The sequence below is a fragment of the Trichoderma reesei genome (genome assembly GCF_000167675.1).
Source record: "Trichoderma reesei QM6a unplaced genomic scaffold TRIREscaffold_12, whole genome shotgun sequence".
In the NCBI taxonomy this organism is placed as follows: Eukaryota; Fungi; Ascomycota; class Sordariomycetes; order Hypocreales; family Hypocreaceae; genus Trichoderma; species Trichoderma reesei.
The window spans coordinates 667,587-798,811 of NW_006711159.1; the positions used below are offsets into that span (position 1 = coordinate 667,587).

At 53.8% G+C, this 131,225-nt stretch overlaps 42 protein-coding genes across 42 annotated transcripts in view; 23 read left to right on the forward strand and 19 right to left on the reverse strand.

Moving 5' to 3' along the window:
• Nucleotides 1–824: 824 nt before the first annotated feature.
• Nucleotides 825–2,603, forward strand: TRIREDRAFT_4430 (uncharacterized protein; the record flags this gene model as incomplete). The annotated part of the gene is made up of 1 exon (XM_006966138.1): nucleotides 825–2,603. The coding sequence occupies one exon, from the start codon at nucleotides 825–827 to the stop codon at nucleotides 2,601–2,603; it is 1,779 nt and encodes a 592-aa protein (XP_006966200.1).
• A 1,262-nt stretch (nucleotides 2,604–3,865) lies between these two features.
• TRIREDRAFT_79085 (uncharacterized protein) lies at nucleotides 3,866–7,030 on the reverse strand. Its single transcript, XM_006966360.1, has 2 exons — nucleotides 4,280–7,030; nucleotides 3,866–4,207 (listed from the first exon to the last, which is right to left on the reverse strand). Exons 1-2 carry the CDS (start codon nucleotides 6,496–6,498, stop codon nucleotides 4,174–4,176), a joined length of 2,253 nt encoding a protein of 750 aa, XP_006966422.1. The 5' UTR covers nucleotides 6,499–7,030; the 3' UTR covers nucleotides 3,866–4,173.
• Nucleotides 7,031–9,384: 2,354 nt separating this feature from the next.
• On the reverse strand, nucleotides 9,385–14,115 carry TRIREDRAFT_63464 (uncharacterized protein; the record flags this gene model as incomplete). Its single annotated transcript, XM_006966361.1, has 2 exons — nucleotides 9,385–11,616; nucleotides 14,026–14,115. Coding segments are annotated over 2 exons (2,322 nt in total), but the record flags the coding sequence as incomplete, so codon positions are not given.
• A 23-nt stretch (nucleotides 14,116–14,138) lies between these two features.
• TRIREDRAFT_63558 (uncharacterized protein) lies at nucleotides 14,139–15,374 on the reverse strand (the record flags this gene model as incomplete). Its single annotated transcript, XM_006966362.1, has 1 exon — nucleotides 14,139–15,374. A coding segment is annotated over one exon (1,236 nt), but the record flags the coding sequence as incomplete, so codon positions are not given.
• Nucleotides 15,375–18,832: 3,458 nt separating this feature from the next.
• On the forward strand, nucleotides 18,833–19,882 carry TRIREDRAFT_79089 (uncharacterized protein; the record flags this gene model as incomplete). Its single annotated transcript, XM_006966260.1, has 2 exons — nucleotides 18,833–19,193; nucleotides 19,303–19,882. Exons 1-2 carry the CDS (start codon nucleotides 18,910–18,912, stop codon nucleotides 19,880–19,882), a joined length of 864 nt encoding a protein of 287 aa, XP_006966322.1. The 5' UTR covers nucleotides 18,833–18,909.
• Nucleotides 19,883–20,445: 563 nt separating this feature from the next.
• TRIREDRAFT_49304 (uncharacterized protein) lies at nucleotides 20,446–22,360 on the reverse strand. Its single transcript, XM_006966363.1, has 3 exons — nucleotides 21,995–22,360; nucleotides 21,738–21,938; nucleotides 20,446–21,674 (listed from the first exon to the last, which is right to left on the reverse strand). Exons 1-3 carry the CDS (start codon nucleotides 22,160–22,162, stop codon nucleotides 20,583–20,585), a joined length of 1,461 nt encoding a protein of 486 aa, XP_006966425.1. The 5' UTR covers nucleotides 22,163–22,360; the 3' UTR covers nucleotides 20,446–20,582.
• Nucleotides 22,361–22,897: 537 nt separating this feature from the next.
• TRIREDRAFT_63381 (uncharacterized protein) lies at nucleotides 22,898–23,458 on the reverse strand (the record flags this gene model as incomplete). Its single annotated transcript, XM_006966364.1, has 1 exon — nucleotides 22,898–23,458. One exon carries the CDS (start codon nucleotides 23,456–23,458, stop codon nucleotides 22,898–22,900), a length of 561 nt encoding a protein of 186 aa, XP_006966426.1.
• Nucleotides 23,459–24,117: 659 nt separating this feature from the next.
• On the reverse strand, nucleotides 24,118–25,556 carry TRIREDRAFT_108566 (uncharacterized protein; the record flags this gene model as incomplete). Its single annotated transcript, XM_006966365.1, has 3 exons — nucleotides 24,118–24,263; nucleotides 24,324–24,687; nucleotides 24,924–25,556. 3 exons carry the CDS (start codon nucleotides 25,554–25,556, stop codon nucleotides 24,118–24,120), a joined length of 1,143 nt encoding a protein of 380 aa, XP_006966427.1.
• Nucleotides 25,557–27,158: 1,602 nt separating this feature from the next.
• TRIREDRAFT_63484 (uncharacterized protein) lies at nucleotides 27,159–30,509 on the reverse strand (the record flags this gene model as incomplete). Its single annotated transcript, XM_006966366.1, has 2 exons — nucleotides 27,159–28,790; nucleotides 28,860–30,509. 2 exons carry the CDS (start codon nucleotides 30,507–30,509, stop codon nucleotides 27,159–27,161), a joined length of 3,282 nt encoding a protein of 1,093 aa, XP_006966428.1.
• A 2,767-nt stretch (nucleotides 30,510–33,276) lies between these two features.
• Nucleotides 33,277–34,428, forward strand: TRIREDRAFT_63503 (Hypothetical protein; the record flags this gene model as incomplete). Its single annotated transcript, XM_006966261.1, has 1 exon — nucleotides 33,277–34,428. The coding sequence occupies one exon, from the start codon at nucleotides 33,277–33,279 to the stop codon at nucleotides 34,426–34,428; it is 1,152 nt and encodes a 383-aa protein (XP_006966323.1).
• A 555-nt stretch (nucleotides 34,429–34,983) lies between these two features.
• Nucleotides 34,984–36,626, forward strand: TRIREDRAFT_122455 (uncharacterized protein; the record flags this gene model as incomplete). The annotated part of the gene is made up of 3 exons (XM_006966262.1): nucleotides 34,984–35,530; nucleotides 35,602–35,685; nucleotides 35,793–36,626. 3 exons carry the CDS (start codon nucleotides 34,984–34,986, stop codon nucleotides 36,371–36,373), a joined length of 1,212 nt encoding a protein of 403 aa, XP_006966324.1. The 3' UTR covers nucleotides 36,374–36,626.
• Nucleotides 36,627–37,045: 419 nt separating this feature from the next.
• Nucleotides 37,046–37,744, forward strand: TRIREDRAFT_108570 (uncharacterized protein; the record flags this gene model as incomplete). Its single annotated transcript, XM_006966263.1, has 1 exon — nucleotides 37,046–37,744. One exon carries the CDS (start codon nucleotides 37,046–37,048, stop codon nucleotides 37,742–37,744), a length of 699 nt encoding a protein of 232 aa, XP_006966325.1.
• A 518-nt stretch (nucleotides 37,745–38,262) lies between these two features.
• Nucleotides 38,263–38,972, reverse strand: TRIREDRAFT_49308 (uncharacterized protein). Its single transcript, XM_006966367.1, has 3 exons — nucleotides 38,804–38,972; nucleotides 38,489–38,697; nucleotides 38,263–38,420 (listed from the first exon to the last, which is right to left on the reverse strand). Exons 1-3 carry the CDS (start codon nucleotides 38,922–38,924, stop codon nucleotides 38,340–38,342), a joined length of 411 nt encoding a protein of 136 aa, XP_006966429.1. The 5' UTR covers nucleotides 38,925–38,972; the 3' UTR covers nucleotides 38,263–38,339.
• Nucleotides 38,973–42,093: 3,121 nt separating this feature from the next.
• TRIREDRAFT_122457 (multiprotein bridging factor-like protein) lies at nucleotides 42,094–42,969 on the forward strand. The gene is made up of 2 exons (XM_006966264.1): nucleotides 42,094–42,364; nucleotides 42,440–42,969. Exons 1-2 carry the CDS (start codon nucleotides 42,200–42,202, stop codon nucleotides 42,740–42,742), a joined length of 468 nt encoding a protein of 155 aa, XP_006966326.1. The 5' UTR covers nucleotides 42,094–42,199; the 3' UTR covers nucleotides 42,743–42,969.
• A 261-nt stretch (nucleotides 42,970–43,230) lies between these two features.
• On the forward strand, nucleotides 43,231–44,106 carry TRIREDRAFT_108573 (uncharacterized protein; the record flags this gene model as incomplete). The annotated part of the gene is made up of 2 exons (XM_006966265.1): nucleotides 43,231–43,728; nucleotides 44,047–44,106. The coding sequence occupies 2 exons, from the start codon at nucleotides 43,231–43,233 to the stop codon at nucleotides 44,104–44,106; spliced, it is 558 nt and encodes a 185-aa protein (XP_006966327.1).
• A 407-nt stretch (nucleotides 44,107–44,513) lies between these two features.
• On the reverse strand, nucleotides 44,514–45,554 carry TRIREDRAFT_79104 (coatomer complex, epsilon subunit; the record flags this gene model as incomplete). The annotated part of the gene is made up of 4 exons (XM_006966368.1): nucleotides 44,514–44,616; nucleotides 44,668–44,909; nucleotides 44,965–45,107; nucleotides 45,161–45,554. The coding sequence occupies 4 exons, from the start codon at nucleotides 45,552–45,554 to the stop codon at nucleotides 44,514–44,516; spliced, it is 882 nt and encodes a 293-aa protein (XP_006966430.1).
• A 383-nt stretch (nucleotides 45,555–45,937) lies between these two features.
• Nucleotides 45,938–47,030, forward strand: rpl44 (40s ribosomal protein L44e). The gene is made up of 3 exons (XM_006966266.1): nucleotides 45,938–45,970; nucleotides 46,378–46,655; nucleotides 46,712–47,030. The coding sequence occupies exons 1-3, from the start codon at nucleotides 45,968–45,970 to the stop codon at nucleotides 46,749–46,751; spliced, it is 321 nt and encodes a 106-aa protein (XP_006966328.1). The 5' UTR covers nucleotides 45,938–45,967; the 3' UTR covers nucleotides 46,752–47,030.
• A 131-nt stretch (nucleotides 47,031–47,161) lies between these two features.
• Nucleotides 47,162–49,393, reverse strand: TRIREDRAFT_71676 (ureidoglycolate hydrolase; the record flags this gene model as incomplete). The annotated part of the gene is made up of 5 exons (XM_006966369.1): nucleotides 47,162–47,775; nucleotides 47,840–48,083; nucleotides 48,175–48,308; nucleotides 48,431–48,453; nucleotides 48,636–49,393. 5 exons carry the CDS (start codon nucleotides 49,391–49,393, stop codon nucleotides 47,162–47,164), a joined length of 1,773 nt encoding a protein of 590 aa, XP_006966431.1.
• A 754-nt stretch (nucleotides 49,394–50,147) lies between these two features.
• TRIREDRAFT_108577 (uncharacterized protein) lies at nucleotides 50,148–51,764 on the reverse strand (the record flags this gene model as incomplete). The annotated part of the gene is made up of 1 exon (XM_006966370.1): nucleotides 50,148–51,764. The coding sequence occupies one exon, from the start codon at nucleotides 51,762–51,764 to the stop codon at nucleotides 50,148–50,150; it is 1,617 nt and encodes a 538-aa protein (XP_006966432.1).
• Nucleotides 51,765–53,550: 1,786 nt separating this feature from the next.
• TRIREDRAFT_26642 (uncharacterized protein) lies at nucleotides 53,551–55,341 on the forward strand (the record flags this gene model as incomplete). The annotated part of the gene is made up of 3 exons (XM_006966162.1): nucleotides 53,551–53,643; nucleotides 53,764–54,059; nucleotides 54,180–55,341. Coding segments are annotated over 3 exons (1,551 nt in total), but the record flags the coding sequence as incomplete, so codon positions are not given.
• A 1,547-nt stretch (nucleotides 55,342–56,888) lies between these two features.
• TRIREDRAFT_79109 (uncharacterized protein) lies at nucleotides 56,889–58,680 on the reverse strand (the record flags this gene model as incomplete). Its single annotated transcript, XM_006966371.1, has 4 exons — nucleotides 58,481–58,680; nucleotides 57,587–58,401; nucleotides 57,334–57,521; nucleotides 56,889–57,276 (listed from the first exon to the last, which is right to left on the reverse strand). Exons 1-4 carry the CDS (start codon nucleotides 58,521–58,523, stop codon nucleotides 56,889–56,891), a joined length of 1,434 nt encoding a protein of 477 aa, XP_006966433.1. The 5' UTR covers nucleotides 58,524–58,680.
• Nucleotides 58,681–59,902: 1,222 nt separating this feature from the next.
• On the reverse strand, nucleotides 59,903–61,159 carry TRIREDRAFT_108580 (uncharacterized protein; the record flags this gene model as incomplete). The annotated part of the gene is made up of 2 exons (XM_006966372.1): nucleotides 59,903–60,826; nucleotides 60,875–61,159. 2 exons carry the CDS (start codon nucleotides 61,157–61,159, stop codon nucleotides 59,903–59,905), a joined length of 1,209 nt encoding a protein of 402 aa, XP_006966434.1.
• Nucleotides 61,160–61,877: 718 nt separating this feature from the next.
• On the forward strand, nucleotides 61,878–63,000 carry TRIREDRAFT_63435 (uncharacterized protein; the record flags this gene model as incomplete). Its single annotated transcript, XM_006966267.1, has 3 exons — nucleotides 61,878–62,378; nucleotides 62,455–62,683; nucleotides 62,750–63,000. The coding sequence occupies 3 exons, from the start codon at nucleotides 61,878–61,880 to the stop codon at nucleotides 62,998–63,000; spliced, it is 981 nt and encodes a 326-aa protein (XP_006966329.1).
• An 843-nt stretch (nucleotides 63,001–63,843) lies between these two features.
• Nucleotides 63,844–65,154, reverse strand: TRIREDRAFT_63687 (uncharacterized protein; the record flags this gene model as incomplete). The annotated part of the gene is made up of 3 exons (XM_006966373.1): nucleotides 63,844–64,182; nucleotides 64,309–64,605; nucleotides 65,008–65,154. Coding segments are annotated over 3 exons (783 nt in total), but the record flags the coding sequence as incomplete, so codon positions are not given.
• Nucleotides 65,155–70,597: 5,443 nt separating this feature from the next.
• On the forward strand, nucleotides 70,598–71,524 carry TRIREDRAFT_108583 (uncharacterized protein; the record flags this gene model as incomplete). The annotated part of the gene is made up of 1 exon (XM_006966268.1): nucleotides 70,598–71,524. The coding sequence occupies one exon, from the start codon at nucleotides 70,598–70,600 to the stop codon at nucleotides 71,522–71,524; it is 927 nt and encodes a 308-aa protein (XP_006966330.1).
• A 985-nt stretch (nucleotides 71,525–72,509) lies between these two features.
• Nucleotides 72,510–75,881, forward strand: TRIREDRAFT_79111 (uncharacterized protein). The gene is made up of 5 exons (XM_006966269.1): nucleotides 72,510–72,765; nucleotides 73,776–73,877; nucleotides 73,971–74,488; nucleotides 74,746–75,087; nucleotides 75,162–75,881. Exons 1-5 carry the CDS (start codon nucleotides 72,735–72,737, stop codon nucleotides 75,819–75,821), a joined length of 1,653 nt encoding a protein of 550 aa, XP_006966331.1. The 5' UTR covers nucleotides 72,510–72,734; the 3' UTR covers nucleotides 75,822–75,881.
• An 821-nt stretch (nucleotides 75,882–76,702) lies between these two features.
• On the forward strand, nucleotides 76,703–77,596 carry TRIREDRAFT_108585 (uncharacterized protein; the record flags this gene model as incomplete). Its single annotated transcript, XM_006966270.1, has 2 exons — nucleotides 76,703–77,407; nucleotides 77,552–77,596. The coding sequence occupies 2 exons, from the start codon at nucleotides 76,703–76,705 to the stop codon at nucleotides 77,594–77,596; spliced, it is 750 nt and encodes a 249-aa protein (XP_006966332.1).
• A 1,276-nt stretch (nucleotides 77,597–78,872) lies between these two features.
• On the forward strand, nucleotides 78,873–79,983 carry TRIREDRAFT_108586 (uncharacterized protein; the record flags this gene model as incomplete). The annotated part of the gene is made up of 5 exons (XM_006966271.1): nucleotides 78,873–78,909; nucleotides 79,016–79,123; nucleotides 79,205–79,435; nucleotides 79,513–79,642; nucleotides 79,701–79,983. The coding sequence occupies 5 exons, from the start codon at nucleotides 78,873–78,875 to the stop codon at nucleotides 79,981–79,983; spliced, it is 789 nt and encodes a 262-aa protein (XP_006966333.1).
• Nucleotides 79,984–82,345: 2,362 nt separating this feature from the next.
• On the forward strand, nucleotides 82,346–83,553 carry TRIREDRAFT_22625 (uncharacterized protein; the record flags this gene model as incomplete). Its single annotated transcript, XM_006966155.1, has 2 exons — nucleotides 82,346–82,390; nucleotides 82,516–83,553. 2 exons carry the CDS (start codon nucleotides 82,346–82,348, stop codon nucleotides 83,551–83,553), a joined length of 1,083 nt encoding a protein of 360 aa, XP_006966217.1.
• Nucleotides 83,554–83,823: 270 nt separating this feature from the next.
• Nucleotides 83,824–85,813, reverse strand: TRIREDRAFT_79116 (uncharacterized protein; the record flags this gene model as incomplete). Its single annotated transcript, XM_006966374.1, has 4 exons — nucleotides 83,824–85,188; nucleotides 85,249–85,261; nucleotides 85,325–85,424; nucleotides 85,495–85,813. The coding sequence occupies 4 exons, from the start codon at nucleotides 85,811–85,813 to the stop codon at nucleotides 83,824–83,826; spliced, it is 1,797 nt and encodes a 598-aa protein (XP_006966436.1).
• Nucleotides 85,814–86,999: 1,186 nt separating this feature from the next.
• On the reverse strand, nucleotides 87,000–87,617 carry TRIREDRAFT_63379 (uncharacterized protein; the record flags this gene model as incomplete). Its single annotated transcript, XM_006966375.1, has 3 exons — nucleotides 87,000–87,206; nucleotides 87,303–87,407; nucleotides 87,474–87,617. 3 exons carry the CDS (start codon nucleotides 87,615–87,617, stop codon nucleotides 87,000–87,002), a joined length of 456 nt encoding a protein of 151 aa, XP_006966437.1.
• Nucleotides 87,618–88,791: 1,174 nt separating this feature from the next.
• Nucleotides 88,792–91,851, forward strand: TRIREDRAFT_79119 (uncharacterized protein; the record flags this gene model as incomplete). Its single annotated transcript, XM_006966272.1, has 1 exon — nucleotides 88,792–91,851. The coding sequence occupies exon 1, from the start codon at nucleotides 89,086–89,088 to the stop codon at nucleotides 91,849–91,851; it is 2,766 nt and encodes a 921-aa protein (XP_006966334.1). The 5' UTR covers nucleotides 88,792–89,085.
• A 7,780-nt stretch (nucleotides 91,852–99,631) lies between these two features.
• TRIREDRAFT_108591 (uncharacterized protein) lies at nucleotides 99,632–101,897 on the reverse strand (the record flags this gene model as incomplete). Its single annotated transcript, XM_006966376.1, has 3 exons — nucleotides 99,632–101,394; nucleotides 101,473–101,782; nucleotides 101,859–101,897. The coding sequence occupies 3 exons, from the start codon at nucleotides 101,895–101,897 to the stop codon at nucleotides 99,632–99,634; spliced, it is 2,112 nt and encodes a 703-aa protein (XP_006966438.1).
• Nucleotides 101,898–109,293: 7,396 nt separating this feature from the next.
• Nucleotides 109,294–111,384, forward strand: TRIREDRAFT_108592 (uncharacterized protein; the record flags this gene model as incomplete). Its single annotated transcript, XM_006966273.1, has 5 exons — nucleotides 109,294–110,095; nucleotides 110,157–110,292; nucleotides 110,355–110,461; nucleotides 110,517–110,911; nucleotides 111,007–111,384. The coding sequence occupies 5 exons, from the start codon at nucleotides 109,294–109,296 to the stop codon at nucleotides 111,382–111,384; spliced, it is 1,818 nt and encodes a 605-aa protein (XP_006966335.1).
• Nucleotides 111,385–111,574: 190 nt separating this feature from the next.
• TRIREDRAFT_63648 (uncharacterized protein) lies at nucleotides 111,575–112,046 on the reverse strand (the record flags this gene model as incomplete). Its single annotated transcript, XM_006966377.1, has 2 exons — nucleotides 111,575–111,793; nucleotides 111,909–112,046. The coding sequence occupies 2 exons, from the start codon at nucleotides 112,044–112,046 to the stop codon at nucleotides 111,575–111,577; spliced, it is 357 nt and encodes a 118-aa protein (XP_006966439.1).
• Nucleotides 112,047–112,350: 304 nt separating this feature from the next.
• TRIREDRAFT_63881 (uncharacterized protein) lies at nucleotides 112,351–112,794 on the forward strand (the record flags this gene model as incomplete). The annotated part of the gene is made up of 2 exons (XM_006966274.1): nucleotides 112,351–112,439; nucleotides 112,518–112,794. The coding sequence occupies 2 exons, from the start codon at nucleotides 112,351–112,353 to the stop codon at nucleotides 112,792–112,794; spliced, it is 366 nt and encodes a 121-aa protein (XP_006966336.1).
• A 1,106-nt stretch (nucleotides 112,795–113,900) lies between these two features.
• On the forward strand, nucleotides 113,901–119,278 carry TRIREDRAFT_79124 (kinesin; the record flags this gene model as incomplete). Its single annotated transcript, XM_006966275.1, has 2 exons — nucleotides 113,901–113,964; nucleotides 114,066–119,278. 2 exons carry the CDS (start codon nucleotides 113,901–113,903, stop codon nucleotides 119,276–119,278), a joined length of 5,277 nt encoding a protein of 1,758 aa, XP_006966337.1.
• Nucleotides 119,279–123,836: 4,558 nt separating this feature from the next.
• Nucleotides 123,837–125,166, forward strand: TRIREDRAFT_4442 (uncharacterized protein; the record flags this gene model as incomplete). The annotated part of the gene is made up of 5 exons (XM_006966139.1): nucleotides 123,837–123,914; nucleotides 123,994–124,010; nucleotides 124,084–124,169; nucleotides 124,248–124,975; nucleotides 125,059–125,166. The coding sequence occupies 5 exons, from the start codon at nucleotides 123,837–123,839 to the stop codon at nucleotides 125,164–125,166; spliced, it is 1,017 nt and encodes a 338-aa protein (XP_006966201.1).
• Nucleotides 125,167–125,557: 391 nt separating this feature from the next.
• TRIREDRAFT_79129 (uncharacterized protein) lies at nucleotides 125,558–126,283 on the reverse strand (the record flags this gene model as incomplete). Its single annotated transcript, XM_006966378.1, has 1 exon — nucleotides 125,558–126,283. The coding sequence occupies exon 1, from the start codon at nucleotides 126,212–126,214 to the stop codon at nucleotides 125,558–125,560; it is 657 nt and encodes a 218-aa protein (XP_006966440.1). The 5' UTR covers nucleotides 126,215–126,283.
• A 740-nt stretch (nucleotides 126,284–127,023) lies between these two features.
• Nucleotides 127,024–128,260, forward strand: TRIREDRAFT_63398 (uncharacterized protein; the record flags this gene model as incomplete). Its single annotated transcript, XM_006966276.1, has 3 exons — nucleotides 127,024–127,465; nucleotides 127,594–128,036; nucleotides 128,114–128,260. The coding sequence occupies 3 exons, from the start codon at nucleotides 127,024–127,026 to the stop codon at nucleotides 128,258–128,260; spliced, it is 1,032 nt and encodes a 343-aa protein (XP_006966338.1).
• Nucleotides 128,261–128,797: 537 nt separating this feature from the next.
• On the forward strand, nucleotides 128,798–129,128 carry TRIREDRAFT_63813 (uncharacterized protein; the record flags this gene model as incomplete). Its single annotated transcript, XM_006966277.1, has 2 exons — nucleotides 128,798–128,897; nucleotides 128,971–129,128. 2 exons carry the CDS (start codon nucleotides 128,798–128,800, stop codon nucleotides 129,126–129,128), a joined length of 258 nt encoding a protein of 85 aa, XP_006966339.1.
• A 957-nt stretch (nucleotides 129,129–130,085) lies between these two features.
• Nucleotides 130,086–131,225, forward strand: part of TRIREDRAFT_122468 (glutamate decarboxylase) — a gene marked incomplete at its 3' end in the record, with an annotated part of 1,800 nt that continues 660 nt past the window's right edge. Inside the window, exons 1-2 of the mRNA XM_006966278.1 lie at nucleotides 130,086–131,069; nucleotides 131,143–131,225. The exon at nucleotides 131,143–131,225 is cut by the window's right edge and continues 39 nt beyond it. Coding sequence (XP_006966340.1) covers nucleotides 130,232–131,069; nucleotides 131,143–131,225 — 921 coding nt within the window. The 5' untranslated portion in view covers nucleotides 130,086–130,231. The remainder of the gene's footprint in view (nucleotides 131,070–131,142) is intronic.

The window sequence follows — 131,225 nt, forward strand, 5'->3', positions numbered from 1 at the left end:
TGCAGGTTGCCGGCGCCAGATGGTAGCGTCATGGCTCTTTGTCTAATTACCTTCTTGATCCATAGCCTTCTCCCTCTCTCGCATCTCTTTGGCTGGAGGGCCATCAGCTATGATGAACTAGCGGGAGAGCCCATGATGAGGCTGCGGTGTGCTGCTTGTGGCAACAGCTCTGGGCAAGGCATTGGAATGCGTCGCCACGGCCTCGTGCATTCCTCTTCCGTATGGGGAAAACTCGGCGAGGAACGAAGAGCTGCGGTTGCTGTGGTGTCTTTTTCGGAGGCATCACTCGGTTTGCGATTCGGCACTTACGATGGACGAGTTGGTTAGTTAATTGAGCCTGCTATGCGCTCCGTGCTTGGGGACGGCCTGCTCGACACATCTTCATCTCTCCTCTCTCGCTCTTTCTCTGTTGACCTCTTTTCTCCCTTTCTTTCATTTCTTTCCTACCATAGCCCTCGCCTCTCTCTCTCTCTCTCTGTCTCTTACACTCAGATCTTTTCTCTGCTGAGTTTCCAACTCCCCAAACTCGGGCCACAACTCCACTCCTTTTCCGTTCTCACTCCCTTTCTTGCAGCTCACCTTTCTCTCCTACATGGTTGTATAGTCGGATCCGGTCAACACCAGCGGCGTCGTACAGCATCTGGTGTTTATCACTTATCACAAGCCACCTCGCTCTGATGAGAAGCTGTATGCTAGCCGCATCCGTCAACGACTGTTCAGTCCGCCACTCCCGAATTCGACCCTCCCCCCACCACATTGATCATTCAATGGCCTTCTGGACCGCCCCTTTCCGGGTTGACCCTACCGCCGACAGAGAGGCCAGCATGTACGCACAGGGGCCTGACGGCCTGCCATCCGATGCATCGAGCGATCTGTTCGGGCAGTTTATGGACTTTGACGGAGATGGCGGCGCCAAGGACCCCCTCGACGACAGCCGCGGGGGCGACTCGACGACAATGGGCGGCGCACCGGATTCGTTCTTCGCGGCCCAGGCAGCCCCAGGTACTGCCTCGTCGGCCGTCTCGTCGATAGACGAATTCGACTTCTTTTCCAACAGCTCTCACATGGGACCGGCCGCGTCCGCGGCGAGCCACGGCCTGGACTCCCAGGAGCTTGCTTTCGGAGTAGCTGCCGATCCGGCTACTAGCGGAGCTCACCAGCTCAACCAACTCAGTCTCAGTCTCAGTCGCAAGTCCATGTCGGAGACCGAGCTGCAGCGTCTTGAAGACATCTCCCTGCACTCCCCGCGGAAGAAGAAGTCGTCTGTCTCGCACCCGCCGTCTCCCACGCCGCCCAACACCTCTACCAGGAAGCCCAAGAAGCTGGTCGAGGCGCTGTCCTCCACCCTCCGCAAGGCAACGACTCTGGGGAGACGGAGTAAAAAGCATCAGTATCAGCAGCAGCAGCAGCAGCAGCAGCCACCTCATCCCCTGCCGGACCGGGCGGCATCTCCTACACTTGATCATCCTCCCATGGCCATCAAGTCGCGAGCCGCACGGATGCCGAGCACGGGCCAGGCCACCGTGGGCAGCGTCTCCTACACGACGCCCTCGCCCACGTCCTACGACAACAGCACGCCGGCGTTTCACCCAGTCTTCTGCGATGACCCCTTTGCTGAGCCGCCGAGGCTCTATCATTCTCCGAGCATGCAATTCTATCATGGCGCAATAGATCCAACGACGGGACATTCCTCCACTCGCCGCATCAAGAGCGAGCAGCATCTGTACCAGGCAGCGTCAAGCATGATGCCCTCGCCCGTAGCCGTCGATCCCGCCTCTCAAGCTCCTCAGCCAGGGCCCTGGCCGCAGCAAATGATGATGGCGGAGCAATGGGGCGGCGCGAGCGCCGACTTTGCGGCAAACCAGGATCCAACATGGTGGGATCTCGACCTCAATGCCAGCATGAACCAAGCAATGCACTCGCAGCACGGCGAATTGCCCTACGAATACGCGCCCTTGCCGGATGCCAATGCAGCCGGGCTCATGATTCACATGCCCCAACCTCGGCCGGTCGTTACGGACATTGGGCTCAACGCGCAGACCTACCTACCGCCTCCGCCGCCGCCCGTTCCGCCTACAGACCGTTGCAATCGGCCTCCGCGAGCTCCGTCCTCGGGAGCGCGGCATCGCAACTTGTCGTCGTCGCCCATGCGAAAGACTCGTGGCCCTTCGGCGTCGCCCACGCCGATGCCCACGCAGCTCCAGATGCGCAACCAGTCGCGGCACAGCTCCACGGGGTCCGTCTCGTCCGTCCGCAGCGCCTCCGGTCGCGGTCCTGGAGCAGCGGGATCCGCGCCCAACACACCGGGCGGCGTGCGCAAGCGCAGGTCGCGTGATGCCGGGGCGGGCGGAGGAGGGGGAGGTGGAGGTGGAGGAGGCAGCATCGGCTTCGCGGGCGACGGCATTGGCTTCGTCAACTTTACACCCAGCGACGGCAGCATCCTGATGACGGGCGTGGCGCCGAGCGGGAGCTCCAAGACGAAGGCGCGGAGGGAGAAGGAGGCGCAGGAGAAGAGGCGGCGGTTGAGCGAGGCGGCCATGAAGGCCGTTGCCGCGGCCGGGGGGGACGTGGATAAGTTGATACAAGAGGGATTTGTGTTTTGATGTTGCATAATACCATTGAGCTTGCCCGGGTACCGTCTCTACCGAAGCTCCTTCGTTGCCTGGACTTCTTTGCTTTCTATACAGAATTATCTTGTAGGTCACTGTTATAATGCTTTGTCGTTTTTGCTTTTCCGAAAGGCCTGCCTTGATTTGCGTTGGACTTGGGACTTGGCATGTTGCCCTGCGATTTCAGTATGATGAGTTTTACCCCGATCCTCATCTCCTTCGTCCTCTGGAAGAAAAAAAAGGGGGGTCAGACGTCTGGTGGATGGGCAAGGTTGGCAGAAGTATCACAGCAATTTCCGCACCTGACATACAACACACGGTATCGGGCACTTGGCTATTCACTCTCTTCTTCTCTTGAGCCTTGGTTTTCTATTTCGATTCTTTATCTTTACCTCTTTTATCTTTTAATCTATCTACTAAAACTCACTCAAAGATTCTACTTATTTCTACTTCACTAGACGACTACAATTTTTCTGTTTTTCTTGCTATAGGATTATTCTAATTCAATGCGTCGAAAGTATTAGCCAGCCAGCGCTGTTATGGGTTGTTTTGTTTCCAGTTTGACATGTACGGGCTCGGATACTAAAACTGAAGCCTATATGTACCTACCTACCTACACCTAGGTACTCGTCCTGACTGTCAGGTTCTAGTTTCCGCCTCTGCTATTGTTGTTGTTGTTGTTGTCACTGTCGTTGACGTCGTTTCAATGCTGTTGGGTTTTGCACAGTTCTCATGACTTGTGTTCTTTGTCTTTTTTGGGTAGGTCGGTTTATGCGATTGAGTCAGATAAGAAAGAAAGGCCGGAAACAGAGCGATGGGCATTTCTTTGTTGAAGCTTGGTATTTTTTTCCCACCCTCCCCTCTCTTTTGCGGAAGGAAGGGGGGGAGGGGGTGGAGAGTTTGGCAGTTGGTTTGGCTTGTTCGCCACGGCGGCGACATGGATTGATTTTTTTTTGGGGGGGCAAATCAGCTGGTGGACTTGGACAGTTGAAAGGGAGAAGAGTATGTGGTGGGTTGATCATGGGAGCAGTGATAGGAGGATTGCGATGACATTGTGTTGATGCGTTTTGGTCTAGGAAGCTACTCCGTTGAAGGGTAATCGATTGCTGTCATAGGCCGATGATCAAGGTTTGCATTGACATTGACATGATGTCGTATACATTCTCAGTAGCCAACGTGGAATAATTGGCATATAACATGATGCTGTGTTACAAGTCGGGGAAATATCTCCCTCAGGTTTATTGGATCTGTAGCCTAATTGTAGTATAGTCCCACATTGATGAAGTCATAATGAATGCCCTCCGCATGCCCTGCTCCTTATAGATGATAAAGACGTATTTACAAAGGAGTAGGGCCCAGGGCAGCAAGGTAGACCAAAAGAGTATAACGAACCAGACCATTGTGTCGGTCATCAATACATGTACCATAACGCCCAAACACATCCTTACAAACGCCGCCATGCCCCCTAGCCCTTGGTGATATCGGCACCCCCTCCAGTCGTTAGATGATCATTCGTGGAATCCAAGGACTGCTACAGGTGTTGTTCCGCAGCGTAGAAGCCTTTCTAATGGTCATAACCTGCGCCGCGCTGCCATGGGCTAGGAAGAAGAAGTAAAAAGTTAGCGAGATGATTGGATGACGTTTGTGAAGACGGAGATGAGATGCTTTACCTGGCATTGTGCTGTGACCGAGTACCGCTTGCTGGAGTGGCCGTGTCCGTCCGCTGCGGCCCCAAAGAGACGCCGGAAGCCACGGGGCTTATCTCCTCTCGCAGAGGGCTGGAGGTGGATGGGCCTCGCTGCGCGGGATACAGAGGGATGGCGGCGTGGCTGTGCCCCTGGCCGTTGGCATAGAGCGAGTTTTGCGAGTTTGTGCCAGAGACGCTGTAAGCGCCAGAGGCCTCGTTGTGCTTGCGGACGTCGCCAGACGACATGGACTCGTTGTCGTCCACGTCAAAGCCGCCCTTGTAGCCAAGCTTGTCGCCTCGAGCCGTGGCGGCCAGGGCGTCGAGCTCGGTGGTGGCGTTGAGCTGCGACTGCGACTTCATGAAGGAGGCGCGGTCGTCGGACATGAATTGATAGCGCGCATCCGGGTTCTTGCGCATCAGGGACAAGGTGGTGGACACAATGACCATGATGAGCAAGATGAGGGAAAAGGCCGCGTTAAGGATGAAGAGGACAACGCCGACGACGCCGACAACCAGCAGCGGGGCATCAAACACATTAGTGAAGATGAAGAGGAAGATTGCGTTGAGGAAGTTGACGACGCCAATGGCAATGTTGAAGGAGTTGGTGCTCTTATCCATCCAGGGACGGAGGACCGAGGCTCCGATGAGGAAACCTGCTTCGATGATGATGAGAGCAATGGCCTGGGTGACGCCGCTGCGCTGGGCCAGCGCAATGAACATGGACTTGATGAGGGTATAAAAGAGAAGCGGGATGATGAAGTAGTAGGCCGACGCGCGGAACTGGACGTAGAGAAACCCCCACTTGTTGAGGGCCTGCGGATCGGAAAACAGAATGTAGGCGGGATTGCGGTGCATGGCGATGGAGCGGCGGGCGATGCGGATGACCTTGCTGGCGCCCCAGGCCAGGGTGAAGAGGGGGCCGAAGAAGAAGAAGACGGCGAGGACGACCTCGGCGGCCGAGTCGCGCTGAGTGAACTCCCACAGGCAGAGGATAGCCATCTGCGGGAAGCCAATGAGGCAGACACGGAAGAGGATGCCCTTGAGGACGGTGATCCAGCCGTTGCGGAAGTCGAGGAACTTGTCGCGCTTCATGAGGCCGCGCTTGGCAAGAATCTCGAGGAAGCCCTTGAAGGCGGCAACAGCGCCGGCAACAATGAGGGCGAAGATCCAAAAGAAGACGAGGCCAGTCATGAACAGGTTGGTTGTCTCAATGCCAGCCTTGAAGGCGACGCGCTGGATGCCAAAGACGATGTAGCTTCCGGAACCGGTCATGACGTTGCCGCGCTTGAGAAGGTTGACGGCGGGCTTGGGCATCATGGCCACGCTGCGCTTGAAGAGGCTCAGGCCGGCCTGCGCGACCTGGAGGCCGCGCTTCTCGATCTGGACGGAGACGGTGGTGAGAGAGTCGAAGATGGTGGACGGCGTCCCGCCGGTAGCGCGCTGGTACCAGGTGAAGATGGTCTGCATGAAGCCCACGCGGATGATGCCCATGGACCATTGGAAGTCCTGGGTCCAAGCCTGCACGATGGGCGGGAGCCGGATCCCGGTGAGACCGACAATTGCCTGGGCCTGGAAGTAGCCAAAAAGCGAGAGAGAATTGGCGGCAACGTGGGCGGCGGTGTTGGAATGTCCCAGCCCGTTGATGATGGCGGACGAGACGAGGGCCAGGCCGGCGATGATGGCGGTAGCCCACTTGACGCCGACGAGGTTGACGGTCTTTCCATTGGAGATGTCGGCCTCAACACAGGCAACGCTGTCGCCAGTGCCAGTCAAGTTGACTCGGACCTTGACCGTGGCATCCAAGTCGGGGATCTGGTAGGCAATGCCGGGAATCTGGGAGGAAGCCGAGGGGCTGACGGGCAGGTTGAAGCCGAAGGCGATCTTGCCCGACACCATGGGGCAGAGGCCCTGGAGGCCAATGTCGCAGGGGTCGACGGTCTGCCTGAGAAAGGTGTAGCCGTAGGCGGATGCCTCGATGTCGAACTGGACCTTGCCCTGGACGGACGACGTGGCCACCATGTTGATGCTGGCCGAGTTGTTGTTGGGCGTGTAGACGACGTTGAAGAGACTGGCCTGCAGGCTGGAGTCTTGCTGGCAGAGGTTGAGCGAGTTGGACAGCAGCATCCTCTCGGCGGCGGCTTGCGACAGCAGCGAGGCCGTCATGGCCAGCAGGGCCAGCGGCGCCCTGAGGAACGACCGCATAGTGACGGGGATCGGATGGATGCGATTTCCTTGGTGTTGAATATAGACGTTAGAAACAGAGGCGACGGGCTTTTGGCGAGTCGCTGTCGAGCAAAAGAGCTGGGGGATCGTCGAGGTCGGCGCCGCGATGGCGTCAAATGACGGCGACGAGGCTAAGGCGAGCGGAATACGAGGTCAGACGAGGCGAAAGCCAAAGTCGGTGCGCGCGCAGGGCTGCTTTGGTCGCTCTCGTCGGCACAGAATGGCTTGATCACCCTCGAGAAGCAGCGTTTTGCCTTTTCGTCGTGTCGGTTCGACGCTGTCTTTTTTGTACGGTCGTGGGTAAATGACGTGTTGCTTGGTGATGCAAGGGTTGATGACGAAATGGGCAGATCTGCGGAGCGAGCGAGATTTGCGAGTCGGCTGAACGAAGACCAAGGAAAAGAGACCAGGAAGAAGAAAAAAAAGATAGAGAGAAAGCGAACTGTCGCTGACTGACACCGACGAGTGCCAAAGGCGGTATGAGGGCGGCTGCGTCGGCACCGGACGGGAAACTGAAGCGAATGTGACGGAGATGGATGATTCTGGCGAGGATGGCGAGAGGTTGCAGAGAGCGAGTTGAGTTGGAGGAGAGAAGCAGAGGGAACAGGGGGGGAGGAGGGCCTGGATCTGTGGTGGATTGAGGTGATTTAGTGGGCGCAGGCGATGGAACTCACTGTGCATCAGCACCGCATCAGTGCGGCAGCGGCTACAGCTGGGCGCCAATCAGTGGACACGGGGGGGGCTTCAGGCTAAGTGGTGCTACAGGTACAGTAGGTGGAGGTACTGTACGGTGGACGCTAGAGGTTCACGGGTGTGTCCAGCCACCGCGAGCAGCGTAAAGATGTGCTGGAAGATGGAAGAGGGAGAGATGGACAACTTTAGGTGGCTGGCTGAGGTTGTTGCTTGCTGAAATTTTACCTAGGTAGGTATTTGATGTATGTCTCCAAGATTCTACTGTAGAGAGCATCGATGGGCCGCGGATCGCTGGAAAGCGTCCATCCAGGTCGTATCCCGCCCCTTCGTACCTAGCCAACAGGCTAAGAATAGCGATGAATCTTTGCACTCTAAGCCAGATGGACAACTGCCAGATTCAAAGTCCCGTCCGTCCCCCGTATTATCTTGGCTTGGGCTTGTCAAGCACATGGAGAGCAGGTCGCGCGGCGTTACTCGTGCCGGCCATGCGGGGTACATGCCCATGGCCCTGCATCCCCACGCGACCCGATGTACCCTGTCGGTGCGCCCCAGGTCTCTTTTTTGGGGACTCCACCCGGCTGAGGACACTGCTGTGGAGTTTGATCCGGTTTTTTTCCCGTCTTTTTTCTTGGTTTTTGCGCATTTTTTTTTTCCTCATTCTTTTTTTTGCAAGCATCGACTTGGTTTTTTAGATCCGGATAGTCGGGTGCCGGATTTTGCGTGGTCACTGCCAGAGCTGGTCTTGAATTCTGGGACGCACGTACGGGTGGTTTTGCGTGAGGTTCCCTCACCTTCGGTACTATGTAGTAAGTTCTTCTATTTGATGGCTCGTGTCAGTCTCAAGCGCTTCTGCAGACACGCAAACGAACATGGATTGCATCAACCTACTTACCTAGTAGTAATACCTACTAGGTAGCTCTCTCTCACTTGCTCCTTTTTTTCCCAGCATTCTGACGCGCAAGACATTGAGGCTGGTAATCCGTGATGACGCATGCGCTTCCATTCCACCCCATACATGTCCAACCGAGACACACACAACACATGCCTACTCCATCAAGGCCCCGGAATGCCGCCAAGCAGCCAGCCAGAATCTCAGACATTGAGAGCCCAGAAGCGAAATAATCAAGTAGTACTACCATGTGCTCTCTGGTCGAACTGAACTTGTGATGCTGTTTTCCAAAGTCTGCGGGCTTGGCGGGCTTGAATTACTCGTGTGGCGCAGCTGAGACGGACATTGGCCAAGGCAGCTTGGCGGCCAAAACCTTGTTTTGTTTTTATCGAGAGGAGACTTTCATGTTGTAGGCGTCATCAAGAGAGAGGACGATTAGTAGTATCTCCTTTTCAGGGTTTCTTCTTGGCTGGGGGGCATCTACTAGGCATCTGCCAGGTCAGGGCGGTGCTCAGCTTTGCCATCCAATTGAGAGTGAAATGCTTGCCTTGATCTGCCGACTACAAGTTGGCATGATAGAAAGAGAAGCATATAACAAGACAGTCTTGGACACTGATTACAGATAGAAGTGTATGCTTGGACTCAGTGATATATTGCAGTGTTGACTGGAGTAGCGATCACTTCCTCTATCTGCCTACCTACCTACCTACCTAGAGGTCCTCGACTTGGTAGTAATTGTCCTGGTAGAGGTCGTCTTTCCAGTGCCCAAGTATAGATGGGCTGGTGACAGTCCCTCCTGCATGCGCCTGACTCTGAAACACTGGACTGGACGACAGCGCCTCTTAAACTCATTCAGTGTGAAACAGCTGGGAGAATGTCACTCACTGTGCCGTTCAGGAGATTGTTTTGCTTATTGTGCTGAGTCCAGTCTGCTGCTTGGATTTGCGCTCAAGTTGCCTACCCTATGCTACCGTGATGAGAATGGGGAAAGGAACATCAAACCGAAGGAGGAGACGGCGGCGTCAACTTCAAAACATGAAAGCATCGAGATCATATATTATATAGACATGTCCAGAATTTACCATTACAAGAATGCTCAAATCCGGCGCCGTATCCTCTGACTTTGCGGACAATGCTTGCCCATCATGCCATAATGCATTCCCAGTCTGTCGAGCAAATTACGCACAAGGTATCCAAGATTCCATTCCATCAGAGCGAGACCAACAAGAAACAAAAAACAAAGAAACAGACTCTGAAATCCATGAAAACATAGCCCTGAACCTTTACAAAACATCCCACTGGATATTCCACGGCTGCGTCCCCTGCCGCAAGCTGATGCCATGCTTGTAATTGCAAATTAGCTCCTCCTGATCCACGCCGCAGTGCTTCTGCCCGTCCCTGCCGACGAACCACCCCAGCCCGTACGTCTTGTCCTCGCCCAGCCGCTGCCGGACCTGCGCCGACGAGAACTTCTCGGTGCCCACAAAGTCGTAGAGCATCTTGCTCTGGTGGATGTAGGCCAGCACGGAGGCGATGGTGTTGGGCTGGCGCGGCAAGAAGGGGTGCCGCCGGCGGAAGAAGACGACGAGGGCGACGCAGATCATGTACAGCAGGATGAAGAGCGAGAGGGCGACGGAGACGTAAAACGACTTGACCGTCTCCGTGCCCGAGTTGATCTCCCACGTCTTGTCCTCGTCGCTGTAGACGAGCAAAAAGTCGTGGCCGTCGACGGTGGCCAGGCCGGCGACGAGGACGGTGAGGAACTCGGCCATGACGCTGCCGAAGCCGACGGCGAAGACGAGCAGGTGGCCGTTGAGCAGGGCCCGCACGGGCATGTAGCCAAAGGGCAGCGCCGTGTAGTCGAGGAGCAGCGTGTTGGCCGGGGCGTGGCGCCGCGAGAGGATGTAGTAGGGCTCCATCATGCGCACCGCCGTCTCCATGCCGCCCCAGGCCATCTTGAGGAGCACGGCGAGCACGGTGACGACCCAGGGCGCCTTGTCCGTCACGACGGGGGCGGGCGTGAAGAGGAAGACGGGGATGAAGCCGGTGAAGAGGCAGAGCCCGACAATCATGGAGATGATGCCCGCCGAGCGAAGCAGCACCGGGTGCGGGTTCGTCGGCAGGTCAATGTCCTCGGACCTCTGCTTCTCCTTGGACGTCACCGGGTTCGCGTCGTCGGGCGCGAGCGACGAGTTGCGCAGCACGTAGCGGTTGTACTTGAGCCGGTTGTGGATGTCGCCGTGCGGCGCCGTGTCCATGTCCTTGAAGTCCATGAGGATGTGGCTCACCACGGCCATGGAGGCCAGGCCCGCGATGCCCCGGACGTCGGACAGGAGGCCCGACTTGCGCGACTGCAGCAGGTACGCCAGGATGCAGCCCAGCACGGCAATGACGCCGAGCGTCGCCGTCAGCAGCCGCGACCAGACGGGGCTGAAGCCGAGCGTCTTGTAGCCCGACGGGTTGGCCATGCGCTCTGCTCGGCTCGGGCTGAGCACCACGGCGGCGGCGGCAAACGTCGGCACCAGCGACACGGCCAGGATGGTGGCGATGGAGGACACGGCCACGGCGTAGTGGCCCTTTTTCAAGGCCCGGAACGGCCGGAAGAAGTTGAAGCTGGTCGCGTAGTCGATGTTGATGGAGTCCGAGGCCGTCGCGCCCTCCGCCTTGGAGAGCTGGTAAAAGGCCTCGAGGCGCCGCACCTCAAAGTCGGTAAACTGCCACAGGACGCCGTAGATGACGGCCAGCAGCGTGGGCGCAAACTTGATGACGAAGTAGACGCCCTGCTTCACCTGGTCCGGGGACGTGAACTTGACCAGCGGCTTCTGCCTGTACATCTGGAACAGCACCTCCTGCATGACGGCCAGGGCCAGCGAGACGAGGATGAGCAACGTCAGATACGGCCACCGCATGGAGAAGGGCTTCCAGTTGGGCTGCGGGAAGAATGTCTGCGTCTTCGTCGTCGCCATCGCCGTCGCCTTCTCCTTGACCGGGTACGTCGACTGGCGCATTCCGCCAGAGGCAATGTTGGGCCCTTCGATGTTGCTCAGGTCGGCGCCCACAGGCTCCTCTTCCACGATGACCTCGATGACCTCGCCGCGGCGGTTGGCCTCGTCCTGGCCCACGTGCCGCAGGGCCTCGGCGCGGTTGAGCCGCTTGCTCGGGTTCCGCCGTGAGAAGGAGCGCGAGAGGGACTGCGAGAGGCTGCGCTGGACGGCGGTGGGCGACGACAGGAGGTCGCCGCTGCGGACCTGACTGTCCGCTCTGAACCCCTGGCCCAGGCCTCCGGTGAGGTTCCCCCTGGCTTCCTGCTCTTGCAGCTTCCTGATGAAGGCGCTGTCGTGCGACGTCATCGGGCCCAGGGTTGCCGTGAAGTCGAACGCAGGCACGGCGTCGTCAAGGTCCTCGTCCTGCTCGTGAATGGCCTCGTACCCTCCGCGCGCCGCCGGTCTTGACGTGCCCATGGGGGCCGCGCCCTGGAGAAGCGATAGGTCGTAGTTTTCTTCCTCTCTTATGCTCTCAGGCACGGTCTGCTGTACGGAAGAGTAGCTCGGCTTCCGACTGCCCCTGGACAGAGTCCTCGAGGGAGGAGGTCCGCCCTGAGCGTGTACGGGGGCATATCCAGCGCCGCCAGCGCCGGCGTAGGAGAAGGAGCCGGTCCACGAAGCGGGCGAGTAGCTGCGCGGAGGGCCGTATGACGCGTATGCTGAGGATGCCATGGAGCTGCGGCGGTCGTACTCGGACTCGAGCGACACGATGGACTCGCGGCCTCGCAGCGGATGAGGGCCCTCGTCCGGGTCGTAGCGGCCGTCCAGGTCGCTGGCGTCTGAGAGGGCGGACACTTTGTGGGAGAGATGCTGGTCGGGGCGGGGGCCTGCCCACGGGTCTCTGAAGGGCTCTCTGCCCTGGTGGTTGTTATGATGAGCCATGGCGTGGCGGAGAGATCATGGCAAGACTGGGGTTTGAGAGTCTATCTGGTTTTGGTGAGAAGAGTGGGAGAGAGCAGAGGTCACTGGTGAAGAAGTCTGTGAGGTTTTTGGGTTGGTTGGCGAGTCTGTTTTGTTTGCTTGTTTGCTTGAAGACGGGACGGAGAATGGCGGCGATGATCTGCGTCGTACAGAGAAGCCGGCTTGATGGAGACGGAAAAGGAGGTTGCGGCTGCAGCTGAGGGCTGACTGAGGCTGGGGAAGGGCGAGGGACGGTGATAGGTCGTGGATGTCAAGGTACAGTATGGCACGAGGAGGAGTCCACCTGGAGAGGCTGTGGCTTGTGTGACCTGAGTATGTGATAGTGCAAGCGGCAACGAATGCAGAAGAGAAAATAAGAAGAAGAAGAGAAAGAGATGGAGAGAGCAAGACGAGATGGAGTGAGACAAGAGAGAGAGAGAGACGGGGATGGGCGAGCAGCTGAACAGGACCTTGTGGATAAAGCCGGCATATGGGTGATCACCAAAAGTCCGCCATCGATCACCGTGCAGTCCAGCTCAGCCAGTCAGTCAATCAGTTGTCAACCGAGCAACAGGTGGAGAAGACTGACGACGACGACGACAAGGAGAAATATGAACAACCTGGGAATTGGGAAAAAAAAAAAAAAAAATCCTTGTGAGGCTGGGCGAGACAGAGTAGTAGTAGTATACGAAAATGGGTTGTGCTCTGTAGGTATGACGGATTCGATCGAACCGGACCATCGAATCAACCGTCCAAGCTAGTAATAGGTAGCAACCACAGAAATAGCAGCATATAACACGATTAACCCGGCATACACGTACCTACTTATCTAGGCTAACAAGCGCAGCTCAGCTCAGCTCTCTATCTCTCTCTCTCTCTTACTCTCCCATGCTCGCATCTCTGCCCCTCTCTCCGGGGGAACAACACCCTCACCGCGGTAGCGCCTCATCCCAGCCCCCAAAGTCAGCCATGGAAACCCGACGGCGCGTCTATTGCGCCAAAAGAGCGCCTGATCTGATGGCTTTTCCGGGGCTGCGGGAATGGAACCCTCCCACTCTCCCCTGGGCGCAGGTTGCAGTTGTCTGGGGCTGCTGTGATTGGGCAGATGGGCAGCATTTACGAGTACACACTTGATGTTACAGGTTCGTTTTTGTTGAGCCTCACGGCGGCCTCTTTGCCCTTTCTCTCGACTTGTGTGACGAGGGGAGTTTTTTTTTCTTTCTTTTGAGAGGCGAGCGGCGACTCCAAAGTGCTGTTGTAATTTGATGGATCTCATTGTCTTTGACAAGGTGAAGATGTGAGATTATAGTGTGATGGGATATTTCATGGGTTCATCGCGACTGGGGCTTTTTTTGCCTCTGGAGACACGGCCTTCTTTATATAACTCTCGCAACGTAAGCGCCTCAAATTTGCATCTTGGAGATTGAATGCGGAAAGCTGATTCAGCACTGGATCACGATAAATAAGGTCCGGACGACTGGTCTTTCCGATTAAGCCCTGCTTTCTCGAGTTGCATCGCATGAATCATGTTTCTATTGCTTATACTACTCGATACTTGGTCAGATATGCTTGCTGAGCTGAAATGTCTAATACCTACTGGGGGAATAAATCTCCCAGGTTCCCATAAGGGTGCCGTTATATACATGTAAGATTTCTTCTTCATTAACCCCCCCCCCCCCCCCCCCCCCCTCCCAAAAAAAAACTCCCAATTCAATGCCCCGCCATGTCATGTCCTTTAAATCCAGCATTAATTGATGTCCATCTCGGCTGCTGAAAAAAAAAAAATTGATGATATCGAACAAAAAAAAAAAGAGGCAAACTCAAACGATGCCATCGACAACTGCCGCTGCCATCCCGACAATCATGGGGAGGCCAAGAATAAGCCGCAGAGTATAAGGCGTGCAAAGCACGTACCAAGCAAACAGCAGCAGCGGGAACCTGACAAGGAGCGACGACAAGGACTGCGTTAGAGGCGACCACTCCATGGCCGCGAAGAAGACAAAGAGCCCGACGGCCCACTGCTGGACCACGAGACCATCGCCGCCGCGCCTCGGCTGCTGTAGGATGTTGCTGCGGAGGAGGCTCCAGGCGCCGCTGGACTGGACCTGGCCGCAGCAGGGGCGGTTGTAGGTGACGTTGTTGATGCGGGCGGCGGCCTCGAAGACGGAGCCCGGGGGCGAGCCGTAGTTGTAGTAGTCGACGTTGAGGACGTTTGGGGCGCGGCCCCAGTCGGCGCGGCAGTTGTTGGCGGCCAGGCCGAGGCTGCCGTAGCCGTCGGCGGCGTTGGTCTCGTTGAGCAGCGACACGGCGGGGACGAGCAGCTCGAGGTTGAAGACGTTGAACTCGGCGTTGAGGTTGTGGTTCATGAGATAGAGGCGGTCGCGGGCGGCGTCGGCGGACAGGTCGGGGGGCCGCTGGACGGTGCAGGGAAAGGCGCGGTCGACGGGGTCGAACTGCGTCTCCCACATCTGGGAGAACTCGTCCATGAGCCAGGGGAAGGCGGTCTGGTTGGCCTTGTAGTCGAGGAACATGACGACGCGGTTGCCGTGCAGGATCATGTTCTCGAGCGTGGGCCAGTCCTCGAGGGCCATGGGGAAGACGGTGGGCACAAAGGTGTACTTGAGGATGCCCGTCTGCTCGATAAAGGGCACGTACAGCGCCGGGTCCGAGTAGTTGCCGTTGCCCAGCAGGATCGTCACGACGTCGTACGGGTGCGCGTCCACCCACTCGTACACCTCGCCCAGCCAGTCGGTGATGGGGCCCGCGTCGAGCAGGTCGCAGGTCGTGTGGCAGAAGTGCGGCACCGTGCCGTTGGCCGGCCACTGGATCTGCGCCTGCAGGAAGCGCACGCCGTCGTCGAGCTGCGTCTTGACGGGCAGCTCCTGGTTGGAGCCCGAGTTGCCCGGCCGCACAAAGGGCGAGTTGTGGCAGCCGACGTGCGTGATGTTGCCAAACTTGCGCGAGCACAGCTCCACGTGGTTGTTGCACGGCTGCGTGTTGGTCGGCTGCGGCACCGCGTCCGTCGCCGTCGCCGTCAGGTTGCCGCCCACCGTCAGCGAGCCCGTCGTGTAGGTGCCGCTGGCCGAGCCCGTGCTGGTCCCGGAGCTGGTGCCCGAGCGCGTCTTGGAGCTGGCCGCGCCGGTCAGCGTGATCTTGGAGTGGTACGTCGTGTAGACGCCCGTCGGCACCGCGTCGCCGCCCACGCGCTGCGTCTTGGTGCCCTGGTAAAAGGTCAGGCCCGTCGTGTCCGAGTACGACACCTTTTGCGCGCCGGCGGCCTGCACCAGCAGCGTCAGCACGCCGAGGGCCGCGGAGGGGACGACTCTCATGATGGGTCGACGTTTGGTGTTGAGCCCGGTCCACACAGCCTCTCCGTTTGGCAGCTGCTCAGCCCGGAGCTATGCAGTTGAACCAAGAGAATTCAAGACTCCGATTCACCGGGGACAGCTCGGATAGGTATTAGATGATACGAGTCCGGCAACAACAAGAAGAGGTGGTGCAGCCTGGACAGAAACACGCGTAATGGTACTGTACGTATGAGGAGCCGAAGCCGGTTGCTGAATTGGCGGTTCCGCTCTGGGGACAGAGGATCGCTCTCAATTCGTAGATGGAAGCTCCCGATCGGCGGCCAGCTGAATGCTCATCCACTTTTTGGAGCTTGTCGGTCGTCGTCATCAACCAGAGGCGGTGGGCAGATGGTGTGCCAGATGGACGTCGAGATGGCCCTCTGCTTTTCGAGGTTGTCACCGAAGCACTTGGGCGTCCCTGCGTCACTTTGGAGAGAAACCTGTTTGATCCGGGGTTGAGAAAAAAGCTTGAAGCTGGACCAGGAGGTCAGGGGGAGTGGAGACCCAAGGGGAAAGAGAGGGAAAAGGAAGAAAAAGACCAAGAAAAAAAAAGGCGCTGAAAGTGATGGGACAATGAAGCCGAATTATATGCTCGCTTCATGCATCTATGTAGGAGGTAGTATGTGTATAGTGTGATGAAATGGGGATTGTGCCCTGCTTCGACCCCCCGCGAACGTCGGACAAGCTTCTTTGCCGTTCTGTGGAGGAGACCAAGGAAAGGAAAGAAGAGATAAAAAAAAGATGATAGAACAAAAAGGGATCGCGGAGATGGACAAAGCTGGACGGCCGTTAATACCTGCGATCTGCGTATCTTATGGGACCCCGGCAGATGGGCTGCAATTGAACACACCTCCAAAGGTCCAGCAATTGAAGCTACCGGAGCACATGCCTGCCATGTCAGGTTGCAGACGGCGCATATTATTAGTACTATGAATACTACCTAGAGTATCTCATAATGTAGCCGCAGCCCACGGCGGTCCAATCGAGCCTCTTTTTGCCGCGAAGCGCTGGTTGTTGGTCTGGCGAGCCGGTTCGATGGATTCCAGCCCTTCTTGTGTACGAGTGACGGGCGCTTCCTGTAACCGGACCTGAACCAACTGCTCTGCTGCCTTCGTGGGTACGAGTAATACTACATGTGAAGACAGTACCCGAATTCAAACGGGACCTGAGCGGGTTGGGGCCTCTTACGAGGGACACGACTCGGGACTCAAGCTCGACACTGCCATTGCCCTTTCTCTCTCTCTCTCTCTCTCCTTGACCTCAAGACCCTCCAAAGCCCCCCCCCCTGGTATTATTAGACCCTGGTTCGCTTCGCAGCATGAGGCATGTCTCACAGCCACCCCTCCACTCCTCCATCCCCGCTCCAGCAATCTTGTTGATGGGAAAAGTAAAGCCAAGTCTTCTGATTGCGTCTCTTGTTCTCTGGCTTTCCCACTTCTTCTCCGGAGGCCAAGGATGGCGGAGCGAAGAAGGGGGAGGGGACGAGAAGAAGCAGATGGGCGCTTCGGGGATTGGCCAGCCTCGGAGTGTGTTTGTTGTACTATGTACTCGTATCGTATCGCACGAACAATGGCATGGGAAAACCCAATGCTTCCTATTCCCAAATTTCTCTTGTCGCTCCATGGCATCAACGGGTTCTAATTGCCGATCCGCATTTTGCCTCTTTGACTCTGCTGAGGCCCCTGCCCGGCCTGGCCAAGGACTGAGTAATACATATTACTACTACTGAAGAAGACGACTATAGGAACCGGGTAGACAAGACGTGCACTTCCAGGGAGTTCATTCTTGTCTTGTCTTGTCTTGATTTTCCCTTGCCAACTTGCTCTCTCTCTCTCTCTCATGTTGCGCAAGCTAAAAGACGGTGGCCGTGGGTCAGGCGTCTATCGTTTTGTGGCCCTATGACTTCATCACCTGCTGGCCAATTATCACTCTCCTGCGTGGTCATTCTCTCTCAATAATTGTCCGGCGAGATGGTTATGGTTAGAATGCGACCACGAGATGTAGAGGACCAAAGCCAAATCCGACTCTGTGCCAAACATGACCTGGCAACAATGGCCGTCCGGTGCTTGTCGGGAGACATCTGGAATGGAATCATTCGGACGCTGGGAGGGTGACTCTGGCAGTCTGGGTCCCGATCATGAGGCGGAGCTGGAAACGAGGGACACGGGCGGGGACACGCAACCCTGAATCGGCACTCTCGCTCCGATCTGCCGGGAGCTGGCTGGCAGCCTGGACGGGATGGTGTGTGTGTGTGATGTACGAGTATGTATGTGCAAGTATTACGAGTAGTATTACTGCATGTCATGTCATGTACCCTCCAGGCATGAGATACGGGTACGGGTACGAAAGCTGGGCCTGGTGACACTGGCAATGTTTTCCCAGCCGTGGGACAGACAGCAGAGCAGGTGGCACAGGTGATGAATTGGTGCTATCCCGTTCTGTACCCGTTCTCTCTCAGCATTGTGCCTGTTTATAACAACAAGGTTCTCATACATACATGTGCCCGTCTCTTCACAAGGCCTTTGCATCGCCAACTCACCCTCCTACCAGGTATTACTACTACTACTACTAGGTATCCCAAGACGGACCCAAAGGGCCTCCAATTGGCGCATCGCCCTGCTTCCCCCCTGGTCTCCCTCATGTCCGTCAATCTCTCGTCCAGTCGACGGCAGCTAGCCGCTACTATGTAGGAAGCCAGCAGCGCCTCGTGGTGGATCTGCTGAGCCCTGGGAACAGTCAAGGGGGGTCCCCTGCCAAGAGGGAATGCCAGCGGATCCGATGAGCGGCTAGGGGGGGTTTGCTTGTTGTTTCAACGAAAAGCTTGAGAGGGGAGAGTCCCCTCCAGCTGCGTCCAGTGTTGTTTGACTGCGCATGAATGACTGGTGACGGGTTGCCCACTGCTATTCTTTTGCCTGTTCTGCTTCTGGGTTCCCCCCTGTAAAGCGGGCGGTACTTGTACATAGCTCCCCTCGTAATCAGGCGTGGCGCCTTGTTGTGTAGGTACATACGCCGCCAGGGTTAGGTACTACTATCGCCGACTCGAGCCTTGGCTGTCTGTCTGTCTGTCGTCGTGTAATACGTGTAAGTGTGCCCGGTATTATTGTATGCATGGAACTTGGGTGGTTGACGGCATTGAAATGTCTTGGGCTCCATTTTCTATTCCTGGCCATCTGATCTACCTTTTCCCTCCCTCTCTCTGTCTTTTCGGGTTTTTATTTCCTTTTTTTTCCCCTTGTGTGTGTGTGTTTCTTTCGTTTTCTTCGTTTCTTCATCTTGCGTTTTATTTTCTTGTTTATTTCGTTTTCTTCGTCGTCTTTTGTCGATCTGTTTTGTCATCCTCATCTCCATCCATCCATCCATCCACCCCCCCTTGCCTCCACAGCAACAACAACAACAACAAGAGGCAGAGCCTTTTCTTGTGTTATTCACCCCCTTCTCTCCTCCTCTCCTCTCCTCCATCTAACCATTCCATTCCTCATTCACCCTGTTTTTTTTGTTTCTCTCTTTTTGCCTCCTCATGGCAGTCATGGTCTCCCAAGCCATGGCCGTGCGGCAATGGACCGCCATCATCGCCGGCCTCTGCTACTTCGTCACCATCCCCTTCCTCATCCTCGTCCTCATCGGCAACACGCACATCAACGGCTTCCTCGACGACATCTTCTTCTTCAAGCTCGACGTCTCCCACATCATCCCCATCTCGGTCGAGAACTCCAACCTGCTCAACTCGGTCGCCCGGAGCCTCGGCCTGCACGACTTTTACCAGGTCGGCGTGTGGAGCTACTGCGAGGGCTACAACGATGAGTATGTTCTTCTTCACCCCCCTCCCCCTACTATACTATATATATATATATCATATCTGTGCAAACATGGAAAAAGCTCACATTTGTTGCTCTTCTCTCTCTTCAAATAGAGGCGTCACGTTCTGCTCCCCGCCGAAATCCTTCTTCTGGTTCGACCCCGTCGAGGTCCTCGTCGGCGAGCTCCTGGCCGGCGCCCGCATCGCCCTGCCCTCCGAGGTCGTCACCATCCTGACGCTGCTGCGCATCGGCTCTCAGGTCATGTACGCCTTCTTCATGTCCGGCACCGTCCTCAACTGCGTCCTGCTGCTCCTGACCCCGCTGGTCCTCAAGACGCGCTGGTTCAGCCTGTGCACGTCCCTCATCGGCTTCGTCGCTGGCCTCGTCCTCACCGTCGCCGCCGTCATCGCCACCGTCATCAGCGTCGCCGCCAAGATTGCCCTCACCGCCCAGGACCAGCTGAATATTCACTGCGACATTGGCGGCAAGATGTTTGTCTTTATGTGGATCGCCGCGCTGGCCACCGACTTTGCCTTTATACTGCATGCCGCCATGGGCTGCTGCTGCGCGCCGGATAAGAGGAACGGGTCGAGGGCGGCGTCGCCGTCGTCGTCGTCGGGCGCGCAGGAGAAGAAGGATGTGCCGTCTCCGATACCGAGCTTCATGCGGCGGAGGAATCGCATGTCCTCATGAAAGGATCAGAGCCTTGTTTCGATGAGGGTTTAGAGCGGTGGTTTTTTTCTTGCTTTTGATTATTGCTTTTTTGCCAAAGATTGGATCGGGACCCGGGAAATCAGGGTTAAATCACGTTATGCATCTCATGGTTGCTTTTTTTTTTTTCCCTTTTTGCAGAACGCAGCTGGTTTGGCAATCTGAATGGGCTTATGGCACTTTTACTTATAGATCTACTCCATGCCATGTGTAGCAACATGTGCTGCTACTGGTAAGGGGCGGACACAGAGGCCGCAGAGGAGCGGAATGGCATCGAGGGATAGAGGCCATCTGGATCTGCTACACATATACAGATCGCTCAGATACAAATAGAGCAGAGGCTGGTTAGACGAGCCAGACTCGAGCAACACACCGGGAAGCGATTGCTGCCCTTTACCTTTTCAGCTTTCATCATCATGACATGTATGATATCGTGTAATGTGCGTGATGCAAAAAAAAAAAAAAAAAAAGATAAGATGCTTTAAACCACTCTATTCGTGTTGTGCTTGTATCTGTTTACTCTTCTTGTCTTTCTGATATCAGTCGTCACCTTTGCATGTCCCTTGATTAAACTGCTGCACATGCCCCCCGTCCAAGTGACTTGTCCTTCCCATTTTCAAAGATACTGGTGATAGTCACTGGCTAAAAGTCAAGAGAGAGAAAGGGCGGAACACAAGGTATCCTACACACTGCCCAACACACCCGTCATCAGATCCTCGTCCTCCACATTCATGTCGAAGCCGATCCCGGCATCCGCATTGTCCTTGTCCATCCGCTTCTGCTCACGAAGCACGTGTCTAGCGTACTCCTTTGTGGTGCCCAACCGCTCGTTTGTCGCCCGGTATTGTTTCGTCAACGCCTCAATGCTCGCATGGCAGCGGGCCACCTCGGCCGCAAACTCGGCTTCCGTCATCAACTTGTACTCTTCGTGGAACGTCAGGTAGCTTTCGCCAGCCGTGGACCCGATCTGGAGCTCGCCATGGAGCATTCCGGACTCAATCATCTCGCTGATCAGCATGAGAACGTCTCCGTCGTCCGTGAGCGTCTCGGCTGTAATGGCGCTGAGCGTCGTCTCCCGGATATGAGAAATGGAGACTTGCTGGTATATCCGGCGGAGGTTGATAATCTGCCACTTCTGATACGAGACCAATACCTCTTCAAGCAGGCTCATGTTCTGGTCCTCTTCCCAGACGGCTCGTCGTTTCTCGAATTCTTCCCTGAGTGCTGCCGCAGCGTCCGTGGGGAATAATGACGCGATATTGCTGTAGGCCTCGCTGAGCCCAGCGTAGATTGACCTTGTCGAGCTGGCAATGTAGGAGGGTAGAGTGGGGGGCTTTCCAGCCTTCAGCACCCCTACCAAAAGCCACTTCTTGTAGCACTCAGTCATGATCTTGCTCACTCCCTTGTCTTTGGTAGGATGCCCAATGACTCTCTCCAGCGCCGATTGCGCCTTGGACCAGTCTCTCCTTGAAATGTACGCCATGGCTTGGAGAAAGTGGTATTCAAGAACGGAGGTGCTCTTGACAACATCTGTCAGGCCCGCTGCGGGTATATAACTCTGAGGCTGGAGCGCCGTATCGTTGAGCTCGAGGCGCATGGGAGCTGGTGGTCGCAAATAGTAGAGAATATCGGCATCAAAGACTCTGAGAGCGGGCTCGATGCAGTTAGCATCGTAGGCCAACTTCGCCATGTTCAAATGTGTTGATGTAAAGACAGATCCGCTCGGGTCGATCCGAAGGATTGCGTTTGAAAGCAGTTCCACTGCAACTTTGGGCTATTCCACGTCAGCAGCTGCTGGAGAAGCAGACGCGTTTCCGGACTGCACCAGCTCTCGTACCGTATAGAAGCTACTGGCATCATCCAGCAGGGATTTGAACAGCGGCCCAACATATCTGATTTGCACGGGATCAAACTGTAAGAGGAACCGCAGAGCCTCGTCCAGTATCAACGCACGCGGAGTAGACGCAGGAGTCGGGCCGCGGAGAAGGATGTCGATGATTGCGAGGTGGCCGATGGTGTTGGTGAGTGGATCTACCAGCTGATCATGTTGTCAGTACGGCATGTCGAAAGGCTAGTTCGAGGAGGGCCGCATACCTGGATGGCTTCCAGCGGCTGCTGCAGGATCGCGGCTCGTGCTGCGGGCGGCAGGTTTGTTGTTACTGAAGCCGCATAGTTTCTGGCGGCCGTATCGAAAGCCTTGGCTGATGAGTGGGCTTTGACGTCTGGGTTGAAAGCCTGGAAGATGCCCCTGAGGGTGTCCATGGCGGATGAGCTTCGCTGGCTGGTCGAGCTGTGGGAGAGAGGCAGCTCGAGTGGGCTGCTGGGAAGGATGGTGTCTGTCTAGCTGCTGACTGTCCCTCGTCTGCCTATCGTCATGCTCGGAGGCGGCGGGGAAAACCAACAGCTGATAGGGAATTCTTCTCGAGCCAGGCCGGGTGTGTCGGTATGACCAGCGAATGCTCCGAAGTCGTGATCTGAGCAGCTCTGAAGATGCAGACGAGAGGTTGGCGGTACGAGGTTGCAAGTACCAAGGTAGTAGTATGTCACGGAGCTGCCATGGTGGGGGAAGCAGCAGCTCGAGTTGGCGGCGTTTAGCCGCGATAAGATAAGAAAGGCGTTGGTGGTTTTTGCCTTTATGTTGACCCAGTCGAAGAGGAGAGATGACAAGATGCAAATGTACATGTATCCTTCTGGCGAGGCGAGGAAAATGGAAGAAGATGGTAGTCCAGAAAGTGCTAGTTTTTCTTCATGCATGTATACAATCAGCTCTAAGGCCAGTTGTGCGGCAATGTATCATCCAAGAGAGGGAGTCGATGAACGGCTTAGGCTTGCAGCACTTGAGATCATCATCACGACATGCGCTCCATTATGTGTTGCATCTTTGATATGATTGAGATATTCATGACAGACTATCGCTGATTGATCATGGTTAGATTCGATAAGATGGATATCTGCGGAGCTCTGAATGTCTCCAGTATTTCCAGCGCTGAGCCCTCACTACATGTACTGCTGATTGGGGATATTCTCCTCCAGCTTCGTTCCGTTAACCGTCGGCAAATCCGCATCTACCAGGACAAAGAACCCCCTCGCGGGCTCTCTGTTGCCGTTGTTCTTCCAAGCATGGAGCGTCCCTCGCTGCCCAACAATGTCTCCCCGCCTCAGCACCGTCGTCTCGCCGCTGCCCATAATCAGCTGCACCTCGCCCTCCATCATGACGCCAAAGTCCACCGTTGCCGTCCTGTGCATCGGGGCCTCCGTGCCGGGGAGGAAGTCGACGATCCGCAGCACGGTGCCGCCGCGGATGCTGAGGCCCACGTTGTGCGGGAGGCGGTCCTGATATGCTCGCAGGTCTTGGTCGTGTTCGAGGATGGCGGGAGACTCGTTGAGGGAGTAGCCGAGAGTGAAGTTCATCCCGCCGGGGCTGATGCTTGGGGGATGCTGGGAGAGGGTCTTGTTGATGATGGGATTGCCATCTGCGTCGTGCTCGGTGATGACTCGTCGTAGAGGCGGCAGGCCGGTCGAGGCCGGGGTGGATGTTGGTTCAGTTGTAGAGCTCATGGTAACGGGAGTACTGATCAATGATCTCTGGATAAGGTATAGATATGAATGCTCGGTGTCTCTGCCAGAATCGAGCAATATTGCCGCTGGTCATATATATACACCAGATTGCCTCAATATGTCTATTGCACACATGTTGGGGTCTTCCGCCGACGGAGTTTTGACAGTAATCAACATCTCCTGCTCCAAATCAGCTTACACTAGAGTAACTCCGACAGCTCAAACGCAGCTCACGGCCTTTTGCTGTCGTCATAGTATCTGTTGGACAGACTAAGCATCAGCCGTCAAATCAGTAATCCATTGGAGCTCCTGTTAGCTGGTTGAAGATGACCTACACGGCGTTGGCAGAGCTTATGGCGCTCTACCGAGATGCTCTACACAACTCTGAATACAGCGTGAGGATTGCCCAAATAAGCTTATACGGAGATCATCTCCCATGTTCAATCACTAACTCGGCCTTAAATACTCTATGTTGATACTATGATTGTTCTCGGCGCCCTTCTAAGTTGCCCCCCTTGAGCTTCCTATAATCCTGGTCTGCTGCCGTGAAGTCGTCCAACTCTAACCCATGTATCATTGACCCATTGTCATGTCTCTATTCTGTAATAGATATTTCTTCCTTATTCAGCTTGCGCTTGTCATTTCCAAGGCGTAGTGGCTCATTGAGGTCCCGGGACATCATACATCTTGCCTCCTGTTCCCTTGCCCCAGGGGTCCTTGTCCGATGCTGGTTTGTTAGGCGGCCCAATCGGACCCCAAACAAACTGAGCAACGCGGCCCTTCGCCGCCCGGGAGGCATGAGGTTCTACATAGCCATTTCTCGTCAATTTCATGTGCAAAGGAAACTGAATCGTCGAGTACGTACCGGGCTTCGTGTCCGCCACCATCGCACCCAAAGCATCCATCGAAGCAGAAACTCTCGCCGCCCTCCGGCTCTGCCACGCAAAGTCGCTCGGCGACGACGGCGCCTCCGTAGGCGAAGTCTCCGAGCTCGAATTCTCACGGGACGCCCACATGCTCTGCTCTTGCTGCTGCTTCTTGTACCAGGCGGGCAGGCCCTGGAAGAGACCCAGGGCCTTTTGCGAGGGCTCGTCCAGGGGCATCTCGTGCTTGAATTTGCAGCCCGTCTGCGTGAAGGCGCATCGTCCCTCGTGGATCCACATGTCGCAGTATACCTTGTTCTTCTTTGATGTCGAGGGGCTTGTGGCGACTATGCGGTCGATCTGGTGCTGGGAGATGTGAGTTTCTTGAGCAGAGGCGAGGTGTGGGAAAGAAAATAGTGAAAGGGGGGAGGTTGAAAGAGTATCGAGGTCGTCTGCAACTCACCTGGACGCGATCCGATGGATGTCGAGGTCCATTTACATGGCACGCCTGGGAGTCTCAGCTTCCTCTCTTGTGCCCTCCCTTTCAGGTGAAATCTCTCTCTTGGCCACAAGTGTTTACAATTCCAAAGCAATTCGCTTACCTTGACGGTGATGGTCTGGCTCATATCCGCCATCCCCTTGGGCGGAATGCCTCTCAGCGGCGGCAAGACCACCATTCCGCGCCTCTCGGGCTCCCTTGGCGGAATCTCGTTGAGCGCGGGCAGCATATCGGCCGGGACAAGTCTGGTCAGCTCGCCGTTGCCCCGATTCAAGTAATACGCATAACCGTCGTTGAAGACGCCAGGCCCAGTCGGCGCCGTGATCCCCCTTCTCTCGGCTTGCCCCATGCTTGATGGGACATGAGCTGCTGCAGTCGTCTGGACAGGAGGGGAGCGCGTGAAGACGTTTCCATCGGGGCAGAGTATCCGCCAATTGTGAGAGGAGAGGCCTCGTGAAAGAGGGGCAGCAGTACTGAAGCTCAGTTGCTGCTGTTGCTGTTGAGAGATTGGATAGGCCACGAGCTGCTGTCCGATGGCATCTCGGCCGTTCTGATTGAAGCCCTGGATGAGGTAGCCGCTGAAGCTTGGGTGATGGAGGTTCAAGCCCATCTGCCTTTCCATGGCAGCCTCGGCGGAGCAGTCTCGGAGGTGAGTCGAGAGTGCTGGAGGCTCGGGGGACCACGGCATGCAAGATATGCTTGCCGGCCTTGAGCTGAGTCCACGGGAACGATCCATTGCTTTATGGGTGTTTCAGGTGCAAACGGCGGTAAAGTGTATGAAGAGACAAGAGTATGAGTAATATAGATGGCAAGGCTATGGGATACTGAAAACAAAGAGCCTAGTTGAACTGTGAAGAGAAAGTAGAGGGGTGTGTTGTCTGTGAGCGTGATGGAGAGAAGGTGAAGCTTTTTGTGGCAAATGGGAGAAAAGAGTTGAGGGTCAATATCAACACAAGGGAGACTACATATCGCCTCAACGATCAAGTTGCTGCCTCACCGACATGAGCTCAACGGTCCAGGCTGTCTTACTCGTCCGTTTGCTGTCAACCCCTGCTTCAGAGCAAGTCAAAGCTCGGCTGGTTGCAGGGAAATTTCCGGTGTCTGCTGGCAGTCGCTCCGCCTGATGTACAAGTCAGAGTGTCCGTAATGATTTGATCAAATCAACTTGACGCGTTGTTCCACGTCTTCTTCAATTCCTCTAGGATCTGCCTGGCCGTCCACCTTATCAGGCATCGTTACTCTCCCTCCCTCTTCTCTTTGCGCCCATATATACATGTTTAAGTGATAAGCTATGTCAATATCAAGAGGTGTATCCTTGTCTTCGTGCTTTTCAAGAGTGGGAAATAATCAGAGCCGTCAAGTCATGAATCTATTCCTCTTTTCCATCGTGCCTATTACTAAAGGGAAAGTCGGGTGGCTAAGGGAAAAGAAAAATTCACCTCTGCCGAATCCCGTTCTGCATGTGCACTTGACCTAACCTGTGGAACAGAGCGGCTATGTGTCGCTCTTTCATCGCCGCTGAGTACTTTGAGTGATGAACAACGTCTAGCGCGAGGCGTATCTGCGCCTCAGACGTCAAGAAGGAGATGTACTCGTACCCGGTCGGTGCTTGGCCGGGCGGTGGGTACGGGTACTGAGTTGGCGGTTGTGCTTGAGGCGGTGGCCGACCGCCGTTGTTTAGGTATCGTTGATAGTGTTGGAGGGTGTCCTGGCGTCTAGCACCGTCAAAGCCTTTCTTATAGACCAACGCAGGGCCAGGCGGCTGATGTGTTGCTTGGGATCGGGCGTGGGAGCCGTCGGTGGGCGTTCCGGCATTTCCGTTGGCAGTCGGCGTTGACCTGGCAGGCCTGCCCCTTTTACGGGCCGTTGGCACGTCGGCTTTCCATGCCGGTCCCGTTGTGGTCGGATGGGCTTGGGTTATGTTTGGAGTTGAGTTGCTGGGGGTCGAGCTGGGCGTCTGGAACGCGATGCCGTGCTGCTGTTTTCTCTTGGCCTCTTTCATGGCCAACACCTCGGCTGCTGTTTCGACTGTGGATCGCGGTTAGCCTTGCCGTCTTGGGGATTGGGCATCTGAGAGCCATCTATCTTCGAGGTTTACGCGTTGCATAGAGGATGTTCTGAATGCTTACCTGTTGAAGTGGGATCCACCTCATCCTCGGATTCTTCAGGCGCATTGCCCATTTCAAAGTCATCGGAGGAATCCGAAGAGTCTCCACCGACGTCGCCCAGCACCGCAAAGGGATCAGTGCCCTTTGCTCCATAATTGACAGCCTAGAGCACACATATCGTTAGCAGAGGGCTACACCAAACAGCAGTATTGTGTGGACAGGTTAGTGTATCATACCATCCGACGTCTGGCACCACGTCCGAGAACTTCCTTGCTCGCCTCGGCTTCTCGTCGGGCTTCCTCCTCTCTCTGAGCAAGGATCTGGTCCCAAACGCTGGAACCAATGGGCTCCGGGGCTTGTTCCTCCGTGAGATCCGCCGTCTCTTCGAATCCAAGCTTGTCGTTCGACCACACACGGGCATAGGTAAATTGGCCTTCGGCAGAGTTATCATCCACAGCCGCAGATTTCTCCATCTGAGTGCGGTCCAAGAGCTTGTCCACGGAGGCAGAGTCGTAGTGGATGGCAGTCTTCTGGTAGCCCTCGTCGAACAAGGCTTGAGCACCATGCTTGAGGATCGATTCCAGGTCGGCCCCTTCGAGCTCATCGTCATCCATGCTCTCAATGAGCGCATGATCCAGCGCCATCTTCTTGCGCCCAATTTCCATGATTCGTTCCTCTACCGAATCCTTCGTCATGAGCTGGAAGCACAAAACCTTGTTCTTCTGGCCAATGCGATGAGCACGGGACAGTGCCTGAATGTCTTGGTGAGGATTGAAATCAGGGTCCATGATGATCACAGTGTCTGCCGTCGCCAGGTTGATTCCGACGCCACCAGCCCTCGTCGACAACAAAAAGGCAAAGAGTTCAGAGCCCGGCTCGTTGAAGGCATCGATGCGCCGTTGCTTCTCCAGACTCGAGATGGACCCGTCTAGACGGCGATATCCGTAGCCCATCCCGTTCAGAAAGTCCTCGACAATGTCAAGCTGTTGCAGAAACTGACTGAATATGAGGACACGGTGACCCCTTTCCTTCAACTTGGGTAGCATAATCTCCAACAAGAGAAGCTTGGCAGACGCCTCTACCAAGTTACGATGCACCACCTGTGGATCGTGGTGACGCTCTTCGATCGCTTCGGAATACATAAAAGGATGGCATAAGCATTTGCGCAGCTGCATCAGGATATTGTTCAGGCTGCCGCGGTCCTTGGCGTTCATCTTGCTATTTGCAAATACGGCTCGGATGAGCTGAGGGTTCTTCGCCATGATGCTCTTCGACAGCTTCTCCTGGATGACCGTCATGGTGACAGGAAGGATAATCTGCGCCATAGGGGGAAGGAACTTTAGGACGCCGAGCTTTGTCCTCCGCAAGAAGTACGGACGAATCTTCTCGTGCAGCTTAGGAAGGTTGTCCTTGTCCAAGACTGCATACTCCTCGTCCAGCTTTTCTGCATTTTGCTTCTCATCAATGAACTGCAGGAGATTGAAAAGCTCCCTCTTATTGTTCTGCAGCGGCGTGCCCGTCAATAACAGTCGAAATGGTATCTTCATGGACCTCAGAGCAGTGTAGAGAAGGTTCTGGTCATTCTTCAGTCGCTGACCTTCGTCAACGACCAGCCCTTTCCAGCTTACGGACTTGAAGAGGGCAGATGTCCGTGGGTCCTGCGCCGAGTCATACGACATGATAACCACTTGAGCCTTCATGTCCGTAGATCCGTCGGGGAACAGTTCGTATTTATAGGCGAGCTCCTGAGGTTCCTTTCCACCATGATAGGCGACCACTCTGACGCCGGGAGCCCACTGCTTGAATTCTCGACGCCAGTTGGAACAGGTAGCATTGGGTACGACAATGAGAAACGGCCAGCACTATGAAGGGAAATCATCAGTAAGAGCTACGCCTAGCAAAGGATATATAGATACGGTAATTTCACTGACCTTTGGCGCGTCCAGTACTAGTGAGGTTACTAGACCGACGACCTGAACTGTTTTGCCCAGTCCCATTTCGTCTGCCAGAACAATGCTTCGATTCTGGTGGAAATTCTGCAGAAGCCAGTTGAGGCCTTCGATCTGGTAGCCCATGAGCTTTCCTCGGGTGAGGCCAGAGGGTTGCGTGTCGACCTCCACAAACGGAGAATTCTTGTAGAGCTTGATGCGTTCTTTCATCTTGTTGGCGGATCCGGGTTCGAAGTGCTTGCCCTCGATGTACTCGCGGTACGCTTCCACAAAGGCGCTGTAGACCCGAGGGTTCTCCGGGCTAGGGGGAGAGTCCCATACGACATCGTCATAGCCAAGGCCATGAAACTTGACGAGAATTTTCTTGACATGGGAAATGTTGGCAAGGTCATCGGCCTTTGTCTTGCCCACTGAACTAGATCTGTCCATTTTGACTTTGAAGATGATGTCCGGGGTGATGTACTCGTCTGGAATGGCCTCTTCGGTCGTGAATTTCAGGAGATCCTGCTCAAGCGCACGTTTGGCAAAAGAGGTGCGCATGGCTCCGGCAGAAACACCAAATACCCAAGCCCCAGGGGCCCAGGAGCAGTGTCTGTATGACATGTCTTGCCATTTGATGAGGTATTCTCTGTCGTCCTCGCTCACATCTGCGTACGCTGGGCGCTCCTCCGTTTGTGTGACAGGCCGCCACGCGATCAGGCGATGTATCTTGCCTTTGGCAGAGCTGCAGTCGGTACACCGCCAGTCGACTGAATACTCCTTAAGTCGTTCAGACTTGACGTCCGTCTCAATCGCGTCGGTGCCCGTAGGAGGCAGATGCTCGACATGCCACCCACGGTGACACATTGAGCAGCGGAAAAGGACATTGTCGGGGTTGTTGATAAGCTGGGGCGAGACTGGGGTGACAGGGTCGACGCCACCGTTCTCTGCGCGCAGCTTTTCCTCTTGGCGAGCCGTCTTCTTCTGAGAAAAGGGTGTACATGATCGGCCGTCCTTCTTGCACTGTTGGCAGGCGCTGTGTCGGGGCGCACTGCTGTCTTTCTTCGAGTAGATGTTGAGACAGAATCTGCATTGCAGGACAAAGTCGTCTTCTCCCACCTTGGTTGCCAAATGCTCTCGATTGCTTCGATACCCAATGCAGTTCTTGTGGTACGCCAGGCAACACCCTTGGCAGTAGAGCAGCTGGCCACGCTGCCTTGAGCCGCCACAGGTATGGCACGATTGCATGTGCACGGATCCAAAATCTGACTCTGGGGTGATTGGTTGGAACACCTCCCTGACCGAGATGACCTTGGGCACGCCGGCCGGCTTATCGTCGACCACGTAGAATGAGTCGTCGTCTTCCATGAAGGCATCGTCCTGCATATTCGCGCGATTGCGCGTAGCCCTCGCAGATCGCCGAGGCTGCTCGAATTCTATGTCAGAGTCTCCCGACTTCCTGCGGACTCGCTTGGCGTTCTCTTCTTTCTGCTTCTTCAGCCGACGCGAGCGCTGCGCGGCTCGCGACGGCCGGCCCTTCTTCAGCGCGAGGTCAGACACGACGGGCAGGAAGTTGTCGTCCTCCGACGACTGGCGAGCCTCCAGCGCCAGTTCATCCTGCTCCTGGTCGACGACACTCGTGTTGAAGGACATGTTGGTGAGCTTCAGCTGCGTCGATGTCCGCTTCCGCAGCCGTCGCGCCGGTTGGCTGGTTTCGGTCAGGGCATCGTCGTCCTCGCCCTCAGAATTAATGGAGCCGCCCGCGTAGCTCGGACGGCGACTAGCCTCGCGCGAGCGTAAGACGCGACTCGGACGTGATGGACGCTTGCGATCCAGGATTATGTCATCATCGTCGTCGTCCAGATCTCCGGCATCCACGACGATGTTGCTCTGCTCGGGCTCCCATTCCTCGTCGGCGGCGTGTTTTCGCTTGCGGTCGCCGCCCGCCATGATGGGGTTCTCTTGATATTGGAGGAGTGCCTCTTCGCCGTTGATGTACTGCAAAAGATCGGCGATTTCGAGCTTCAATCAAGTCAATAAGAGTCCATAATGGGCGAATCAGAACTGTATTGGCAGCGGAGGAGAGAGATGCAAGAGTATGCGGACGATCATGTAGCGGGCAGGGCTCTATTGGGCAATGGAGAAAAAAAATGTGGGAAAGGGTAGCTGCTGTGCGAGGGGAGCGGTGACTTTTTGTAACGGCGAACATTGGCCGAGAGGAGCCTCAGGTGAGAAGAAAGTGATGCCCAAAAATCAAGGTGACAGGATGTTCGGCACAACTTGTGAGAAGATGATGCCGCTAGCTGGAGAGCTTCTCGATCCCCAGGCCCGTAGCATTGGGGAAAGATGCATGGGCAACAGACTTATGCGAAGGTGCATGCGCAGAGCTGCTCGGGGACGTACCAATTCGACTCTTCCATCAGTGAATTCAACGTCGTACTGTTGCACATCTTGGCCAAGATCAAAACCACCTGTGACATACTCGACGACAGTGCTATATACGTCCGAGTATTCGCTCTTTTTCTCCTCAGGCAGAGCTGGGATTGCGACTTCGAATCGCACTGTGGGCGGAACCACCAGGACTTCGTCTCGCGACATATCGACATCGGAGTCGGTCGGGTTCGAGCCTTCGAATGTCGGCTTCGTGCCCACTTGTAGAAGCTCATCGTCGGTATCCTCAATCTTAACATCGGCTACCTCTGAGTCTTCGCCTGCGACTGCGTCTGCGTCTGCGTCTGCGTCTGCGTCTGCGTCTGCGTCTGCTCTTCCCTCAGCGTCTACGTCTCCCTCTGCATCGCCCTCTTCCTCAGCACCTGCTTCTCTCTCTGTATTGACCATGCTGTCCATGACGGCCTCGTTGGTCACGTCTCCATCCAAATTCCCTTCTCCGTGTATCGCTGCTTGTAGCAGAGCAAGATCGGCCATGTCGCCCAGGTCGTTCAGGCTGGGAAACGGGAGGTCAAACGAGGGAATGCCATTGTCGAGATTCTCGTCGCCCGGTTCGCTCATGCCTCGAAAGATGCTCATCTCATCCATCTGCTTTCTTCCGGTCAGCACAGACTCTTCTGTATCAATAGGGAGTTGATGCGACAGCTTGCGGCAAGCCGCCCCTAAACCGGATGATGGAAGTCGCACCTCATCAGATCAAGCGTCCCAACGCTATCGGAACGCATCAGCAGAAGCTCCAGGAAGCAAAAACAGTGCCATAGAGCATGAGATCGAGGAATATCCGTGGGATATCGGATCGGGCGCACTCTGTGTCGCATTCACTTGTCGACCTCTAGACGCGGGTCCATATCTGACCGAATAAGTCGTCTGCTCGGAACGCGTTGGGATTGCTGAATAAGGCTTAGCAGCATGTGAAGAAAACAGCTTAGGCAGCATCTGCGAGGTACTTTGGCTTGCCAGTCATTGCCATACATTCGACATGTCCTCTAGTTTCATGGCGGAAGTTTAGCACCGTTGCCACCCTCACCGCCTTCGAGACGACCCCTGCCAGGACCCCGCCAGATCCGGCAGAAAAAAATAATCTGAGACGCCTGCACGCCAACTGGAGAGAGTTCTGACGATAAGTGCCGGTATAAGATCGTCTCTTGTTGAATACCTGATTTAGTATGAGCATCAACCAACTGCTCTCTCTCCAAGAATGATATCTCTTGGACAGCTGAGAGCTAATGGCTTCTCTCGCCAGCTACTCAATAGCCTGAACAGGCCAGGTACCTACCCTCTACAAATAAAACGACCTGCTACCCTTTCGGCCATTCACAGAGGGGTCCGGCGATCTGAGAGAGTCCAATACGGAGATCAAGACAGAAGCCGGGACTCACAAGGCAGGGGTAGGGATGGCGGACTAACTCGAAGAGCGCTTGATGGCGCCTCATCGCCTCGACAACAGCAGAAGCTACGCAAGAAACTCGGTCGCAAGGCGGCAGAGGAGGAGGATGAGGGGGAGGAATCCACCAAAGAGACAAGGCGTAAACGCTTCCTCAATCCGGACTCGAGCTACGGCAAGAGGAGCCTGGTATACCAGATTAGACATGGAGATTTCAGGGAGCAAGCTGCTTCTCTTGTGAAAGAGCCGGTCCGTCCGCTACCATATCAAAGACTGGAAACCCGGCCCCGGCGCACCATGGAAGCTTCTCAGTTTGCGGAAGGCCGTTCAGAAAGGTCTCGCCATTCTACCGAGCGCTCATTCGGACGTACCTTTGGTCGCAGAAATGACTTCCAATCTTCTCAGTTTACGGAGGACCGGTCAGAAAGGTCCCGCTACTCTGGGAACCGTACAGTTGAACGTACCTCCAGCCGCAGAGATGACTTCCGAGCTTCCGAGTCTGCGGAACAGCGTTCGGAAAGGTCTCGCTATGCTGGAAGGCCCTCATCTGAGCGCACCTTTGATCACAGAGACGATGTCCAAGGTGAGATGGACAGGCTGCGGCCGTCTTATGGTCGTTCAAGTGAGCGCCCTGTTGGGCGCAGAGACGATGTCTACGATAACGTGGAAACGCCAGAGCCGCGTGAACGAAGAAATCAGATGATGGCGATGAACATCAAGTACACGACCGCCGCCTCCCAATTCCTTTACGGCAAGTCTGTGGTAAAAGCAGCACTTGAGCAGGGGAGGCGAAAGCTATACAAACTTTTCATTTACGGAGGCGAGAATCGAAAAGACTCCAAGGACAATGCTATCATCACGAGGCTGGCAGAAAGAAGGGGTGTTCCGATTACCATTATTCCGAATGAGGACCAACGGTTGATGGACAAGATGAGCATGGGCCGACCACACAATGGCTTCGTTCTAGAGACTTCGCCTCTGCCTCGACTGCCCGTGAAGTCGCTTGGGAGACTCGAAGAGACGCTAGGAAAGCTGGGCTTTCACGTGGAACTCGACCACCAGTCAAGAGAGGAAGAAGCAATCAACGGAAAAGACACATTCATCCCGCGCAAGAACAACAATGCGCCCAAACCCTTTGTTCTTCTACTCAACGAGATCCTGGATCCGGGCAACCTTGGAGGCATACTTCGAACAGCCAGCTATCTTGGTGTCGATGCAGTGGGCATCACGAATCGCAGCTCATCCACACTTACTCCGGTCGTGCTCAAGTCTGCAGCAGGCGCCGTGGAAGAGATTACCATTTTCAGCGTCGACTCGCCTGTCAGTTTCATCGAGGAGTCTCGAAAACATGGGTGGAAGACATATGCCGCCGTAGCGCCGCCCGACCCCAAACTCGCTCAGAGACACGGCGACAAGTTTATCTCAACGGCGACGGTTGAGGCAGAGCAGCCACTGTCGAAACATCCGTCTATACTGGTTCTTGGAAACGAGGGCCATGGCCTGTCGAAGCCGATCAAAGTGGCAGCCGATTACGAGCTCTCGGTGCCGTACTTTGTGAGCAACAGCTGCGTGGACAGTCTGAATGTCAGCGTTGCTGCTGGCTTGCTCTGTCATGCCTTCGTGAGGGCACCACCAATTGTAAAGCCGACAGCGCCAAAGCTTGAAGAGGTGGCTGAACCAGAAGCCAAATCCGGCGCTAAACAGGAAGAGAGTCAGGAGGGGAAAGAGTCGATCTTTTGAAACGATGTCATGATGGAATATGATTGTATAATAAACAATCTGGCGTGTACGATTACGAGGTTCAGCGATTCTTCACCGTGCTTGCGCCCTCTGCAGGCTACGTGCGCCTCTTTCATAGAGGTGACTAAAATGCAAATGGATCATTTTGACGGGGGGAGTAACTTAGCTAGAAAATCATCATAATACCATGTGAACTCATTCATGCCATTCTGCAGTAATCCGAGTGAGTTGTTGTTCTGTCAGTCATCAGCGGCTTAGATGTTGGCCCACACAGGACACAGGGGTCCAGGCTAAGTTGGTTACCCCAGCCACCAGCTTGTTTGTATCCCAACTTGTTTAGACCTGGCGAGCATCCCTAGCTCACGGGTGGTTTGCATGCGCGATCGGCTTCGCTGAGGACAGCCAAGACAAGAATAGCAGTCCTCGACGCATTTTCTGGTACTTTACATCAACTGCTGCATCCTCCGCGTTTGCGTGCTTCGAAGCATCGGCACCGCGGGCTTTCGAGTCTCACAAAAGGCGCTGACCGCCCCAGCGATGACAACCCTCCACAAAATGCTTCTCCTACCGGCAGCCCTCCTCGCTCTCGTGTCAGAGGTGGCAGCAGAGCAACCGGTGGCCACGGCCATCAAGAAGCAGCTGCCCAATCCAAACGAAAAGCTGTTTCCCGATCACCTCGCCTTCGAAGCACTTCCCCAATTGGCCCCTTACGAGACTGCGAATCTGTGGCTCGACGACGACGACGAAGATTCCTCCATCAACTCCACGGAGCGCTATCGCCCTGCCTTCTCGAACCACTTTCAGAACCCAGAAGAAAGTTTGCTTCGACGCGCCGCCAATGTCTTGAGAATCCTTCAGAACCGGGCAGCATGCCCTAGTGGGATGGAGAGCTGTTCCAGCATTGGCGCAGACAACAAGTGCTGTCCGGACGGGACATACTGCACCGACGTGTCGAGTTCAGATGCTGGACAGGTTGCGTGCTGCCCTGACGGAGCCACATGCGGGGGAGGCGTCGCCAATTGTCCCTCGGATGCCGTGAGCTGCCCAGCGGATCTCGGCGGCGGTTGTTGCATCCCTGGATACGTCTGCTTGGGCATAGGTTGTGAGTGAAGATGAGAGGCAGCGACCAGCGTCCATCAACTGTGATCTCCAAGCTCACCAAAAGACTTGTAGGCGTTCCAAGCGCTTCAGCAAGCGGCATGCCGACGCCGACCGCATCGCCCTCAAGCGTTCCCGAGGCGCACTCGAGCCCTACAGGTAGGTCATAGTGCGTCGAACGTGGTCGTGCCTCTGGAAACACCCACGCTCCTATCCCTCCGTCGGCCATACAGCCACAGACACTGACCATACCTCAACTGCCACAGCCTCTGGTGCCACAGGAGCACCGCCATGGCGACCTACGGACGTGACTTCCACTTCTGCCTCGGTCTCGTCTTCGTCTTCGGTCTCCTCCACCGCCTTCTCCTCCACCTCGTCGGCTCCTCCCCGATCTACGACTCGGTCGGGCGAGACCCAGACCGGCTGCCCCACCGGTTTCTACGGCTGCCTGGCCACTCACGGAGGTGGTTGCTGCCGCACCGACCGCGACTGCCAGACTTCCTCCTGCCCGGCGCCGTCGACCACCATCAAGTCCCATGGCGTGACTGTCGTGGTCCCGGCAAATGACGTGCCGACCGCCACTGCCTCGGACGAGTGTGCCAGCGGCTGGTTCCTCTGCGGAAAGGACGCAGGAGCGGTTGCTGGCTGCTGTCCCAGCGGCTACAAGTGCGGCACTGCGAGCTGCTTCACGTCATCGGCATCAGAGACCAACTCGTTGCAGAAGCAGCAGCCAGAGCCCGAGGCTCCGAACAAGAGCGCAGCTGCCAGGTCGATGCGCTGCAGCCACTGGCTGGCGCTGGGCAGCGTTGCGGGATCTCTCCTTCTTCTTTCGGGCAGCATGTGGTAGACCTGGAAAGAACTGGGAGATTCCAGGTATACCTGATGTACCTAGGTATAGACTGACACAGATGGAGACTTGCGGCGTTGAGCGCAGCGATGCATACTGGGTTTCTTTCTCTCTCTTGCGTTGCTTGCCCATGATGATTTCAAGAACGGACATTCGATGGCATAATGGCGGGACGACTGGTTCATGTAATATCGACTCACTATATAGACGCACAGAAGACTCACATACTGAATGGCAACATGATCGCGACAAAGTGCCTTCCATGCTTGACAGCTCGCAATAGGCTGCTTCCTCGATCGACGGGTCGAGACGCAACACCTGCCTCCTCCGGAGGACTGACGACTTCCTCCATCTCCTGGCGACTTCCGTAGTCGCCAGCTTCTTTCCGCCGGAACATCGCCAGCGGGAACGCAACTGCTCAACCGTCTCGCCTCCACGAGGGAAGAACGCCAAACTCTGTTCCACGACGAGGAAGGAGCCAGACGGCCCTCTGGGTATATAAAGCCCTCGTCTCCCCCGAACTTCATCTTCTTCTCTTCCACCTCGTCCATCACAGCATTCATTCATCGCTCAGCTTCTTTGCTCACATACATTATTTTCCTGTCTTTTTTGGAGGCCGCTCATCATCACACCCAACACACACCACAGCTTCTACCGTCAACCACATTCACCATGAAGTTCCTCGCTACCACCGTTCTCGCTGCCGCCGCGGCTTTCCTGTCCGTCGCCTCTGCTTCTGACTTCGACCTCGGCGGGAAGACCCTCAGCGAGGTGCTCTTCAGCGATGACGACGAGTACGACGATTTCCCCTGCGTCGAGATCATCTTCCGAGACAACACATGCCACTTTGACGATGACCGCCGATTCTCCGCCGCCTACCTTTCCGCCCGCTCTGAGTGCGTCTGCGGCGGCGATGGCCTCGATGATTTCCTCGACTGCCAGCGGTGCCTGTTGGACCACGGCTTTGGCCGCGAAGTCCGAGACCTCTGGCGCAGAATCTTCGCCGTTATTCGACAGTTGGCCTGCGATGATGACCGCCGACTGGCCATTTCTCAGGATGCTCCGGTACCGACCGCTCCCACTCCCTCCATCATTACCATCACCGTCTCTGATCCCAATCAGGTCGTCCCCCCTGCCACTGTGAGCGCAACCGGTGCCGGCCCTTCACCAACCGGGCTTCAGAAGTCTAGTGATGAGGACGCTGCCACTGTCCCGACCGCTTTGCCCGCATCGGAATCGACCGTTTCCAACGATTTGCACGAGTCCCCAGACGTCGACGTTTCCTCCGACCGATCTGCTGCCGTCTCGTCCTTCTCGAGTTCTGGAATGGCTTTGGTCTTTGCTGGTGGCATCATCTTGGGCTTGCTGTGATGGAGGCGAGTTTGCATGGGCGGGTGGTTGAGATTCTGGTAGGGGCTTGGGGGAGAGAAGGAGTGGTTTCCCGCGAGTATCATTAGCCATGGAGTATGAATACCACCTCAAAGTTCCCACCAAAACTCTTGTTCACTTTGCTGCGTGATGAGTGCCGTGATTTCTGCAGCCTTTTCCTCTTGTCTCTTGGGTGGTGGTGCGTGTGAGGTCAACTCCTTGGTAGTCTTGTGTAGGATGACTGCGTTCCGAGGCTGTCTTGGCCGAATTGTAGGTTGTACTCCCCCTGTGTGCCGTATACAAGTTTCGCTACCATTCCTCATGACCTGTCCCTTGTTGGCTGTGTTACATGAGCGACTGCACGAAGCATGACTACGGCATGTCGTTGAGTCCACGATGTGGCGAGATTGAGGGTTGCAAGAGGTTTTGCCCATTCGTCGGGGAGCTGGGCAGCGAACAGTCGTTGAATGCTGATGAGTCCGTTGACACCACGATAGCGACGGCTGGCTACGCAAGATATTATTTGACTTTTTGTATTCTTCGAACTGGTACGGCCTGAAAATTATCTACATGTTGTCCTCCTCCTCTCGCTCGTCATTTACTGCGGCATGAACTCGAAAGGCTTGGCGAGCTTCTCCTGGCAAAAAGGCAGCTTGCTATGGGTCCAGATCTCGGTGTCCTACATATCACAGGTTAGATACAAATTTCCTAGAGATGGGTCTGAGGCAGGTCGGTGAGGCGACTCACAGGCTTCAGCTGCTTCTTGATCTCGGTGTCCAAAGTCCCGGCCTTGAGGGCAATGATATCGGGAGCAGCATCGGGGTCGTGGGCAATGGGAGAGCCGCACTCGGAGCAGAAGAGGCGATGGACGGAGTTTCCGGAGGCGGCGGTGCCGGTCCACTTCTTGACGGGACCGTTGATGGTGAGGGAGGCCTTGGGGACGACGGCGACGAGAGCTGCAGAGGGAGGTTAGACTGATTCATCCAGACTCGGATACAAACGAGAGCCGCAGGTGGGGGTGCCCTCGGTATTGAAAGGGGAGCTGGGAGGTTTTGTGCATACAGTAGGTTGAGCCGGACTGGCGCTGGCAGTCGTCGCAGTGGTCGTAGCCGGTAAGGAGGGGGGCGTCGACGTCGGCCTTGTAGGTGACGGCCTTGCAGAGGCAGTGTCCGGTGAGAGGCATGGTGGTTTTTCTTCTGTGCTATTGTTGAGTGATTCTATAGAGGGAGGATTGCGGTTAGAGGGGTCGAATTCAAGCTTGAGGAAGAAAGTTCACAGATGTTGTCAAGGTGGAAGCACGGAGCATGATACAGCTTCTTATAGATAGCACAGCTACTGGAAGCTTCATGCGTGGAAATGGGACGGGATTGGCGGGGTAACACAAAGATCGGGGCGTACCAAGGGCGGGAGTTCAGCTTCGGCGGGGTTGGACGAGGGCCACGGCGGCGGCAATGACGTGGGATTGCGCTGAAAGATGTGGATGCGGAGCTTGTCGTCGCTTCAAGTGTGGTAGGATTCGAGATGCCGATGCTTGGGAGAGGGAGGAATTGACTGCTCCTTATATACTCGATTGAGGGCTGCGATTCTTCATCGACCTCATCCCGGAGGACTATTTGCAGACGATGTATTCCAGTCCATGGCGTCAGCTCGTCCGAATGTCCGAAGCAAGGGCTTCTCCTGCTTCGTCTGATGGAAAGCTTTCTCATTGCCAGCGTCAGGGCAAAGAAGTATCACGACGCTAATTGCCTGCCCATTGCCGCAGAGCCCTCGCCATTGGCCTCGACTATTTGTCATGAGCTTGGTTTTGGGGCAAAAAAGTGGCTCCAGGCTAATCGACGCAGCAAGCATGTCGAGCAGTGAGGAGAAGAATTTGGAATGGGCTGCAGGCGGGCTGCTCTGTTCCTGTTCTGGACGCATCATGGGGAGCGGGACCCGCCCTGGCCGGCACGATGGAGGGTTCTTCCCAATGCCGAATGTTGCCCTGTTGGATTGCTGCTGTGATAACCTAGTTCGACTGCTTCGTGTCGATGGGAATTTGCGATTACTCGTATATCAGCAGGGTGCTGACGTTCCCGGGCTTTCGGCAATTTGAAACTCAAATCATTTCTGCGGGACTATTCCATGATCCTTGCCGATAAGTGTCAGTCTTGTTGAAGTTCTCTTTATCGCAAGATGATAAGGGAAACATACTGCTAGTCATACATGGCAGTTCCAGGCCGCAGCTGCTGAGGTGGGAAGGTCCAAATCCTTGGAGAGGCGAGAAGAAGCGTCCATAGCCAAAGAGGAGGGGCTGACCTGAGCAGTCAGAAGCATCCGCAAACAACGTAAAACTGGTCAACAATTTTGCCGGTGGTTGAACGGTTCTCCAAAAGGTAAGGTGGTCAGCTCGCACCCATGAGTACAGAGCTGATCTTTGCAAAGATGCTGCATCGGAATCCTTCCATGCGACGCTAAGATTGCCCGAAGAGAACACCATCAGCATGCCGATGCCGAGCCGAGATTCGCTCATGAAGCGCTGCAAAAAGATTGCATCCATGGGAAGCACCCAGGTTTCGAACGCCTTTGAGAGTCGTCCGACGCCGCTGAACCCGTCCAAGATGTCGGGCGTAGAACCCCTGCTGGTCGCCATTGTAGCCGATGGATTGGCTCAAACGCTATGCATAACCATCGGCTCACTCAAGGGCGCTGGATGTTCTCTCGGAATCATTCAGACAGCATCCGGAGTTGGTGCCATCGTTGCAGCTCCACGCGAATCTGCCAAACCGGCCGCGAGACCATGTAGCTCATTGACCTTGGGAGATCGATGTGTGAACTTTGTCTGCATGATCGTGTCCTATCAGATTGTCGTTTGTGATGAGGCGAAGGTTCCCCGTTTCTCCCTAGAAGTCCATTAGACGTATGTGTAACAGAATCAAAGTTTGGCAATCCTTCCATGAGTCCATGAACAATGGCAGAAGATAGGCTGGATTTCTTTCGGCATCAGCAACGTGCCTATGGGAAGTACCTATCTCTGAACGGCTCAGATGAGCATAGAGCATGTAGCACTGGATGAGTGGCTGGTCACAACGACCAAGCTGGAAGATTCATTGGCGACTATGAGACGGCAAAGGGATTCCGTTTGGTGCCAATGCAGCTTTTCAAATGAATTCTTTGCAAGGAGCCAGTGCTATGCCATCAAATGGCAGCCCAGCAATCTGTGTCCAGACTCGAAAGGCAAAACGGCCCTGGACCATTGTCGACGTCAGACGCTTTCAGAGCCCTTTCCAACCGGTCTGATAGAGCTCGCTATACGATGGACGGGCAGTATCCTCGCGAGGTTTCTGACCCCGATAGAAGTCGACGTCGCACGTAAACGGTCTGGTGTGAGGAGGCGTGCCATTGAGTCTGCTGTGTTACGCGAAATCCGATCTGCTACCTCTGCACGAGATGACCGGCAGTCCACCGTCAAAATAATCGATATACCGGGACAGCCAGCAAATGCTTCAGCTCTCGGGTCGATAGGTTATAGCCAATGTCATTGAGCGGGACGTCGTCGTAGCGGAAGAGCGTGAGTGAGCGAGTGGCTAAGGCTGAAAGCGAGCGAGATGAAGGGGTTTGAGGATGATCGAATAGATGGCGTCTCATAAGATGCCCACAGATGGCAAATGGTGATACAGACAGTCATCTGCTCTCTCCATGGAGCCCAATCAGCGACACAGAATCACAGATCTAGGTCGGCAGCCAGCCATAGGTATGGCGGCAGTTCATGATGGGATGCTGCAGATGTCCGTGTCTGGCTTCGAGTCGATACCGACACAGAGGCCGTGTATTAGGTCTTGACAACAAATGCGGTCGCACGAGTTCACATGATGACATGTAGTGTAGTAAGAGAAGCATGGAAAGGAGAGAAATCAGCTCAGCATCAAAGAAGGGACTTCCCCTCAAGAGTTCAGTGTTGGCCATCAAGGTGCTTCATCCCCATTATCAGTCCAAGGTACCTTGAGGCAGGTACCTGTCTATTCAGAGATGCACGTATGGCGATTGGGTAGGGCCACTCTTAGTCATTTGCCCACTCTCAGCCAATCAAATACTTGTAATGCCTTAGGTAAGCCGCGGGACTCTAGCACATTCCATGAGCGGCGATGCGACGCCCCACGGAGGCGCCGACGACTAAATCTGGCTTGCCGATTGAGTCAGATTGCCAGCCTTTAGAATTCTTATTCTCGCCCTTGCCTCCGAGCATCATACAGTGTATTACTACACGCCGAATACTCTGCACTGCTGCTATATAACCATTCCGTCACTGACGGCTCCTCCTTATCACATCCTCTCTCTGCTCCAAACATACAATCCCCAGCGTCCGACGCTCCAAAGAAAAACCGTTTCTTTCACATCCCCACGCGATAATCTCGAGTCCCCTCCGCGTCATTTCTGACCGCTCTCGCACGTCATACACATCAAAACACCAAACCATTCATCATGTCTAACCTCGACTGGGATTCCGCCACCAAGATTGGAAGCCGTGTTCGCGGTCCTGGCGCTTCGGACCGCGAGACCGTCATCCGAGGAAAGAGTGCGCTGAACGCTGCCCAGCGAGCCGGTGCTGCCATTGCCACAGAGAAGAAGTACTCTACTGCCAACTCGGTATGTTCGAGCGCCTGTCAAGGTTTTTGACGCCCAAGTATCAACGAGCCAGAGCTAACCCTGAAATTTGTTTAGGCCGGCGGTACTGAGGGCCAGCGACTCACAAAGGTCGATCGCTCCGACGACATCATCAAGCCCAAGACGGTCGGAAAGGAAGTCGGAAAGGCCATTGAGCAGGGCCGCCAGAAGTTTGAGCCCACCATGACCCAGGCCGAGCTCGGCAAGAAGATTGGCGAGACCGCTGCCACAGTCGCCTCGTACGAGCGCGGTACTGCCACGCCTGACCAGAACATCCTCTCCAAGATGGAGCGGGTGCTCAACGTCAAGCTGCGGGGTGCCAACATTGGTGCCCCCCGCTTGGGCCCCAAGAAGAAATAAGTCAATGACGTCCTTCAGAACGGCGATTTTGAGGACTTAGAAAGAGAGAGGGAAACATGCAGTGTGCGATTGGACGGAGGGCGCGATAAATCGCGCGGCTTCTCGCCCTGGCGGCTGCGGCCTTGAATGCGCAAGCGATGCGCCTTCGGCGATACATGAGGGGACTACAAAACCGTTTCGTTATAGATGGGATATGGTGGTATTCCTGCGTGTACAGCAGAGAGCGGGATGTTTTTGTTCCGGTTTTTGCAGGATTTACGGCGTTTTACGTGGTTTGAACAAGGAATTAGAATTCAAGAACGCGGACAAAAGGCCAGTTTGCCTGCAATGCTCACTTTTGCTTCACTCGACTCTGAATCCGTGCCACTTGTCTCGCAGCTGCGAGGAACACATATAGCATTGTACAATGTGAGATTCACCAACGCGCACTCAGGTCTCTTTCTCTCCTCAACATACAAAGTGTCATCCTTCGGTGCGCGAACTACAAAATGGCCGCAGACGACATTGAAGGGGATGAGAAATCCCAGAACACCGACGAAGGCGTCATCAACCGAATGAAAGAACTGAAAGGCCTGCCCAGCAGCTTCTCGTCCAACATTGGTCAACGCATCTCACCCACCCGTCTCCCCAGCACCAGCAGCATCCACAACACATCGGCATCAAGAACGACCACCAAGGACGGCCGCTCAGTCCGGTCCATAGTCGCCTGGCTCGAGTCGGCAGCCACCAACGCCGACACCTCGAGAGACGACTTGAAGTCCGTCCACTCGGTCGCGACGATATCGTCTGCGGGATCAAACTCGTCGTTGCTGAGCAGGCATACGATCCCCGGGGCGGAGGATGTGGAAGAGTACTCTTTGACGTTGCTCAAGTATAAGAAGTACTATACTGAGGTTCCGCTGGGGAGATGCTTGGATGGGCAGAGGAGGGATGAGGGGGCTGTTGCGGATGATGTGCAGCGCGGGAATGTGAATGCTTCTACCGAGGTCAGTCTTTGTCTCTTGCAGGAAAATGACGGTTGCTGTGCTTCTATGGGAGCCGTATGCTCAGATTTGAATCAACAGCTGTCCATTGGTTTGGCGTCTGGGCATGCGCAAACTTCCGCCCTGTTGGACGCCAAACATTCAGAATCTGCGCCCGACGCTGGAAATAACGACAGTTGCCGGGCGGACGAGGTGCAGCTTTTCCATCGAGATCCTGAAGAGGTGACGGCATTCTAGTCAAATGTTCGATTGCAGCTCTATATCTCGGACGATGAATTGGAGTAGCTTGGATAGGGGAGGTAGAATGCATACGGTATACAGGAACCCCAAGTCCGATTTACGCAGGGAGCTGAGGAAGCGCAGGTCTCTCTTGAGGCTTGAAGATAGAGATACAACCCTTCGGACAGACAGTCGCTGGGAGCGAACCTCGACCTGGGAGCATATTGGAAAGTATAGGGTAGAGGCTGGAGCGGCTGGTTCGATGAGCGCATATCAAGAGTTTGAGCCTCAAGTCGTTGTATTACTATTTACTACTTTATTTCTAAAAGAAGCAATCACTTTCAAAAAGCGGCATGGTATTTGCAGCCGCCCCAGGGATTGATAAGTTTGAGGCATCGTATCGCGGCGTGGAGCGACTGTACGCGCCAGTCCCAACTCAAGAACTGTCGTTCGACCTTGCATGGGCCGGTGAGCTCTCCGCGTGCCAACCGGGATACCGGCCTTCCATAGCTGAAAATACTTGGCATCTAAATAATTATTCGCTGCATGAAAATGGGACTCGTCTATAATCAGGCCTTGGCGCTGTACTTTGCGGCAGCCTTGTCAAACAGACTGCTTTTCTCTTCCAGATCCAGCACCAGTTGGTGGTGAGGGTTCGCCTTCTTTAGTGACCTGGATCCATGTTAGCCCGCAGATTCCAAGGGAACAGAGGCGCGTGCATACTCTAGAAGTTCTTCGGTGTTGTTCTTCCCTGCGATGGAGTTCAGCACCACCAGGTTGGCGATACCTTCGGCGTTTGTAGGATCCTTCTGTAGAGCCTGCTCCAGGGCGGATTGGGCCTCCTCGAGGCGGCCCAGGTGTATCTCGCAAACTGCCTGCGCGATGAGGCTCTGTACTGAGAAGGTCGAAGAGCCCTGGGCAAGCTCCTCGTAGACGTAGAAAGCTTGTTGATACTTCTCGCCGCCCTGTAACACCGGACTTAGCATGTACACCACGCTGCTACTCTGCCATCTCTCTTACCACTCTAGCCCCAACCCATGCCTCGGCCAGGTTCACCAGGAGACTATCCTGCGCCCATCTCCGCGCGGCAGTGACTTCTTTCAGAGCGAGGTCGGTTCGGTTCTGTTGTAGGTGGATCTGGACAATGAGGGCGACGGCGTCCACTGATAAAGCGTCAGTCTCTAGGCCAAGGCGGTAATGTATGATCAAGTCTCACAGCTTCCTTGGTGCTTGGAAAGCAGCGCAAGCGCCTCCTCGGACTTGCCAGCCGCCTGCAAAACCGTGCCACCAACGACCTGGACGGTGACGTTGTCGCCTGCAGATGCCGCCAGCTTCTCAATCGTCTTCAGCGCCGAGTCCGTCTTGCCCAGGTTGAACTCGGCCAGCGCGCCGATGGCTTCTAGATCGGGGATGGTCTCGCCCTGGACTTCTGCAAGGACATCTTCGGCTTGGCCAAGGGCGAGACGGGCTCGCAGCTTCAGCACTCGTGCGGGTATGGCATTCTCGGGGGAGAAGGATGATGTGTCGAAGTCGATGACCTGCTGGTATTGTGACTGGTAGAAGTGGGTGTGGATGTTGATCAATTCGCCCTCTGCGGAATAGGGGTCCATCTTGGCGGCTGGCGACTGGCGGGCTTTGGCGACGTTACGAGATCTGGTGTCTTTGTAGAGGGAATCGCAGCAACAACAGGGAGTAGCATCACCAACTTTCCGTACCTTGACATTAACTGGCCTTCCCAGCTCAATGGCTGTCCGTGGTGGGGTCCGGACAAGGGGGGCTGCATGCGCCACACCTCCCGAGAAGTTCTGTGGCTGGTGCGGACTTCTTGCGGCCCAACAAACGAGGCAGCAATCCTGACTCACCCGAGCAAGCCACACTGGTTATCGAAGCCCCAATCAGGCATAGCGCTGACCCTATCGCCCACAAAGCGAGAAATCACCAAACTCTCCCAAATTTCGCTTTGCCTTTGGGAACTTTGCATCACCAAACCACTCAAGTAACGACACCGCACACCGTCGTCAAAATGGTACGTTTTTTTGGTCGCAATTATCACTGATGCTCAGACAATTCCCTTTACACTCGATTCCACCACCCCGATCAATCCTCGAACGTTTTCGGCGTCCGCACAAATGGCAGTCTTCGCGATCAAGAACCGGCATTCTTCTTTCCTGGGCATCGGATTCCTTGGTGGGATAAGAGGGCTGCAATGAAGAATTCACTGTCGCTGCATCAAGGACTCTCGACAACATCAGTTCTGCGATGGTGAAACTGCGAAACTGTTCAGCTGCTGGGGGTTGGAGAAATTGATGGAATCGAAATCGACAAGACTGCCTTTGTGCTGGACGATACGACCGCTTCGATCTCGCACCATTCACACTCAAGCAACCCCGCGACCATCAGATGGCTGACAGTTTCTCTTCTCTCGCGGATTAGGTCAACATTCCCAAGACCCGTAACACCTACTGCAAGGGCAAGGAGTGCCGCAAGCACACCCAGCACAAGGTCACCCAGTACAAGGCTGGCAAGGCCTCCCTGTTCGCCCAGGGTAAGCGACGTTACGACCGGAAGCAGAGCGGTTATGGTGGTCAGACCAAGCCCGTCTTCCACAAGAAGGCCAAGACCACCAAGAAGGTCGTGCTGCGGTTGGAGTGCGTCAAGTGCAAGACCAAGTTGCAGCTGGCCCTGAAGCGATGCAAGCACTTCGAACTGGGGTATGTGGACGCCGACGACGACACGAACACGGAGCGGATACTGACTGCGGCTACAGTGGTGACAAGAAGACGAAGGGTGCGGCTCTGGTGTTCTAAATGCGTTGTTTTCCGGTCTTACCAATTCTTATGCTTCTCCTTGCGGCATACGGGCATCATGGAACTTGGCGAAGGGGGGGGTTACTGGTCCTTGTTTAGGGGACAGCGGCTCATAGGAAACGAATAAAAAAGATTTCTTCATGACCGCCATTCACACGCGTTTTCTTGGCACCGGTCACAGTGTTTAGGGTGGGAAGAAGCACAGCCAACCCGGGGGACAAGATTCCAATCCACGATGGGCCTGGTGTCTCTTTGCTGGGCAACTTTTTCACATCACGGAAGAGGGCTCAGACTAGCTTGCATGGAAGAAGCCGAATACCAACCCGCTCAATAGAGCATTTACACATGAACTTGTTGCTGTCTCTATGTCCGCTTCCAGTCTATATGATCTATCACATCCGGACTCCCAACTAAAAGCCCTCACCAAGCACAATGGTACGACCACCTCCGTACCACAGCGCGCCATTTCGCACATCCAGCCCCTTCTCCTGCCCAACAACCCACTCACCGATGAACTGAGCATGCTTCTGGTCCCATACCTCATTCTCCAGCCAGGCATTGATGTCATCAATTGCCTTGACCCACCTCTCCCTCTTCTCAGGAGTATCGTGGTCTTCGTCGGTCAGATATCTCCCCAACGTAATATGAGCACTAGGAACTTGATACCGCGACCCGACTTCCAGCCCAGCCTCCTTCACCTTGTCAAAGACGTCGCGTCGAAGGTGGTGATACGTGTAGTCGTCTCCCTGCGTAACAGGCCCATTCACGGGCGTGTCGGGCGCGACTGGGGCCGGAGAGAGAGGAGGCTCGCCGCAAGCGGGAAGGAATGAGAGGGCGAAGGCGGAGAGATCGTACGAGACCATGGGCTTGACGAGACGAGAGCGGTGGGTGTGGGTGTACGAGGCGATGGAGGGGGCGGCTGGGCGGAGGATGGAAACGAGGAATCCGATTTCCTCGGGGGTTTTGGAGAAGGCGATCTCTAGGGTTGTCAGATGCATCCTATGGGTGGGCATGAGCCAGATTTCTGGGCACGACCTGTAAGTGACTGTCTTGTTTGATGGTGATGCTATATAAGACGGAAGACGTACTTGGCGAAGCTTGTTGGAGTAGTGTTTGGATCTTGGCGGCCAGCTCAATGACGTGGTTCGGAGGACGAGCCCAGATCACGAGGCAGTTCCGCTCATCGCGGAAGCCAGGCTCGATGCTGGGAGTTTCGAGGCGGAGGAGGTACTGGTCGATGATGAGCTCCTTGTAGTCTGGGGACAAGAACTTTTCCTTCTGAAGGCCGTTTCGTTTGGTGCGGTGAGCGTGATAGAGGGCTTGGATTAGTTCCTTAAAAGGGCAGAATTAGCATCAATTTGAGAGTTCTTGCCCCATGGGAATACGAGAGGTGTGTATGGGCTTGTGATATGTCGACACTTACCGGCTTGTTATCGCATGCTTGGATGAAGGCCTCGTAGGGGTTCTCGCCCGGCTTCAAGACGATGCCGGAGAGGTCTTCGAGCTTGTTTTGGGCGTCGGTGGAATACATTGTGCTTCCCATAATGTTCTTTGCGTCTAGAAGTAACAAATCAGAGAAAACGTATAGCATCTACTCTTCCGACACTCTCAGGTCTATATATCTAGTCTTGCTGCGCCCTTGAATCTCGCATGACACGCAACTCCCCGCCTAAGCTCACAATCGACGAAGCAGGTGAGATGACTAAGCGGCCAATGAGGTTTCACGATATCAGATTCACGGGCTGATTGAGATTGCTTTGAGGCTGTGACCTCCAAATACGAAACGGCAGGATGTTGACATAATCTCCGGCTGTAGGTCAGAGTATGGAACAGGAAGTGGAATGAACGCAAATATTGATATTGTAGCTCTATAACTTGGCCGACCAATCTCTAAGCGGAATCTTGACCCGAATCCTCGGCTCAGCACTGCCCTCTGAAACAAACTCCAGGAGCTGGCAGTCCTCGATGGCGACGCCGCTCGCAAATTGCGACACCACAAAGTCCAGCCTCGTCCCGGCCTGTCCCAGCACCACCATGGGCGAATGCCAGGTCCCTGCGCCGTAGGTCACGGCCTGGCTGTCCGTGGCGATGAAGGCGCGGAGACGCCCGAGATCCGGAAGGCCTCTCCCGGGTAGGTCGTCGCCGCCGCCGCCGGAGGGGACGGGGAGGTCTTTGTCGCGGGGACTGGGCGGGAGGCTGGGGGCGACGATGACGAGGTAGGTTGATGCGGTGGATTTGATGGGGGTGAATGTCTGCGCGGTAAAGGGGTGACGCTCGAGGTGGCGTACTGTGAATGTGTTTCCTGCAGATGAAGATGATGATGATGAAGAAGTGTTGGTGGTGGTGGTGGTGCCGCCTCTTGCTGCGCAGACGAACACGCTCATGATGGGCTCGCCCTTGCCGCTGGGTGCTTGGTCGTAGAGGTTCTTGAGACGGCTGACATTTCGGTACTGGATTGCAGAGCCTTGGTTGGCGGAGAAGGCGTTGGGCGGGAGGGACGAGGCGTGAGCGTCGAATGAGGAGGGGTGGACGTCGGGCCGTGGGTTGGAGATGACGTCTCCGAAGGGGAGGAATGCCTCTTGGGTGAGGCGCTCGGCGGTGATTTGAATGTCAAGGGTTCCGATGGGGATTTGAATGGCCATTGTGTTGAATTGAGATGGTTTGTGCTGCGATTGAGGGGAGGAAGTTTGATGACTTGTGGCTGAGATGAGGCCGGATTCAGAAAAGGCATCCACATACACACGCTTGGTTTTGGCACGGTATTACCTTGGACGCCAGTTGAGGATTTGAAGATGGAAGGAAAGTTCAATCAAAATGATGGTTTATCAACGGCGGGGACCCAAGTGGGAAGACGTCCCTAATTGTATCTCGTTCTCAATGCTGCTTATCGCGTCACCAACAACTATTCCGGAGGCTTGGCGGTGAGCTCCGGTGCCGGCCGGGTCCGAAGAAAGTCGGCGCCTGCTTGATGGAAACCGGCACCCACCAACGACATCTGCACGGCCGGTGGTTCAAGATGAAGGCACCGTCTATCAAACACGGCTTTTTTTTTTTTTTTTTTTTTTTTTTTTTTTTTTTTTTGAAGCAAATAATTGGGAATATGATACCGAGTTTTGCTGATCAAAACGCGTCATAGCTTGCCTTGGTCTTCCGCCGTGTTTCGGTTCCTCCTCCATGCCCTGGATCATGCGGACTCGAGCTTGAGCAGATAAGTTGCACTCATGGAAAACCATTGGGACATACAATTGTGATGAAGTGAAAATCTCAAGTTCGCTGACGCATTGTGTAATTCTATGTATCTATATACCCATATCTGCTCATAAACCCTCCATATTCCCCCAGCTACTGGACCTTGGTCAGTATCGCTCCGCCCATCACACACCTTGTACGCCCCGTCTACTCAGGAGGCGTGTCATCCACACCGTCCGGCACCTCATCAAACGTCACCTTGCCGCCCAGATCACCACACTGCTTGGCCACCAGACAGTGGTTCATAGCCATGACCAGTGCCTTGAGCTGATTCCCGCGCACATTGTCCACCGATATCCAATTAGGATAAGAGTTGCTCGTCGTCGAAATCCAAAGCTCATGAAACAACGTCCTCCACGCAGAGCGCGCCAGCTCCGTAATGGGCCGTATGGGCACTGCCGCCCCGAGGCCCTGCTGCGTCAAGAGCCATTCCGTGATGTGGATCGGGCTCTGCGGCACCGGACGAGTCTTGCGATACTCGCTGACCTGGTGCTGGACCATGTGGTCGATCTGGTCGGTGTTGGTCCAGGGGTGGTGCATTGGGAAGATGGCGCCCGTGACGTAGCCCTCGGTGCTGCCGGGGAACAGGTCGCCGTCCATCTTGCGCCAACTGTCGTCGAAGTTGACAATGACGGCAGAGGTCTTGTTGCCGATGAACTCGCCCAGCTCCAACTTGGAGAGGTCCCAGCCCTCGCCGAGTACGTGGATGCGGTTCTCCAGCGCCTTGAATTCTTCGTAGAGCGCCACGCGGTCGACTTGATCGAGAGCGTGATAGTCGCGCTCGGCGTTCCAGCCTTGGGAGCCATGGACGTCCCAGATGATGAGCTCGCCGGGATTCTGGCGGTTAAAGTCATTGACAATCTGGATCATGTCTTTGAGAGAGGTTCCCATGACGCCGTGGAAAAGATCGAGAATGCGGGTCCCGTGAATCTCGCGATAACCGTCTTTTGTTCGCAAGGGCCTGAAGTCAAGAACTCGGATGCCACCGTCGCCGAGCTGGTCGTTGAGTTGCACCGTCTGTGTCTGGGCATTGGCCGGTGTTGCGAGGCCGACCTTCTTGAAGTGTCCCCACAGACCGGAGTGGTGAGATCTCGGGAGGACAATCTCCCGGAGAGGCTTCTTCTCAAGCTGGGGGAGCAGAGTCTGCATCCAGCCGATGGGCGGGTCGTTGGTGATGAACTCGCCCTCCTTGCCGGCGAGGATGAAAGCCGAGCCGCCAGGGTACATGTTGATGCCAAGGTTGTGTACGCTGCCCTTGGCGTTGTTGATCGAGGCCAGTTCGCCGCGGTACTCGACTTTGAGGAAGCTGGAGCCCTTGTTGTTGAACTTGATCATGAAAGACATGGGCTCCGAGGTACCTCTGAGGGCGTACTCCACCTCCGCAGCAGAGTCGGCCCAGTTTCCGGCTCCGTGTGTTGGCTGGATGAGGATGGAGATTGATTCTCCAGGATAGATGAACTGGGGCATATCTTGCTCCCACTGGGGCATCTGGTATTGGTGAATGTATGTCTTGGCCCATATGTAGGGGCTGCCGTTTACGAGCGCCAGATATGTCTCGTCAATGTGTTGAGGATCTGCTGCAGGCGATGATCTCTCAAATTCTTTCATCTCAAGCAAGCTCGAGTTGTCTGTGGCAAACTCTCCTTCCTCGTGAAGGATGAGTTTTGGAGAAGTTGGTTCCTCGTCGCCGGGTAAAGGCGCCCCTGAAGCCAGGGAATCGAGACCGAGAACAAAAAGACCAAAGAGGTCGCGAAACCGACACATGGTGATTGTATTTTGATTGAATTTTTTTTTTAAATATTGACCAGATGGTATGAGCTTAGAGAAGGTTGACCGTACGGAACAGAATTGGAGAAGTTTGGAAGGAGATTGAGAGCAGATGAGTCTGGAGGACATGGACGAGGATGAAAGCAGGGAAGATACAGGTTTTATACGAGGGCAAAGTAAACAGAGCAGACAAGCCTCGGCGCCGCCATTGTTCTCTTTTGGTATCAAGTGTTGGCCTAGTCTTTGAAGTTTGAAGTGAACTCACGTTGTGTAGAGCCTTGTTAGTGATAGTGTGTCTTTTGACTTTGGTGGACGAGGATGGAATAGGTATAGGTGTAGCTTGAGGACCGGTTGCGCGGCAACTGGCCATGGTGTTATACAAAAGAGGCTTTCGAGGCTTTAGGGTCTTGATACTGATCATTCAAGCCAAGAGGCGAGATGAGAGGATGGGGAGTCTGTTGAGAGAGTAGAGCAGAGAAGCGGACGGGGAGTTGAGGTGAAATATCTTAACGAGGAATACACCAAGACTTTGGATTTAGTTATGGACTGTCATTCAAATGGACTGTCATTGAAGAAGACTGTGTCAGTTCATCGATGATTTAGCAAGCATTTGTTGTCGTGTACTTCGTAGTTCTTTGTAACCCTCAACCTGATAACTTGCATTGGTGGCTCTGAATGTAGTGATGGTCCGAAAAAGATGTCAGCAACACTTGGGCTCTTTTGTGTTCCGGAACATGCCCGCATGCATCCTCGGTTGTACCAAGTGAATTCACAAGTGAATAGATCATGCATTTCATAAGTCACAAAAAGATTTTGTCTGGGTATCTGTAGAGTTTGAGGCTGTGTCGGAGAGTGCCATACAATACCCAGTTGTAAAGGTGGGCATCATCTGTCCTCAGAGCAGCACATTACCTTTTTCGGCACCCAAACTAACAAGTTCAGATATACTTCTAATCAGATCAAGTGGCTGAAGAGCCATGCTGATACAGTACAAGCCAGTCAACAGTAACAATGCCACCAGAAGAAGCCTCAACGCCTTTCCTCTCAAGAAGCCTTTATGCAAGAAGCCGTCTAACGGCCGTCCCTCCCGGCTTTGTCCCCATCCTAATCCCGCCGCCCCACGACCCAACTAGCCCTTGTCCGCGAAGAAGCGCAGAGATTGGTTCGGATTTTGCCTCTTTGCTGTCGAACAAAGTGCCTTGCAGCTTATCGTTGGCAGAAGATGGTGGGAACGGACCCAGGTTTGAACGGCTCGCGCGTGCCGAGCGACGAGGATGGCGAAAAAGATGCTTTGGGTAGCATCATCACTTTTTTTTTTCGGGGGATCTGCAGGTCTTTTTCTTCCGTTTTGTTTCTTCTTTCTTTCTATTGTTTCTTCTGGTCATCATTCCACCTATCCTTCGTTTCTTCGAAGATCTGGTTTCTCAAAAGGGTACCAGTCTGACTTGAGAGATAATCTTGCGCCATCTCCCCCCTCTTATACGCATCACGACGATCGATAATCGCCGAGAGTGACATTTTGATTTCACCGCCCACTTTTTTTTCATTCCGTTTCTATCATCTTTGTGTGTTTCGAGGCCGCGTGACCTCGTAGACTTGGGAATAGATGAGGCACGACAGATCTGATAGCGACGAAGATGAGTCCGGCGACGAGCGGGCCATCGACACTCGGCTTGGAGACGTTGTAGAAGGTGGTTCAGTGAGCAGTCGAGCGGAAGACGATGCTGAGGGTGATGGCGCTCTTTCATTACGGGCCTCCGACGACCGGGACGATAGCAAGAGACCCGTCGCATGGAGCGAACTTCCTCGGAAAGACCAGCTTTTTATCATCACCATGGCGCGGATGAGCGAACCGCTTGTTCAGACTTCATTACAGGTGAGACTGGAATTGGTCGTCAAGCTTGTAGCAACTTGACAATCAATCACAAAACCCCTCTCCAAGCTTTCAAATCATTCATTTCATAGCATAGACTTACACTGATCCTTAACCGAAAAGGCCTACATGTTCTACCAGCTCAAGTGGTTCAACCCGTCTCTCCCCGACTCGACAATCTCCAGCCAGGCGGGCGTCCTGCACGCCAGCTTCACGGCAGCCCAGTTTCTCACGGCGATGCTCTGGGGCCGCATCGCGGATTCGAAGCGGTTTGGACGGAAGACGGTCTTGCTTATCGGGTTGCTGGGAACGAGCGTGTCGTGTCTGGGTTTTGGCTTCTCGACGACGTTCTGGCAGGCGTTGCTGTTCCGGACGATTGGGGGCGCGACAAACGGGAATATCGGCGTGATGAGGACCATGTAAGTCTTTCACCTGTTCCTTCACCTCTTCCTTCACCTTCTCTTGAGCACCTTCCAAGACCTACCAAGGATTCTGTACATGCATGGTTGAGTGGCATACTGACTAACCTTCAACTCCAGGATCAGCGAAATCATCCGCGAAAAGAAATACCAGCCCCGGGCATTCCTCCTCCTCCCCATGACCTTCAACATCGGCGTCATCATCGGCCCCATCCTCGGCGGCATCCTCTCGGACCCGGCCGGCAGCTACCCGTCCCTCTTCGGCAACATTGACTTCTTCGTCAAGTTCCCCTACGCGGCGCCCAACATCGTCAGCTTCTTCTTCCTCTTGTCGGCCGCTATTGCAGTCTGGCTAGGTCTGGAGGAGACGCTGGACGCGCTGAGAGACGGGCCGCCTGACCTGGGCACCAGGCTGGGCAAGAGGCTGGTTGTCAAGTATAGGAAGAGGTTTGGGACGACGCCCGAGGCAGAGGGGTATTCGGCTGTGCCGGCGTCGGACGTGGAGTTGCGAGGGGGTGAAGGGCCGACGACGACGACGGCGAAGAAGTCGACCAAGAGATACACGCAGAGATTGCCGTTCCGACGTATCTTTACTCGCAACGTCCTCGTGACGCTGGTTGCGCAGTTCTTCCTCACGTTCCACGTCGGGACGTTCAACTCGCTCTGGTTCGTCTTCCTCTCAACACCGACCTCGGACAGAGAAGTCCATCTGCCGTTCTGGTTCACCGGCGGCGTCGGTCTGCAGCCGCGATCGGTGGGCATGGCCATGGCCATCCTGGGCTTCATCGGCATCAACATGCAGCTCTTCCTCTACCCCAACATCTCCGCCCGCCTGGGCACCATCAGGTCATGGCGGCTCTTCCTGCTCTTCTTCCCGGTGGCGTACTTCCTCGTGCCGTATCTCTCCGTCGTGCCGAGCACCACACCGCCTCCTGCCGCCAAGACGGGGCCGCTGATATGGATTGCCATCTGCTGCGTGCTCTTCTTCCAGGTGACGGGGCGGACGTTTGCGCTGCCGAGCCAGGTCATTCTCGTCAACAACTGCTCGCCGCATCCCAGTGTGCTGGGAACGGTCCACGGGCTGGGCCAGAGCGTGAGCAGTGCTGCTCGCACGATTGGGCCCATGGTGGGAGGCGTTGTGTATGGGTTTGGGCTGAACAAGGGGATTATCGGGCTTGTTTGGTGGGGGCTGAGCAGTGTTGCCATTTGTGCGTGCTTGACGAGCTTGGTGGTGAAGGAGGGTGACGGGCATGAGATTTGGCTTGAGGGGGATGAGGAGGAGGAGGGGATGAGTATCCGTAGATAGAGCTTATGATACCACGAGGATCAATGATTGTCAGGAGTTTAGCTTGCTTGGTATATGGACATGATGGACAGTGTCCCTTGGAAGAAATATAGCAATGTTTGACGAACGGAGCCGTGTCATCTCTCATTAACAGTCTCGTTTCTGGGGACGCCTGCTATAGACTTTTGTAGCTTTGGCACTTTTCTTATGCATGTCCTGTAATAAGTTACATGAGGTAGTGTCTGTAAAGCAAGAGTTCGCCAAAGTCATCCCCTGGGAGGAGTTGGGCGTGGCTCAACAAGCCAGAGAGTGTCCCATACCGGAAAGACATGGTATTACTTGACATGGCCATGGTAGCAAATAGAAAAGCTAAACTCACAAACGCCTTCTTCTTCGATTGTTGGGAAGAAGACTGACACAGCCCTGAGGTGGCTCAAGTCCTAGTGCCTACCTATAAGAGGTAAGTCTCCGGCAAAGAGAAGCTCGCGAGACTGAAGCTCGAAAGCCAACAGCCCCTTGCGGGTTCGGCGTGGCTGAACAAGCTTAATTCTGGCCAACAAGATTCAGCCATCTACAGACAGAGTAAATACTCATGCATGTCTACCGGCGTAGCGAAGTTGGTCTTTTACATGTCCACAAAAGGGCAGTGAATTCCTCTCCGTAGAAAGCTTCAAGTCTCCCCCATCCAAAACTACTCAACAGACGAGACAAACAACCAGTTCCACAACTCTTGGGAAGAAATTATACAAGAGAGAGGGAAAAAAAAAAAAAAAAAACAGAAAGAGAACTCCTTTATTAACTTGTCCCTACCATCAGCCATAATGGACGACATCAAACTCATGGTGCTGATCATATGGATCGTCGTAGAAGCGCTTCTCTATCTATGGCAAGTTTTCCTTTCCTCTGTCGTTCCACTCAAACATTGTCGGAGCACGTTGTTGCTAAATACCGATTCATCGTCTAGCGTTTGTTATATTCTGGCTAGATTCTCCATCGATGTGGAGGTCTACTGGGATTAAGCCTTCTTCCAAGGCATGATGACGAGGGCGGTGGAACAAGTCTCCGTTATGAGGCGTGCTTCATGAGGTTGCTTGTTAGCTGGGAACCGCATGGCCTTTTGTTTGCGTATGGCTGGTTGAGCTATGGGATGGGATACGGGACGTTAGTGCTTTGCTTGACAGTTACAGCCTTGATGTATGTTGGACATTGCGGAAACTAAATCTCAAGTGAATCGGGTAGACGTGGGATATCAGACTTCTAATAGAAGGTAATTGCGCGCAGTCATTGTCAATTTTAGTAGCTCATGCTGCTTATGAGCACCAAGTCTCTGTCACGGAGGCAGCTCCAGACACACAAACAAGAAAGCCTCCCTGCATAAGTTGCAGGCGAGGCAATGCTCATGAACACGCTCAAAGTGAGATCATGCAGCATATGCCCCGAGAATATGTTCGGAAACTTGTTATCTTATTAATTCATTAGCTATCCATTGTCCATTGTCCATTTCCGTGTTCCTCCAACGCCATATCCGCGGGCTAAACGCAGTGTCAAGTAAACTCTCTGGGTTTCTGGCTCGAGCCCAGGTTAAGGGGCTCATCTTCATAGCTACCCCGTCCGGGAGTTGCTCCCCTCCACGGGGTAACGTTCTGAAGGCCAATCTGTGCCGACGGAGCTTCGTATCCCGGGGGAGGGTCGTGAGGATACGATGGCGCAGCGGTGACGGTTGCGGTGTAGCCGGTGCTTCGCCACGGCTCTGGCTGCTGCTGCTGCTGGTAGCTGTGATTGAGGCCCTCGAAGCCCGAGGGGCCTTGCTGGCGCCGGGGCATCTGCCGCTTGGCCGCCCAGACAATGTATCCCAAGGTGCACATGACCAGGAAGAAGACGATGCCGAGAACGATGAGGGCGTACCTGCGATCGAGCGCGAAGCCAAATCCGCTGGAGGAGCAAGGTTAGTCAGTGAATAACGGGTTGTGCAGGTGGGAGAAAGCTTACATGTAGCCGTTGACCGCGCCAAGGGTCATGACAATTCTGCCGTTCCAGAGGTGAATCTTGCCAAACGTTGTGGGCTTCTTGGTCTTTCTCCACTTGAGATGATGCAGAATGCCCATGGCCAATTGGACAAACATGAGGAGAATGACGATGAAGCCAAGGACCTGGTGAAGCGAGTGAAAGCCGCGGGACTAGAAGTAGTGATGATGTCAGTGAAAAGACGGGAGATGGAAGAGTGTCCAATGTGTATGCTTACCCGTTGGTAGTGAAAGCTCGCCAGGATACCAAAGGCAAAGCCTCCGAGGACAAGACCGAGGGCAAACGTCTGGTTGAACTTGTGAAACTTGGCCAGCTTCTCCGTTCTGATGAGAATCGCGCCGATGGGAAGGAGTAGCATGAAGCTAAAGACCATGAACGCTGCGTGAGCTGCTGCTTTCCAGTCGAACTTGCCGGTCGAATGGCTATTGAGCGTGGTGCCTTCGGCCACAGAGTCCTCGGTAAGGACAGGCAAGTCGGCGCGGCCCTGGGTCCTCTTCATGTCGATGGTGAAAGTGCCGTACTCGCTGTGCATCTTGAGGTTTGCATCCGGTTCGTCGTCGCTGAAGCTCTCCTTGGGGCCCAGGGCATAGACGGCCTGCTGGTTCGGGGACGACACATCAATGTAACCCTTGGAGGTGCCGCCCGCGGGCCAGCTTCGACAGTGCTCGTTGCAAACGGCGTTGAACATCATGTAGCCGTCCTTGACGCCGGTGCCGTCAAGAACCTCGAACTTGAGGTCGGGGTAGTATTTGGGCTCGTAGTTGCCGTAGGCCAGACGCGGGGAGAAGGTGACGTTGTCGCGATTGTTCTTGCTGCGGTAGAGGATGAGGAAGAGGGCGCCGGGCATGTCGTCGCTGCCGAGGCCAACGGCGCCCCAGGAGCGCTTAGTGGACACGCGCAGGCTGAAGTAGACGTCTGTGTTGCCGTTGTCGGGGACGGTGAAGGCGAAGGCGAGGCTGTTGTCGGGCGAGATGAAGGTGGACTGGCCCGTGGGGTTGTTGGCGTCGTCGGCGCGGGTCGACGCCGTGAGGGCTGCTGGGAGGAGGGATGCTGTCAGTATATGATGTAGCAGCGAGCTTGAAAGAAGAAGAGGAGGAGGAGGAGGCCTCACCAGCAGCCGTCAGCGCGGCGCGCCACAGGTTTCTGAGCAGCATCGTGGTTGTTGCCGGAGAGAAGAAGGTGGTGGTGGTGTGGTGTCGCGACGATTCTGCACTTGCGAGGAATCGCGATCTTATAGAAGAAGAGGAGAGCACATGAAGATAAACGGCAAAGTCACCGCGCTGCCGGTAAGGATGATGCGCCTCTCCCGCGTCTATGAGAGAGAAGAGTCGGCTGAAGAGTCCAACGTTGTTTTGGAGAGGATTTGGCGAGGTGGTTGGTGTGCTGTCTCGCAGCTGGTGGTGCGACCTGGACTGCTCGCTGGTGCTGTGCTCAGAGGGCTCCCGTCAACTGTTCAAGCTCTGTTTGCGTGCTGTATCTGCCCTGTATCTCTAGGTGCCCTGTAAAGTCTCCAGGGCTGCCCTGCTGGATGCCCGATAAGGTGCAGGATGGCGGCAGATGCAGCTGGAGCTCTCCATGTGTCGCATCCACTGGGCTGAGGCTGGATTGCCAATTGGAAACAGTTGAGGTACCGGTACCTGCAGCCGATGCAGCCACTGCGCCGACTCCCTTGTAGGTGCTACCTGTTCTAGTTACTCATGTACCCCATCTTTGCTTCTGTTCAGCTGCCCCCCCTCCCCTGTCAGCACTTTCATGTACGGGTAATTTCACGTCCAAGTTCACATGCTCCTCTGGGGATTTGAAGCAATTGAGCAGCCGTTCCATCTCACGTTCGATGTAACCTCAGTAAACTGATGCATCATTTGCGCCAGAGTTTCTCGTCTCATGCAGAATTGATTCCTCTCAAGTCAATAAAGGCACTTGTGCAAGCTCACCTGGGCACTCATTTACATTAGGAATGTACAAGTACTATCAGAGCACTCACGAACTCCCATCAAAGAGCTCCCTGCCAGCCACGCGCAATGATCCAAAAAAGTGCGGAGGCGGTTTGATTGACGAGGACGCTCGGCTCACGATTGGCTCACCCCTGCTGCAGCGCGATGCCTGTTGAGGCAGTCATTATGAATCTCATTTGAATGCTCGTGCCGTCACTTGCAAGGATGCGATGAGTCTTGGTGGAGTCGCATGAAAAAAAGTGTCCAGCCAATGCCGCGCAGATCTTTGAAATCAATGAGTCTACGCGACGACATCCTGGAATGAGCATCAAGCGAGACTTTAAAGAGGCGACAGAGAATTGCGAAGCTCTGTCAGTATCTACCAGTTGAATCAGATTCAGTAAGCAGGCCTATATGTAGAATTGACATCTTCTCAGTGAAGCTTGTTTATGAACCCGTGAAACGCCTGCCCACACAACATATACCTAGTAAGTACAGGCCCAGTGAAGCAATCCGCATCGCAGCGCCGTCGCAAAACAACATGGATCCCACACACAAAGAGAGCGAGCCATGACATACAAAATCAAATGCAAAGCCATTCATATCTTCTCAGTCCGCCACCGCTCAAACCTCTCCAGCCCATACGACACAATCATCGTCGCTTGGCAAAACTCATCCACGTCCGCTACCCTGGCACTGGAAAACAGCTGATCCCCCTCAATACAGCGGATGCCGTTGACGGCATTCTCCTGGTAATGCTTCATCCAAGCAACCGGCGATGTCGCGTCCCACAGACCCGCGCCGCCGGAGAAGACGATGCCCCCCGGACACGGAGCCCAGCCCTGCTTCAGCGTCAAGTACACAGCCTCCGTGAGGGTGGCCGCCATATACGTGCGCCGGATGGACTCGGAGAATATCCACGCCTGCCACGTCGACGTGAGGGTCCCGTCTGTCCGTAGCTGCGTGTCAACCGGGCCGCTGCTCACGCGGTCGACGGGCTCCTTGTGAGAACTCGACGACAGGGCAAGCCCGGCGCTCTGCCATAGCTGTCGGGCCCACAGGGCGAGGGTGTCAATGTTCTTCTCGGCCTGGGCACGAGCGCGGATGTCGCCGTCAAAGAGCCGGATGATTTTGTATATCAAGAGAGCCTGGGTTCTCGCCAGATGGCACGCGGGGTCGAGCATGATGACGCCAAAGTCCCCGACGCCGCTGGCATGCTGGGTGTCGACCAGATTGTTGACGCGCGTCTCGATGATGCGCAGCACCGTCCTCTCCGTCGCGGGCGTCTTGGAGTGGTATGCGGCCAGGGAGGCGAATGCGTCCTGGATGTGATCCGGGAGATGAATCTTCCAGAGCTGGCGATGGATAAAGGGACAATGGCCCTCTGTAGTCCACTGCCTCAGCCACACGTGAAGCTGGTCGATGAACCACGTAAGAGCCTCATCGCTAAAGGAGATTTGCGACGGCACCGGGCCGTGCTTGTGGTCAATGTCCCACGACGACGGCGACAGAAACCAGGGATTCTGCAGAGAATCCGTCGCTGCTGGTGCTCCATGCGCAGAATGACTGACCTCCGTCTCTGTCTCCGTATGGCTCTGCTGCTGCTCACCAATCTGAGACGGCGGAGTGGGCAGCGGGTGTCTGTCCGAGGCCCCCGGCGGCACAGGAATCACCGAGACGGCGCCATCCTGCGAGAAGACGAGGTCGTACGGCGGCGCAACGCGCGGAGCGGGATAGCGGCAGACGAGCTTCTTGTCGGCGCAGCGGCGGCACGAGGGCGTCTGCTTGCTGCACTTGCGCTTGGCCCGAGTGCAGGCGATGCAGGCGAGGCGCTTTGGCGGGGCGGCATCCGTCATGACCAAGACGGGTGCGGATGCGGATGCGGATGCGGATGCGCGACAAGAAGGTTCTCGCTACTACTACGAGGACGATGCGAGGGAGGGAATCCAAGGGGGGGAACAAGAACCATCTTTTTGTGGCTGGCAGGCGTCAGAGGATCTGAGGCTCATCAGATAACCGTCTTATTCCCTCGGCTGACCGGGGCCTCTCTGGACGGCGATTTGTCATGATCCGCCCGCTGTCGGCGGGTTTCCTTCCGCCGGGTGGAGCCGGCCTCCGGGGCTCGACGGCGTCTCATAGGCCGGTCCGGCGGCAACTTTTCCGTCGCGCGACGGCGGCCGCCCGTCTTATACAGCCCCAGCCCTCCGCTTTGGCTGTCTTAGATAGGCTTCCGTATGTTGTGAGAGGCGGATGGAGAACGTGGCTGGATCTGAGACTGATTAATCGAGGTGGGTTTGCTTTGCAATTCTCCGCTGGCTTGGTGGGCGGACTTGGGAGATGATCATGTGCAGAGCAAGCTGGAGAAACACCGCTTGTGGGTTGTTGGAGCACTCTGGATGGCGAGGATCGAACGATGAACTCCGACGCAGATCCAGACGAGCGAGTATAAAGAGGAGGACCAAGGACCGAAAAGAACGACAACTCATCCGATAACATCACCAGTCACCAATCTTAGTCGTATACCAACCGACTCAACAAAGAAAATCACATTTGATAACAACACTTCCAGCAATCATGAGCCTCCCGTCCCTCAAGCAGTACCACCGCAAGCCCTACGAGGCCATCTCCCCCTCCCGCCCCGAGCTCTCCCAAGCAGGCAAGACCGTCCTCGTCACCGGCGGCAACTCTGGCATTGGCTACGCCATCGCCCGCAACTTCATCAAGGCCGGCGCCAAGCGCGTCATCATTCTCGGTCGTCGCCCCGACGTTGTGAAAGCTGCTACCGAGAAGCTCGCTCAAGAGGCAAAGGACTTTGGCTCTTCCACGGTCCCTGACGGCAGAGTCTGCGACATCGCGAGCCTCGAGTCCACCGAGGCGCTTTGGTCGGCGCTCCAGAAGGAAGGCATCTATATCGACGTCTTGGTGCTTAATGCCGCGGCTGGTGGGAGAGTTGCGCCCATCCTGGAAAGTGGATTGAAGAATGTGTGGGCGGACTACGAGACCAATGTGCGCTCCTCGCTGGACTTTGCGGAGAGATTCTACAAGCAGGCTGGCAAAGGCGCAGACTCTCGCAAGGTAAAGTTACTCTTCTACATTCTCCCTGCCCCCCCGATTTTCTTCTCCCAAGCCATCTTGATTGACACTTGTCAAGTTCTTGATCTACCTCTCTTCCATTGTCAGCTACATGTGGTCCACAATGGCCCCTGAGCGTCCGAGCTACGGCCTGACCAAGAACGCCGGCACCGCCTTGGTCCAGCAGATTGCCAGGGAAACCAATGTCAACGACATGCAGGTCGTGAGCTTCCACCCGGGCGGTGTCCTCACAGACATGGCTCGCGCCGCGGGTGCCAGAGAAGATCTTGGTATTCCTTTCGACGATGGTATGCTTTCACTGCTAGTCCCCCCTGTTGGTCACACCTTGGAGAGCGCTAACGCTGCGTCTGTAGAAAATCTGCCGGGTCAGTTTGCCGTTTGGGCTGCGAGCCGAGAGGCGGAGCATCTCCACGGCCGATTCGTCTGGGCCAACTGGGATGTTGATGAGGTCAAGGCCGTCCTGGGCAAGCAGATTGCGCAAGAACCCAACTTTCTAAAGGTTGGAATCGAGGGCTTGTCCGAGAACCTGCCGAACCCAATGATTCCTCCGGAGATGTTGGAGAAGCTTTTGCAGTTCCAGAAGGGCGCCCAAGAGAAAAAGTAATTAGGCCCTCGGTCACTCTAGGAACCTATGAACTTGTCTACATATTTGCAACATACCTCAGCACCTATAGACAGTCTACATTCAATGTTAGCAACGCTCCTCTTTTATACTTACCGGGATTACTAGCTACAAAACGCAACTTCGCTGTCTGATACCATACTAGATGGTTGAGTACGAAACACTTGTCTTCATCTTCATCTATCTATCTATTTAGATCTATTCTCCTTCACCCAGCCACTCACTCCGAGTCCGAAGTTGTCGAGTCTGAAGATTCCGACGCCGCATCATCCTCCTCCGGCTTATCATCCTCCGTCTCCTCAAACTCCGGCCCCAACTCATCAAACGTGTGATCGGGGAGATGAATCAAGTCCCTGTGAACATGGCACTTCCAACAAAGATCAAAGTCCAAGCACTCATTACAGTGATAGCAGAAGCCGAAGATTTTCTGGCATCCAACATGTTAGCACAAGCAAGCCCTTTGAACACTCCCCAGAAACAGTGACCAAACGAGAAAGGGGTGATACTCACAGCACGGCAGCTATCGCATGTTTCTCCTCGAGGATTTCCCTTCTTGGACTTGTCCTCATCAGACTCCTCTTCCAAACCAGACTTGTTCTTGTCTTTATCCTTTTCATCCGCGGTATCGAGACCGTGCTTCAGCAGCTGAATCACCTCGTCGCTCGCACCATGGAATCTCGCAATCTTCAAGGGCGTCCACTTCTGCCTTCCAACAGACACTCTCACTAATCGGTTGACGCCGTTCTTGAGCAAGGCTTTCATCACCTCGATCTGCTCTTGTGGCTCGCCAGCAACGTCCTGGTGAAGCCAGTTGCCCACACCGCGAGCCGCCCAGCAAAGCGGCGTCCAGCCATCAATGTCTGGCTCGTCAACGGCCTTCTTGTCCGGCAGCAGCGATATAATCTTCTCGACGGCCTGCAACCTCCCCGGCTGCACTGCCCAATGCAGTGCCGTCCGTCCAGTGAAGTCCTTCACGCCGACGTCGCCCCCTGCGTTGAGGATGACCTCGAGGATGTCGATGCCGTGGAAGGCAGCGGAGTGAACTGGCATGCGACCAAACGGATCTCTGATATCCACAACTGCTCCCTTGTCGAGGAACAACTTGACGATATCCGGCGTCGCCGCGCAAGCGGCAGCATTAAGAGCATTGCCGTTGAGGCCGCCCTCTACCGTCACGTCTGCCCCATGATCGAGCAGATACTCGACCATCTTGTCGACCATGCGATCAGATTCGGTTACAAACGCCATACACGCTGCCTGCAGCGGCGTTCCGGCGATTCCATGGGTGACGACTTGGTTCACATTGGCCCCGTTCTCGACAAGGTACTTGAGGACGTCAAAACAAGAATATCGGCAAGCTTGGTGAATGGCAGCACCGTCACACCGGGAGCCGAGGTGGATGTCTGCTCCGCGCTTCAGCAAGTACTGGACGCGCTCTAGCATGCCACGGTAGGCGGCTATTGTGAGAGGAGTGTCGCCCCTCTTCGTGTCCTGGAGATTGATGTCTGCTCCGGCATTGACCAAGCGCTTAACGTGGTATTCTGATACATCAAACTTGTGAAGAGGCGCATACCCCTCGCTGTCCCGCTGGTTCAAGTCGATCTTCAACGGATACTCTAAAAGAACAGGGAGCGTCTCCGACAGAGCAGCCTGGTGTATGAGCGGCACACCGTCCACGGCTACGTGCTTCAGGTTGGCCCCGTGCTCTGCCAAAACTCGGATTGTGTCTTTGGCGTTTTCCACGACGGCAAAGTATACAGATGTCCGCCCTTCGCTGGCGTCATCTTCATTGTATGTCTCCTCTATTTCAGCGCCATGCTCCAGGAGCAGCTCTGCAGTTTCGCTGTGGTTGAACCATGCAGCATACATGAGGCAGCTGAACCCCCCCTTATTGCTCCTGTTCGGATCGGCCCCCTTTTCGAGCAGCATCTTGACAGTCTCGGGATCCGGGACGGCGTAATACAGAGGCGTCAAGTTGTCCGTGCTCACTTCGTTGACGTTGGCGCCCTTCTCTACTAACAGCTTGGCCAGTTCTGCTTCACTATCACGTGTTGCCGCGTATAATGCTGACTGGTTCTGCGCATCCAGAAGGTTGACGTCCGCACCGTGGTCGAGGAGTCGCTCGACAAAGTCCATCTTCCGGCTGCCGTTGCAGGCATGGATCAATACGGGCGTTCCAGTAGCGTCCTTTGCGTTCACATCGGCATTGTGCTCAAGCAGAAAGTCGAAAACCTCCATCTGCTTCTCTTGTGCTTCGGCGTCCGTCACTTCGAAGTCCGTCATGACCTGAGTCAGGATCGGAGGCTCAATCAAGGGACTGTTGGGATCTGCACCGCTTTCAATGAGCATTTTGCAGATGTTGAGATGGCCTTTTACTGCCGCATATCGCAAAGCAGTGCCGTACGTGGAGGGGCCGGGAAGATTTGGGTTGGCCCCCTTGTCGAGAAGAAGCTTGACGCATTTCTCGTAGCCATCGTCAATAGCCGCGACGAGAGGCGACCACTTCTCTTGCGGGTCGTCCATCTTGATGCCCATGTGAGGATCCGCCCCCATGTCCAGCAAGAGCTTGACGACGTCGTGATGTCCCCATATGCATCCAAAGTAGAGCGTCGTGAAGCCATCCTCGTCCTTGATCTCAATATCAATCTTGCCCTCTTCCACCAAGATCTTGGCAATCTCCGCATGGCCTTGCCCGGCCACATGGTGGATAACAGTCCTGTCCCAACGATGGCGGGTTTCCACATTTGCATTGTGCTTGAGTAGAGTGCGGACTACCCCGGCATGGTTGTTCCGAGCTGCTTGGGAGAGCGGCGTTGCCTTGGTAATGGCTGTCCATGCAGTTTCCACCTCGGTAGGGAATCCTAGATCGAGAATGCGATCGGCGAAGCGTTCAAGGCCTAGCCAAGCTGCTCTGTGGATCAGCAAGGGAGGCCAGGTAGAAGTATCAGGCTTTGGATTCAATGAGACGATGCGGTCAAGCATGTTCAGCATCGTCTCCTCATCACCGTAAGCTGCAGCGGCTTTAATGACATCCATGAGAGCTGGTTCGTCCATGTCAAGCCCCTTGGCGAGCGCTAGGACGACCTCAGATTGACCCTTTGAGGCGGCCTCAAGCACGCCCCGGCGTGTATCAGCTTCATCTCGCGCTTCAATGACACCAACCAGGCCGAGTCCGGCAAAGATAGGGAACAGAGTATCCAGACAAACAGGATTCCGCGTGATAGGGTTGGAGAGTGCCCAGTAGCCCCTTGCCCAGTTGCTCGCCAAATCGGCAGATGCGGACTGGGAGAGGATCTTTGACAGCTCCGGTTTGGGGTTGCTGGCGACAAAATGATGTGTCCAAGCCTGGAGAGCATACGAACACAGGTTCCTTCGATCTGCAAATGTGGGCGTCTCGAAGGCCTCCGAATCCGAGACATTGAAGGTATTGCCGATATACTCTTGCACGGATGGTTGAGAAAGGTATCGGAGGCAGAAGCTTGCAATGTCGAAGTGAGCAGTTTCCTTAATGTCGCCCCAAATAAACCGAGATTCGGTAGACTTCTCGCTATCGACGGCCATGAGAATGTTTCTCAGTCGTGGATGCCAGATCTTGACCTCGTTGTGCTGTACCACGACGATGCCGGCAAGCCATCGTTTGATCTTAGAGAAGAGGCTGTCTATGGCTTCTGCATCGGGCGCAACATGGCCCTCGTCAGTTGAACTCAGTGAGAGGACAGTTGCGAGTTCCCAGACAGTGAGTGGCCGTACGGAATAGAGAATCCACGTCAGTAGCTGTCGCAGGGTGTCCGGCTCAGGGGTATTCTTGAGAACCCAAGCCAACAGCCGTTCCAGGTTCCGGTCGTCATTGGCTGCTGCGTCTGCGTCGAGCGCCAAGGACTGGAGCATGGCCTGGATGGAGACTTTGCTGGGCCAGTCTTGCCGTGCGGCTGCTTGTTCCCTGATGACGTGCTTGACGAGAGGATCGTATTTTTCAAGGTACTTTAGCTGCTCTTCAATAAGACTAAGTTCGAAGTGAAGTTCAGGCCGCGCTGTGAGCAGTCGTGCCATGTCATCTTTGGAATCGTCATTGACAAGGTTCGTTGAACCCTCCTCTTCACTTGATTCGGCATCAAGGTTAACGTTGACACACCAAGGCCCGTCGAGCTCCTTTGACAGGGCGTCAGGCTTATGGCTTGTGACGACAACCTTCCACGAGTTCTCACTTGCCTCCGCAAGATAGGCAAAGTTGTCGAGGAACTGCTTCCGCGAGCCCTTGGTACACTCGTCGAAGTGGTTGATGACGAACATGACGTGGTCTACCTTCTCAGTGAACCTGAAGCGCTCAAACCAGTAAAGGAGGTCGTCTTCTGTCCATCCACGCTCTTCGTGGAAGCGGAGAAACGTCGTCTTGATACGGTCGTCCACGGAGGGATAAAAGCACAAGATTTGCGTCAGAAAAGTGGCGAGCATGTCTCTGACAGAGTCGCACCTCACGTCGTACTTGTCGAAGGAGAAGTAGAGCACCACGCAGTTCTTCATCTTCAAAGCTTGCTCTTCCAACGAGTAAAAGAGCTGCTCAGCTGTTTCGCGGACGCGTTTCGTGCCATGCAGGTAGAGCATCTGCGGTCCACGATACTGGAGCCAGTCCTTGATATGCTGAGAATTCTTGATTGTTGCATTGTCGTCCTTTGCGGTCTGAAGCGGAAAGACGGGGGAAGCGAGAGCCAGTATCTCTCTCTCCCATCGAAGTTGCTCTGGGCTTACAGGAGCACTCACGGCTATCAATGTCACACGTCAGCTATATGATCACTATTGCTTTTCAAGGGTTCTCTTCAAAGGGGCATTACTTTCAACGAGCTCTTTGACGCAGTCTATCATCGTGGACTTGTCACTAGGCTCTGGTATTCGCTTCTCCATGGGTATTCCGATTGTTGCATTGTAAGAGTCAAATGCCTTGAAAAATGTCAATTCGAATTTCCTGTGATAACGTAGAGATCGCCTCTCCTTGATCTCCTTGGGTCATGCTTTACCTTGTTTATCTTCGCCCAAACCAAATCTTGATAGTGGACGCTTACTGCGCGAGTGCGAAGAAGGACCTTGGATTCGGCAAAAAGGCCATTGATCTCTATTGCAGCCGCTGCGAATCCCGCAACGGCAGATGCTGGAGGACGGACTGTTGCTAATCCTGCTTCAAAGTCGGCGAAAAGAAAGCGGGACAGTCTGTCTTCCATGTCGAAGTGGTCAACGCTTCGATGAGGTGAGCCATGAAATACCTGCAAACTCTCTTGGTCAGAACGACGGTGCTTCTCGTTCAAGTAGAAGCAGTAAGACTCACCATGATACGGCTCATTTCTACAATGTCCGCCCAAGTCTTTGCATCAAGATTTGCCGCGACTAGAGCCTGGTAGTCATCGCATTGTTAGTCTTGGTAAATACCGACGCCAACTGATGCGAACAAGACTAGACTCACATCTTTGACTATGAGTCCCCCAATATCATGGGCAACAAAGACGATGAGCCGTTTCTACAAACATTAGTTAGCAAAGGACCTGCAAGAGCTTACGAGAGGCCTCTTTTGGAGATATACAGACTGTTTTTTCATGCCGTCTTCGAGCAACCAGCGCCCGCAGCAACTTGAGGGCGCAGTTACGGATGGCTTGTCGGCTTCGTCGACCACAAAAGAGCTGCAATGGATCATACTTGAAGCGGAGATCCCTCGTTGGATCCTGTATGTCTATATAACCCGAGACCCATTCACTGCTGCCGGAACCAGGTCCTGCGCGGTATTCGTCTAGCCAGACTCCATAGACGCCATGGACTACCACGAAGCTGAGAGGAGGAATCGATGCTTGAGTACCCAAGTTGCACATTCAGGAGATATGTAGATCAAGGGTCACTTACTCTATAGGCGTGGTGGATTCTTCGGTAATCTCGGGCTTCATGTCCCAATAGACATGAAGGGGTTCGGCATCTGGATCTATTTCCTTCTCAGGAGGCTTCGTCCCAGCCTCTTCTTCATCGGCCTCCGTCTTTGAAGATGGGCTATCTTCCCCTGCGGGTTTTTCATGGCTCTCATCGGCGGTAGTAGGTTCTGTAGTATGCTCTTCTTGCTCAGTCTCTGGCGCAGCTCCTGGCTCTGGTGACCCGCCCCTTGACGAGCCGGAAGCGCTGGAGGACGATGAAGACTCGGAATCAGACATCTTGAGCGGGATAAGTATACAAGCAACCTGTCAAGTGCGAGTAGCTCAGACTCTATCGTGCAAGTATGTTTGGCTCCAGAGATTCTCAGTCCCAATCGCGGCAAAGTTCGACGTGAGGGAGATGGGGCGGAATATTCCCTTCACAAATTGCGCGAGATAATATCGAGTGAGCCAGAGCCCTATCCCGCATCCACCATGAGGCGACACACCGAGAATGATGGTCTTTGGCAGCAAATAGCCAAAGTGTATGAAGCAAGTTGGGGCCTGCCAAAAGAATCCTGACTCTGCCAGACACGCGACAAGCAGGAGAGCCTCACCACAGACCTGCCCACAACGACGAGGACGAACCCCTCCAGAGGCCACTCGAGCTCGCTTGATCAAAACCCAGGCAGGGCTGAAGGACGACGCAGGCACTCAAGCCGGGGTGGTTTACAAGTACCTCAGAAGTACTCCTCCCGAAGATCTGACATGCATACTTGCTAGTACAGTACTCCATTTTGATGGCATTGTTGTTGCAGGCTCGCTCGCGCATGCTGCAAAGGAGCTGACGATCCATCAGCTGAGCCCATATCGACGGACATTGGCCCGCCTCTACGTTCACTGCGTTTCACAGAGGGGCTGTGCATGTCTTCTGCAGGACAGAGCCTCACCGTCTCGACGCACTGTGCCTTTCTCCGGGCCGTTCCATGTTGAACGAAGGAAGAGGAGAGCGCTAATAAAGAGGCGGGATAAACAACCCCTGACCCCTGTTGACCATGCTGCATACTAGTATTGTAGAACTAGTAGTAGTAGTTGCTCGACACACCGCGGTTGAAGCCATATCGACCAATTGAGTGAAACTAGACGGCGACAACTGTCCGAGCAGAGTCGGTGATCGGTACTATCTTGAGCCGCAACTGTACGAAGAAGAGTTGCTGCGGTCGCCTTGCCGCTTAAACCCAGAACAACCAGCACGTCAGCAGACAAAAGCCCCTCATATGAAACAGTCAGAGTCTGGAGAAACGGAACTCTCTGAGTCATTTTCACAATGCCGGAGAGAGGATGCAGTGATGATGGTGGGATCATCTTGGCGTCCTACAAGCGGTCCAACCGACGCTATTCAGGACACTATCATCTCACCCACAGCCTCGTGATGCAACCTGCGTGTGCGCACGAAGTAGGTGAGGTGCGATTGTGCCTTGTATGAAGCCTATGTAACTGTAGTAATTAACTAGGATTTGGGGTGGATAATGTGCTGTCTCTCTTCCCTGCGACCTTCACATAAACACCATATCTCGATCGTCCCCCAGTCTATTTTAGTTGTATAACGATACTACTGACCGACTGATCTCTTCATTTACCAAAGTTCAGCTCAATACTGACGCAAAACACTACAAAGAGAAATATCTAGAGCAATCATGGATCGCGACATCGACAACGACCAAATCTCAGACGATGAAATAGACGATGGCGAGCTCGTCGACTCAGACTTGGACGAGGATCTCGAGGAGACATCTATTAGCATTGGCCTGAACAAGACGGGCGAGCGTGGCAGCGGCTACCATACGCGCAATGACCCGTCCAACAAATACCAGCGCCAAACCGTGACAGAACGCCGAGGCATCATTGAGGTCCGCTGCAAGTCTCGAGACGTCATCCACGGTGTTCTGTCCAAAGAGACTGGAGAGAACGCAACACTTCTTGTGTACGACTTTTACCTCGACACGACCCGAAGATCACGGCGAATCGTGTCCGCCTCGCTCGAGTTCGAGTTTGGAAGCTCCGTCTCCGGAGTCCCAGCGCCCCAAGTCCAAGCCATTGCACCCGCAGGACGAATCACTCTGCTGCACTCGACCCAGGAGGAGTCCGTCACTCAGGGCGCCGAGCTGAACGCAGGCGCGGGCGAGTTCGGCGCCACTGCCGGCGGCAAAGTCAGTTGGGAGAAGACCGTGAGCCGCACCACGAGCGACGATGCCCGCGTGACGGGACACATCTTCAGCGACGACTATGGCAAGGGCGTGGGCGCCAGCTGGACCATCCACGAGAACACTACGATCAAGTCCGGGACGCCGAGCTTCCTGCGGTGTGCGATCCTGCTCAATCGCGGGTTTGACGACAACCAGTTTCAGTGCAAGGTGAGGATCAAGGTCGAGGCGGACTGGAAGTCGGAAATGGGCCGGTTGTTTGGCTCGACGCCGGCGGACGATCCCATCTTGTTTGATCCTGATATGCCTCCGACCAACAAGCTGCGCAAATATGACACGGAGAACCTGGGGTCTATTGATCTGGACGAGTTTGTGGACATTGTCTTTGACAAGAAGTTGAAGAAGAAGGAAGAGTCATAAGTGGAGTGATTAGCAACATCACGAGGCAATGGAGAGTAGACAGTTACTGATTCCATATTGCATCAAGTGAGTGGTGTTGGCCAAGAGCCATGGAACCATTATACACGCCATGTCAGTATTGAAGGTCGTCGTACATACAGCCAAATCACCACAGACAGACAGACAGACAGTTGAGTTCAACCCGCTGTAATCAGCAAATCAACGATTTGTATCGTGTTGCACCGAAGCCTTACAACTAGTGTCATCTCCTCCCTATCTCGGCCGGAATTTCCCACCTTGGAACCATTGCTTTGTGGACTGATGATGCCTCTCTTTCAGTGCGCAAATGCTAGTAGCACGGAAACGCCTCACCCGACTGCTGTTGTCCAATCACCCGAGAAACAGACCCGGCCAAGTGAACAGGGGGGAGCTTTAGTTCATCAGGTCCGTGTAAATCCTTGCCATAGCAGACTGTAGAACCGTCTGACTGAATATCCCCCTGTTAACTGTCTCTAGCCTGGGTTTCAACAAGCCAGAAGGATGACAACTAGAGGAAATTCACGCACAACTTCGCTCGCATCTTCTCAGGGCTTGTTTATGACCCATTTGGCTACCTGCATAACTATCAAGAGCGGAGTTACCAATTATATACTTGTAGTTTTTGTCATGGGTAACACGTACCTAGGTAGACTCTCTCTGTACCTATCTTTAGGAGCGATAGATTGAAGCACAAATGGCGTGTACATCGACTCTACTTACCAACCCTGTCGAAGGATCAGGTGGAGCAACCAGCGTCGTAACCCAAGTCTCGCCTAGGCAATGCTACCGTGAGAGAACCCAGTTGATGCGAGGCACCAAGAAAGAGGGGCCGTGGTTGGGGGCGGAAGTTGGTAATCGCGGCTCAAAACTGCATTGCCTGGTGTGGTGTTGAGAGCGAACTTGCACCGTGAACGAGAGCCCTCTTTGCAAGAAGTCTCACTCGCTATTATTTGTTCTTTTCTTTGTACGACGTGTATGCGGCAACTTTGAGCCATGAGTCCCCTAATTGACGACGAAGAGAGGGATGCTGGGCCTCTGGCACCAGAAGAGGAAGTTGAAAAAGCAGACTCCAAAGCTGGCGATGACTCGAGTGAGGAAGAGTCCGACAGCGACGAGGAGGAGGGAGAAGTTACCAATCGAGGTGGCAAGCCTGTCAAGGAGCTTCTCGAAGAGGTTCTGAAAGGCATCCAGGATGGAACCAGAGACCTCACAAACGAGAGCCAGTTGAAGGCTTTTAAAGCCAGTGGCGGCGATGGCCATTACTTGGCGTCCAACACGGCAGACGCTCGCCAGCCGACGGCTCTGCACATCATGGCGGCCATGGATAAGAAAGAGTTGCCCAAGCTGGATGGCAGGATGGAACCGCTCATCAGGTTCCTGGTAGAACACGAGAACGATCTTCTCAGGATACAAGACCGATCCGGCCATACGCCGCTATTCCTGGCTATTGAATCCAAGAAGGAGAAGATGGTACAGTGGATGTGCGACTCCCACCCCAGAATCAGTGACATCCTGGACATCTCCAGCAACGACAAGGACAAGATGAACTGTCTTCATATCGGCGTCGACAAAAGAGTCAAGTTCCTGGATCTCCTCATTGACAAAGCCGAGCCCACGACTCTGGCAGCCAAAGACGGAGACGGCAACACGCCGCTTCACCTTGCCGTCGAGTACAAGAAGTGTAAAAAAGAACAACTGGACATTATTCAAAAGATCATTGCCAAGAGCGACGTCGCCGTACAGCGCACTCCAAACGGCGACTTCAACAACGACGGACTGTCACCGTACCTTCATCACAAGGAGAGCTGCCGCAAAGCACTAGCCAGAGCAAAGGAGAAGGAGAGAAAACTTGCCAAAGATGAGAAAGCACGTGAAAAGAGTGCTCGTGCTCGTCCGGACGGCGGCGATGCCGATGCCTCGAGGCCGAACAAAGAGGCGATCCCAAAGCCGCAGGGACCTGCAGGACCTGCAGCTCCTGGAGAGCAGGGTCCGGACCCCAGCAGTCGCCCGGATAAGAGACCCAACATTCAGATTGACTCGTCTCGTACGAAATACGGGGGGAAAACACAGCCCATAGTCAATGTCAACTCGCCGGCAGTGGCCACAGCACCTCAGCTTGTCAACAGGGACGACAAGACGCCAGCGTCACGAGCAGCTGATACACTCGCAGTGAAGCCAACGGCAGACACGAGATCAATTACGGACGGTGGTCACAAGTCCAGGATTGACGAAGCCACGCTCAAGGGCGTAGAGCGCCTTCTCAAGCTACACTACCTCCGTTCGCGCAGTTACAATGCTGCCATGGAAATTTTGTATGGACGCAATACTACTTCAGGTGAGTAAGAGAAAAACCCCTTTCAGCGGAGTTATATGGCATGAAAGGAGAATCATGGACGGGAACCTTATACTGACCTACTTCTTCTGAAAGACTATGAGTTATACTTTGACTTATCAGGGCACGGCAACATCACTCAGACCGGTCTAGAGAATCTCCTGTCCAAACTTCGGTTTGAAGACATTCTCCAGTACGTAGCCATACCGAGGCTCAACGTAGAGGTGAACATGAACACTGCAAACAGCAAACGATCCCGAGCGTCAGGCCGTTCACACAAACAAGACGGCGAAGGTCGACGGGATCTATGCTACATCTTCGATCGCCTGAGGAAGAAAGGTGTCAAGACCATTCTCAAGGTCATCATTGATGACTCGATGACGCCGGCACACAGTGATGAGGCCATCGAGGACGCCTTGAAGTTCATGGACGTTGAGATTTGGGATTGGAAACGGACAGATTTGTGCTCCGAGGTCATCTGCAGAGTGGCAGCAAAAGCTCGCGAAGTCAACCTCTACTGGAGCGGCAACAATGCAGTGCTCAGGGGGTGGAGCGAAGAGGGAGGCTTGAAGAAGCTCGGGGAACTCAAAACGGTCTATCTTCATATACAGCAGGTATGATGGCATCGCTCCTCATCTAGCATCCATGGTGCTGTCCCAACTGACTTTGCATTCCCAAGGGCCTTGAATCGCACAGCCGCACAAAGCAGAATGTCGAGGACTTTTGCGAGCGCATGAAGAAGCTCTGCCCCGACGTCACCGTTCACAAGGAGTGGCCGATTGTCCAAAAAGATGCCATGGACGCCAACGCTCTCGCGGCCGGCGACCAAGGCGAGCACTCAACCAAACACGAGTGGCTCCAGTGTATGAAGGAGTTCAAGAGGCTGCTCTTTGACGCAGAGCGTAGTTATTACGATCATGGGAACATCAAGGTTGACGAAAGCATTGAGGAGCCCATCAAAGTCGCCCTCATTGACGACGGCGTGGATGTCAAGGATCTGGAGTTCAACTTCATTGGAGGCCGGACGTTTTGCACGCGAGACGAGGAGCATAATCTCAATGATCCTTACTATGTGTCCAGCACGGGACATGGAACGATCATGGCCAGGCAGATTCAATCCATGTGCCCTCGGGCGCAGTTTTACATCTTGCGGTTGGAGGATCATGCTTCGGAGGAGGGAAGCAGGCAGATTACGGCCAAGAGTGCGGCTCTGGTATGTCCAGCTTGAGAGCACATTCCCCCCCCCCCCCTTAACAAAATCCTGTGTAAGATCTGACCATCATCCAGGCTATCAGAGCAGCGGTGAGAAAAAAGGTGCACATCATTTCCATGTCCTGGACCATCGACCCTCCCGAAGACGAAGAAGAGAGGCGCTTCCTCGACGCGGCCATTGTCGAAGCTGCCAACGCCGACATCCTCATGTTCTGCTCGGCCAGCGACAAGGGCGCCAAGCAGAACCTAACGTATCCCTCCAAGGCAACGACCAAGATATTCACCATTGGCGCGGCGACGGCTTCAGGCGCGGCAGATTCCTGGGTGGGCAACCTCGGTAACATCAACTTCATCTTCCCCGGCACCAAAGTCGAGATGGACGGGCCCCGATCCGGCACCGACACGTCGTCGCGAGAAGTCACTGGCTCTTCGGTGGCGACGGCTCTGGCCGCGGGCCTTGCTGCCCTGGTGCTGTATTGCGTGCAGGTACGCTTGTATCTGGCGACGGATCAGGAGAAGCAGAAGGCGAGGCGAGACTTCCAGCTGCTGAAGAAGCACGAGCACATGATGAAGGCGCTCAAGGACATTGGCACGACGGAGGAGAGTAACCACAAGTTTATTGAGGTGTGGGAGGTGTTTGGCAAGAAGGTGGAGGAGAAGGAGAGGTATGATCAGGATAGATGGCTGGATTTGATTGCTGATGTGGGCACGATTCTGTGTAGGAAGATTGGTTAGACCAAGCTTGCCATATCAACTCGTAGATGTATCAAACAATCAGCAAATGAAGAATTGAAGAACAGCTATACAGCATGAGAATTATCGGCTCATATTGCTTCGCCTTAGTGTCACATAACCCATGCTAATTATAAGCATGGAAGCCATCTCGTCAATAAGACGGCCTTTGCATTCCCCCGTCTTACACGACAAGCCATCCGTGCATCCTCTCCCCCCAGAAAGCAGCCCTACGAGCCACAGCATAGACGACACAAACAAATGAACGCGAGGGTTGCCAGATCCGGAATTCGTTTATTCATCAGCGACTGTCATTCGCCCGACAATTTGCGCCGGTTCGTGCGCCAGGAACCCGCAGGTTGAGCCGTCTGGAGATCCATCTGCTACTATTGTTAGAACGCTGTCGATGCTGAACTTGACTCGTTATGGATAGCTGAATATGATCGTGCCTTGAAGATTTCCTCTCTGGGAAATTAGCATGTATGAGATCTAGGATTGTAGGATCCGTCGATGGAGATGGTCTTCAGCCGCAGAGATCACCCCAATCCCACTTGGCAGCTCAGTTCTGTAGAACTTGTTCGCGTCAAGAGGGATTAGAACTCTGTGGTCGTCAGCTCAGTCTAGCACTTACATGTCCGGAAATAGAACCTGAGAGAGAAATCTCAAGTCTCCCTGACTCTCGCACAGCTTCCTCAGATTAGGCACCGTAGGCGTCGAGAGATGGAGGGAGAGCTCCCAAGCCGAAGAAGAGTTATAAAAGACTTTCATGTCCTCCCCCACATCGACTCATCACCTTCGACAACCATCTAGTCTTCGAAGCACCTTGCAGCAGCTACAACAGCCATCTCGTCCTATCTAATCCACCAATCTCCAACCTCATCAACATGAAGTTCACCGCCATCATCGCCTTGGCCGTGGCCTCCCTCTCCGTCAACGCCTACCCCATCACCGGCGACACCGTCAACTGCCGCTCCGGCCCCGGTACCAGCTTCGCCATCAAAAAGACGTACAAGAAGAGCCAAGACGTCTCGGTGACCTGCCAGACCTCCGGCACCAGCGTCAACGGCAACTCCATCTGGGACAAGACCTCGGACGGCTGCTACGTCGCCGACTACTACGTCAAGACGGGCTCCAGCAGCTACGTGACCAAGAAGTGCGACGCGGGCCCCAAGCCCCCGAGCGGCGGCGGCGGCTCCAAGATCCCCGGGCCCATGACCAACGACTACCCGTACAAGAACCAGTGCGGGCCGGCCGACAAGTGGGCGTACTTCAAGTGCCAGTGCACCAGCTTCGTCGCCTGGCGCATCAACGAGCGCCTCGGCATCAAGTTCACCAACCAGTACAAGGGCACCAACTGGGGCAACGCAAACACCTGGGACGAGGCCGCGCGCCGGACGGGCGTCGTGGTCAACAACAAGCCCGTGCCCGGCTGTATTGCTCAGTCCAACGCCGGCAGGGCGGGACATGTTGCCTGGGTGTCCAAGGTTGATGGGGACAAGGTTACGATTGAGGAGTATAACTGGGCTCATCCTGAGGGCTACGGCACCCGCACGGTGGCCAAGAGCAGCTTCAACTACATTCACGTCAAGGTGTGATTTTGGTGCAGTAGATGTCTGCAATATCGAGAAGATACCTGCAAATGGTACTTCAATCTCGGGGTGGAGAGGGGATTGAGAGTGTTGCTTCTTATATAGAGTCGTCTGTATGTCCAGTTATAAACTTCTTTCATATAGTCTAACATTGTATTGCTTCCATTTTCACCTCTAAGTAAGACCTAAACAAATCATGGAATTGCATAGGAATCATTTTGTCTTGATTCGGGCTCTTTGGCCGAATTAATGCTGCCGTCACGAACGAAGGATATCTCTATCGGTGTAACATTTTCTCTCTTCTGAGCCTTACCACCCATATTCCTTCTTGCTCTGTCATCATCACAACACACGATGAGCGTTGTCTCGGACACGTCCGAGGTGCCTTCATATATCCTTTGCTGGAAGCTATATACGTTGCCGGTATCGTCTTGAGTACATGTAACTGACCCATATCCCATTCAGACAACGTCCTTTCTAAGTCTTACAAAGAGCCTGAATGAATAAGCAACAACATCTTACCTATATATAGCACTTGGCCTGATTACGGTCCAACAAGGCGCTTCGCTGAAGACGCCGAGCAATGAGCAAAGCCCCTGCGACGCGGGCCAGCTACTGCGATGGCTGCCACTGGCCTGTCCGCGTGAGCGATAGAGCGTATTACAGATTTTCCTCACTATGTTGCCAGCATATCGCCTCACTTATGACACAACTTCTCCAATCATGGTCAAAAAGAAAAGGACGATGAAGCATCAGCTCAGCTTGATGACCCGTCGAGGAAATTTCACAGGCATTCTCAACTGACTCTGATAGAAGTACATACTACCTCGTCTTTCTCCCTTGTCATACTGACAATAACTCAATGCGTCATATGCAATTCATTAGATACTCGTACCTACAAACCCATGTGCCGCATGTAGTCAGTCCCCCCAGTGTTCCGGTTACCAAGACTGTCTCGATCTTGACCCTGCAAATTGGCTCTCAGCAGATCTTGTTTTTGACATGAATGCCTCAGACAGTGATGTCCCGATGAGATTATGAAACATATGAGGCGGCCATCGCCATCGCCATCGTCACAAATCGTGCCGTGTCAAGCTGACGGTGGAGCACTCCCTCGGCGGCTATTCTTCCCTTAGCCATTCAGCATTTGCCATCGTCCGTCCCTTGCATATCCTGGGCTTCTCAGTCTATCGTCTTGTAGGCCTAGCTATCCGCTTTCCAGGCTCCGGGATGACCACCAATCTGGATCAGATGCGGTCCAAAGCCTGGCCCATGCGTTGCTTCTCTCACTAGTCTCCGAACAAGGACGGGCGACGATGCGTTTATATGAGCGGCTACTCCCTCAAACTCTGGGGCAATAAGAAATCATAGACTTGAACTTGCTATAGCTTTTGCTGTGATATCATCTGTGTATTACTCCTTTCGCCATCTACAGCTTGACTTCTAGGGAAAGACCACCGACATCATGGGTAGCATCGGCCATGGCGAGAACTATATTCTCGGTAGGAATTTCGTTGAGAGTGTGAGGTAAAATACATTCCTTTCACTACTTTCCTTAGTGATGAAAGAGACTCGCATGTAAACGACGGTTGACTAACATGTCGCTAGACTCGACGGTCAACACTTCTTGTTTCGGCTACAGAATGGCTACACCATCGATCCCCGAATCCCTATCAGTCCAAACACTAAGATTGCAGAGATGGGCACAGGAACTGGGTTAGTTTGGCTGTCCATATAGGGCGTATCTTCTATTCTTCTGACTAGGTTAATGTGACAGTATCTGGCTGCTCGATGTAGCCTCCCAGGTTCCCTCAACCGTTCAACTGGACGGCTTCGACATCTCAGACGAACAGTTCCCCAACCAGTCCAGCCTCCCTACCAACATGAGTCTGAGCGTCATGGATGCTTTCGCTGAAGTACCTGAGAAGCACCGTGGCAAATACGATGTTGTGCACATGCGGCTCTGGTGCGCCGTCGTTCAGGGAGGAGATCCATCTGCCTTGATTAGGCATGCCACCCAGTTGCTGAGTATGTACATTCTTCTTCCATTCTGTTGTGGTAACTTGAAGCCTTCTGCCAGCATATTTTAATGTGCTGTGAAAAAGAACCTGGCGGCTACCTGCAGTGGGAGGACTGCGATCCCAGTCCGCACCACATGGTCATGAAAGGCGTAGAGGTCGAGGCCCTGTACTCGTACTTTTCCCGAATTCACAAAGCATTTAACATTAATCACTCGTAAGTTGTCACTTTGGCTTGGATATTCAGTACACATCACTCAACCGAGAATGTCTAGGTGGCTCGAGAATCTACCCACCCATACAAACAACGCCGGTCTCGAGGTGGTCCAGTTCACGATGAGACCCTTTTCACAATCTTGTGTCCCCATTGTCACAAATTCATTCCTCATGCTCCACATTGGGCTTTTGAATGCTGCCTACAGGGCTGGTCTTCCGTTCTTGCCCCCTCGTGAGGAGGCCGATAACGTGCTGGCTGGGGCACTCGATGCTGTGAAGAATGGAGGATCGTACCACTACACTACGCTGGCCTTGTTGGCGCAAAAACCTTTATCTTCATAGCATAATGCACTAGAATGGTCGGGCTCATGGTTGGTCTTTTGCCATAGCCTCATGTATTTGTACTTTTGACTTTTCAGGATAAAGCACCCTGGTACCCAGCTTGTCAGTTCAAGTTATGATGGACGCATTTACCTTTTACACACGAATTTCTTTAGACCTTTGACTTTGCGTATCGTACAAGATATAATAGAATTTTAATCCCAAATATTTCATATATCATTATATGTAAAATACGGAGAAGAAAGAGACCTTGTCAGATGCCGCTTCGAGAAGAGGCGGCTTTGATAGCGATCTTGAACAGTCTCGAAGTCAATCGCTTGCCCCATAGACAGAATGTTGATTTAGTACAACTTTACTGACACGACGTAGCATTATCCGTATGTATAGTTGGCCTGAACAGTGCAGATAGATTGCCCATGTCTTCAGTTGAAAGTTTGATATCAGCATGAGACACGGGGATTTTGAGTCTCTATACATATAGATGTGCAGTAGCTCTTTGCAAAGCAATGTAGATCGAATCTCGACTATATACCTGCGGATGTCGAGAGTATCTGCAAACGCAATTCTAGCCCTCAAGGACCAAAACCAGGCTCCTACAACTCCTCAGCATCACGTCCATAACTACAGATCCTTTGTGATAGTAACCCTAGCGCCGGCTCTTTTTGGCAATAGTAGATTTCCTAGTTAGACATAAAGGATCGTCTGGGTCTCACCTCCTTGTTGAATATAGATTAGAAGAACCTGATAAAGGGGAGAAGAGAACACGGCTCTCAAGTAGGGGGCTAAACTGACATATGGCCGCAATTAGGCAGTTCCAGTCAAGATCCGCCAGAAGTCAGTGGTAGAGGATACTGCAATATCTGCTTTCACGTTTCAGATGCTATGAGATGGAAGAGCTAAAACAAAGCTTGGCTGGGCTCTGCCGAGCACCAAATTACCAAGGACAAGGTTGAGATCTGGTCTTCTGAGAGATTAACTAAACGCGAGAGCTGGGCCATTATTCCCAATTCTTGACACGGAAGAGAAAAGTGACACGGAGAAGGGAAGTCGAATGAATGATTGTCAACTGATCAGCTACCCTTAGGTAGTGAGAGCAGAAAGTGGTCGTGTGAAAAGCCTCGTATTTGCCCGTTGAGCTTATGAGTGATATACCGAAATGGACGTCGAGAAACAATCCAGAACTTCCGCTTCTGCATTGACAAAGTTTGTCAATTACTGTTCTTTTCGTGAAGAAGTGAAGCAAGCCCTTCTATGGTCTTGTAATATGCTCCGAAGCGTACCGTTTCGCGAAGTCCGGTGCCACGGTTACGGCCAGCAGAACATGTACATAGCCCCTTACAAGAGCAAGATCATGAACCCAACGGCGGCCAGCAGCCCAAGACTCCGTCTCTCGTCCCAGGGCGCAATGCCAGGGGCCCCAAACATATGATTGCTGCTTTTCGGACGGAGGGGAACAATGTCTAGTGAAAGGCTGGTCAGCAGGTGCCCACTTACACCTCTCATATGGGCTTCACGGCTGGTGCCCAGACCGACATCTTTTGAGAGCTTACATGTGCTGCCTCTCTTGATGGCACGTACTATGTGTGATGCACTCTATCATTTTGGTCCAGTACTGGAGTCTTGTTCACAGCCTGCATTCACGGTACAAACATGTCTTTACATGGAAATACTGTACATAAGCTTGGTTTCCTCGCGAATGTTTCTGCTCACAAGGCTCGGAGCAGTCATTTTGCAGTAAGAAAAGTAATATCCAGGCATTTACTGGGCATCACACCACATGCAAATTTGCGTACCTGGTCCTTGTTCTCGATGATGGATCAGCCAGACTTTGTCTTCACCAGCGAGCGAAGTGACTCACGGCCATATCTCAAGTGCAACTCAGTAGCTATAATATGCATATTGATCAATAGAGTTACCCCAACACATTAGCTACTATGGTAAGGTAGTATGGCTGTCCATTGACTTCCATGATGTTTACTTTGTTTGGGTAGTGGCGGCTTGTAAGTGGGCTCAAGAGCCATGTTGTGCAGCATGATATTGTTCAGCGAAGGTATGCGTCAAACTTCTCACGTGCATGTTGCTCTATGGCATAAACTCAGATATAGAAATCTCAACTCGAAAGCCTCACATAATCTCGACACCATGCAGGCAAACTTCATCTCGTAAGTTTGTGTATAGGAAGCATTCGCTTTGTGTTTCCAAGAATAGAAGCAGCCGAGGCTCGTGCGACCCCTGCCACGATTACATCAGACTCTCTTTATCGATAAGAACCGCCGGCCAGCTTGTCCTCAACACCAAACAAATTGTTGCCAACCTTCACTTCACCACAGCATTACAAGAGCACGATGCTTCAGGCCATACCATGTCGCAATTTCTCTCCATCATAGGGTGGTCCTTCCTACCCAACGTGAGCATCCCCCCCCCCTTTGTGTACAAAAGCACAGCTACCATCTCCTTCATATCTACGACTCCAACAAAGCCCACGAGACCCAAGTCCCGTCAACTAACCTCAGCTCTTCAACGCCCCTACAGATTGCAACCTCCTGGATCCAGACCATCTACTATGGCCTCACCATCCGCGCCGGCGATCCCCGCCCGCAGCCCGGCAGCCCGCGCTTCAACCACCACCGCCGCAACATCCACATCCTCGTCATAGCGCTCTACCTCGCCTACACAATCTACGAGGCCGACTACGACCTCCGCCGCCAGGGCTCCTTCTACACGGACCTGGGCGTGCCCTTTTCCGCCTCGGACCGCGACATCAAGTCCCGCTTCCGCCGCCTGGCCGCGCTGCACCACCCGGACAAGACGGGCGCCGACGCCGCCGCCGACTCGGCCGCCTACTTCATCCACCTCAAGGCCGCCAGCGACACGCTGCAGGACGCCGCCAAGCGCTTCGCCTACGAGCGCCTCGGGCCCGAGACGGTCGCCTGGCAAAAGTGCGTCACCGTCAGGGACTACGTCGCCCGCGGCGTCTTCTCGGGCATCCTGCCGCACTACGCCGTCGCCGCCGGCTCCATCTACGTCCTCGGCCTGCTGGGGTACATGGACTTTGGCAAGTTCTACCGCTGGCTGATCCTGCTGAGCCTCTGCGTGTTTGAGATCCAGGCCGTCACGCGCCCGAGGTTCCCGGCCTTGTTGGACGGGCTCAACTTTCTCTTTGCTGCCACGGCTTCTCACCCGCCGTATCTGCCGTTTCAGCTCATTTCGCTTGCGCGGAAACTCACGATTACTATATACATTGCCTTGTCGCAGATTGGTCCGCTGTTGAAGATGGATGCGTCGCCCTCGAGACGGTCTGCTGATGACGACAACGAGCTGCTTCTCCAGGGCCTGAACCGCCTCGAGGCCATCACCGGCCAGTTCGACGCCGACTCGACTCGCCTGATGGACATGGAGATGGCGCCGTTCAAGGGAGATGCAGAGGCTACGGCTAATTTGCAGGGGAAGATGAGAGAGTGGTTGATCCAGAACACGATTCGCGCGGATCCCATGGTGCGTGATGCCCTGGGCACTTCGCTGAGAAAGCGGCGTGTTGATGTTCCTGCTGGCGCCAAGGGCAATAGATAGACAGCGACGATAGAGATGGCGATAGATGGTTTGCATGCCTAGCATAACTTGAATGTGAAATTTGTTCTGAAATGCTGTTAAACAGACCGTGCCTGGTGGCTGACTCTATCTGATTATCGAACTTGAGTCCACATCCAATGCCCAACATCTACTATTCAAAGGGGGCTACTAGGTACCCGTATATAAACGGAAAATACGTACTATGCAAGTTCCCCGTACTGGTGTATCCAGTGACGTCCAATTTATCTTGAAGAAAGTACAAAAGAATGCCTATAACCGCTGTGCACCCCGAGTCTCGATTGGAATGAGACACATGGCCACAAACGCGGCCAAGATCAAGATGGCAGACATGTATATCGGCGTGGTCGAGCCGTCGCCAGGGATATTCGCCGCCAGAATTGGCGCCATCAAGCCCGTCAGTCGGTTGAGGAAACTCGCCACACCTGTGCCCGCGCCTCTAACGGGGGCAGGGAAGATTTCCGGCGTGAAAGCATACAAGACGCCGTACATGATGTTCTGGGCAAACGCTTCGATGCAGGAGAAGATGAGCTGGGCGGTGGGCGTGGTGCCGTACGCTGCGAAGATGAAGAGGAATATTGCCGAGACGAGCGTGGAGCTGGCCAGCGTTCCGCGACGACCGAGGAAGGGAGATGGGTGGTCGACGAGGTACGCGGCTAGGAGACTGCCGGGGACGCCCATGATGGAGGTGATGGCATAGTTGCGGTAAGTGACGCCGGATATTTTCGAGGTTTCGGACTGTAGTGCCTCGCTGCCCGAATCCGAGTCGTGATGAGAAAGGTATTGGGGTAGGAAGGCGTTGAAGAGCGGATATCCCATTCCTATCGTTGCCCAGCAGAACCACACCAGAGAGGTTGCGACAGCCAGGGTCTTGGTCTGGAATAGCGGCCGCAGTCGGTCGGCCGAGAGGGCTCTGAGCTTCTCCTTGAAGATGTTGGACCGCGGTGCCGAAGACACGGAATACCGACGAGCAACACGACTGGACTGCTCTGGATCCTCTGCCGCAACCAGATCGAGAATCTCCGAAGTGAGCCACGTCTTGGCGCCGTTTCGAGAGGCGATACCGTGAACGACAGCAACCGCCTCATGCTGGCGGCCTTGATTAAGGAGGAACTTGGGCGACTCGAACATGCGGAAGAGGAAGAAGCGGATGCAGAACATGGCAAATGTGATGATGCCAATGGTCAAGATAAAGTATCGCCAGCCAATGTCGACGGGCCACTGGGCGATGAAGAACCAGGCGACAAGCGAAGACACCAGCTGTCCGATGGGCCACCACACGGACAGGAGCGTCAGCAGCGAGCTGGAGGCATCCGGCAGAAACTCGAGGAACAAGGCGCCGTCGACTGGCAGATTTCCTCCAACGCCGAAGCCAAATGCGCCGTAGAGGAAGCATACGGCCCCCCAGCTTTGGCCGTACGCAGCCAGAATGCCAAAGATGCTCGTGATGAAGAGCGTCATGTTGAATGCAATCCGGCGGCCGACGAGGTCGGATCCAATACCCCAGAGAAAACTACCCAGGGAGAGGCCGATAAAGCAGGAGCTTGTTGTATACCTCACAGTCTTTTCCGGTATGTCAAACTCGGCTGATAAGGATGGCAAGGTCAGCGAGACGCCCTATACTGCTTGTTAGCGTGCTGCAAGAGATTCGTCAACAACTGGAGTTATCCGGCGCACCTGTAACCATAGACTGTAGGCCATGTTAGTCAATCATTGTATCACGAAGAAGTGAGGAGACGGGCTTCTTCCTTACTTGTCAGCAAACCAGCCGAAGCCACACAGTATAAAGAGCTGCCAGTTGTACCGGCCCATGCCAATGTCTTGGATCGCCTTGTTGATGAGCTTCGATTTGACTGTTGCCGGCTTAGTCGCAGTTCACTTGCATGAGCCTCGCAGGCTTCATCCGTAAGGGTAGCCACTCACTCTCGTAGTCTGTCCATTTCCCCCTCTTGCCCTGCCTCATCTCCGCCCTCAGCCCCTCGATGGTGTACTCGGCAGCATTCATGAGCAACATGCCCTCTCCCTGGTCGTCCTTTGCCGAATCCACCTCGTCATCATCATCATCATCATCATCATCATCATCATCATCCTCTGGGTTGTCGTCCTGCGCTTCAAACTCAACCCGTCCAACCCTTGCCGAGTGGCTGTGAAGATGGGCATCTTCTAAAGAAACCAGGACTCCAGCATAGTCGTCCACCGACTCGGTGCGGCCGAGTCCGGCCAGCCATGAGATGACATGCATGCTGATAAGCAACAGTCGCGCCGGCGCAACCGCGATGAAGGAAAAGCCGAAAGGGACTCAAAGAAGGTTATGGCATTGAAGTAAGGTTCAGCTGTAGAGCATCAAGCTGCCCATGAGATTGAAATGGAAAAGAGACGAAGTTGATCGCACGTCGTCGGAAGCCGGCTGAGATAATAGTTGCCCAGTCTTGTGGCTGATGTGGAATCAAGGCTGTCCGTTCTGCCGTCCGGTTAGGTAAGCCGACGCAAGGGATGGGATGGGATGAATGTCGACGTAGGTATTATCAAGAAGGGGCGGAGTCTGCAAACGGCGGCAAAGAGAGGCCGTGATCGCATCAAGTCCCGTCTGATGAGGCACGTGTCTTTTCCGTTACGGCAAAGGCCTGTTAAAATTGTATGACCACAGACCTAACGAGGTCTTGCGAGGTGCATGAGAAAGAAGGGGCTGGAAAAAGAGCATTGAGACGGTCAGGATTGGGGCTGCACCTTTGCGAGATCGACACCAGATGACAAACAAGTCGGGTCATTAGGGAGCATCAGAGGGAAGAATGACGCCCCCGTGCGCCCAATCATAGGGGTCTCCAGCGCTACTTTAGTCAAGGAGGAGACCCTGGACATGCATGTTCAAGATGCCTTGGCGACACCCTTCGATTCTGGGGGGGGGGGGGGGGGGTTGCAACTCTATCCAAGCGCCCCCGTAAGCAGAGGTGCGTCACACGGGATCTCATCGAGGCCTCAAGTGCTTCTGCTAGTTCCAGTGATATGTGCGAGCACGACGTTGGCCGACGGCTGGATATAAGGCAGCACGGTGGAAAGACATGGATAGTAGTTCTAGGCAGTGTTGCACCGTCGGTAGTCGGGTAGACATCATTTCATTGCCTACCTAACGCACGAAAGAAAGGGCAAGATCCCTGCATCCCTTGCCAAATCCCGAAACTTTTCTGACCAGAGGTATCGTAACATGGAAATCACATCAAATCATCACTAAGTCCGCGAACCGTTCAGCCACCCGCCCATCGTGGCAGCCGCAGTCCCGAAATCATAAGCGTCGTCGTCGTGTCCAGCTAGGCACCGGCCTGCTGTGTCATAGACTCGTAGTAGAACCGCCCAACTCCAACGAAGAAATAGAAAACAAACAGCCTTCTGACGGCCAAGTTCATCAATCAAGCTTCATAGGGAGGCGTCGCCTAGTCGTCGTCTTCATCCTCATCGCTGGTCGCTTCGATATTGGACTTGTCCGACTTGGTCTTTTTGGCGGCCTTGGGCACGCTGGGCTCTTCGATATCCATCTCGTCGGGATCGTCAACCTCCTGGCCCATCGCCCGCAACGCCGCGTTGATACCGGGAGCTGCCTTTATCAGCGCAAGGTATTGTTCGACAGAGAGGGAGATGCCCTTTGCGCAAGCACCTTGTTAGTATCTAGTCCGAAGGGTGGTTTGGGTTGGCCCATCATGTCTGCCATTGTGGCCAGGATGCGTGCGCAATCATACCTTCTTGCCGGGGAGCATCTTTCCGTCCTTTTCGTAGTACTCGCGAATGTTGACGAGGCACATCTTCTTGAACTGGGAGACTCCCACGCGTCGCTTGTTGGACAACTGCGCAAAGCCGTCAGTACCTAAGCGAAGCGCGCAAGGCCTGTTTCATCAGCGACGAAAGCGCACCTCCCAGTATGGATTGCCCTCGTCGTCTTTGCCATCCGGCGCACTGGCAGCAGCGGCGCTCTTGTTCTTCTTTGCGACGGAGGATTGGGGGGCATCGTCGTCGCTGTCTTCGGCCGCTCGTCGCTTCTTGGTGGAGGGAGGCATCTTGTCTTTTCCAAAGAGGGAAGAAGCGATCGTGCGTCTTTTAAATTCGAATCAGCAAGACAAGGAAGAACCGCTATAACAAGAAACACTCGGGATATTTTTTTTGACGTTTGCGATAAAGAGATGCTCGATGCGGCGCGTGGAGCTTCGAAAGTGGGCTGCCAGACGCGTCAGGGCCGGTTAAGTGGTGTTTTACTAGAGCTTCAGGCGGGGGGGGATCTGTGAGATGGTCACGCCAGCTCACGTGCAGCGTTTCATGCATGGAAGCTGGGGAGGACAATTGCCAGAGTGAGGATGCTTTACTTCTTCTACTCGCTATGTATGTTCACTACCAGGTCTTGAGCAAATGCAACATCTTGAACACAAATATACCGAAACAACATGAAGTGTCGTAGAACAAGATCACATGTTTTTCCTCCTGCCGTCTTTGAAGCCCCCAACTCGGATCGTCTCCGTGTTTAGGAACATGAAAATCGGCGCCAAGGGCAGTGCAGCCCATGGATGGAGTGCAGCAGTGGAGGCCGCAGCTCCAAATATAGCGGCTCGAGGCCGCTGCAACTGCAGCGCTGACCCGCATTTCGCCCCTAGAAAGGAGAATTGTGGGAGGCAGCCTCACCAAAGGGTCCCAGTAACTGGAACCTGACCTGATCCACGATTCATCCATTCCAGCACGTTCATTCTCGACTCTCGCGATCCATTGATACCGTCCTCGACCCCCTTCCCTTCCGCAGCGTAACAGTCGCTGTGCCCTGCCTCTGTGTCCATATCCCTCCAGCCTCACCGTCCGAATCCCTCCAGATCCAGCAGCATTGGGCCTCTGCGTGACATGGTGCCCCCCTCCCTCTGGCCTCACGAGACGCTGATAGTGTAGAGAAATCGGCTGTTGGCGTCAAGCTACCTACATACCCACCAACAAGCTCTGCTCTGCTCTGCTCTGCCTGCCCAGCCCCCAATGAGCTCAATCGCGGCTGATCTTGCGCAGCGTCGCGACGACTCCGAGCTGGCCTCGGTCGAATCGCCCAGTCGCGCCGGACCAGGCGGCAACGACGTCGCGACCGAGGATTACGCCAGCAGTAAGACGAACGGTCATCATGCCTCCAAGAACCCAGAATGCGACGTCAAGTCATTAGGGGCTCAGGACACGAGGGCGCCGCAACCGTCACCAGAGTCCAGCCTCGCCTCCCAAGCCATACAGTTCTTTGCGACCGCGACGCCGGCAACTCTCGCAGGACTCGGCGTCGGCATCTCGGCGGTGACATACGCTGTCCTTGGCCGGATCGGCCTCGTGCTGATAGGGGCGTTTGGCGGCGTCGTCTCCTTCATCATCTGGGAGTCAAAGAATCCCGAGCTGGCAAAGGCGATTCGCGGTGAGGAGGGCCCGCGGGTGCTGGACAGGGTCTGGGCAGACTTGACAGCCGTCAGAGCTCTGGAGAAGCAGGACGAGGAGGAGGATGACGACTCGAACCGCATGCGTGGCTTCGACGACTTTCGTCCGGAGACGAGAGAGGCGCTGAGCGGCCTTGTCGATTCGATTGTCCAGAACTATATCAACTGGTGGTACACGCCTCTTGTGCCTTCAGACCACGCCTTTCCCCTTTCTTGTCGCAAGACCATCACGTCCTATCTGCTGGCGATATCGAACCGCATGTGTCGCAAGCGGCCGGCCGACGCCTTCCTCGACCTCCTGACCAACTCGACATCCATGATCATCGTCTTCCTCTCCGAACTCGCCACCGCCTTCTCCGAACTACCGCCCGACACGAACATGAGCGCCGCCGATACGATATACAACTACCTGGCGGAAAACCCCGACTCGCGCCTCGCCAATCTGCTCAACAAGAGACAGCAGGCGACCAAGTTCAAAATGGTGTCTGAGGACTTGCTCGCATTCCTCGACAAGAGCGCCTACAACTGCGATCCTGCACGCATCTTCTTGCGCGAGATTCTGGCAAACTCGGTGCTCGAGCAGACGCTGCAGCAGTGCAGCAGAGCCGAGTGGATCAACGGCTGGATCGTCTATCTGTTGGAAGCGGGAGAGCCCAACTTGAATCAAGCGATTGACGTCGGCATGCAGACCGGCCGTGACGTTGCCAACAATGTCTTTGCCGATTTGGACGGCAATGTCGGCAACATCGGCATCGCAAAGCCTCGACGCGGTAGCAACGACCAAGGCCAGGCTCGACGGAAAGAGTCTGCTCACAAGAAGAAGCTGAGCAAGGCTGACGAGGAATTGGAAGAGGCCATGGAGGAAATGAAACGAATGAATGCCATGATTGCAGAGGATGACGAACGACGGAAACGAGCATCGACCTTGACGGAGGCGTCTGAGCGCTCAAAGCAGAGCATGGACTTGATGAGGGGCGGAGATGGGGAGGCTCAGAAGGGCGGCAATGCCGCAGAAGCTTTATCGCCGACTTCCAACCGGTACTCACCTCGCGGGGCGTCTGTCGATGGCGTCTCGAGCAAAAGCGATACGATATACACTCCTCATACGCCACGGTCGACAGATTCCGCCAGCCAAGCTTCATCTCCAAGGGAGAACAAGGACCAGACTTTCACGAGCTTTGACCAAATCGTGCCCCAAGGCCAACCCCAGCCCGAGAGCGATGAGGAGGCGCCGCGAAAGGAGCCCCTTACTCTACACAATGCCTCTTTCACGCTACACGACGATGGCTCAGGGGACATGGGCAAGATCAAGAGCAAGCCGAACACGGACTATCTCATCCAGGTCGAGCCATCTTCTTCTCACTATCCCGGCTGGATGATTGTGCGGCGTTACTCCGACTTTGAGACACTTCACGAGATCTTGAGGCGCATTGCGGCAGTGTCGGGAGCCACAGCGTTTATGGAACTGCACAAGGAGCTGCCCAGCTGGAAGATCCACACGAGGGAGTCTCTTCGCGGCGAACTCGAGAGGTATCTGCGGGATGCTTGCTGGTATCAGGCGCTGGCAGAAAGCGAGGGCATGAAGCGGTTCCTCGAAAAGTCCCAGGGCCACACGCACGGCAACTCCAAATCGTTTGGCTGGGAAACAATGGGCAAGAACATGCTCGAGGTGCTATCCATCGGCCCCAAAGGAGCCATGGAAGGCGGCAAGAGTCTCGTCGGAGGCGTTAGCGGCGTCTTTGGCAACCTGGCGGGCCTGAGCCGCAAGTCGACTGCTCAGTCTTCGGTCGACGCTGGCGGACCTAATGCAAACAGGTTATCCATCTCCTCTAATCCGGCCAACCGGGTGGTGGAAAGCATTGCAAGATCGCCCGCGAGGTCGGAGCGTGCCAGTCTCGATAGCCAGAGGTCATCCGTGATTGCTACTCAGCCGGGCAGGGTTGCGCCTATGGAGCGGATGCTCAGCTTCACGTCTCCCAACAGCAGCGAGACAGACCTGCGCCTGGGCCAACGAGGCCGGCTGGACTCTGTCTCCACGTCGGTAAGCGCTCGGCCCAGCATGGAGCATAGCAGAACGTCCAGCCTGGCCGCGCTTCGGTCACCTTCCTCGATTAGCCTCGACTTCACCAAGCTTCCGCCGCCCCCCGACGAGATTAGCGACGATTACGAGTCTCCGGGACATGACTTTGACCCCAAGGCGCGCAGGAGGGACGGCAGCATCATGGAGGACCCCAGCCGCAACAACAGCTCGCAGGCCCTGAACGGGTCGGCCTCCGCACCGGCGTTATCCGGGAAGAAGTCCCAAGCGCAGGCGGCCCCCCAGACCCCGGCTAAGCCAGCACGCCAGTACACGCAGCTAAGCGAGGCGGAAACCCGGGTGGCTGTCGAGCTCATCTTTGCCGTCATCAACGAGATGTACACGCTCTCGTCTGCATGGAACATCCGTCGCACACTCCTCGCTGCGGCCAAGTCGTTCCTGTTGCGGCCCGGCAACCCGTCGCTCCTGACGGTGCAGAACCTGATCCAGTCGTCCGTGATTGACGCCAACACGTCCGACGCAGGCATCGCGACCCTCCTGCGCAAGGTACGAGAGAACACCATGCCCACGGAGCAAGAGCAGGCGCTGTGGCCCGCGGAGCCGACGGAGGAGGAGAAGAAGCAGCTGGCCATCAAGGCGCGCAAGCTGCTTATCCAGAGCGGCGTGCCGGCGGCGCTGATGGGCGTCATGGGGCAGTCGGCCACGGGAGAGGCTCTGGGGCGGGTGTTTGACTGCTTGCAGATTGAGGAGATTGCCCGGGGGCTGATTTTTGGCCTGATACTGCAGGCGGCGAGGATTCTTACGCACTGATGATGCCCCGGAATGATTACGGCGATAATAATTACGCGCAGCATGGCTTTGTTTGGTAACGAGGTTCGGAGTTAGATGACCCGAGGATTGTTATAATGACTTGGTAGGGTATGAAATATTGCCTTGATGGGAAACATTGTCCCTCGGCACCGGGGTAGATGGGACGCTTACATGTATAATGCGGCATATGAAAGCTCTGCTACGAGCGGCTGGGAAAGGATCCCGGCGCTTTTTCTTCTTTCGATTTTGTTCTTGGAGACGGGGCAGGAAGAGAATAATGATACCTCGTTGCTATTGAATTCATAATTAGATGGGGGTAGGCGCTTTCTACTGATGATGATGATGAGATGTGATCTCCTTATTATCAATTTTCAACAGTAATAGACAACATGTCATCTCGTGGAAGATTACTCCTTTCCCTCGAATTCAAGGTGTGATGATATCAGCAGCTGCTAAGAGGGCCAAACCACCGTTGGTCACCTATCAACTCCCATTCCTCAATCCTTTCCTTGTTTCCTCTGCCTCCATTCCCTTACAACACCACAAAAGCAAGAAAGCTCAGGAGAATTCAATCCGTATCACACACACACACACAAGACGTGATTTCCCCCTGCAGCTATTACTTCCGTGTGCCACCTTCGGGACTCGGAATGCAACTCGATCATCCCCCGACTGGCAAACTCATGCGAACCCTTGGCAACCGGGCGTGAACTTGGGACTATCAATACTTGGCACACTTTTCAATACATACATACAACTAGTACATGGAAGAATCGGCCTTTTTGGGGGAGGGGTGAGAAAGGAAAGGTTGTGTGGATCGTCCGCGGATCAGCAATGCTAAACGGCTATGAGTTTCTATTCTGCATTTGCCTTTTTTTTTTTCTTTCTTCATTATTGAAATCCCCTATACTCTGCATATCCGAGATCAAGCAACCCAATATAGTCTTGCAAGCATAAACACTGCAATATGACGATCGAAATGAAGATACTAGAGGGAGCAGCATCAACTGCATATCCTCATCAACCCACCCCAGACCAGGGGCCATGACTCCCTCCCCCAGCTCTTGTCTACCAAGCTTATCACCTCTTTACGAAGTACATACATACATACGAGCATCCCGAAGTCTTCCCTTAGGCTCTGATGCAATTCGCCTGAAAAGTATTCAGCCAGCTGAAAAGTGTGACTTTTACAATTAGCGCTAAGTAGAGCGTTTTTCTTATACCTCCTTTCTAGCCCTAGAAATCCTTATCAGACCACTAGACTGTAATCAGATAGAAATATCTCACCGCCTTTAGACTTTAATTAGGCTAAATTTAACATTATTTAATAGCCTAATCTCTAAAATACCTCTAAAGCTATATAATTTTACTTCTATTTTAAGTTATAATAAGCTACAGACCTGTTAAAATATTAGAACCTGCATTACAGGCATTACAGGCTAGTAAAGCTAGGTAAATAAATAACTAGATGCTATCCTTTCTCCTATTACTATATAAGGCCACTAGTAATAACCTTATAAAATCAGCAAAAGCAATATACCTCTAGCAGGGCTTTAAAAGGATAATTAAACCTATAAAAAACCAGTATCCTAGCTGTAACTAAACTGTTAAGATGCTTAAAAATAAGTATAACTATTTAAAGAAGTTCTAGCAAGTGTTTAGTAAGGCTAAGAGGCTATTAGGGATAATATATAACCCTAAGACTGGCGCCCTTAACATAAGCCCTATAAATTAATAATTAATAGTATTATAATACTCTTACTTTAGCAGAAAAGTTATATAAAGCAGGCTCCTTATTAGTAATAATATTAATATTAATACCTAGTAATATATCTTTATTAAGGACTAACTAGCAGAATAAAATATTTAGGAAGCAGGTAATGCTAAAGGGTTTACTTTTACTAAGGGAAATTACTATCTAAAAGGTATAAGAGTTAGTAATAACTTTATAAAGGAAGTTAGGAATACACTTAAAAATATAGCTAAAGATTAAGAGGCATTAGTAAATAAGCTAGCAGATGTATTATTAAAAGCACTAGTATTAGTAAAAGAGACAGTAGTAATAAAGATTATAATAGGGGATAAGGATAAGAATAAGGTTATCTTAGTAACACAGCTACTAGTACTATAGCCTACAGCCTTAACGCTATAACCAGCGCCTCCATTATATAAGCATTTAACTTTATTACAGCCAAGGATGCCTTTAACACTACAGATAGCATTACTAATGCCTAGATTATTATCTACAGCGCCTAAGGTTATAATAGGCATAAGGAAGTAGAAGAAAGGAAGGTTACTGGCTTAAGAAGGGTTATTATTAGCAGAAGCTATTTATAAGCTTACAGCAGCGTTAATTAATTTATATAATACTAAGGCAGCTAAGGTAATATATATTATTATATATAAGCTATTGCCTATTAGCGCTAAAGTATTTAAAATTACTATAAAAGATTATCTTAACTTTACTAGTAATAAAGGCATAGAATATTTAATTAAGCTAGTCTATTAAATATGTAAAGATTTAATAAACCTATTAATATAGAATTTATTACTATTAAATAAGGTTAAGGAGGTATAGCTAGCAGTAAACCTAGGCTAGAATTTAGCTTTATTTTATAATAATTATAAATAGCTTTATAATAGGAAAAAAACACTGCTTAAAAGGCTATTATTATCTTAGCTGCTGCCTAGCACTAATTCACTTTATTAAAGCTGCATTTACACTTATTTCTAGCCCTATCCTTTAGCATCTCTATCCTCCTTATCTTTATTATCTTTATCATCTTTATTATTAAATTTATTATTAAATTCATTATTAAATTTATTATTATTGCCTTTATTATTACTAATAAGGTCTAATCCTAGGCTGCTGCTATTACTACCACTATCTCCACAGTCCTTAAAGCCCTGGCTTTAACCCTTATTATTAAAAAAGCAATCCTTATTACTATTATTAAGATATTACTAGTAACTTAACTAACATTCCTTAGCTATATATTCCCTTAACCTATAAGGTACTAACCAGGGCATAATAGAATTAGCTATTTCCCCTACTTTAGTAATAGCTAACTATTCTCTTTATAATAAGGCTTTAAAATATTTATAGTAGCTCTTGCTTAAAGTCTTTCCTCCTAATACTATAAAATTATATAGCCCTATAACAGTATATATAAAAAGGCACTAGTTTATAAAGTTATATTCTAAAGCGCTAGTATATATAATCTTCTATTTCCTTTTACAGCAGCTAAAGACATACTTAACTATAGTCCTTAATAAGGCATACTGCAAGTTAAATAGCTTATAACTATTATAAGGCCGCTAACTAGCATCTCCCTAGTTATTAAGATAATAATGTAATCTAATATAAGGCAGCATAATACCTTATTTTATATAAAAGCCAGTATTAGTAAAATAGTATCTCTTTTACAGCACCCTTAGGCTTTAAGTTATAGCTTACAGTAAAAGAGTGGTATTATAAAGAGATCCTTTACCTCCTGCTAGTATATAGCAGAATAAGCTATTTAAGGTAATAGCTATAAGTATATTTTATATAATATTATTTTTCCTTAAATAAAATTATTACTAATTTACTTTTAAAATAAAGGCAGGAATATATATACTATTAATAGCCCTAATCACGCCCTTAAAGCCCTTAGCCTTTAAATTTATTATAATCTTAAAAGAGATATATATTAGCAGCAGCTATATTATAAATACTATATATAACTGCTGCATAAAATCTAGCAGCTCTTATATAATCCAAAATACTATTAACTAATGCATTCTAAAGTAATATGCAGCATTCCTTTAGGTCTTGCTAAATACGCATATTTATAAAAATACTATAACCTTCTGCTACAGAGATTACTTCTAACTTCCTAATGCATTAATATTATAACTTAGCTAACTGCAGAGGGCCTAAAACACAGCCTTTTTTATATAGAATAGTTCTTTAAATCTCTTTTCTAATCCTTAAAGAAGCTTATCATATAGCTTCTATAATACTGTAACTGTTAGCTAATAGGGATCCTTATTATCTTTATCTGCCTTATCTGCCTTATTAGGCTTAGCATTAACTGCTCTTAAGTAGGCTGGCCTTTATTACTGCAATTGCTCTTCTTCCTTAAGGATACATTTAATAGCTAACAGCATAGCAGCTTTTTAAAGGTTCTAATAACACTGCCTCTAATATTTATAAGCCAGGATAATATTAGCTAACACCCTGTTATTAGCTATACTAATAACCTAATCTATAACTATAATAACATCTCTGTAGAATTAAAAAAGTAGGCGGCTAAATATAACTAAGCCTTTTAAAAGCTAAAAAGTTTTTAGTCGCTACCCCCTGCTATTAGCAGAATTAACTAAAGAGTCTTAGCATCTATCCCCCTTATAGGCATTTACACAGCCCTAGCTAGCTTAATACCTTGCGATTAAGGGTTAAGGCATTTAGATTCTTGTGCGTAACTTTATGCTGATAATCCCTTCCTAATTAGGCAAGGTTAACTTGTTTTTTAACTTTTCAGCCGGGCTGAATACTTTTTAGGCGAATTGCATCAGAGCCTTATACTACTACTAGTTGATCAGGGGTCTCATTGTTCCTGCCCAAGCACACATGTACGTGATGGTGCTATTACTACTACTACTACTGCTGCTAGCAGCGGAAGACGGTTAGTCCTTGTCACCAGTGTCAAATTTCTCGTGGCTTGCTGCATTATCATGCGCGCTAGAAGGGATCCCCCTTGTTCCCCCCTTCCATGTCTCTTTCGCATGTCCTGGGATCCGGGTCCAAGAGCCTCGGGTCCTTGTTTGTCTAGGTAGACAGACAGGCAATGGTATTTCCCCAGCTTTCCTTGGGTTTCGCACTTGATAACTACTACTATAGTAATACTACTTGGACATCATCACAAGCGCTATCTAGGCTGGCTATGGTCAGAGTCTCCCCCGTGATAATAAGCACAATCAAGCACACTCTCACACCCATCAACAACTGAAGCCATATACTTTATACGATAAAGCCTCTCTCCCCGCTCCCCTATCTTCCACCACCACCACCAGACCTCCCCCCTATACAAACTGTTGCTGATTACCCATCAAACCTCCCCATCTCATCACTCTTTTCCACCATTTATGCATATTCCAACTCAACTACTATGTACTTTCCTCCCCCCCTCCCCAAAATCTATTCTAGTCAGCAACCAGCCTAGCACTGCCCTGCCCTGGACCTCCAGAGATGCACTGAATATCGCTTCCGCTTAGCCCACGGAGCTCATGGCCTCTTCCGGCATCAGATCCTCCCTCCCTCCCCTCCGCGCCTCCGCCCCGGTCAGCCGCAGGCCGTTGAAACCGCCACACCTTTTCTTTCTTTTTTTTTTTTCTTCTTCTTTTTTTTTTCTCTCATCCTTTTTTTCCCCCCCCCTCTTTCTCTATCTGTCTCTTATCACTTTTTCTTGCTTCACCAATTCATCTCCGCATTCTAGGTAGTCCACACTAGACTAGATACCTGCAAAGCCCAGCATCTACTAGTAGAACTCCTCCCTCGCCAAACGTATGTATTATTACCCCTTCCAATACTAGCATCACCGCTGCCAAGCTGCACCTGCAGCATTCCGGTCCCTGCATGGCATGCCACCACCGCAAAGAAGCCCGGGAAAGGAACCGCATGCAAGAAGCCGTCACTTGACATCAGCCACCCTCTACTTACACGCTAATCACTCACTCACCATCACCGTCACTGTCACCATCACCGTCAGAGTACTACTAACCAAGAACCACGCCAAAACCAGCATCTCTAACACGAAACGAAACGGAACCCCCCCTGAACCTCCGCACTTTTCCATATCACTCAATAGTCACTCACTCACTCACTCACTCGTCACCCCAAGTAAGCAATCGAGATAAGATAAAAGAAGAGAAAAGAAGAAAAGAAGCAAAGAGAACCAAGCCTTGCTCCCCCCCTCCCCCCCAAATCTCGTCCCATTCAGAACCCACCCAGCTGAGCCAAGAAAAGAAGCTTCAAAACAAACAAAATCACACTCCGTCCCACGACCCACTACATAGTACTCACTGTACCTGGTTTCCATTTACTACCTTGCTTCGTCACAAACTCGCTTAAGAAAAGAAAAACAGACGAAAAAATGTCCCCTGGTTCAATACCTAGATGCTCTTGCAAGCAAAGGCAGGCAAGGCTTTCCCATTCTTCCTAGTATCTCCCCTGGCTTCCCCGGTTTTCGCGAGCTTTTGTTTTGACCTTCCAAGGTTCCAATTGTTCCTGTTGCTTTTGCGTATCGGACATGATCCGGTCCAATCGTTTCGCAGGGACAAACCTGCTAACATGTTTCCGGATCATACCTATCTATTGCTTCGTAGAGGTAGGTTAAGAGGTACTCTGTAAGCTGTATGCCGCGATGCCGCCTCTTTGCGAGTAGACAAGACATTTACCTAGATAGATAAACAATCCACGCCGTCCAGTGAACATCACAGAACACAATTCCATCTAGATTTCACGTATAGAACTCATACAGAGCACCAATCCGTTTGAAAGATGCCGTGACATAGCCTCATACACATGTCCATCACAAACCCCCCCCCCCCCCCCCCCCCCCCCCGTCAGTATCGGATTTCTCACCAGCCCCCCTCCATACCACATCCCATCCATCAAAAAGACACCAGCCACCTGTCAAAACGAAACAAAACATCAAATGCAAAAGCCAAGAAAAGAAAACAAGTGACACCATCACGAACATCACAGATCCAGCTTGGCAAAACCCCCTGCGGCCGATGATACAACCTCTGTCGGCCGACTACAATAACCCACGACACCACCGCAACCCCCCCGGAAGCATTAGTCATGACACGAGATCCATCACCTCCGGATTGGGTTACAGCTTGTTTCGATTTGATTTGATGGACCAAGTAGTGCCTCGTACTTTGTCACAGACGAGGTTTGGTAACATGCAGCAAATCGCTTGGAGTGCAGTACGGTAGTAGTAAGAGTAGTAGTTGATACTAATAATAACAAAGAAATACCTAGTAGTAGCTCGTCCTCAGCTGTGCAATACCGGCCCTCACTCTGTACGTGTGAATACATGATGATTCCTACCCATACTCTGCACTAAATACACAGATTCAAACAACTTTTTTGGTTGCCGCCTCCGCCCGCTAGCTGTTTCGCTTCCCATGCCCATGTCCATGCCTCGACTGTTTCAGTGCCTGGACTCCTTGGTCCGTCTATTCAAAGACGGAATCAACTTTGCCCCCGCTTACGGATGTCTCTGCATCCCGTGGAAGAAACAAGAAAGAAAAAAATCAAGAAAAGGTAACAAAGGAGAAGATCAGAATTTTGGAAACAAGGCTAGCATTCCAAGAATATGAATGCAATGCATGTGTGTAAGACAATGCTGTGGCGCACGCCCGGCTGGCCAGTCACTAAGAAATAGACATTAAACAAAAACAGGTACATATGCAGATGCCTGGGCATGGCGTGTATGTAGCAAACGAGTGGCTGATGCAAGATGCAAATTGAAAGAAGAAAATGGTTCGTGACCGGGTATCAGTACAGCCTGGGCTGTGTGGCCAGGATGCTTCTATGCAAAGGAGTGACGAGAAGTAGACCAAAGACGTGATGCAACGCCAGTAAATGAGTGAGATGGTTGAGAGAATATGCGAACGGCCAGAGGAAGAAGCGAAGAGAAATTTAAGAAAGAAAAGAGGAAGAAGAGAAGAGAAATGAAGAAAGAAAAGAGTAAGAAGAGAGCAAAGGTTGGAAAAGAAACAGGTCTCATTTCGGCTTGAAGACGGCACTGGTGAGAAACACTTCACCATCCTTGGGCACGTCCTTGAGAGGAGGCACAGGGGCAGGCGGCGAAAGCGGTGGGTTGTTGGGAGTCGCTGGACGGTAAAAGGTACTCTTCAGCATCAGCGGCGGCGCGGCAAGGGTGGGAGAATCGGGTTGGGCGCTGAGCCTCAGGTTGCTCCTCGACTGTTTCTGTTCGACTCGCAGGAACTCAGTCTGGTGGCCTTCGACGGGCAGGGCAACGGGCTCGGGAGTGGCGCCGAATTCCGGGGCGGTGCTGGAATCGGGGCTGCTGCTAGACTCGGGAGTGACATTGTTCATCCGGAAGATCTCATCCTCAACGTCCGTCAGCAGGGCAAACAGCTCATCGCCGGCATAGATGCGGATGCTCTCGCCGTCCGAGCTCTTCATCGTCGGCGTCCGTGTCAGCTCGGCCTGGGTTGGCCCTTCAACCTCCTCAGCGGGGAGCTCCAGGATCATGCTGGGGACCTGGGCCACAACCCGCAGCGGCGGTGGTGAAGCACTCACGGGGCGGCTGCTGGTCGGTTCGTCGGGGCTTCGGGGCGGCGTGGTGATGTCCTGCACGGCTCGGGCTTGTAACGGTGAGGCCGGCCGCAGCGGCGTGGATGGTGGCAATGCCGCGGACTGCAGGGGCGATTGCGTCTCTCCCGCGATGTTGAGGATCGCGGCTGCAGCAATGTGTTCGAGCAGCTTCTGTCGGACGCGGGTGCGCCTGTTCTCGGCCCGCTCGAGCTTGATCACCCAGCCATCGATCGAGGCATCCAGCTCCGCCAGCGCCTCCTCCTGTCGAAGCATAGACTCGGCGCTCAACCGGGATCCCCGCATTGGTGATCGGAGATATTGGCAGATGCGGGAGTGAAAGTTGCGACGGCCGTTTCTCAGGGAGTTGTAAGTGCGGCGAAGGTACTCAACCCGTTCGTCCAGCTTCCGGAGCTCCTTGGATAGGCGTTCAACATCCTCCACCTGCAGCACCTCGAATCTCTCGGCCTGGCCAAGAGCCTGTTGACGAAGAATCCCCAGGTCGTTGGCGCTCATCTGGCTCACGGCTTGCAGTGGTCTGCAACCGGAAGGAAGCTCTTCAAACGCACGCTGCTCTGCACTCTTGGATCGCTTCTTCTCGCCTCTGCCCGTATGTGGATTGACCGGATGTGAGTTGCTCTTCTTGTGTTGTTCGCCTCGCTTCTTTGTCCTACCTCTGTCCTGAGCACCCTGAGAGTCCGAGGCAAGACGCCTGTGGCTTGAGGAGCCATCGCCAGGCCGCGTAGCGCTCAACGGCGTACGAGAAGGGGCCTCCCACTGCTTTGTGGTGGCCGATCTGGGTTCCAATGCCGAGGCCGAGACAGGGGTCGGCAGCGTAGTGGCTGAGTTGGCAATTGCGCTTCCGGAGCTGGCAGGGCGACTCGCATCTGAAGCGGTAGAGCTGCTGATAGGGGTCAAGTAATGGCTAGGGACATTTCCCAGCAGCGGCGCACTGTCGGTCCGCAGAAGCATTGGCGGAGGGGAGGGTTGCTGGACATCGTGCAAGAAGGTAAGCTGCTGCGGTTCGGGAATGACCAGGGGCGCCAGCCGCTTTGGTGAAGGTAGACGAGGGGGTTGAGAGCCCACGGGCCGTCTCTGCACATCTATCTGCTTAGGTGGTGTGTAGGTCGCTTTACCGAGCCTCGATGGGCCGGCACGATCTCTTGATGATTCGTCCAGGGGGGCAGTGCCAGCACGTTCTCGCAAGGCTGGAAGCCCCGGTATTGTTGCTATGCAGCCGAGTCAGAACTGGAGCAGGAGAGGTTCAGCAGGTAATAGAGACTTACGAGAGTCCATGGCCACCTCCTGGACTGTCGTCATGGGGCCCAGGTCCGGGATGTTGTTGGCCTTGCGGCGCCGGGCAATGGGCTGTTGGTTCAACTTGACCTTGAGTGCCGGGATCGTACCCAGCTTCTCGGAATTCTTGTTGCTGTTCATTGCGAGGGCAAAGGCGGTATCGGGATCCACCGATGAGGTGTTGCTCGGGACGGGCGACTGCCTTCCCTTGGGAAAGAGCTGATATTTCCCCTGCCCGTCTTGTTGCATCCTTTTCGAGCTCGGCCTTTCGTTCTCGGGCAGGGCCGCCGGCGGCGCTGACTGAAGAGCAGAAGCAAGTTAGCCACGCTGTGCTTCGTGTATAAGCCGATCTGCCGTGGGGAGAAGATGAGCTTACGGAAAGCATTGAAAAGGCTGAAGCCAAAGTTTTCGACATTGTGTTCTGTTCGACCCCGTTCATGCAGGCTGCAATATGGTACATTCCTCTAGGGAGGGGGGCGGTCTTTCAAAGGTCGCCGTGTTAGAGGGAAGACGCAGTCATCCAGCTCCAGGTGAGATCGAGGTGTAAGTCGTATGCCTCGGACAAGCGTGCTACACAATGGACATCCTCAGCGGTTCTTTACTCCCGTCCAGTCAAGGAGGAGAGCAAAGGCAGCTTGGAACCCGGCGAGGAGGGTATACTTGTATATCTGCGTTCTCGGCAAGACGGAGCCTGGAGGCCAAGACGCATTGGACTCCGGACGAAGGCCCTGCCAGTAGGCTAGCGTGGAGAAACATGGCATGTCCACCCTGTCTCCTCTTCGCTTGCACCCGGCCTGCGAAGGGGGAAGTCCACCAGCAGGAGACAGGCCTGGGCCAGCGGGTGTCCAGGACCAGGTGTGAAGCTCTAGCTGGGCTGGGGGGGGTGAGGGTTCCGAGTCTCTTCCTCGCTACCTCTCCGGGCCTGTGACACGGGTGCATTGGGTGGCTGTACAGACACCCAGGGTCAAGAGCTAGGCCCGTGTTGGAGTCGAGCAGGCTCCGGCCGAGGGCGTCCAAAGCGGCATAGAGTGCTCGAGCCCCTGGCAGCAGCAGGAGCATGGCAGCAAGGAGTCAAACGCTAGGCCCCTGTGCAGACTTGACCCGTTCTTCAGGTCGAGGCGTCTTCCCCACCTGGTCCAGGATACCCTTGCCTGCCATGATGTTTGGCCGCCCCAATCCGATCTGTCGGGCGATTGCGTTCTAGCACCGGTGCTCGGGGGGGGTCGCTTGAGCGAGGAGGCTGCTCGATGATTCATTGAGAGGCGAGGAAAATACAAGGATAAAAAGTAGGATTAAATTTGAGAGAGAAAAAGAATAGACGAGGCCCTGTCTGTTGACGGTGATGGGGTCCATCTACCTACCTAGTGTCGGTGGGGGTTGGTTTGGTTTCAGGCGCCAATGCTCTGCCTCTATCTAATCTTGCAGTACGAGCACATACGGCATCAATATGCTTTTTGCTCTGCTCTTGCTGTAATTGTGCTGTAATTGTTGCGTCTTGTGGTGTTTTGTCTTATTTCGTCTCTGTTTGTAGGCGTGGTGCGGATCAGCATCGACGCCCCAGCAGCGAAATGCACAGGCAGGGGCGAAACAGTTGCTCCTTCGAGACCAGTTGACAAACGTCGGATGGACCTGACTGGTTGGTGTCGACATCTCACCATTGACTGGAGATTCCAGTCTGGTCATGCAAAGTAGGTAATTCCACCAAAGACGGCAGCCTTGCAGGTGAGGAATCGAAGTCGGAGCTTGACGCCTGAAAGCCAAGGTCTCAACTCAACTGGCGGGTTTAGGCCAGAAGCGAGGGGCAGGTGCAACCGCAACCGCAACTGCAACACAAGCAAGGCTACAATGGATGTGGCACGTGTGTGCGAGCCCCTGGATACATGTAAGGTATTGATTGTTCCGGTACATGTAGGCTCTGCATCTTGACAAGGCACAGGCAGCTGCTTCGGCTCTGCCCAGTAGTAGCTCTACCTCGAGTTGTCTACGACCTTCCCAACTGTGTATAGCGAGGAACTTCGTGCGAAACAGGGAGAATTTTGAACGATTCTTTTGCATCACATAATTCTAAGCTCGTTTCTCATGTCATTGAGCTCTCAGCATTCTCCACTTCTCTTGTGCACAGTTGGCTAATTAAGCATGTCGCAGATCTCGGCCTTGTTATATATGCAGCTTGAAGCCTTTCTTTCCGTGAGGGGGCGATGGATTCGACATCTTCCCTTTTAGCCTTTTGCCCTATCTTTTCCCTCTTCTGTTTTTGGCTTTTGTGAGCGTAAGCGTGACTGAATTATTTCCCTTTGCAGCCAGAACAGTGAGTGCCTGCATATGCATGCATCTATGACAGCATCATGGTGATCCTTCCAGCATCCACTCCGTTTCTGCTCTGCCTCACCAATGGGGGCTGCTGGGGGGCTAAGAAGCGAAAGTAGTTGCCCTTTTGGCCCCAAGGAAGAGGCTGCAGTATTATATTTCACGTCAGATACAGATATCCAATCATTCCTTGTTTTGTCCTCGAGACGGTTTGGTATTTGGTGATTTCATTTATCTGCACCCTTTGTGTGAGTAGGTGGGCTACCCTATCCTGTTTTCACTGCATGTATTTGGAGCCAATAGCATGATGAGTCCATCGCCCATCCTTGGCACTCAACTTTGCGAGAAGTCATTTATTCATATCTCTTGCAATCAGTCGATCTAACAGCTCTCAGCTGATACAATGGCGGAACCTGAAGGCGAAGATTTGCTTCATTCGGAAGGTACATAATCTCGAACGTGTCCAACAAACTGCATATGATGTAGGTATTTCTGCGGATCATCGGCCTATTGCGTCGTGTTGATGCACGGCACGTCCGATGGCGCACAGGTGATTGACACCAATGCCTGTGAGGATCCGCTGAGAAGGCACTCTCATAGTAAAAACATGACAGTTTTGTGGAGGTGAGCTTGGCGATCTGCTGAATCCTTCTTGATGCAAGTTGACCAGACTATTCAGCCAGCCCACGGGCACAACAGCAGCTGATGCCTGCACATTTGGACCAACATGAAGCAACAAACCAATAAAGAGCACGTTTCAAGGAAACTTGTCCCTCTCGAATTCACCAAAAGGGCAAGTAAAAGTCATGGGTGTGATCTTGATGGCTTCTAGAAGTCCGTATAGGCCCGTGACGGGGAGTTGCTCCTTGTGATCAACTTGCAAACATCTCGATCCTACACGCCCCCCTCAAGAACGCAGCTCGGCGCATTACACAGCTCCTCATATTGCCCAACATAGCATAGCCATGAAGCTTGATACAAATCATCGCACAGCCTCGGACCTAGGTCTGTTACGACGTCTTGCCATGCACGCACATCGCTGCACACCCACAGTTGTCCATAGTGAATCTTCACGCATCGGATGTCGTTGGAGCCTCACTTTTCTCTTCTTTTACTCAGAAACTTCAGGTGCAACCCCGGCACTGCACGGACTCGTGTGGCCTGTAGCCATGCGTCAAAACCCCGGCCATCTTCTCCGCTTTATCGCTGTCAATGCGCAGAATCGGAACGCAGCAAGGGGGTCGAAGCATTCCGGGCTAATTATACGACTGCAGAGAGACTCGAGAGTAAAAAAGGTGCCCACCCCAATATCGTCCTCTCCGGTATGGCCTACGTACTTCAGCCCGGATGTCTGCTCTCCCGTAGAAAATTGCGGCTTCTCGGAAATCACCGACAGCTGCCGAATGATTACGCCGTTTATGCATCATCAACCCTACGCAAAACCTTATCTCGTGATGCTCCTATAGGAAGGTTAAAGATCAGATCCTAGTGCCTCCTCTCAACTACCCTCCCTAACTATAATGATTCTTTTCTTGTTCACACAGCGAAGCGTATTCTAGGCAATCTCAGCTCGCCCAAGACATGGCCATCAGAGGTGTGGCTGCATCCATCTGTGCGCTGGTTTGGAGTATACCGATTGGACACAGTTGAGAGTTCCAGTTTTGTTTCACCCCCCTGAAGCGACTCCTGCTCAGGCAGATGCCTACATGTACACGAACAACAGTTTGCGGGGAACCAAGCCCACAGATAGAAGTTTGTATCTGCCGCCAAAGAGCCAATTGAAACAAATATTTTGCTCTCTACCAGTCTCTAGCCTTGGTCGTGGCAGAACAACAACGACTGGCGTCTGCAGTGGGTTGCGTCTAGCAGAGACTTCGACTTTGATAGCTTCGAGTGGGCGATTCTCAGATCCACCAGACGAACTCGATGTACGGCCCCACTTCATCGTCGATTGTTGGTGGAGGATTTTGGTTTTGTCTTTGTCTTACACGCCGCTAAACTCAACCTCCTTCAAGCCACAGGATAACGCAACTGTGATGCTTTCACTGTAGACTGTAGGTATTGCACAACGGTCAATCAAGAAAGTGTGTTTGGTTTTGCAGGCATACGGATCGTCGGCCTAAATCTGTAACATTGGCAATGCCTTCTTCTGCTTAGACAAGGACACTGGCCATCAATTGTCTAGGTAATCAAATATCATCAGGGAGCCTCATGGGCCGATAAGCTTCAAATGCTCCGACGCCTTTGATTGTTTCCTTTCCTGAGCACTAAGGCTGGCCGTCTGTCTGCTGTCAACGCAAGCTGGCTGATACCGCGGCGTTTCAAGACTTGGGCCCAAACGCGGTGCGGCCGTTGCGTCGCCCACATGATTCCGACTCCGCAAGCGCCTTGACCTTCAAAACGGCTCAAGGGCGTCTGCCGTGATGTATCCACCAAACACTTGTTTGTTTCGTGAAGCTAATGTTGGTGCGTTTGGGACAGAGTGTGCAAGGGCGTGTTGAATCATTCTCGAAAGGGCATGTTCGATTATGGAACAAAGGGAGCGGGATTCCGTAGCATCGCAGTCTCCGTTTCTAGCAGGTAGTATGGCACATGGTATATTGTCCGGTCTCCCATTAAAGATCTGAGATTGCGAGGGCTTCTGCGTATCTATGTAACCGTCCCAACCATTGCGCGCTCAGGGTGGCGGCTGAGGGACCCCTCAACCCTAAAGACAGCATTGTACACATTCGCACCAGGCTGAAACAGCCCTCTTTATCTGTTGATGCCGTAAATACCGACTCCTAGTACCGTCCCTCACATAATACCCGCCGAGTGGCCACTCGGGCGTGAGTTATTGACCCAGAGGAGGAATCGGAGAGGAAGAGGAGACTGAATCAGCACTGTTCCACCAGGTTCTCACGGCCCATCGGTGGTATCCTACATACTAGGCCGGTTGGTTCGATCCCCAACGCTGAAAAAGAGGAGAAAGAGCCAGAACTTGAGAGACATCGGGTACAATGGAGCCGCTTACAGGTAGTAGTAGTATCTTGGTGACCAGTGGCTACCAAGTACTCTCCGATTAGCCAGTGGTGCTCATGCTCCTTGGTGGCGTGTTTTCTTCCACCCTCTGGTCTGACTCGCTCTGCCGACCTGGTAACATACTGTACATTTGACGGACCTAGTGAAGCTCCCTATTTCAAATTTCAAGTTCTTTCTGTATTGAACAGCCTGCATCCAGTCGATCTCATCATCGAGTAAGTCTTGCCCCTGGATGCTAACAGGCAGGTCATCAGGCCTTTCGATGTTTCACCCGATCTTCTTGGTAGCTATGATTATTCTCGCTCCCATGCAAGCCAGTAATACACTACGTGGAAAAATCTGCCGGCAGCTTCAGTACCGAAGGAGAGGACCCGGGTGTCCCGATTCTCGGGGGAAACTTGAAGAGGGGATGAAGCGCCACCAAATCCTGTGGGTTGAGTTTCGCACGCCGAAGTTTCATTGAGCAGGCCGAGTAAGTCGCCGCAATGTTGAAACACGCTATGCGCAACTTTTCAGACGTAGTGTGATGAATTAGAGTGTTGGTGAACGGGTCATCAAGATGGTTCCCTTGATGTATAAGAGAAGGAAGAGTCACATAGCAGTCATACTCACGTATGTGGTTCTTCATATTGGAAGTCTGTGTGATTCAAGGTTTTGGTGTTCGATGCAAGCAGTATATTCATGATAAAACCAACGTATCTGTAGCCATTGATTGAGGTTAATCATTGTCGAGGAGCTGTAGAATTGCCTACTATGACGGGCGCCGCAGCACAACTTGCCTTTCAGCAGGCTAGTCGCCATTGATACACTTGGGAGTTTAATACCCAGCACTGAACAATGTCTGAGTCTCGGCGAAAATCCCCTCGGTAAACTATGTAGGGATAGGTGTGGTAGACAGTCGATTCACTGAATGATACTTTGCCAATCAAGTTCACAAGGCCAGCAGATACTCCATAGTAGGTCCAAGGCAACTATGAAAAACTTGAGAAACAACAAGTCTTTGATGGCGCAAGAATACTTTCTCCACAAGCGGTAATGTATATCATGTTACGCTCAAGTCATCAAGTCTGGCTCGTCAAGGCGTGTCTATATGGATGAAGTTTTTTTTACTTGACTGGACTCCGAGGGGTCCATACTGGCAGTCCCTTACAAGATGCCAAGAGACAGTTTACATTTGCACCGTCTTTGAGGTTGAAATCGTACCCGCCTCTTACAGATCCATCATTGTTCGCCACTGAAGGGGAGTTTTCACTTCATTATGAGTGTGACTTTCAAGCTATGCCTTCAAGTTGGAGCTGCTCGTGTGCTCATGCAAAAGCCCGTACCCAAGCACACCCGACATGTCGAGAATTAAGGTAAGTTAGAATAGCATGATAGCCAGGCTCTTGACAGCGGCAGTACGGGTAGGTAATAAATGTTTCGCTTGACAACAGAAGAAGGTCAGGGGTGCCACGGCGCGATCAGTCCGATCTGGCACTTGCAAGACGTTTGCCGTAAGGCGTTTCCGCGGCTCCGCACAAACTGACCCGGTCTCCATTCTCGTCGTTGTTTCCTCATCGCTTATAGCAGTTGGGGCGTAAAAACTAAGCTAGAGTGGCTTTCTGTGGGATTTCATGGCCTCTCAAGAGAAATCGGCTGGTCTGAAGGATCCTTGTAGGTATAGTTGTGATAGTAGTAGTTGTGCTGCTTGAAACAGCAAGTCGAGCCGGTTGGGCATGTTTTTCTTCGTTTCCTCGTGTTACGCCTGGCCGTCGTTTCAGGTGCTTGGCAGCCACGCGATGGCGGGGAGCGGCTGCAGAGGCCATTGTTTCATGGCTGGTCTAGCATTGTCAACTTGATCACGATCGATTGATCCCAGGCCTTTGAAGAGACATGAGCATGTCTAGGAGCAAAATCACGACAAGATGAAAAGAAGTTGGAAAAATTGATGATTACCTGATCTCCCAATCGATATGCTAGGTATGTATACCTACATTGTACGGCAATAACGGTTCGGACATGATGAGCCGAGAAGAGCCCACAGTGGAAACCCAGGCACGTGATGCTCCTCGAATCGGAAACCGCACAAGTGCAGAGGATCTTTTGCAAGTGTGCTGATGTGATGGAGCGTCAGTTGCAGCGAAAGCTTCGAGCGCGGCTTGAGTCGGTCCTACTGCTTGAAATACATAGAGCGGGAGAGAGGGAGAGAGAGAGAAAAAAAAATTGAAACCAGTCTCCAGTTGTGAAGCCACATGTCGTCGAGCTTTGCCCTCCATCTGAGAGCCCGTCTTCTGCGCAGCTGCACGAGTCGCACCACCGCCCGCCACTGCTTCGGCTACAGCTCGAGCTCCAGTTCCGGCCTCGTCAGTCCCAGTTCTAGCTGCTACAGCCATTACAGCTACAGCTACAGCAATTACAGCTACAGCTCAAGCTCAAGATACTATCCGGGCCCTCAGTGCAGCTACTCCTCCAGGCGGGGCTTCGCAACCACCCACGTCAACACCATGGCCGCCACTCGCGATCCCACCACGCTGTCCAACTACGGCGCCTGGCGCACCAAGCACACCAGCGCCAGCTTCAACATCGACTTTGACAACAAGCGCCTCGTGGGATCCGTCGTCCTGCAGCTCGAGAGCCAGACGGACAAGCAGAGCACCGAGATCGTCCTCGACTCGCGCTTCGTCAAGGTCTCGTCCGTCGCCGTCGACGGTGCCGCCGCCCAGTGGGAGCTCAAGCCGCACTCGGACCCCTTTGGCGCGCCGCTGCACATCCAGGTGCCCCATGGCGCGGCCAAGGGCGACGTCGTCCGCGTGGCCATTGAGCTCGAGACGACCAGCAAGTGCACCGCCCTGCAGTGGCTGACGCCCGCCCAAACCTCCAACAAGAAGCACCCCTACATGTTCTCCCAGTGCCAGGCCATCAACGCCCGCTCCATCTTCCCCTGCCAGGACACGCCCGACGTCAAGTCCACCATCAGCTTCAAGTTCACGTCGACGCTGCCCGTCGTCGCCAGCGGCGTCGCGGTGGGCGACCACACGGCCACTCCCGGCGTCGAGAAGGTGTACGAGTTTGAGCAAAAGGTGCCCATTCCCTCGTACCTGTTCGCCGTTGCCTCTGGCGATATCGTCGCCGCCCCCATCGGCTCCCGCAGCAAGGTTGTGACCGGCCCCAACGAGCTCAAGGGCTGCCAGTGGGAGCTGGAGCGGGACATGGAGAAGTTCCTGGAAATCGCCGAGAGCATCGTCTTCCCTTACAGATGGGGAGAGTACAACGTGCTCGTGCTGCCCCCCAGCTTCCCATACGGAGGTTAGATTGTCACACTCGTGCCTCATGCCTCAGTGAGCTTGCGTTAACATGATTGTCCTAGGCATGGAGAACCCCATCTATACTTTTGCTACCCCCACAATCATCAGCGGCGACAGGCAGAACGTGGATGTCATTGCTCACGAGCTTGCCCACAGCTGGAGCGGCAACCTGGTGTCCAATGCCAGCTGGGAGCACTTGTAAGTTCCACTGACCGTGATTGGGAGAGTGTCAAGAGTAATGCTGACTGAAATGTTGGCAGCTGGCTGAATGAGGGCTGGACGGTGTATCTGGAGCGACGAATCGAGGCTGCGGTTCACGGCGAGCCCCAATTTGACTTTTCATCCATCATTGGCTGGAAGGCCCTTGGTAAGTATCCGCGTTGTACTTGATGCAAACGGAATCTCTCTAACGGCGAGTTCAGAGGATGCCGTTGCACACTTTGGCAAGGACCACGAGTACACCAAGCTCATCATCAGCCACGACAACGTGGACCCCGAGGACGTCTACAGCACCGTTGCCTACGAAAAGGGCTTCCACTTCCTCTACTACCTGGACCGCCTCGTTGGCCGCGACAACTTCAACAAGTTCATCCCCCACTACTTCACAAAGTGGGCTGGCAAGTCTCTCGACTCCTTCGAGTTCAGGGACACATTTGTAGACTTCTTCAACAACCTTGGCGACGAAGAGGTCAAGCAAAAGGTTGCCACCATTGACTGGGAGGGCAGATTCTATACCCCTGGCCTGCCTCCCAAGCCCGAGTTTGACACCACGCTTGCCAGCCAGTGCTACGAGCTGGCTGAGAAGTGGAAGGATGCTGTAAGTTTGGTCTACTCTATTCCTGCTTCTCGGGACACATCTAGACTCCATATGTCTTCCTGGTGATTGTCGCATTCTAACCGCTTAAACGATAGTCCTATGAGCCCAGCCCCAAGGATGTTGAAGGCTTCTCTTCCAACCAAAAGATTGTCTTCCTCGAGAAGCTGCAGCAGTTTGAGCCCCTGAGCACCGACCGAGCCCAGCTCCTCGGCAAGGTCTACGATCTGCTCAACACCCAAAACGTCGAGCTCAAGTTTGCCTACCTCCAGCTCGCCCTCAAGGCCAACGACGCCAGCAGCTACCAGACGACGGCCGATTTGCTCGGAAAGGTCGGCCGGATGAAGTTTGTGCGACCCTTGTTCCGCTCCCTGAACAAGGTTGACCGGAACCTCGCCCTGGAGACGTTTGCCAAGAACAAGGACTTTTACCACCCCATCTGCAGGGGTATGGTGGAAAAGGATCTTGGTGTCTAGCCCGATTTTCCCCCCTATGTACAGCCAGTGGAAACCAAACCCTTATCAAAACAAGTAAAAGAAGAAAGAAGAAACATGTGGAATTCCATTCTTCGGTCATGTCTAACTTTTTACCTCAAAAACCCATGTCGTAAGGTACTTCGCATGCGTGATACGGCAGTCTGTGTGATGGCGATACTTTTGCCAACTCCTACTCCAGCCATGTCGAAGTTTGCATGCTTTCCGACCACTTCTGCCCCTCTTTTCGCTCAAACTTCTCCAGACCCTGGACATCGGCAGCGCCAAAGTTGCCGTACAGGTGCGGGAACCCAGATTCCCACTTGAGCGGATCGGCCAGCTTTGCCAGCTCGAGCTTGACGAGCCACAGCTGGGTGGCATCCGTGAAGAACAAATCGGCCGTGTTCGGGACCTACGTAGTATTCTCACCGGATCAGACATTGGGGTACATAGCATCTCAGCCCATGCAGCTTATCAAGGTGAAGTTCAGTGCGGAGGGAGGCCGTGTGTGTGGGAAATTCAAGTACCTGCGTAGCTGTGCTTAGATGAACAAAGCCGTCGTTTGCATCGAGTTGGGAGAGGGGGAACTCCTGGGGGAGAGGATCTTGCGGAGGGGAGGGCAAGATTTTGTAGATGTACTTGGGGAGGGGCTCAGGTGCTGCCATTGTTGCTGCTGTGAGAGTGTATGTGTGATCTTGTCCCTTGTCTGATATACGAGGATTGGAAAAACGGATATGGATGAGGTTGAATGCAAAGAACAACAGCGCCAAGGTCAGCAATAATCCGAATATCTAACCAAATGTCATACCGTGCGCTAGCCCTGCTTATCTACACGGTACGCTTGGCGATGCTTAGCGCGGGCTTCTGTAAGAGCCTCACAGTTGGTGCTCGAATAGGCACTAAACAGAGCTCAGAATCCTTGATCCTAAACAACTCCCAAGAATGAGACTTTGCTGAGCGTGCAGAGCCATGTCGTGGGGGCCTGTTCCCTCCAAGCTCTATCTGCTCTCCCAGCTACAAGACGTTCCTGTCGGTGACAAAGTGAGATTCCTGGGATGGTACGTCATGACATCTCTTGATGTCTTCTCTCACCTCATACCTATGGCACCTGTTCACTGCTCAAGCTTCAACAACAGCGTCATCTCATACGATACCGCGACGGCATGCCTCGAGCTAGGGCACATGTACCCTCCAGACACCAACGAGACCGTCCGGGTCGACATTGAGCTGGTCCTGGAGACGATCCAGCCCGGGTTGACGCAGGTCGGGCAATGGGTCAATGTTGTAGGGTATATCCGGGAGGGCAGAGGGTCGCCTGTGCATGTCCAGGCTCTGCTGGTGTGGCTGACGGGGCCGTTGGATCTCGGGCGGTATGAGAAGAGCTTGCAGGATCAGATGATGGAACGGGCTTGATGGGCTTTGGCTGTCATAATGGGACAGCATAACGATGCTACCTAGATACGCACACCATCACCTACCTACCTACTATAGACCGGCGCGACCACAAGGTAATACTACCTAGGTATCAGCTATAGATTCCATCAACTTGGAACCCGGCCAGTCTTTACCTGCATTGATGGGAGCAGTCATGAACCCCCTCCAAGCCCCTATAACCACCCGACGTTAGCGATGCGCTCAATCCCGTCCCCTAAACATGCATCGCTGCCCCCCCTATAACCTGCCCCCCCATCCTGCCGGCGATAGTGCTCAACCCCCCTCCATCCACTCCATCGCAACGGCTAATCCGCGGCCACCGCCTGTATCCATCCAGGCTCTTGGAGCTGCCAACCCGACTTGACCGTTGACCGCATCAACACACGTGAACCTCCCCTGCGCATGCATCTGCGCTTCTCCGCCCCCAATCAGACCGACCGGTTCGACACACACAAAGAGGGCCACAGAGGGTTGCTCCAGTCGGCAAGGAGGTCCAGACAAGATCCATCCCGCGCGACCGCGTTTCTCCTGGCGACCGCCGATTCCTGCCTGTGCTTGCTTGCTTGCTTGCTTGCGTCGACGATTGTCTGTTGTGCAGCATCATCCCCACGACGAACTTCGCCTCTCTCTGTGTCTCTCTGTCTGGTTCCTCTCATCTGCCCCTCGACCGACGCCGACGCTGAGCGCACCCCAAGAAGCCGTCTTTTGCACCATCCGAATCCGGCGCAGCTCTTAAGACTTGCGACGCTTGCTTGCGAAACCCGCTCGACCTCGGGCATTTCGGAGCTCTTCGCTGCGCCCGCGAGGAGGCGACCGAGAGAGGAGAGGCTGCCGCGCAGCTCGAGGCATGGACACGAAGCCTTGACGGGACTGCAGTTGTTTGTTTTCTCCTGGTGTTTTTGCTCTTCCGAACTTGTCTTTTATTGTGACATTCGCCTGGAATCGCATGGGGGTCTCGTTCTGCTAGCACCTCCTCATCGCACCCGCCTGCAACGACTCGCCTTCACCGACCCGGGCGCATCGCCCACACATCCGCGCGGCCTCCGAGGGGACCAGCATAGGTCCCCGCATACATTCAAGCAGCCATGGCGCCAGCTGGGGGAGGAAACATCAAGGTGGTGGTGAGAGTGCGGCCGTTCAATGGCAGAGGTGGGTTCATCAGCTCGCGCCCGTCGAGCGGCGTCATCCCCCCAGGCGGTCACCGGCAGGCTTGCGCACAGCGACACGAGTATTAACACGCTTGGCTGCAGAAATCGACCGCGGATCAAAATGTATAGTCGAAATGCAAGGGAACCAGACCGTCATCACCCCGCCGGACGGTCACTCGGTCAAGGGGACCAAAGATACCGCCCCAAAGGCGTTTGCATTCGATCGGTCATACTGGTCCTTCAACAAGGACGCTCCAAACTATGCGGGCCAGCAGAACCTCTTCGAGGACCTGGGCGCGCCGCTCTTGGACAACGCCTTTGAGGGCTACAACAACTGCATTTTCGCCTATGGCCAGACGGGTTCCGGAAAGTCATATTCCATGATGGGTTATGGCAAGGAGATTGGTATCATTCCCATGATTTGTCAGGAAATGTTCCGCAGGATAGACACGATCCAGGGAGACGCGTCCAACAAATGCACCGTCGAGGTGTCGTACCTGGAAATCTACAACGAGCGAGTCCGCGATCTGCTCAACCCCTCGACAAAGGGCAACTTGAAAGTTCGAGAGCACCCGTCCACCGGTCCCTACGTCGAAGACCTTGCCAAGCTCGTTGTCACCAGCTTCCAGGAGATTGAGAATCTCATGGACGAAGGAAACAAGGCCCGAACTGTTGCCGCCACCAACATGAACGAAACCTCCAGTCGAAGTCACGCCGTCTTCACACTCATGTTGACACAGAAGAAATACGATGCCGCGACCAAAATGGAAATGGAAAAGGTTGCCAAGATTAGTCTGGTCGATTTGGCCGGTTCCGAGAGAGCCAACTCGACTGGCGCGACTGGCGCGCGACTCAAGGAGGGTGCGGAAATCAACAGATCGCTTTCCACGCTTGGTCGTGTCATTGCGGCGCTCGCCGACTTGTCCACTGGCAAGAAGAAGAAGGGTGCCTCTCAGGTGCCGTATCGTGACAGTGTGCTTACCTGGCTGTTGAAGGACTCTTTGGGAGGAAACAGTATGACGGCCATGATAGCGGCCATCAGTCCTGCCGATATCAATTATGACGAGACGATAAGTACGCTCCGATATGCCGATTCCGCGAAACGAATCAAGAACCACGCCGTTGTCAACGAAGACGCAAATGCGCGCATGATCAGAGAACTCAAGGAGGAGCTCGACCTCTTGAGAAGCAAGCTTGGTGGTGGAGGAGGTAGCGGCGGTGGTGCTGGTGGTGGCAGCGCAGGTGCCGGCGTCCCACCAGATGAAATCTACGATGAGAGCACCCCTCTGGAGAAACAGATTGTGAGCATCACAGCGGCCGATGGCACGGTCAAGAAGGTTTCAAAGGCAGAGATTGCGGAGCAGCTGAGCCAAAGCGAGAAGCTCCTCACAGACCTGAACCAGACCTGGGAGGAGAAGCTGGCCAAGACGGAGGAGATTCACAAGGAGCGTGAGGCGGCGCTGGAAGAACTCGGCATCAGCATCGAAAAGGGATTCATCGGTCTACACACGCCAAAGAAGATGCCCCATCTTGTCAACCTCTCAGACGACCCCCTTTTAGCAGAGTGTCTGGTGTATAACCTCAAGCCTGGCACCACCACTGTAGGCAATGTGGACACAAACGCAGAGCACCAAGCCAACATCCGCCTCAACGGCACCAGGATATTGCATGATCACTGTACCTTTGAGAACGCCGACGGAGTCGTGACTGTCATACCCCGTGAAGGCGCATCGGTCATGGTCAACGGCAAGCGAATCACCGAGCCGAAGCAGCTGCATTCGGGCTACCGAGTCATTCTCGGAGACTTCCACATCTTCCGGTTCAACCACCCCATGGAGGCCAGGGCGGAACGAGCCGAGGGCGAGGGCAACAGGCAGAGCCTTCTGCGGCAATCCATCACCGCCAGCCAGCTGCAAGCTCTTACTCCGGCGCCGCAGACTCCTCGGACCCCGGGACACGAGAGATCATTTAGCAAAGTCTCGGTTTCAGACGCCGGAGAGATCATCTCTCGGCCTGATTCGCCGGCCTTCTTTGGGCGCAACGGCAAGGATTCTGACTGGTCCCTCGCACGAAGAGAAGCTGCTGGCGCCATTCTCGGGACTGACCATAACTTTGCCAGCCTGACAGATGAAGAGCTCAATGCCTTGTTTGAGGAGGTGCAGAGAGCCAGAGCGGAGCGTGTGAATGGGCGCGACGATGGAGACGATTCCGAGTCGGCCACGTCGTACCCGATCAGAGAGAAATACATGTCCACGGGCACCATTGACAACTTCTCTCTCGACACAGCCCTGACGATGCCGTCGACGCCCAGGCAGGGAGATCAAGACGACCGTTTCAGGGAAGTTCGGGAGGAGTTCCAGTCTCAGTTTGAGAGGCAAAAGATGGAATTCCTCGGCCAGCTCAGAGGCGCCGAGGCCTCCGACATGGAGGTCGAAGACATCAAGCAAGAAAAGGCCCGCATGGAACTCGCCCTCAGAGAGCTCAAGGAGGACATGGAGAAGCAGCTCAGTCTTCAGCGCAAGCAGTTTGAGGAGAAGATTGAAAAGATGGATCCCCTGAAGCGCCCCAAGGCCAGCCCTCGGCTGTCTGACAGCGAGATTGCCATTGCAAAGAAGATTGTCAAGGCGTGGCGAAGCCGCCACTTCGTCAAGATGGCCGAGACCGTTCTCCAGAATGCACACATCCTGAAGGAAGCGCAGATTATGAGCAACGAGCTTGACGAGAGCGTTGTCTTCCAGTTCACAACGGTCGACGCGGGACACGTGCTGTGTTCCTCGTACGACATGGTCCTCAACGGCTTGACGAGCGAGGGAGATGATGTGGCGCTGGAGGAGGCCTATAAGCCTTGCATCGGCGTCCGCGTCATTGACTACAAGAACAGCGTCGTTCGCCTGTGGAGTTTGGAGAAGCTGTATGATCGAGTGCGCGTGATGCGCCAGATGCACCAGTACCTCGATCAGCCGGAATATGCCCAACACTTGAGTCTGGACAATCCATTCGTGGAACTCAATATGCCCGCGTACACCCTCGTTGGCGAGGTCGACATTCCGCTGAGAGCCGTGTTTGAGAGCCGGGTGCAGGACTTTGCGCTCGACGTCCTTTCCCCCTACACCTCCCACGAGGTCGGCATGATCAAGCTGTCAATCGAACCATCTCAGGCCCGAGCACCAACCAACACGCTCAAATTCAACGTCGTTATGCACGAGATGGTGGGCTTTGCCGAGCGAGAGGGCACAGACGTCCACGCCCAGCTGTTCATCCCGGGCATCTCGGAGGAAGACGGCATCACGACGACGCAAATGATTCGAGACTTTGACGAAGGGCCGATCCGCTTCGAGAGCGTTCACAGCATGAGCGTACCCTTGTTCGCGACGCCAGAGGTCACGCTGAGAGCGGCCATTTTTGCCAAAGTCTCGACAATGCACCTTGACAAGCTCCTTAGCTGGGACGACATGAGAGATGCCTGTCCCACGGCTGACGGTGCAAAGGGCGCCCGCATCAACGAGTCGCAGTTTTATACTCAGGAAAAGCATGACCTGCTTTCTCGAATCCAGATCTTGGAGCTCAATGAGCAGGGAGAGTACACGCCTGTCGAGGTGACGCAGGCCAGCGAGCTTGACAGCGGAACCTTTCAGCTGCATCAAGGCTTGCAGCGGCGCATTAGCATTGACATCTCGCACAGCTCGGGAGACATCCTGCCCTGGGGAGATGTCACCGCCGTCCGCGTTGGTAGGATTCAGACCATTGATGCGGCTGGCAAATCCCCCGACATGGTCACGGATCGCGACATCTCTCTCAAGCTTGCAGGAAATCCCGTCTTCCGCGAGAACCCCAATGGCACGCGCAACATTGTGGTGCAAGCCCAGTGGGATTCCAGCTTGCACAACTCGCTTCTCCTCGATCGCGTCACGCCCGAAAAGTTCCGCGTCCAAATGACCGTCTCCTGGGATATCTCCTCGGAGAAGCTCGCGGAGCCCATGAGATTCTCACAAAAGGTGAATCTGCAGATGATGTCGCGCACCTTTGTCAGGCAAACGTCCGTGTTCTCGTCGCTGTGGCAGAACATGCGGTTTGTGCGCTCATCGACTGGAATCTTCACTCTGACTATGAAGCCGGCCCCGATTAAGAGAGTTGGCGACTTGTGGCGAATGAGCAGTCAATACGACTATGTCAAGGGCGAGGAGAACCTCCAGAGCTGGACGCCCCGCGGTGTGTCTTTGGTTAGCGATTTCCTCTACTCCAAGAAGAAGAGGCGGCGCAACGCTGAACTAGGGGCCATTAGCAGCATGCTTGCTCAGTATGGCATAGATGTTACGGCTCCTCGGAAGGAACAGCAAGAGGGTGAGCCTGAGCCCTCATTGTCGCCGGATATGGAGCCTATCATTCCCAATGATGATGACTTGCTCAACGACACGCCCGTGACATCCCGGGCTCCGTCTGTCCATGAGGACGAGCTGGCGAACGAGGAGCCCGTGACCGAAGAGGAAGCCCCCAAGGCTGACAATGATGAGGAAGAGGCGCCGCAGGAAGACATCCACGAAGTAGCGACCACGGAGACAGTACAGGAAGCCAAGCCGCAGCCCATTGCCCCGCGGTCCGAATATAACACGCGGCAAACAGACCTCCTGGAACACTGCTTGAAGCTCTGGAAGAAATACCCGGACCCGTTTGTCAAGCTCTTGAGCCCGGAAAACACGCTCCCTCCTGAGAATGGAGTCACCACAGAGCCCGCGCCTCCCAGCCTCATTACGACCATTGTGCGCGTGCCCAAGAACCCCAAGGTGCAAAAGGGCGGATATCTGTTGGTGCCAAATAACGAATCCACACGATGGGTCAAGAGGTTCGTGGAGCTGAGACGGCCCTACCTTCACATCTACTCCGCCTCAGACGGCGACGAAGTCGGCCTCGTGAGCCTGCGCAACGCCCGCGTAGACAGCCAGCCGGGCGTGCTCGGCTTACTGCACGGGCCGGACGACTACGACTCACCGCCACGAAACTCCAATAACAACAGCAACACACCGGAATTCACGCCCGGCCACCGACGCACGGCTTCGGGACGGGTGATTTCGACGGTGTGGACGGCCGCGGCCAACGGCGCAGGCTCCTCTGGCAGCCAGGGAATGCAGAGACTCAGCGAGCGCATGCAGGCGGCCGTGTTTGCGATTTACGGGACGGACAACACGTGGCTGTTTGCGGCGCGCAGCGAGCGCGACAAGACGGATTGGATCTTTAGGATTGACCAGACGTTTGCTTCCAACGGCGAGAACACGCCCGTCAGCGGCATGATGAGTCCCGGCCAGAACAGCGATTATTGAAGAAAAGGGGATGATTGAAAGACAAAAAATGATCAAAGGACGAATTCAAGAAGAAAAAAAGACGAAATGAGAAATGAGTTTGAGGAGAATCATGTGAAACGGATTGCTGTTTTCTTCTTTATTTGCGCGCTCCTTTACCACCCTTTTGAAGTTACCTTTTGTTTCTTCTTCCTTTTTTTCTTTTCTTTTCTTTTCTTTTCTACTCTGCTCCTTATGGCCCCCCTTCTATTTTTCGAGCCTTCTCTATACACAAACACAAACACATACATACATATATATACATACATACATACATATATCTCCTTCCCCCTTCCTCCTTTTCACGTGGTCTTTACGACGCAAATTAGATTATACCCCCCCTTTTTTTATTTCAAGTTTCATTCATGGAATGCAAGCAAGATAGCAAAGAGTTGAAGTGGGGGAGAATTTGACAAGAATTCTGGTGGGCGAGGAAGTAGAGGAGAGGTTTAGGCAATAAGAGAGGAAGAGTCGAGATGAGAAGAGCAGCACTTTATAGAATAGATGTAAGGGGGTTCCCTTCACTGGTGGTGGGAGTGTTTGGATAGGTAGTAAGTAGTCAGCTAGGTAGTAAAGAAAGTAAGTAGTACGGCAGATTATGATGAATGCTATAAAGTTGTAAGGTTTTAAAGAAGGGCTTGCTTCGATTGCTACCGCTTTGCTTCCCCAAATGTCTCTTCCATGACACACGCTCGCTGTTCTGGGTTGTTCTGGTCCCGATAACCGATGTCTTGATTTATTCGAGGTGGATGTGAGCGGGCATTGAAGTGCTCCGAGCTCAACTTCCTGCTTCTATCCGTAAGGACAGAATAGCACATTTCGTCCATCGCTGGAGAAAAATTGTTTCATGATTCTTCCATCTTATTGGGTCGCAGACAAGTCTTCCACGGCTGGGCGTTTGCTGGGAGTGGGGGAGAGCAGACTGGCCGCGGAGAAGGAGAGTATAGTACCTCGTCATTAGCACGGTAAACGAGCATATTAATGTGAGGAGGCAATTTCATGTAATCTGGTTCTGATTGGTGGTGTTCTAGGGTGGGTGTGGCATGCAATTTTCATGCGTTGATGCCAGATGAGAGGGCCGCCTGTATATGAGGTGTGCAGGTTTTAGAGTGGCTTCCTCTCTTGTGGAATGTGGTTTAGCAACTCAATACGTCGGCGGAGATGATAGCTGGCTATGAAGCATTCGGGAGACCTGGTGCTCTGAACGGCAAACCCGCTGTTGGCGTCGACCATTTCAATACAGGATATAGTACCACGAGCAGATAGATTCCTGTACCACGGCTTGCAAGTTGGCAGATGCCGTCCAAGTACGCTGTCTGTATCCGCACCACATCCCGTCTCGTCATATATCAAATGTTAATGAAGCATCTCCATTGGATCGTATTGGGGCGAGGGAGAGGCCCTGGCTCTCATCCTATGTGACCGGTGAGAGGGGAGACCGGGGGGGAGACGGATGACTCCTTGTCAGCTGAAAAGCCGCTGCGATGGGAGTTGCCATGACCTTGGATCCTACTAGACCGCACCTGGGAATGGATCTGACTGTGTGTCTACTTCAGCGTGTGAGTGTGTGCTTCAGGATTGTCCCTACGATCCGTCAGCACGTCCTTCCGTTGCCAGCCCGCGATGTCGTCGTTGTGATTGCAAGCTGGCATGATATTCCTTATCCTGGCACAGACGGCACAGACTCAAGGTAGGTCAGTCGTGCAGGACGCAAGATGCATGGTATGCTCGAGATGGTAAAGCTCGGCTGTAGCTAATATGCCTGGTGTCAGAACTAGATCACCAAGTGGCAGCCACAGCCCTCAGATACCAGGGCATTACTGAGGCCTGTTGTAGTGGTTATGCGTGAGCGGCAGACAGTGTATGCAGGATTACGTCCTGTTAATATCAACCCGTGGTACTGGGCAGATATGGGCCGTCTTTGCTCCCGTGCGTCGTACAACACATGGATGTGTATGGGCATGTACGCTACATGTCAGATGGGGGGGCGTCATTCAGGCTTTGATATGGCCAGATGTCTTTGCTCCAGAGGGGCGGGACGCGTCCACTCGGAGGAGAAGAGGGAGATCAACGGGCTGCCCTGCATACAAGGCGCCGGCTCCATGGTATAGAGGGGGCTGAAGATGCTCGTGTCGTGTCGTGTCAAGCTTTGCCAGCACAGCAAACCCGGGAGTTGGCCGGCCAAGGACGCATTGATTCGTGGACCGAGGGCATCCCTGGCGGCCATGCGATGATCGAGTGCCCTGCGATAGGTAGAACCAGGAGGGAGCACTCCCGTCCCTACTGCTATCGAGCTCTGGTGTACGAGTACCCAAGGAGGAGTGGATGAGTGCTCGAGGTGCGGCTGAAGGGCAGAATGTTGATGTCGGTGCATCAGGCCAGGGAAGAAAATTGATACCTTACGTAGAGTCAAGATGAGATTATGAGAGGCACGAAGATTGCTGATCAATCGGAAGTACTGGTTACCTCGTACTTGCACATTCCTGTGCATCGTCGCACCTGCCGTGTAAGAGACAGATCAGGTGGTGGGGGCCATCAAGTCACTCCGTACCGGAAGATTGAATGTGCGAAGATGGAGCAAAACTCGACCATGACAACTATCCTAGGCATCTTACCTACAACGACAGCCACAGCCTTCACCGAATGCTCCAACGCTCGTACGATGGCGAAAGACGGGATACACTGGCCGACCTCCTCCTCGCCTCATGTTCCGCCCGCCTCGCGCTCGGCCGCTCCCCAACCGCCGATTCTCGTCTCCTCGGCTCTGATCCCGCCTTGTTGTCTCCCAAGTGGATGAACTGGGCTGCATATGCGGCCACGAGAAAAAAAAAATAGAAAGAAAACAAGAATCAGCCCTGCTTGCGCTTATTGGACAGGCCGCGTCTCGTTTTGTCATTGGAAAGCTCGCCAGCAATTCGAATGGCTCAGCCAGAGTGGGTGGCGTCTTACAACAGCCATCTGCCATCTGCCAACCGCCAACCGGAGATGCACACGCGCTCCCAAGTCATCCAGCAACCCTGTCCTGTTCCGAGATCCCTGGCCGCTGCGGCACGGTTATGCATCTTCAAGGGGGGTTGGTTACCAGAGAAGACTCCCTGCTCGCGGATGGTGGTGCTGTTTCCCTGGCACCGGTGCCAGGCTAACGCGAGCAAGCAAACGGCCTACAGTACCTTGAGTACTCAGTACGGACTGCATGGGGTAGACGGGAGGGGGAGACAACTAGCCCCCACCGGTCCCAGACGCCTGGGACGCGATCCGACGCTCAGCATCGCGGGCCAAGACGACCGTCGGCCTTATCCGCCACCCGCTGCTCAAGTGCCTCCAAGCGCGCTCAAGGGCCTCGTTGACGCGGCCGAATGACCTTTGGCGAGGGGCTCAGGACGAAGAGCTCCTAGCGCGGGCCAGCCACCCAGATCAGCGTCGGGAGGGTATGTCCGGACACCTGCTTGTGCTGCCGCGGCCTGTTGATGCTTCTCGAGCTGATCCAGTGAAAGCGGCCGTGTGGCATGCCACTACGCAATGAGTTGTCTATTACTATGTATACCTGACTCCCTTTGCTGTCTGGATCTTGGGCTTGGTGGCCACCCCACCATGTCTTGAATCCTTCTGGCTGGGCCGAACCAGCTTCCCGGGTCCTGGTGCCAAGGGTCTGGTAACAGCACATGGAACCCTACTTTTTGCGTGCTGTCGAGCTCAGTCCTCCATTCACACACCCTCCGAGGAATTCTTTCTCCGGGACTCCTAGACTTCCTCGTCTCACAGCCAGGTGACGGGTCTCGACTCTACTTATTGGTTGCTGTCCCCCCTCGAGGCCACTGGCATCCGTGCTTTTGGCGCTATGCGTTCCAGTCCCCATCTGCTACTGGCTGCTCGCTCGGCCAAAGACGACCTAGTCCAGAGCTCCAGAGGATCTAGTCTGGCCGAGATCGACAAGATTGGCCGGAGAATAGGGAGCCCTAAAAAAAGACAAAGACACAAGACAAGAGGCTCCGAGCCCCCTGCAGCAGAGCGAGCACGGTCGAGGGCTATCCTGTGGGCACACAACTTGCGCCCTTGGCACCATCTCAGCCCCCCAGTTCTTTAGGCCCCTTTCGTTACCGCCTGCTTGGGTCGGTGGTGGTGTCGGTGTGGAGGGACCTCATCTGATCGTTGCCGTCATTCTGAAATATGCTTTTCAGCTAGTTCCGCCGCCTGTCTTCCCTTTTTCCCACCCTCCGCCTTTGGCCTTCCCAGCTCTTCGTTAGTGTCGCGGAGCTGCCCAAAAGATTTGACGGCGTCTTCGTTTGCCTAGCCTACGGTTGCGCATTCCACTTACAGCCTCCGGCTCGCCTTTCTTGCGCTGCTTCTATATATCCATATATTCGAACGTCCGCTTGGCACTTGACAGACGCCGTTGTGCCTGTTCCAGGTTCTTCTTGTGTCTCAAGCTTCTTCGTCTTCCTCCTCTTCTCGTCCAAGGCAGTCAGGTCTACAGGTGACGATGGAAGAGGACCAGTCACAGTCACAGCCACAGCCATCCAGAGGCCAAGGCCAACCGGCTATGGGGTTGCAGGATTACCAGTTCACGTTTGAATGTTCTGCACCCAGCTCCACCAACGGCAGCTTCCTCGAGCCTGATGTACGTTATACCCTGACAATCTTGGACTCTACTTCTGTCCAGCAGTCAAGATGGCAGTAACTAATTCTGACACACCTAGCCCCAGGCCGGATCCATGTGCGTAGACTGCACCCTTTGTTCCCCAAATCTCGACCCGGCCTTGCTTCACCAAGCTGACCATCAGCTCTAGGATGGACGAGTCCATGTCATTGACGGAGAGCATCTTTGACTTTCCGAAGCGATTCGGACGGACTTATCATGCATATAGATCAGGCTGTAAGATGGAACAATAGTCCTTTTTCGCAACACACGATGCAACTTGGCCGTGACAGCTGACTCCCAATACTCCTATAGCATACAACTTCCCCAATGACAAGTTGGAACAGGACCGCCTGGCCATACAAGACATTGCTTTCACCAAAGCCATGGGCGACAGACTCTACTTTGCCCCGTTGGATGACAGACCTCCCAAGAGAATCCTGGACATTGCCACTGGCACAGGAGACTGGGCGATAGCAATGGGCGATCGCTTCCCAGATGCCAGAGTGACGGCTACAGACCTGTCCCCAATCCAGCCCGATATCGTGCCGATGAACGTCGAGTTCTTCGTGGAAGACAGCTCCGAGCCCTGGATATTCAACGAACCATTTGACTACATCCACACCAAAACGACAGGCGGCTGTTGGGAATCCTTTGAGACTCAAATCGTGCAACAAGCCTTCGATACTCTCTCCCCAGGCGGCTGGTTTGAGGCTCAGGAGTGCGCACCTGTCCCTCATTGCGATGACGGCACGCTCAAGGAGGACAGCGCGCTGGCCTCGTGGTTCCTTGACTTTCTAAACGCCGCCGTCGAGGCCAAACGCCCTCACGCGGAGTTTGGCTATCTGAAGAACATGATGCAGCGCGTGGGATTTGTCGATGTCCATCAAAAGATCTTCAAGGTCCCCCTCAATGGATGGGCCAAGGACCCCGCGCTGAAAGAGATTGGCCAGTTGATGGAGACGAATATGCAGATGGGGTTGAGTGCCTTTTCGCTAGGCCTTTTCACCAAGGTCTATGAACGGACGCCTGAGGAAATTGAGGTGAGAATTTTGTTCTTCTGCCCGTGTACCCCCCCATCCCCAACGATCTCAGAGCGACAAGCTAATGATGCTCGTGTCCGCAGGTATCGCTTGTCGAGGTCCGGCGAGAGGTTTCGGATCCCTCAATTCATGCATACTTGCCAATATTCGTCGTGTGGGGGAGGAAGCCGTTTCCGGGGGAGCACTCGTGACAAGGACATTCTGGTGACGTCCTTATACTGCTGATTCTCATCTCTCTCTCTCTCTCTCTCGTGTTTCCTTTGTCGACCAAGATACATCTGCAGGGCCCTTTTGGCAGGAATACCACGGCGTTTGGGATTGCACAATGTGACCTGTGACTGGAAGTGGCGGGGATTCGGATTAGATGGCGCTAGCTGATGATCAACTACTAGGTATGATTCCACAAAGCAATATGGTCGTCTTGTCTAGAACGTGAGCTGTAAAAGAACGGATCCCGGTTCAAGCATGAGTAATGAGAGTCTTTTCCGCCCAAAGATGTACATGCTCCACGACAACATGCCAGCTGGCTGTACATGTCCCTCCAACGCTGAGCCTACAGTTCCCACATTGTCACAGGCCAGATCAATGCTTCACGAGCCACTCAAGCGCCTTGGCCTTTTCCTCGGGCAGAATCTCTGACAGTCGCTCACGAGACAGAAACTCGTGATCAGCGTACTCGAAGCCCGGCACAACCGTCTCGGAGATGAGCAACCCGTCACTGCTCGTCTCGCCCTCAACGTCAGGCAAGAGGAAGCTCGCCTTCCACGAACCACCCTCCACCACCCACTGCAACTTCTCTCCCTTTTGGATATTGGGACCAACAACAAACGACTCGATACGGCCATCCGGATGAATCAGGACGTATCGTCCCCTTCCGCTATGAAGAGTGTGGATGATGCGGCTCCGGTTCCGATGGAAGGAGCCGAGCGGGCGATTCGGCGTGAGGAAGTAGTAGATTGTCGTGGAGAGGCGCCGGACGGCGGGATCAAAGTCCGGGGCGAGGCCGCCGACGAGGTCGATTGTGCGCTGGGAGAGCGGGGATTGCGGGTAGGGGGAGGGGATGGTGGTGGGGTTGACGTGGGTGACTGCGTAGTAGCCGCCCTCTATGTGTTGTGCGAGGGAGAGGACTTTGATGGTGAAGGATACGGAGGGGGATTCTTCTTCTTCGGAGGAGGAGGAGGAGGGGGGGGTGAAGGATGGTTTGATGGGGGTGAGGTCTGGGTGTTGAGTTGCGCTCATGGTGATGGGTTTTTGGTGGGTTAGTGATGCTGTGGGCTCTGATGGCCGAGGGCTGCGATGGAAATTTGAGAAAAATCTGGCAGTTGGATGCGTTGAAGTTTGTTGAAAGAAGGTGGAGGATTGCTTATGGGTTGGAAAGCTGTTGATGCCTGAGCTTGACTTGAGCTAGGTATGGTGATTGCATCATCTCACATGCAGTAAGCTGGACGAACCCTGTGCTTACCAAAAAGGTAATTCCGCCTCACCGCCCGACCCCGGCTGTCGGCATTAGCCGTCCCATCATCACTTGCTTGCAGAGAGCATCGACCCAATTGGTGAGAAATCAGATGGAGGAATAGAGATCAATTGTCGATGGAAGTGATTAATCAGGCAAAGCAAATGGATATGGAGGTCAAGTATTGTCGAAAAATGGGTGGATGTTTTGAATTCTGCCCTGTGGCTACTACTACCTTACAGTACAGTATGAGCTTGTACCGAGATTGTGGTCTGACGTAGCTCGAATCGCATTCTTCTAACCTTATCGATCTCTTCCCATCTTCAACCTCGACATCGTACGAGTCAAGGACAAACCCCCCGGCGACGCCACCCTTTTTCATTCGCAGAGGCACCGTCTGGGGGTTTGAACGAGTAGAGCAACGACAGAGAAAAAGGGAGCAAGGAAGAGAAAAGAGGTCTCTTCGTGAGCCATGATCCCCCGCCATCTGCTCCGGAGCAGCAGCAGCAGCGGAGTCGTGCGCGTCTCCTCGTCGGATGCGCCGCTTCACATGCGAGCATCCGGCGTGCTGCTGGCCATTGGCCGACGCCATGGCATGGCCGCCGGCTCCCATCGAAGCACCTCGTGTTCGATCAAGGGACGCTTCTACCACGAAGACGCCCACGAGCGCCTGCGCAACGCAAAGCCGCTCGTGCCCAACACCGTCGCAAGCCGGCTCTCGCGCGCGGGCAGCAGCCGCAACTCGCGCGCCGTGGTGATTGCCTCGGTCGTGGCCGCCGTCGCCTTCTACCTGTACAACTCGCAGACGTCGCCCGTGACGGGGCGCAGGCGCTTCAACTTCTTGTCGGACGCGCTGGTGGCGCAGGCCTACTCGCGGGCGGCCGAGGCCATTGTGCGGCAGGTCGAGGAGCAGGGCGGGCACTTTTTGTCCAACTGGGATCCGCGGACGATGCTGGTGCAGAGGGTCATGAAGCGGCTGATTCCGGTGAGCGGGATGGAGGACCTGGACTGGGAGGTGCGGGTGATTGCCGACAGCCGTGAGTTGCTTGCTCCTCTATAGGTACCATACGGTACCTCAAGTTTATATATATATATATATATATATATATATATGAGACACACAAGTGATGCTGACGTCTTTTTGTTTGGCGACACGCGCAACCAGGAACCGCCAATGCCTTTGTCATCCCCGGCGGCAAAGTCTTTGTCCACAGCGGCATCCTCAACGTGTGCCGCAGCGAAGACGCCCTGGCGGCGGTGCTGGGCCACGAGATTGCGCACAACACGGCCTCGCACGCGGCGGAGCGCCTGTCGGCCGCCTGGGTGGGCAACCTGACGGCGGGCAGCCTCTTCTTCCTGGCCGGGGCGCTGCCGGGCCTGGCGCTGTTTGGTCTGTGGAACGTCATTGGCGGCTACTACCTGCAGGACCTGCTCTTCTACCTGCCCATGGGGCGCAAGCAGGAGAGCGAGGCCGACTACATTGGTCTGATGATGATGGCGGAGGCGTGCTACGACCCGCGGCAGGCGGTTGGCTTCTGGCAGAGGATGGAGACGATTCAGCGGATGGGCGGGCACGAAGTTCCCGAGATGCTTAGCACGCATCCATCGGTATGTCTTTTTTTTTTTTTTCTTTTTTTTTCGCCTCCGACATGGCTCACACAGTATTCCGCTGACAATGCAAGCAGAACGAGCACAGGATCAAAAAGATTGAGGAGTGGCTGCCGGAGGCGATGAAGAAGCGCATGGAGAGCGACTGCAGAACAACAACGGCGTATGCCGATCGGTTCCGGGAGGCGCTGCGGAGGCGACGGCCGGTGGTGGTTGAGATTTAGACAGAAGCTGTCGGATCAGTTGGACTTGATGGCATTGTCATTGAATAGAACATGACAGCCGTTTATCTTGTCTGTAACTTAGAGGCTGGCTTGTAGAGCATTAAAACTTGAAGTACTCTTGAACTTGGAAGAACATGCTCGTCATTTCATCTGTGTCTTAGTCATGTCACGAGCTGTTTTGCAATCGGCACCTCCTCATTCGTCCGAGCGCCTAAAAACGGCCAAGTCAAAATCCGGGGGGGGGGTTTCTTGTGCCCGTGCCGAGGTAACTTTCTCGATCCGACTTGGTAATACTAAGCCGGGGAGCTCCATGCCGCGCTTGTCCCTTTTTTCTGGAGCTTCCATCATCACCTCGTTTCTCTCTCTCTCTTCCCTTTTAACTATTTGCTTACCTTTCCTTCTTGTCTTATCTTACCAGCCCAATCTCTCAAGCGACTCCATCTGTTCCGAAGAGCAAAAGACTACACGCGCGGCAACAAGACAAAAGTCACAGAACACCCAGACGGGAGATTCAAAAAAGACACAAAAAAAGAAAAAATGTCCGACAAGTCCTTCACCACCGCCGACGTCGGGACGCACAACAATGATGAGAATGGGTACTGGCTGATTGTCGAGAACAACGTCTACGACGTCACCAGTGCGTTTTATCCTAATACCCTGCCAAGAGAGAGAGAGAGAGACTGACATGCTCCATGTGTGACAACCTGCAGACTTCCTCGACGAGCATCCCGGCGGCGCAAAGATCCTCAAGCGCTTCGCCGGCAAGAACGCGACCAAGGCGTTTTGGAAGTACCACAACGAGAGCGTGCTGGAAAAGTACGGCGGCAAGTACAAGATTGGGAGCGTCAAGGAGGCTGCGAAGCTGTAAGGGAAAAATCATACTACGAGAGAGAGAGAGAGAGAGAGAGAGTTGAAGGGAAGGGGATCTTTTTTGTGTGTTCGACATGTACGGGGTGGAGGGAATCTTGTTTTTCTAGGCGTTTATTTTCTGGTTTTGTCAAAGGGGCATGTTTTTTTCTGAGTTGAGCACGGCATTGGTAGGTAGCCATCTGTTCGGATACAAATCTGTACAAAACAGCTTTCTCTTTGGCCGCTTTGTATGAATGAATGAATGACTGCAACTTTGTAAACTTGCCCTTTGCTTTTGATGGGGTATCACTTGCAGCAAAGACAAGCAGATTGCGCATCGGAAAGCCGGCAAATGGACAATTGCATCTACCTACCTACCTACTTACCCAGGACGTCAAGTCAGATTACTCCGAGACCAGCCCACCGAGAAGCGGCACGTGGGGGAGAGATTCAATCGTCTTACAGTAGGTAGGTAGGTATAGCATGTGATTACCTGCCGCATACAGGTAATATACAAACAAACTACCTTCGAGGCACAAGGGTAACCTAAACGTCCAGCGCACCCCATTCTTCCCGGGGCACAAGATGAATACTTGCACATCTATCAAGACGATAATATCAAGCATGGCCAAATTCCAGCATAGGTAGGAGTAAAAAAAAGGCCGAAAAGCGGTGACTTTGCAACAGCCAGAGGTCCAGGGATAAAATCCCCCAGCATTGATTCGCCATTTAACTAGCCCCCCTTTGGGCATCGCGCTGAGGAAAAAAAAAAGCCGTCTCGACAGTTGCGGCATCTTTGCGGCCAGAAAGACTTTGCGATCCCTCGTTTAGAGCTGAGCGGGTGGACAGGGATGTCTTTGCTGTGTGCTTTTTTCGTTGTTTATATATACTAATAGTATCATACTCACGCCTCGAAGGAATTGGTTTCTTTTTCCCACGTTTTACATTGACGATTTGGTGTGATTGTTGCAATTGCGTCAAACCTCCTGAATCAATTTACCATCCTTGGCAACATTTCCCAGTACCTTAGGTAGCTGTCAACAAAGTTGCTCTCCTCTGTATATCTATCTACTATAGATCCAGCCTCTTGTATACTCGTCCCTCACTTATACCACCCTCGCCATGTCCGACCTCTTCGACATCAACGCCCAGGCCCTCCGCCTCCAACAGCGCAACCACTCGCCCCAAAAGAGCCATACCCTCCCACCCCTCGCCCTCATCCACGCCGCCTCAGCCGCCCTGCCCAAATCCTCCGACCCAGGCTTCCTCTCCGGCCAGCCCGCCGCAGACGTCGCCCGCCACATCACAGAGCACATCGTCCCCGCCCTGTGCGGCCAGTCGCAGTCGAGCCGCTACTTTGGCTTCGTCACCGGCGGCGTCCTCCCCCTGGCCGAATGGGCCGACAATGTCGTCTCCCGCATGGACCAGAACGTGCAGGTCCATCTGCCCGAGCAGAGCGTGTCCACCATTGTCGAAAACTCTGCTCTCGAGATGCTGATTGGGCTGCTGCGCCTGGAATCATCGCAGTGGCAGGGCCGGACGTTTACGACGGGGGCGACGGCCAGCAATGTCCTCGGGCTGGCCTGTGGACGGGAAGCTGTTCTCGCGAAGAGGGGCGCGTCGGCGGGCGAGCAAGGATTGCTGGGCGCCTGTGTCAAAGCTGGCGTTTCGGAAATCCAGGTCCTCACCAGCGGAGGCCACAGTTCGCTCTCCAAGGCGGCAAGTGTCGTGGGCCTGGGGAGAGCTTCCGTCAAGGAGCTGCCTCGAAGCGCTGCTCAGCCGTGGAAGTTGGATCTCGACGCGGTGGAGAAGGAGTTGAGTCGGCCCGGAACCGCAAGCATCATTGCTGTCAGCATGGGAGAGGTCAACACCGGCGGTTATGCTCTCGATGATGTCGACGAGTGGAAGAGGTTGAGGGAACTGGCGGATCGCCATGGGGCTTGGATTCATGCGGATGGAGGTGAGTGGTCAATTCGTGTCTTCGAGAGGAGACTGCGCGGCTTTGTTGCAATGCTGATTGTTTGATCATATAGCCTTCGGAATCTTCTGTGCGGCTTTGGATGACCGAGACGAGCATCGGCTGCTTCACAGGCGAGTGAAGGGCATCGATCTGGCC

What these genes read in the sequence shown, in the direction of transcription:
- TRIREDRAFT_79085 (XM_006966360.1), bottom strand. Translation starts at nt 6,498, where the DNA reads ATGCGGTCGTTCCTCAGGGCGCCGCTGGCCCTGCTGGCCATGACGGCC. An exon ending in CGGTCACAGCACAATGCCAG is followed by an intron (nt 4,208 to 4,279) that starts GTAAAGCATCTC and finishes TCTTCTTCCTAG; the next exon opens with CCCATGGCAGCGCGGCGCAG.
- TRIREDRAFT_49304 (XM_006966363.1), bottom strand. Translation starts at nt 22,162, where the DNA reads ATGGACACCCTCAGGGGCATCTTCCAGGCTTTCAACCCAGACGTCAAA. An exon ending in AGCCGCTGGAAGCCATCCAG is followed by an intron (nt 21,939 to 21,994) that starts GTATGCGGCCCT and finishes CAACATGATCAG; the next exon opens with CTGGTAGATCCACTCACCAA. An exon ending in ATGCCAGTAGCTTCTATACG is followed by an intron (nt 21,675 to 21,737) that starts GTACGAGAGCTG and finishes GACGTGGAATAG; the next exon opens with CCCAAAGTTGCAGTGGAACT.
- TRIREDRAFT_49308 (XM_006966367.1), bottom strand. Translation starts at nt 38,924, where the DNA reads ATGCCTCTCACCGGACACTGCCTCTGCAAGGCCGTCACCTACAAGGCC. An exon ending in CCAGTCCGGCTCAACCTACT is followed by an intron (nt 38,698 to 38,803) that starts GTATGCACAAAA and finishes CTCCCTCTGCAG; the next exon opens with CTCTCGTCGCCGTCGTCCCC. An exon ending in TCAAGAAGCAGCTGAAGCCT is followed by an intron (nt 38,421 to 38,488) that starts GTGAGTCGCCTC and finishes TGTGATATGTAG; the next exon opens with GACACCGAGATCTGGACCCA.
- TRIREDRAFT_122457 (XM_006966264.1), top strand. Translation starts at nt 42,200, where the DNA reads ATGTCTAACCTCGACTGGGATTCCGCCACCAAGATTGGAAGCCGTGTT. An exon ending in AGTACTCTACTGCCAACTCG is followed by an intron (nt 42,365 to 42,439) that starts GTATGTTCGAGC and finishes AAATTTGTTTAG; the next exon opens with GCCGGCGGTACTGAGGGCCA.
- rpl44 (XM_006966266.1), top strand. An exon ending in TGCAAGCACTTCGAACTGGG is followed by an intron (nt 46,656 to 46,711) that starts GTATGTGGACGC and finishes CTGCGGCTACAG; the next exon opens with TGGTGACAAGAAGACGAAGG.
- TRIREDRAFT_79111 (XM_006966269.1), top strand. Translation starts at nt 72,735, where the DNA reads ATGGAACCAGAGACCTCACAAACGAGAGCCA. An exon ending in GACCTCACAAACGAGAGCCA is followed by an intron (nt 72,766 to 73,775) that starts GTTGAAGGCTTT and finishes GGATTGACGAAG; the next exon opens with CCACGCTCAAGGGCGTAGAG. An exon ending in TCTATCTTCATATACAGCAG is followed by an intron (nt 74,489 to 74,745) that starts GTATGATGGCAT and finishes CAGTGTATGAAG; the next exon opens with GAGTTCAAGAGGCTGCTCTT.